General features: G+C 43.4%; 1 protein-coding gene across 3 annotated transcripts; it reads left to right on the top strand.

The window, feature by feature from the left end:
* The first annotated feature begins 60,102 nt into the window (after nucleotides 1-60,102).
* On the top strand, nucleotides 60,103-119,693 carry tafa5l (TAFA chemokine like family member 5, like). Of its 3 annotated transcripts, none has more exons than XM_079529891.1 (5): nucleotides 72,848-73,059; nucleotides 88,159-88,308; nucleotides 96,585-96,712; nucleotides 112,015-112,059; nucleotides 118,925-119,693. In XM_079529891.1, the coding sequence occupies exons 1-4, from the start codon at nucleotides 72,963-72,965 to the stop codon at nucleotides 112,036-112,038; spliced, it is 399 nt and encodes a 132-aa protein (XP_079386017.1). In that variant the 5' UTR covers nucleotides 72,848-72,962; the 3' UTR covers nucleotides 112,039-112,059; nucleotides 118,925-119,693. The 3 variants fall into 3 exon arrangements, with proteins under 3 accessions (XP_079386019.1, XP_079386017.1, XP_079386018.1); XM_079529892.1 differs by having other exon boundaries at nucleotides 112,015-112,068; nucleotides 118,925-119,060; XM_079529893.1 differs by lacking the exons at nucleotides 72,848-73,059; nucleotides 112,015-112,059 and adding an exon at nucleotides 60,103-60,319.
* The last annotated feature ends 24,486 nt before the right edge of the window (nucleotides 119,694-144,179 follow it).

Consider the following 144,179-nt stretch of genomic DNA (forward strand, 5'->3'; position numbering starts at 1 on the left):
TAACGGGAATTGCTCCTCCTCGTTTGAACTAGAGAGGGGCTGCCGTCAAGGATGCAGCTTATCCCCCTTGCTATTTAATATTTCCATAGAAGTGCTAGCTCAATTAATAAGGGACGAAAACGATATTAAAGGTGTTAAAATAGGGACAGAAGAGCATAAAATTTCGCTATACGCCGATGATGTACTCCTGTACTTAACAAACCCTGCGTCGTCAGTACCTTGCCTTCTAAATAGAATAAAGACATATGGGCGTTACTCAGGATATAAGATCAATGTTGATAAAACAGAGGCTATGGACGTTGGGGGGCTGATATCACAACAAACCAAATCTCTCTTTTCTTTTAGATGGCCTAGAACTGGAATTAAATACTTGGGAATTTACATAACACCAACAGTCGACCAACTATTTGAAGCAAATTATCCTAGACTCATTAATAAGATCAGAGAAGATGTTGACAGATGGACGGTCCTACCCCTCTCTTTAATAGGTAGGGTAGAGACCGTGCGTATGAACATCCTACCAAGGCTGTTGTACCCATTCCAAATGCTACCGATCCCAGTACCTACCACCACATTTAACTTACTAAATTTCACGATTCATCTGGCAGGGTAAAAGACCCAGGATCCGTCTCAAAACATTACAATTGGCCAAGACCGCTGGTGGACTAGCTCTTCCTAATTTAAAATACTATTTCTGGGCAGCCCAACTCAGACCTCTAACTACGTGGATAGAAAATGATGAATCAACCAGGTGGTTAAAAATTGAGAAAACTCTATGCACACAGTCACAACTAGCGGTCCTTCCCTTCTCAGGGAATAAAATAAATGGAGATGCTATGGGAGTTTGGTCTAGGTTCACAATTAAATTATGGAAGGAAGTCCAGAAAGAATTTAAACTGCCTCTACTATCGTCAGGCTTGTCTTCAATTGGGTGCATGGGAGGTTTTGTGCCTTCAAGGCTAGACGCTGGGTTCCAGGGGTGGAGTTTGCTACGCCTGAGGTTTGTCCACCAGTTATTTTCTTCCAATCAGTTAAAGTCATTTGAACAACTCAGAAACGAGTTTAATCTGCCCAGAACTGATTTTTATAGATACCTCCAACTAAGACACTATTTACAAAGACACGATGACTGGGACAAAATTCGAACCCCTTCGAGTTTGGAATCTCTTTTTATGGACATACAAAAGCATGGTTCATTCACCAAAGTAATTTCTATCTTATATCGTACTCTGCAGAAATACAACAAGAGATTTCACAAGAAGAATGGCTAGACGCCTGCACTGAAGTGCATAAAGTAACAAACTCTAATTCTTGGAGAGAATATCAATGGAAAATTGTAAGCAGATTTTTTAAGACTCCATTATTGACTGGTAGAGCGGGCACTACTCCTACAACTGAGTGCTGGCGGGAATGTGGTGAACAGATCGGTAATCATACGCATATCTTTTGGACGTGTCCTAAATTACAGCAATTCTGGAATAATGTTTTTAATGACATTAACAGAGTGTTTGACACTCAGATACCACAAGATTTCAAGACAGCTATTCTAGGAGTAGTGCCGACTGGGTTTGAAGGTAGGAAAAAGGTGTACCTCCTCCAGATATTGTTTGCAGCGGCCAAGAAGACTATCACAATAAATTGGCTAGGAAAACACCCTCCAACCCACGAACAATGGCTAAATAAAGTAAAAGAAATTAGAGACATGGAAGAAATTACTTATTTGGTGAGGCTACAAAATGAGCAATTTGTTAAGAAATGGACGCCCTTCGCGCGCATCGAGATTTAACATTACAAAGATTGATGGACACCCCCCCCCCCCTTCCCCCTCTTTCCTTTTATTTACTTTATTATTTTTATTCTATTTTATTTTATTTCTTGTCTGTTGAATTACTCGATCAAGATGTTGTCTTTCATGTTTACATTTCCTCATTATTATTGTTGTTAGTATTATTTATGATTATTATTTTTCAAATGTGTTATGTATGTTGCTGCTGTCTCCTTGGGGAGACAATTTTCTGTATTGAAGAACTGAATGATGATATATGATGCATATGTATAAAATGTATTGTCTACCCCAGCAATGACAATAAAAAACAATAAGTTGAAAAAAAAAAGAAAGTAGCAAAAAAGGGTTATAAAATACGGGGTTATTTTTGTACCCAACATGTATATTCATTTTTTATTCATTCATTGATTGATTGACTGATTGATTAAATACTTAATAAGAATGTAAAATAAATTGGTCTGTTATAGCGCCACCATGAGTCCTCTTTTTTAAGTGGCATTTCTTCCTCTGCCTAGTGGTAATGTGTGTGCATAATTTCACGGAAATCGCACACTGTGTTCATGATTTGAGGCATTTTGTTCAAAACGGACAAATCTGCAGAACTTTGAAAGGCAATCTTAGCCAATGGCGATGGAATATGGGGACGCGGAGTGGTCTGTGTTGATCACATGACTATAGAGATGGTGTATACTGAGTTGCGTGATGTATGGATAAACTATGTACGAGTAATATAAAGAAATGTGTTTTGCAAAAGTCGGCCTCATGGTGGCGCTATAACAGGCTGTTGTGGAAAAATTGGGTCAGAGGTTCGTCGTTGGCATCCAGGGAGTGTGTGTGGAAAGTTTGGCATCGGCAGCGCCAACGGTGCCGGAGATTAGCTGTACACACAGACGGAGAGACGGAGTGCAAAACATACTCTCTCACCATGCCTTCGGCCTGGTGGAGACAATTAAACCCAAAAACTGTATACTGTATTTTTACAGGTCATTTTTCTGTTATAAGCCTATCTGTATAATATTTTTCTTACCATAGTTCCATATTACAATACATAAAAACAATAAACAATGATATTATTGCAGTCTTAATAAATATACTACCTTACTGTGAAAATAAATGTCCCTTTGACATTGCTCTGAAAATTCCTGTCAAAATATTTAGGCCTATAATACATTAAGTTGTAGTAATGCACTGCTCATATTGTGTGCGTGCGTGCGTGCGTGCGTGGTGGTTGGTTGGTTGGTTGGTTGGGGGGGGGGGGGGCTCTGCGCGGACAATGCGCATCTGACGTAGTGAGTAGTGACGTCACTTATCAGGAAGTGTTTGCATCGTTGGAAAAATCCCGCCAGGCTGCTGCAGCAGCAGTCCAGAGCAGTGAGAGGAGAGGAGGATAACTAAAAGGATTACTTTCAGTGTGCCATTACATTAAAAGGTTTGTGTTAATTTTGATGTCTATGCCACCAGACCACCACGTTGTTGTTGTCTACACAATACACATGCTGGAAGCTTCATTATCCCAGTAGCCTACCAAGCAAGCAACCAGTTTGCAGTGCTAACGTTAGCAACATGCTAACGTTTTGCTAACGCCAGTCAATGAGACATTGTGGTCTCAGCAAGCTGTTTAATGTAAACTTGCTGTTCTGTTGAAGTAGTAGTTTGGTTGGCATGTGTATTTCTGTTATGAAATATATGGAGAGGATGTTTCTGGATCTAAATGCTACATATATAAGCTACTCAAATACAACCAGAGTACTACTGTGTCCTTCATGGCTATTATACCATAAGTGCAACACTAACATTTCCCCAGCTTTAGCATTAGTTGTTTATTCTGGTAGTCAACATGGCAAACAGTGCTAAATTAACAATGAACAAATGCATTCAGTGGTTTGTACTTTGTAGCAACCATGAGCTCACTGTGTTGGCTATTTGTTAAAATAGTTGAATAAATTACCCTAGCAGTGGTACTGACATGATACTGACATGATACTGACCATGATACTGACCATGATACTGACATGATACTGACCATGATACTGACCATGATACTGACCATGATACTGACATGATACTGACATGATACTGACCATGATACTGACCATGATACTGACATGATACTGACCATGATACTGACCATGATACTGGCATGATACTGGCATGATACTGACATGATACTGACATGATACTGACCATGATACTGACATGATACTGACATGATACTGACAATGATACTGACATGATACTGACCATGATACCGACATGATACCGACATGATACCGACCATGATACTGACATGATACTGACCATGATACTGACATGATACTGACATGATACTGACCATGATACTGACATGATACTGACATGATACTGACATGATACTGACCATGATACTGACCATGATACTGACATGATACTGACATGATACTGACCATGATACTGACATGATACTGACATGATACTGACATGATACTGACCATGATACTGACATGATACTGACATGATACTGGACATGATACTGGCCATGATACTGGCCATGATACTGGCCATGATACTGACATGATACTGGCATGATACTGACATGATACTGACCATGATACTGACCATGATACTGACCATTGTACTGACCATGATACTGACCATTGTACTGACATGATACTGACCATGATACATGATACTGACCATGATACTGACCATGATACTGACATGATACTGGCATGATACTGACCATGATACTGACATGATACTGACATGATACTGACCATGATACTGACATGATACTGACATGATACTGACATTTTTATTCCCTCTCAATAATTGTATTGTTAGCTTATTATCAGTACCTTTGCTGTAGATCATTTGTGTTTTGCATCACAGCAACTACCAAATATTTGTAGTATTATTTAAGGATTAAGTAATCACTTAATCCCTATATTTTAGTCATGCTAAGGTTTTTAAGTCCATTGTTTTAATAGTCAGCTACGTGACAGGGATTTGTTGCACAACAATTACTTTTGTTTTCTACTTATCAACCTATCAACAATCTTTATTTTGTATTTGTTTCCAATCCAGTGTCTCATCATCAGTCTGACTGTCCTGACCTACCAGAGGTGAATGAACAAAGAAACTTGACAAAGACATGATACTGACATGATACTGACCATGATACTGACATGATACTGACAATGATACTGACATGATACTGACCATGATACCGACATGATACCGACATGATACCGACCATGATACTGACATGATACTGACCATGATACTGACCATGATACTGACATGATACTGACATGATACTGACATGATACTGACCATGATACTGACATGATACTGACCATGATACTGACATGATACTGACATGATACTGACATGATACTGACCATGATACTGACCATGATACTGACATGATACTGACATGATACTGACATGATACTGACCATGATACTGACCATGATACTGACCATGATACTGACATGATACTGGCCATGATACTGGCCATGATACTGACCATGATACTGACATGATACTGGCATGATACTGACATGATACTGACCATGATACTGACATGATACTGACATGATACTGACCATGATACTGACCATGATACTGACATGATACTGACCATGATACATGATACTGACCATGATACTGACCATGATACTGACATGATACTGGCATGATACTGACCATGATACTGACATGATACTGACATGATACTGACATGATACTGACCATGATACTGACATGATACTGACATGATACTGACATTTTTATTCCCTCTCAATAATTGTATTGTTAGCTTATTATCAGTACCTTTGCTGTAGATCATTTGTGTTTTGCATCACAGCAACTACCAAATATTTGTAGTATTATTTAAGGATTAAGTAATCACTTAATCCCTATATTTTAGTCATGCTAAGGTTTTTAAGTCCATTGTTTTAATAGTCAGCTACGTGACAGGGATTTGTTGCACAACAATTACTTTTGTTTTCTACTTATCAACCTATCAACAATCTTTATTTTGTATTTGTTTCCAATCCAGTGTCTCATCATCAGTCTGACTGTCCTGACCTACCAGAGGTGAATGAACAAAGAAACTTGACAAAGACATGATACTGACATGATACTGACATGATACTGACCATGATACTGACATGATACTGACAATGATACTGACATGATACTGACCATGATACCGACATGATACCGACATGATACCGACCATGATACTGACATGATACTGACCATGATACTGACCATGATACTGACATGATACTGACATGATACTGACCATGATACTGACATGATACTGACATGATACTGACATGATACTGACATGATACTGACCATGATACTGACCATGATACTGACATGATACTGACATGATACTGACATGATACTGACATGATACTGACCATGATACTGACCATGATACTGACATGATACTGGCCATGATACTGGCCATGATACTGACCATGATACTGACATGATACTGGCATGATACTGGCATGATACTGACATGATACTGACCATGATACTGACATGATACTGACCATGATACTGACCATGATACTGACATGATACTGACCATGATACATGATACTGACCATGATACTGACCATGATACTGACATGATACTGGCATGATACTGACCATGATACTGACATGATACTGACATGATACTGACATGATACTGACATGATACTGACCATGATACTGACATGATACTGACATGATACTGACATTTTTATTCCCTCTCAATAATTGTATTGTTAGCTTATTATCAGTACCTTTGCTGTAGATCATTTGTGTTTTGCATCACAGCAACTACCAAATATTTGTAGTATTATTTAAGGATTAAGTAATCACTTAATCCCTATATTTTAGTCATGCTAAGGTTTTTAAGTCCATTGTTTTAATAGTCAGCTACGTGACAGGGATTTGTTGCACAACAATTACTTTTGTTTTCTACTTATCAACCTATCAACAATCTTTATTTTGTATTTGTTTCCAATCCAGTGTCTCATCATCAGTCTGACTGTCCTGACCTACCAGAGGTGAATGAACAAAGAAACTTGACAAAGAAAAAACACCATTGCTGTGATCAGTGTGGAAAACACTTCCCTAAAATGTCCAAACTTGAACGCCACCAGAGAATTCATACTGGAGAGAAACCATATGGATGTGATCAGTGTGGACAACACTTCTCTCAATTGGTCAACCTTAAAACACACGAGAGAATTCACACTGGAGAAAAGCCCTATGGATGTGATCAATGTGGACAACACTTTTCTCAAATGTCCAGCCTTAAAAAACACCAGATAATTCACACTGGAGAGAAACCATATGGATGTGATCAGTGTGGACAACAATTCTCTCGATTGGACCACCTTAAAACACACCAGAGAATTCACACTGGAGAAAAACCCTATGGATGTGATCAATGTGGACAACACTTCTCTCTAATGTCCAGCCTTAAAGAACACCAGAGAATTCATACTGGAGAGAAACCCTATGGATGTGATCATTGTGGACAACACTTCTCTCAATTGTCCAGCCTTAAAAAACACCATAGAATCCACACTGGAGAGAAACCCTATGGATGTGATCAGTGTGGACAACACTTCTCTCTAATGTCCAGCCTTAAAACACACCAGAGAATTCACACTGGAGAAAAACCCTATGGATGTGATCAATGTGGACAACACTTCTCTCAAGTTGCTAGCCTTAAAACACACAAGATAATTCACACTGGAGAGAAACCCTATTCATGTGATCAGTGTGGACAACACTTCTCTCTATTGGCCCACCTTAAAACACACCAGAGAATTCACACTGGAGAGAAACCCTATGGATGTGATCAGTGTGGACAACACTTCTCTACAATGTCTAGCCTTAAAACACACCATAGAATCCACACTGGAGAGAAACCCTATGGATGTGATCAGTGTGAACAACACTTCTCTACAATGTCTAGCCTTAAAACACACCATAGAATCCACACTGGAGAGAAACCCTATGGGTGTCATCAGTGTGGACAACACTTCTCTCTAATGTCCAGCCTTAAAAAACACCAGAGAATTCATACTGGAGAAAAACCCTATGGATGTGATCATTGTGGACAACACTTCTCTCAATTGTCCAACCTTAAAAGCCACCGGATAATTCACACTAGAGAGAAACCATAGTGTTGACAAGAGCATAGCACATCCACGTAAAAGTGTTGTATGATGATCTTTTTTTTTTTTTACATTTTTTATTACAAGTGAACTTGTATACGGTTTAAATGACCTGTTCTTTTTTGTTATTTTTCAATTTGATTCTTATTCACTGGGTCTTTCAGAGATTCTTTTAGAGAATTATTAAAACCAAAAGGTTTTTGTGTTGGAGTCTGTTAGAGCATCTTTTTTCCACCCATTGCATCAATATATCTACATTATTTCTGACAATCATGATTTATTTCTGTTTCATTACATCTGAACCTACATGTTTCATTATTATGATACTGCTGTTATACTGTATACAGAACATGTCACACCAACATTATGCTGCAGATAGAAATAAAAGTCTCGATATTCAACTTCATTCTCAACCTTATTCTTTGTTTTACTGTAATTTGACCTGCAGAGTTTCTGTAAATTAGATTTAGATTAACTTTGTTCACACTTGTTCAGACACACGTTTTATTTTTAGGCCACACTTGGAAGAAGCAATCCTGTTCAAATTCAGTTTCTACGAGAACATGGGTCCCATTTAATAATGGGCTCCATGTTCTAGAACATGGGTCCCATTTCATAATGGGCTCCATGTTCTAGAACATGGGTCCCATTTAATAATGGGCTCCATGTTCTTGTAGAAACTGAACATGAAGGTCTGTGATTGGATTGATTGCAAGTTTGCAACAGGATTACACATTAAACATTTGGGCTCATATGCTTTTCATTAAGCTTTATTCTACACTTTCCCATAATGTCCAAAATACACCAGATAATTCACATTCAGAGAGAAGTTCATTGCAATGTGTGTGGAGAAGCTTTTAGTCCATCAAATGGACACACACACACACACACGCGTGTGTTGTCTTATGAAGAAGTTTAATTTCATTCACATTTGGCTAAACCTTTTTATAATTTTAATGGCAGTTATATTGCACAGTGAAGAACTTGATCAATCATTTTGGAAATTAACTGCTGGTTAACTACTGGTTTGCAAAGAAAAGCACATTGAAACTTGTGTCTATGAACAGATCTCTGATGATGGCCCATCATCATCTAGGTGTCTTTGTTTATGAGCCTTTCACATTGAAATGGAGCCTGACTGCAGTTAACTGGAGGAGAGCTGTGAGGATGGTTTTCACCACTCCAAGACAAAGGGGAGGTGTTACTACTTTCAGGCTGCACTCTTCTTTAAAGTGACCTTTTGAGAATACATTGGATTGGAGTAGGATCCTAACTAAATTACTGCACAGTATCATGCAAGGTAATACACCTTATAATCTTGTGAATTTGTTGGCTATTTATTTTCTATTTTCAACATGATACTGGCATGATACTGACCATGATACTGGCATGATACTTACTGACCATGATACTGACATGATACTGACCATGATACTTACTGACCATGATACTGACATGATACTGGCATGATACTGACATGATACTGACATGATACTGACATGATATTGTTATGATACTGACCATGCTACTGGCATGATACTGACATGATACTGACCATGATACTGACATGATACTGACCATGATATTGACATGATACTGACCATGATACTGTCATGATACTAACATGATACTGACCATGACATTGACATGATACTGACATGATATTGACCACACTGCAAAAAATAATGAACTTAGCAAGAATTGCCAACTTATATCTAGCCATACTAGATTATTGATCTTGTTTTAATAATGATATACTAAACAAGATAAAATTGTATAAGAGGATTAATATTGTTTTTAGAATATATTTCTTTTTTCTCTTACTAAGTTATTAAATCTTCAATCAAATAATTGTACATGTACATCAAGCTAAAATTACTCTCTGAGAAAAGATTGCAGCCACAGTGTGACTTTTAAGACAATTTGTAGTTGTAAGTACTTATTTTAAGACTACCAAATAACTGCTTTCACATTACATATTGAAATGATGTTGACACTTCTGTTGTGTCAACATCACATTTAAGGCCTTTTCAGAAGGGCAGCGACTGACGTGACTAGTGATTCATTTTCAATGAGAGGCACAGCCAGGGCCGGATCTACCATATGGGCACTTTGGGCACGTGCCCAGGGGCCCTTGGGCACCAGGGGCCCCTCAAAATTTCCCTGCTAATCCGAATTAAATAAATGGTGTCTAAAAAGATTAGTGTTTTATTGTTGGCGAGAAGGGCAGCTGAAAAGTGCAATTGTGTGTAAAGCAGCAACATTGCGCTAGATTGGCTGTCACTCTGGGGGGGGGGTAGGCGACCGGAAATAGGCCAATATAACGGCATAAAAGTGCCCCAAAACGGCTCCGAAACAGCAAAAAATGTGTGCGCGTGTGAAGTGGGGCCCTTCGAGCTTCAGTGCCCAGGGGCCCTCAGAGGTGTTAATCCGGCCCTGGGCACAGCCCTGTGAAATTGTTGCGTTCATGCTCATTTTGTGCACACGCCTGCATAGACCGGCCTGGATTGTGTTGAGCTTTATTTTTATTTTTATGCTACGCGTCCCTTGCCCCTCATGAGCAGACTTGGAGTTGATCCAGGTGACAACGCCTGCATCACACACTCCCTGTCTGAAAGGACCTTTATTCATATGTAATTCAGTACCGATTGGCTTTCAAAGTGCAAGATCAGAGTACATGGAATAAAGGATAGCAAATTGAAACCATCCCATAACAGGAAAGTTTATCTAAATATAACATGTCAGTGGATCTCAATGTGGGGTTCGGGGACCCTCTATAGGGGTCCTTAAGGTTCCAGTTGGTCAAAATTAGTTACTGGTATTATAGGCTACTATAGAGCGTCGCAGTCCCGCCCCCTTGAGAGACCCGGAAAATAAATCACCGTTCATTTTCCTCATAGACTTTTCAAAAAGTATTTATTTAAAGACGTTTACGCCGCGGACTAAGCCAACTCTTGTCGTGACAAATCATGACAATAAACACAATGTTTTGGGCCAAACAAAGAATTAGAAAGTAGCAAAAAAGGGTTATAAAATACGGGGTTATTTTTGTACCCAACATGTATATTCATTTTTTATTCATTGATTGATTGACTGATTGATTAAATACTTAATAAGAATGTAAAATATTAAAATTGACAGTAACCAGGATAATAGCAATTGACAAATTTACAATTTAGGCATTTAGCAGACGCTATCCCGAGTGATTTACAGTAAGCGTTTAAGTTCTGCAGAAATTGGCCTCATGGTGGCGCAACAACAGGCAGATGTGGGAAATGCAGGGCAAAGGTTTTGTCTTGGCCTCTAGGGAGTGAGCATGCAAAGTTGTACACAGATCGGTGCAATTATAGGTAAGAACATGAATTGGTCTGTTATAGCGCCACCATGAGTCCTCTTTTTTAATTGGCATTTCTTCCTCTGCCTAGTGGTAATGTGTGTGTGCATAATTTCACGGAAATCGCACACTGTGTTCATGATTTGAGGCATTTTGTTCAAAACGGACAAATCTGCAGAACTTTGAAAGGCAATCTTAGCCAATGGCGATGGAATATGGGGACGCTATGTACGAGTAATATAAAGAAATGTGTTTTGCAAAAGTCGGCCTCATGGTGGCGCTATAACAGGCTGTTGTGGAAAAATTGGGTCAGAGGTTCGTCGTTGGCATCCAGGGAGTGTGTGTGGAAAGTTTGGCATCGGCAGCGCCAACGGTGCCGGAGATTAGCTGTACACACAGACGGAGAGACGGAGTGCAAAACATACTCTCTCACCATGCCTTCGGCCTGGTGGAGACAATTAAACCCAAAAACTGTATACTGTATTTTTACAGGTCATTTTTCTGTTATAAGCCTATCTGTATAATATTTTTCTTACCATAGTTCCATATTACAATACATCAAAACAATAAACAATGATATTATTGCAGTCTTAATAAATATACTACCTTACTGTGAAAATAAATGTCCCTTTGACATTGCTCTGAAAATTCCTGTCAAAATATTTAGGCCTATAATACATTAAGTTGTAGTAATGCACTGCTCATATTGTGTGCGTGCGTGCGTGCGTGCGTGGTGGTTGGTTGGTTGGTTGGTTGGTTGGGGGGGGGGGTTCTGCGCGGACAATGCGCATCTGACGTAGTGAGTAGTGACGTCACTTATCAGGAAGTGTTTGCATCGTTGGAAAAATCCCGCCAGGCTGCTGCAGCAGCAGTCCAGAGCAGTGAGAGGAGAGGAGGATAACTAAAAGGATTACTTTCAGTGTGCCATTACATTAAAAGGTTTGTGTTAATTTTGATGTCTATGCCACCAGACCACCACGTTGTTGTTGTCTACACAATACACATGCTGGAAGCTTCATTATCCCAGTAGCCTACCAAGCAAGCAACCAGTTTGCAGTGCTAACGTTAGCAACATGCTAACGTTTTGCTAACGCCAGTCAATGAGACATTGTGGTCTCAGCAAGCTGTTTAATGTAAACTTGCTGTTCTGTTGAAGTAGTAGTTTGGTTGGCATGTGTATTTCTGTTATGAAATATATGGAGAGGATGTTTCTGGATCTAAATGCTACATATATAAGCTACTCAAATACAACCAGAGTACTACTGTGTCCTTCATGGCTATTATACCATAAGTGCAACACTAACATTTCCCCAGCTTTAGCATTAGTTGTTTATTCCGGTAGTCAACATGGCAAACAGTGCTAAATTAACAATGAACAAATGCATTCAGTGGTTTGTACTTTGTAGCAACCATGAGCTCACTGTGTTGGCTATTTGTTAAAATAGTTGAATAAATTACCCTAGCAGTGGTACTGACATGATACTGACATGATACTGACCATGATACTGACCATGATACTGACCATGATACTGACATGATACTGACATGATACTGACCATGATACTGACCATGATACTGACCATGATACTGACCATGATACTGACATGATACTGACCATGATACTGACCATGATACTGGCATGATACTGGCATGATACTGACATGATACTGACATGATACTGACCATGATACTGACATGATACTGACATGATACTGACATGATACTGACATGATACTGACATGATACCGACATGATACCGACCATGATACTGACATGATACTGACCATGATACTGACATGATACTGACATGATACTGACATGATACTGACCATGATACTGACATGATACTGACATGATACTGACATGATACTGACATGATACTGACCATGATACTGACCATGATACTGACATGATACTGACATGATACTGGCCATGATACTGGCCATGATACTGACATGATACTGGCATGATACTGGCATGATACTGGCATGATACTGACATGATACTGACCATGATACTGACATGATACATGATACTGACCATGATACTGACCATGATACTGACATGATACTGGCATGATACTGGCATGATACTGACATGATACTGACATGATACTGACCATGATACTGACCATGATACTGACATGATACTGACATGATACTGACATTTTTATTCCCTCTCAATAATTGTATTGTTAGCTTATTATCAGTACCTTTGCTGTAGATCATTTGTGTTTTGCATCACAGCAACTACCAAATATTTGTAGTATTATTTAAGGATTAAGTAATCACTTAATCCCTATATTTTAGTCATGCTAAGGTTTTTAAGTCCATTGTTTTAATAGTCAGCTACGTGACAGGGATTTGTTGCACAACAATTACTTTTGTTTTCTACTTATCAACCTATCAACAATCTTTATTTTGTATTTGTTTCCAATCCAGTGTCTCATCATCAGTCTGACTGTCCTGACCTACCAGAGGTGAATGAACAAAGAAACTTGACAAAGACATGATACTGACATGATACTGACATGATACTGACCATGATACTGACATGATACTGACATGATACTGACAATGATACTGACATGATACTGACATGATACTGACATGATACTGGCCATGATACTGGCCATGATACTGGCCATGATACTGACATGATACTGGCATGATACTGGCATGATACTGGCATGATACTGACATGATACTGACCATGATACTGACATGATACTGACCATGATACATGATACTGACCATGATACTGACCATGATACTGACATGATACTGGCATGATACTGACATGATACTGACATGATACTGACCATGATACTGACCATGATACTGACATGATACTGACATGATACTGACATTTTTATTCCCTCTCAATAATTGTATTGTTAGCTTATTATCAGTACCTTTGCTGTAGATCATTTGTGTTTTGCATCACAGCAACTACCAAATATTTGTAGTATTATTTAAGGATTAAGTAATCACTTAATCCCTATATTTTAGTCATGCTAAGGTTTTTAAGTCCATTGTTTTAATAGTCAGCTACGTGACAGGGATTTGTTGCACAACAATTACTTTTGTTTTCTACTTATCAACCTATCAACAATCTTTATTTTGTATTTGTTTCCAATCCAGTGTCTCATCATCAGTCTGACTGTCCTGACCTACCAGAGGTGAATGAACAAAGAAACTTGACAAAGACATGATACTGACATGATACTGACATGATACTGACCATGATACTGACATGATACTGACATGATACTGACAATGATACTGACATGATACTGACCATGATACCGACATGATACCGACATGATACCGACCATGATACTGACATGATACTGACCATGATACTGACATGATACTGACATGATACTGACATGATACTGACCATGATACTGACATGATACTGACCATGATACTGACATGATACTGACATGATACTGACATGATACTGACATGATACTGACATGATACTGACATGATACTGACCATGATACTGACCATGATACTGACATGATACTGGCCATGATACTGGCCATGATACTGGCCATGATACTGGCCATGATACTGGCCATGATACTGACCATGATACTGGCATGATACTGGCATGATACTGGCATGATACTGGCATGATACTGACCATGATACTGACATGATACTGACATGATACTGACCATGATACTGACATGATACTGACCATGATACATGATACTGACCATGATACTGACCATGATACTGACATGATACTGGCATGATACTGACCATGATACTGACATGATACTGACATGATACTGACATGATACTGACCATGATACTGACATGATACTCACATTTTTATTCCCTCTCAATAATTGTATTGTTAGCTTATTATCAGTACCTTTGCTGTAGATCATTTGTGTTTTGCATCACAGCAACTACCAAATATTTGTAGTATTATTTAAGGATTAAGTAATCACTTAATCCCTATATTTTAGTCATGCTAAGGTTTTTAAGTCCATTGTTTTAATAGTCAGCTACGTGACAGGGATTTGTTGCACAACAATTACTTTTGTTTTCTACTTATCAACCTATCAACAATCTTTATTTTGTATTTGTTTCCAATCCAGTGTCTCATCATCAGTCTGACTGTCCTGACCTACCAGAGGTGAATGAACAAAGAAACTTGACAAAGAAAAAACACCATTGCTGTGATCAGTGTGGAAAACACTTCCCTAAAATGTCCAAACTTGAACGCCACCAGAGAATTCATACTGGAGAGAAACCATATGGATGTGATCAGTGTGGACAACACTTCTCTCAATTGGTCAACCTTAAAACACACGAGAGAATTCACACTGGAGAAAAGCCCTATGGATGTGATCAATGTGGACAACACTTTTCTCAAATGTCCAGCCTTAAAAAACACCAGATAATTCACACTGGAGAGAAACCATATGGATGTGATCAGTGTGGACAACAATTCTCTCGATTGGACCACCTTAAAACACACCAGAGAATTCACACTGGAGAAAAACCCTATGGATGTGATCAATGTGGACAACACTTCTCTCTAATGTCCAGCCTTAAAGAACACCAGAGAATTCATACTGGAGAGAAACCCTATGGATGTGATCATTGTGGACAACACTTCTCTCAATTGTCCAGCCTTAAAAAACACCATAGAATCCACACTGGAGAGAAACCCTATGGATGTGATCAGTGTGGACAACACTTCTCTCTAATGTCCAGCCTTAAAAAACACCAGAGAATTCATACTGGAGAGAAACCCTATGGATGTGATCATTGTGGACAACACTTCTCTCAAGTTGCTAGCCTTAAAACACACAAGATAATTCACACTGGAGAGAAACCCTATGGATGTGATCAGTGTGGACAACACTTCTCTCTATTGGCCCACCTTAAAACACACCAGAGAATTCACACTGGAGAAAAACCCTATGGATGTGATCAGTGTGGACAACACTTCTCTACAATGTCTAGCCTTAAAACACACCATAGAATCCACACTGGAGAGAAACCCTATGGATGTGATCAGTGTGGACAACACTTCTCTCGATTGGCCCACCTTAAAACACACCAGAGAATTCACACTGGAGAAAAACCCTATGGATGTGATCAATGTGGACAACACTTCTCTCAAGTTGCTAGCCTTAAAACACACAAGATAATTCACACTGGAGAGAAACCCTATTCATGTGATCAGTGTGGACAACACTTCTCTCTATTGGCCCACCTTAAAACACACCAGAGAATTCACACTGGAGAGAAACCCTATGGATGTGATCAGTGTGGACAACACTTCTCTACAATGTCTAGCCTTAAAACACACCATAGAATCCACACTGGAGAGAAACCCTATGGATGTGATCAGTGTGAACAACACTTCTCTACAATGTCTAGCCTTAAAACACACCATAGAATCCACACTGGAGAGAAACCCTATGGGTGTCATCAGTGTGGACAACACTTCTCTCTAATGTCCAGCCTTAAAAAACACCAGAGAATTCATACTGGAGAAAAACCCTATGGATGTGATCATTGTGGACAACACTTCTCTCAATTGTCCAACCTTAAAAGCCACCGGATAATTCACACTAGAGAGAAACCATAGTGTTGACAAGAGCATAGCACATCCACGTAAAAGTGTTGTATGATGATCTTTTTTTACATTTTTTATTACAAGTGAACTTGTATACGGTTTAAATGACCTGTTCTTTTTTGTTATTTTTCAATTTGATTCTTATTCACTGGGTCTTTCAGAGATTCTTTTAGAGAATTATTAAAACCAAAAGGTTTTTGTGTTGGAGTCTGTTAGAGCATCTTTTTTCCACCCATTGCATCAATATATCTACATTATTTCTGACAATCATGATTTATTTCTGCTTCATTACATCTGAACCTACATGTTTCATTATTATGATACTGCTGTTATACTGTATACTGAGCATGTCACACCAACATTATGCTGCAGGTAGAAATAAAAGTCTCGATATTCAACTTCATTCTCAACCTTATTCTTTGTTTTACTGTCATTTGTGTAATTGTGTAATTAGATTTAGATTAACTTTGTTCACACTTGTTCAGACACACGTTTTATTTTTAGGCCACACTTGGAAGAAGCAATCCTGTTCAAATTCAGTTTCTACGAGAACATGGGTCCCATTTAATAATGGGCTCCATGTTCAGAACATGGGTCCCATTTCATAATGGGCTCCATGTTCTTGTAGAAACTGAACATGAAGGTCTGTGATTGGATTGATTGCAAGTTTGCAACAGGATTACACTTTAAACATTTGGGCTCATATGCTTTTCATTAAGCTTTATTCTACACTTTCCCATAATGTCCAAAATACACCAGATAATTCACATTCAGAGAGAAGTTCATTGCAATGTGTGTGGAGAAGCTTTTAGTCCATCAAATGGACACACACACACACACACACACACACACACGTGTGTTGTCTTATGAAGAAGTTTAATGTCCAATAATCAAAAACATTATTTCATTCACATAGGGCTAAACCTTTTTATAATTTTAATGGCAGTTATATTGCACAGTGAAGAACTTGATCAATCATTTTGGAAATTAACTGCTGGTTAACTACTGGTTTGCAAAGAAAAGCACATTGAAACTTGTGTCTATGAACAGATCTCTGATGATGGCCCATCATCATCTAGGTGTCTTTGTTTATGAGCCTTTCACATTGAAATGGAGCCTGACTGCAGTTAACTGGAGGAGAGCTGTGAGGATGGTTTTCACCACTCCAAGACAAAGGGGAGGTGTTACTACTTTCAGGCTGCACTCTTCTTTAAAGTGACCTTTTGAGAATACATTGGATTGGAGTAGGATCCTAACTAAATTACTGCACAGTATCATGCAAGGTAATACACCTTATAATCTTGTGAATTTGTTGGCTATTTATTTTCTATTTTCAACATGATACTGGCATGATACTGACATGATACTGACCATGATACTGACATGATACTGGCATGATACTTACTGACCATGATACTGACATGATACTGACATGATACTGACATGATATTGTTATGATACTGACCATGCTACTGGCATGATACTGACCATGATACTGACATGATACTGACCATGATATTGACATGATACTGACCATGATACTGTCATGATACTAACATGATACTGACCATGACATTGACATGATACTGACATGATACTGACCATGACCATGGGGCGGCTGTGGCTCAGGAGGTAGAGCAGGTCGTCCAATGATCCCTGGGTCGGCGGTTCGAATCCCGGCTCCTCCTGTCCACATGTCGAAGTGTCCTTGGGCAAGACACTGAACCCTACATTGCCTCCAATGAGTTGGTCGGTGTGAGCTCGCCACCATTGGTGTGTGAATGTGGGAAGTGAGGACGCTGGCGTCGACTGTTCGCCGCTTCACCTCCCAATGTATGAATGAATGAACCATTGTGAAGCGCTTTGAGCACTTGGAAAAGCAATTCATTATGATACTAACGTGATACTGACCATGACATTGACATGATACTGACATGATACTGAAAAAAGACATGATACTGAAAACATGATACTGAAAAAAAGGGTTGCACACTTTTTCTTTCTTCTTTTTGCATTGTGGTTGTAATAACTAAAATGTAAGTGTATTTTTCCTTTTTCTTTTCTTTTTCTCACTAGCACAAGCACACCAGTACTTTTACTCCAAATACACATTTGAGTCTGAGCACCTAATCATTTGACCAGTACTACAGTACAGTATCTGTACTACTGGTGAGTGAGTATACTTGATATGGAGAGAGATGTATTGTGGTTGTGTGTGCCTGTACTGGGCCGCCTCCAGGTGTCAATGTATCTTAATTTATGAATTTGAAGCAGGTTGAGAAAGAGCTGTGTGCTCAGCACAAAAATAAAATAAAATGCAGCTTAAAAACAACAAGTCCCATTTGTCTCGGTGCGTACAGTAGCTAGTCGTAGAACCAAAAGCTACAACAGCTGACATTTCTCATTCGGAGACTTTTACTGCGCGTTTCAGCTTTATTGCATAGTGTGTAATAAAGAGGTTGGTTATAGCAGAGCGATGTTGGCGGGGGGGGGGGAGTGGGGTGAGGTGAGGCCATACACCTTATCAAACTCGTTCCTATCCATTTGAAAAAAAGAAGGAAAAAAAGAATCAAATAATTGATTCATAATCAATCCCAATTTAGGGCGTGTCATTATTATTATTATTATAGGTGAAAGGTTTGGAAACAATTAAAAAATAGTGAAGCCGATCTAGTTACAACTGGTAGATCTGCTATTTTCACAATTATTGTTTGTGCAACACACAAAATAATTATATATTAAGTGGTTAATCAAGTCGAAAAATATATAAAACAAGTATGACTCAGTCAGTTTCAGAGTATGGGTTTTACGGGTAGCCTAAGTCTCCCATTGGCTTAGACTTAGAGGCAGCCAATCATGAAAAAGTGTTGCCAGATGCTTGAAAAGCATCTGGCAACACTTTTTCCCTATTGTAATGGATTTTTTCCCTATTGTAATGGATACAATAGGGAAATAATACATCATTGCATCCCGCCAGACCAGAATGAGCCAACAGGATGCCTCAGCTAGACTTTCGTCTCAAACATCATTTGATCAGAGAGAGCAGAAGGAAATCATCTGATGTCGCATGCAGGCACAATGATGCATGCTGCCATGTACTCTGTTGCATTGCACACAACTTGAGTCTTGACTGATTTCTGATTTGAAGTGTGTGTGTGTGTGTGTGTGTGTGTGTGTGTGTGTGTGTGTGTGTGTGTGTGTGTGTGTGTGTGTGTGTGTGTGTGTGTGTGTGCGCGCGTGCAAGAGAGCAAGAGACAGACAGTTGAGACAGATACACATAGAGAGAGGGAGGGAGGGAGAGTTATCCCCTGGCTTCATCTTGATTTCAGGCACAGTGTCAGTGAATACAGCCAGTGGTCAAAGATCCACCTGCATGAGCTGGAGATTTATCCATCCATCTTCAACCGCTTATCCGTAGTCGGGTCGCGGGGGCAACAGCTCCACCAGAGTGCTCCAGACTTCCCTCTCCAGAGCAACATTAGTGACTTCCTCCTGGGGGATTCCGAGACGTTCCAAGGCCAGTGAGTCGATGTATTTCCTCCAACTGTGCCCTGGTCTGCCCCGGGGTCTCCCAATATCATGACCAGTATGGAGTGTATACACTGGTGATCTGCTCCTCTACGTGGGGTATATTGTTGCCATTGTCATGCTTGTATCTTTCATGTTTGTTTCGTTTTCTTAAATTAATGCACTATACTTCTTCATACAGTATACAAGTGTTTCACAAAAGTTGTGAAAATAGCAGCATCTATAAGCTATAACAACACATTGTGCCAATGTGACTAATAAGATAATGGGTTTTGGACATAAACGGTGTCCACCGGCCAGCAACGTTATACTGTTGTACTGTTGATTCGGTTACTTATACTGTTGATGGCAGTCCATTTGGTCATGCTGTGGCCATAGTTCAGTCCATTTGGTCATGCTGTGGCCATAGTTCAGTCCATTTGGTCATGCTGTGGCCATAGTTCTGGGGCCTTTGGAAAGACAGGCCTACTGTCCAAGCAAACTGCCATTCTGTTTAGGACCCGGTGGGTGGTGGCTCCAGCTCCACTATATTATAACTAGAATTAGTTCTAATGTAACTCTATGGGTGGGCCGCACAGGAAGCTAACGACATCTTCAATAACAAACAGCCCCGCCGAGGGCTGTGGAATGGCCCGGGACATTCCAAGTCATGTAGCCACAATCATTCAGCCTATTGCCGATTTACACTTGGTGGCACGGCGGCGGGGTGCACTGAATGCAGCTGATCTACAGGTTCACAACGCATCACACTGTGACCCGTTGTGAGCTTGTAGATCAGCTATTCGCTATACCAAGTATAAATCATCATGCGTAAGTAACTTGTTGATGTGGGTTTGAGGGAGCGTCCTCTAGCTGTCTGCGCTGGGGCCCATCCTCTTGTCTCTGCTGCTCAGATTTACTCACCGCAGGGAATGGCTATTACAATCTCCTGATATTATTTGCCATAAAAACGTGCCGAATGGCGACTGAACGCAGAGGCCCTATAAAGCGCAGCGGGCTGTGAGATGGCGTCTGCGCATCATCAATCAGACACAGCGGTGGAAACAGTCGGGCCTCTCCGGAGGAGGAGTGGAAATTGATTTTTCTATAAGTCTCAACGATTAGGGTGTAAAAGGGGAGGAGGTGTGGTGGTAGGGGGATGGGGTACCGTGAGAAAATGGAAAAAGGGAGCAGGGGTGGAGGTACTCTATAGAGATGGAGGAGACAGTGTTATTCAGGTCGGGGTCATCGCTGCTCAATCTGTCCACAATTCTTTTTTAATTCCTCTTCAAATATAGGTATAGGTTTTGTTTGAGGTTGGAGGGACAGTATGGTTCTGATGAAAGACCCCGGCCCTCGTAAAGTAGCATCTCATAAGCTATGTCATCGTAATCATGCCATTGGTACAGTATACTATACACATGAACCCCAGCCCTGTTCTCAAATTGGCAAACATTTGGCAAAATAGGAAGGGGCCCCTGAGCTTGAGCCAGGGGCCCCCAAAAAGTGCAAAGTTAATAGCGGTGACGCGGTCTGTGTCAGCATCACTGTTATTAACCCATTTTGGGCGGGAACCCCTTTTGGTGTTTTAACTAAGCATTATGTTATACTTTAGCTATTGAAAAATAGCAGATCTACAAGCTCATAGCGCGCCGGTGGCGCGCTACGAGCTTGTAGGTCTGCTATTTTTGAAAAATCGTGAAAATGCGGCACAAATCTTTGAATATATATTCTTTCAGAAGACTTTTTTTTTTCTCGCCGTCAGGCCTAAACTTTGCACTTTTTGTCAGACAATGGGCTTATTCATTAATTTCAATAAAATAACCCCACAAGTCCTAAACCATCATGATACATTACTGCAAGTGATTAAACCCTCAGTTTATCCATAAGTCTTCCAAGGGAGGGATCCGAAAAGCAAGTGCAAAACATTAGACGTTCTAATGTCCACACATTACAACAATGAGGGGATCCATTTAGATCAATAAGACCTGTGATGTCATGACATACTTTTTATTTGTGTTTTTTCTATTCACTTGAGCATTAAGGTCCACAGTCATCATGTGATGAGGTCAGCACATTTGGGCTAAGTGGCTATGGCCGAATTTTGGCCAAGGAGTGCTTTTCGTGCAAAACTAATGCTTGAAATGGATTCAGAATCATGAAAACCCCCTAGTTTTAGGCCACTAGGAGACCCCGGTCAATTAAGTATTATTTGGTTATGGTTTATTACTGTCAAACTCTATCCCACCCATTCACATGTTGTTGTTATGGGGAGGGGCTACGGATCTCCACAAGCTACCGAGTCCTTAGTGAAGAGGAAACAAGGAGAGTGGGAAAACAGGAAATAGCCCTCTTCCATTATAGGCCTACTACAGACAGCCTTTGAAAATTCCCTTGAAAAAGATGAATCCTGTTTGTAATGGATTTTGTACGCACGCACACACGCATGCACGCACGCACGCACTCATGCACGACACACACACACACACACACACACACAATTGAGCAGTTTGCTGTTTCTGAGGCTGGGTAACATAGGGCTATCTTCAAAAATCATTAAATGGCTTGAAAATTAAATGAGAAAGAACACAAAGTCGTCAAAGTGATGCTTATATTTACCGATGATTACCACGCTTAGTGCCACGGCGCTCCAGGCGGCGCCGCCGCAGGCACTTTGCCCCCGCGTGTCACTTCCACTTCCTCTTTCTTTCCTCTGCGATTGGTCTGAGTGGACAAGAGTGGTAAGAGCTCTGTGTTTACCGTGGAAGGTATAACTCACTCTACTGAGTTGGAAGGTATAACTCACTCAGAGGAGCTATAGCCTGCTAGCCCCTCTACTGAGTTGCCTTCCTTTACCGTGGAAGGTATAACTCACTCAGAGGACCTATAGCCTGCTAGCCCCTCTACTGAGTTGCCTTCCTTTACCGTGGAAGGTATAACTCACTCAGAGGAGCTAGCCTGCTAGCCCCTCTACTGAGTTGCCTTCCTTTACCGTGGAAGGTATAACTCACTCAGAGGAGCTAGCCTGCTAGCCCCTCTACTGAGTTGCCTTCCTTTACCGTGGAAGGTATAACTCCCTCAGAGGAGCTAGCCTGCTAGCCCCTCTACTGAGTTGGAAGGTATAACTCACTCAGAGGAGCTAGCCTGCTAGCCCCTCTACTGAGTTGGAAGGTATAACTCACTCAGAGGAGCTAGCCTGCTAGCCCCTCTACTGAGTTGGAAGGTATAACTCACTCAGAGGAGCTAGCCTGCTAGCCCCTCTACTGAGTTGGAAGGTATTAACTCACTCAGAGGAGCTATAGCCTGCTAGCCCCTCTACTGAGTTGGAAGGTATAACTCACTCAGAGGAGCTATAGCCTGCTAGCCCCTCTACTGAGTTGCCTTCCTTTACCGTGGAAGGTATAACTCCCTCAGAGGACTGAGTTGGAAGGTATAACTCACTCAGAGGACCTATAGCCTGCTAGCCCCTCTACTGAGTTGCCTTCCTTTACCGTGGAAGGTATAACTCGCTCAGAGGAGCTATAGCCTGCTAGCTCCTCTACTGAGTTGCCTTCCTTGTCGCCCCGACTCGATTGGCTTCTGTGCTTTTTCGACCCGGTGTTTGTCTCAGTGTTTTTTGAAAGCTAAGGCTAAGAACTAGGGGTGTAACGATACATTTTAACAGCGATGCGATATGTATCACGATACATGGTTTACGATACGATACATGGACGATATTGGTTCATTATGGCGATCCGATACTATTTAACAACTATTTAAAATACATTGACATTATTTTAAACTAAGTAATTAAACCCCTCTTTTTCTTTTTTCTTCTAAAAATTGCTAAATACCTGCACGCACAAAAATGTAGTATTGATACAATCGATTATTTGCATAGCAAAACGATTCGATACCGATTATTTGCATTGCAAAACGATACGATACATAGTCAATGTTGCTGTTTTCATTTCGATATACTTAGATTCTTGAAATTAAAGTCGATTTTTCAATGCAGTTACTACATCGTTACACCCCTACTAAAACACTCCCGTTCACTGTTGATACGAGCCGGTCGTCTTGCGGCATCAAGAGGTTGCCCTTTGACCTGCTGTCCTTCATTTCTGTCTGTCTGTTTTAAACCGGTCCCTCCCGGTTCTTTGTTTGGGAACGACGCCTTCCCCAGACGGCAGCGGAGGACGTTTTACTAGCCGCTAGCGATGCCCAGGGGAGAAAAGCGATGCCGTGTGCTTCCACCCCCCCCGCATCTTGCTACGACTCGCTCTCCTGCATGGTGAGCTGTGAATCCAACAGAAAAACGCGACGGTGACGCATTTTGAATAGGGCTTACGTGATTATTTATGTTTTATTTATGTATTATTTATGTTGCTTATATGTTTTTCAAATGTATTTGAAAATGTTTGCAACTTTGGACCAAATATCGGTCAAAACACCAATCAGTGTTCTAGGACTCTTCAAAATGGGGAGCAGCATCAGACCCAAAATCGGTTGGGCTCTAATTATTATGTGTGCCGGGCATTCCCGGAACCCGTCTTTAGTTGAAACTTGAAAGTGCTTTTAAATGTTTTATGCAGTCTTGTCTAGATTATTTAAGCATGGAACATTATAAAAACAGGATTAAGGGCTACTTGACCATTGAACGCTGCTCATGTCCTTTTACTGAACTGTGTTATTTTATGTACTGCAATTTGCCATTTGTTTTTAAGTCTCTGTTTTATGAAACCTTTTATGCAACTGTTTTATGTTGCTGTTTCTTTTATGTGAAACGTTTTGGCCAGGACTCGCTTGTAAACAGACATTCAGAATCTCAAAGGGATCAAGAAGTATACCTAGCTGGTGAAACAAACTAAACACATCATGCATGACTGCAGTGTAAGAGCTGAGCCTGAGCCTGAGCACTATTACAGCCTGTGTGGTGGTGTGACGTGGCCTCTGCCTCCACATGGGCAGCACTATTACAGCCTGTGTGGTGGTGTGACGTGGCCTCTGCCTCCACATGGGCAGCACTATTACAGCCTGTGTGGTGGTGTGACGTGGCCTCTGCCTCCACATGGGCAGCACTATTACAGCCTGTGTGGTGGTGTGACGTCGCCTCTGCCTCCACATGGGCAGCACTATTACAGCCTGTGTGGTGGTGTGACGTCGCCTCTGCCTCCACATGGGCAGCACTATTACAGCCTGTGTGGTGGTGTGACGTCGCCTCTGCCTCCACATGGGCAGCACTATTACAGCCTGTGTGGTGGTGTGACGTCGCCTCTGCCTCCACATGGGCAGCACTATTACAGCCTGTGTGGTGGTGTGACGTCGCCTCTGCCTCCACATGGGCAGCACTATTACAGCCTGTGTGGTGGTGTGACGTGGCCTCTGCCTCCACAACATGGGCAGCCTGAGCACTATCACAGCCTGTGTGGTGGTGTGACGTCTCCTCTGCCTCCACATGGGCAGCACTATCACAGCCTGTGTGGTGGTGTGACGTGGCCTCTGCCTCCACATGGGCAGCACTATTACAGCCTGTGTGGTGGTGTGACGTGGCCTCTGCCTGAGTCCACATGGGCAGAACCATATCGTTGCTGCGTTTTGTATAGGTATTGTATTGTTCAGGGACGTGCACACATAGACATCAATGGGGGGCTTCAGCCCCTGCCCTTTTACCCGTCTGTAAAACAACTGCCCTTTCCAGACCACGAATGTATAGCATTTACTACATGGTGACAGAAATGCAAATGCCACTCCTTTCCATGCAGCATTCAGGAGAATAGCTTTTTTCCAAAGTCTCCTGAACTTGAACATAGTATTTTGCGTTTGAAGTATATTTAATAACGGTTCTGTGTAGTTTGCAGTGGTGTGGTGTGTCAAGGAAGTCCAAACGGAGAGTTTCTCTTTGTCTTAAAAGTCGTATCCAAGTTTTATTGAAAGAGGTACGAATGCAGTTTTACAAGGCAGTTTTCGGGAACAAAGGCCCTTGGAGTCACACGCACACGCCTATTCAAATCAGCTTAGTACGAGTGAGCACACCATCGGAACGAAAACATGTAGTCTATATACTAATGCAAGTTTAAAACTCCCCCCCTCTCATGAGGGTGGGACTCAGAAGTATTCTTACTTACTGGCCAATCAGTGAGCCAGGACTGTCAGGCAAGGGTTCCTATGAGAACTTAGCAACAGATGAAACTATACTAATAAGAATGAATGTACCATATAAAATATACAGAACATTATTTGACACCTGCAATGAAATAGTTAGACTGTATTCTTGACTCTAGATGCATATTTGACAAAGATACGTTGCATTCATGACAGACAGGACAGACAGATAGAGCAGAGCAGAGCTTGACCTAAGACATGCCATGCAGCTGTTATCTTATGGATGCATCTAGGGCAAGGAGTTCACGCAGACCCCTGTGGGGTTTAATTACCCCCTCTGTTTCTTCAAGCCTAGTTGTAAATAACTAAGCGTAATCTCAAAGGATCTTACCGTGAGCCAGTTGCCACAGATTGCATTGTATAGAAAAACAGCTGTCCCAACTTACGCTCTCCTCTTGTGTGCAGTCTATGCACCTGGCTGTTTTATAATATATCAACTGATTGATATATATGTGTCCATGTCTATAATATATCCATCACGTTGAACAAATTTGTTTAGAAATCCAATGTCGTTACACTGCATCTCCACTAGCTAAAGAGTGCTGTGTTGCGCCCCGAAAATAGCTGATCTGCAAGCTTCAATGTGTCGCAGCGCGGAGCGTTGTGAGCTTGTAGATCTGCTATTTTCGCTATTTTTGTCCAAAAGTGCCCTCTTACGGGATTTCAGCCCCTGCCTCTCTAACACTCTCTGCACGTCCCTGATATTGTTTGTTCCAAGAGAAAGTGATATTATATGGCCTGATGTCAGCTGACCACTTTAACCACTATTAACCACTATTAACCACTATTAACCACTTAGTTATTTATTCACCTGTGATAATCTGTTCATTATATGTTCTCTTCACATTTTGTGAATGAAGGCTCATTTTGTAACTTCATCATTAATCACAGCAATGTTCTTGTTCATTGAGGTTTGGCCTTATCGATGGAAATGTTTATTTTTACTGTTAGTGTTTCCTTCATTTTTTAGACTATAGTCCTGTAGTCTGTTACAAAATTAATTTGTAAAGGTTTCAAAATAGTACTGATAGCTTGCGGCCCTGCTTTAAATGAATAACATTTTTACTGTGTAGGCATAGCTTAGCTAACAATAACCCCCATGCAGGGAGCTTCAGAGGAGAGACGCTGAGAAATGGATCCACATGCACGCAGAGGACTCCGAGGAAAGTGGTGGTTCAAGGAAGGAATGCAAGCCTCGGTCCGCCACTTGTTTCTTCAAACACATTCCCAGGAGAGCACTCCTTGACTGATGCAGGGGTCAACGACACAAGCCACAGGAACGGATGAGTGAATTTCATTTACTACGCATGCACGCATGGGTGTGTGTACGTGTGCGCACATGCGTGTACACATGTGTGTATTCGTGTGAAACCAACATTCTTAGGGCAGCTTATTGTTACTTGGTAAGCATGTCACATCGTGATGCATGGATGTGCAGGTTGTATAAATCAGGCATTACTGTGTGTAGCTCCTACCCGTACCAGGCCTGGATGAATGTATGGGCTATAGCGGGGTTGCTACCCCCAGAAAAAAATGAAAAGTAATGACACCGGAATAATGTTCGGGGGCTGCTGAAATGGTGTTAAATTGGTGCTGCTGAAGATAAATCTTTCAGTAGCAACCTGTATGAATGAGACGTCACCAAATTAATATTTTGTTGTGAAATATTCAGCGACACATCTTCATATATTTTATTCGTCACAGTCCCATCATGGACCAATAAGTGTAAAATATATATATTTCTTTAAGATATTTTTGGGGGCTTTTTGCCTTTATTGATAGATTTACAGTAGGTTGACAGGAAACGAGGAGAGAGATGGGGGGGAAGACACGCAGCAACGGTCGTCGGGATCGGGACTCGAACCCACAACACAGATTTCCAGCCTAGGTGACCGGACCACTAGGCTGGCCCGGGCCAGCCTAGTGGCCCGGGCCTTATAACACATTTTCTTGTGAGCATCAGGAAAATTGTTCTGACGACATCTATTTCTCAAATTCTGATATAGTTATGTCTCAATCTTGTGTTCCGAGGACTAAAATGTGCAAGCAGGCAATAAGAGGAGGCAGGCAAAGCTGCAGCTTTTGCCCGACTGAATTCCATTTACAAAGTACCGTGTTGCTTTTATGCAGGGGGAATGAGATAGCAGCGTTGCAGACAGTAGAGCAACATTATCCCGAGCCACTCGCACCATCTTCTCTCCTCCTTTATCAGCTGACGTTTTCTTGCATTGCTCATCAGCCCCCGAGGCACACAGATATACGCGCACAGTGGCGCACGCACGCACACACACACACACACACACACAAAGCCTGTCTCCCAGGATCAATTAGTCACTTCCAGGGAGTTGTGGTGCCGAGAGCGAGCCGACGAGACAAAAGGCACGGCCGTGTTACCGTCGCGGCAAGGTGATAAAGTGACACGGTCTTCCTTCCAGGCCATTAACGTGACAAGCGGGGGGCCCTGTCCAGGGAAGGTGGACCCAAACAAGAGAGGCACGCACTCCTGGTGCTCGAGAGAATTCTCAAAAGACGCAAAGTCTCTCCCTGACACACTTTCTCTGTATCCTTGCTACTCTCCCTCGCCTTTGTCCGCTTTCTTCTCCTCCTCCTCACTCTCTAAAGCGTCATTCATTCAGTCCGTCTTCCATTCTCTTCTCACTGACTTTCTTTCTCCGTCTCCCTCGCCGGAGCTCCTTTTCTCTCCTGCCAGTCAGTTGACCTCCCTCTCACCCATCACTCTTTCTTTAAGGCTCGTCTCTTTCCCAGTTTCCGTCTCCCCTTTTCATCCTCTCTGACTCTGCTAGAACCATCCATGTCTCTTTTCTTGCTCATTTTTCTGCTTGTCCTCTAGAATCACCTCTCGCCTTTTAATGACAATGATAATGAATTTATTTATATAGCACATTTCTAGACATGGTCACAAAGTGCTTTACAGAGCGAGGTAAAAGAAAGCAGATACAACACAAGATCAATGAATAAAATAGCAGGCACAAAATGTAATATAGAAACATAGACATAATCAATGATACGAAAGGAATAAAGGCAAGAGGAGGTGGGTTTTCAGAAGAGATTTAAAAGAATACACAGAATTTGCATTTTTTTATGTGCATTTGATCTATACTGAATTCCCTCCAGTCTATCCATGCTGTCTTTAAGGCCACAGGACGACGTAACATTAAAACAAAGCAAAAGGCAGTGAGCTGGCACACTGAGTCATGGCAGGACACAAGGGTAAACAGGGACTATTTATAGCATGCTTTGTGCTCGCCCTTATGAGACTAAATGTAGCATTATGTCTCTGTGCAGGCCTAGAGGAGGAGAGGAGAGGAGAGGGGCATCCCTGGTACACTTTTCTGAATACAATTATTTCTGTGGAGATGGTGCAGGCGTTGTAGCGAGCTGCAATAAGGGAATGTTTTCGGTCAAAACAGCACACACATTTCTCAAAACAGCACACAATGTCTCAATGATTATTTGTTCCCCCACTCCTAAAGCCTGATTTGCAATTGGTTGTGTGCTGAGCACCGAAAATAGAAGACAAACTAACAGGAATTGATAAGAACCAGAATCCATAAGCAGAATCGGAAATCGATAAAATCCTACCGATATCCATCCCTAGCCACCGACAGGCCCTGAGACGCAGAGCCAGTGTTCCACTCCTGCATGGAAAACATCTCCTCTCAACAACGGGCAGATCACTCAGCTTCTCTATTCCCATATGCCTCTGCTGGCGCCAGCCGTGGCCGCAGGCATCAATTTCAGGCTGTCTGTCCATACGTACGACGACGTGCGTCCCAACTTCCAACCTCATTTAATGTGATATTTGAAGAACACATTTCTTTCTCGAATTTCTTCTTCACATTTTGAACAAAAACGTCCAATAACAAACGTCCAATTGGACTGAAGGATGATAAAATTCGATGTTTGTAGTCAAAGGTGAAGGTCACCGTGACCTCACGTCCATCCCATTCTCATGAAAACGTCATCTCGCCAAGAGGTTATTTCATTATATTTGGCACATATTTCGTCTTGGACTCAAGGGTGAACTGCATTGCAATATAGCGGGCAAAGGGCAATGGTTAAGGTCACTGTGATCTCACACGCTCATTCAATCCCTTCATAGTCTTCACTACAAATGAGTTTGGACAGACATGGATGTAAACTGCAACTGGTTGGCGGAGATATACAGTACAGTTGGTTATCTCTGTATTGCGTTCGACCCTGTGTGTCTGTCCTCAGCTTATCTTGCATATTATCAGGCCGATGAGTATCATATTTATTGTGCACAGCAATGACAGCAGGTCAAGTACCTCAATTCTTGAATATTGTTCTTACCATATCATTGTGATTGTTTTAACGATCACAGAACAGGAGAACAATCATCCCTCCAGATCTGCTATGAGATCAGTGTCCCGCCAGGCTACGGACCAGAACTAACCAAACGCAGGTATGCACGTTGCACGGTGCTGCTGCATCAACACGTATACTGTAGCCTACTCTGGCCCCTCCAAATTGAAACTGACAAAAAAAAAGGTTTTATAGAGAGATTTTTATTTGTTGAATATGGTCGTTCATTTTCTGCTGACAAGGTTTGCGCATAGGGGGAGCTGTGGGGAGTGTGGCCAGTGGAAGATTGAATTTGTCATTATCCATGTCTCTGCCCCATATAAGCAGGACTGGTTTTACATTGGTGTGGAAGATTCTGGGTTTAGTTACTTGCCGTATCTCTCTATAGTGCTGTGAAAAGGCTGTCCTTGCCTTGCCTATACTTTGACATCTGCATCTGTACTACACTACCCTGCATGGCTGACAATATTATTCTCCCCAAGTGGGTGAAGGACTCTGCCTCTTCACTTCGTGCTGTGTCTAGTGAGTTTGATTCAACAGTACTGTTCATATTTATCCTTGTGGTCTTTGGTTGTTTTTTTCCTTTTAAATACATTTTTATTTCATTTTTGGATGAAAGGCACAGGTACAGGCATACAAAGATAATGCACACAAAACATAATTCAAATTCTTTGCCAACTGCAATCAGTGGCTTGCCCCTTGCCTCATTTAAAAAAAAATCCTACCCCCAAACACCAGCACCAACCACCAAAAAAAAGAGAAAATATAGTAATGATTATAACAATTAAATACAACATAAAAATCGATCGAACAAATTGTAAATAAATAAAAAATAAATTAATCCCTCCTATAGGTCATAGGCCTGAAAAGAAAGACATGAGCAACGATTTCAACAAAGACCAAAAAGAAAAAAGGGGATTATACAGATATAATTAGTTATATATGTCATGCTAGTTATATAGTAGAGGTCCTAACTTGATAGAGAATATGGTTCCAGCTATCTATTGTTTGATAGTTTGCACCATTTAATCTAGCTGTAGAAAGCTCCATTGTTACAACATCAGTTAATAACTGTTTCCAGTGATTAAAGGGCAGAGAATGTGATTTTGCAGCGGTACTTCTTGCCAGCCAGAATCGTCTCTGAACAATACTTAAAGTTAAAGAATCATCATCATTAAGGAGCAATAATTTGGGACAACAGGGAATATGTTTTTGTAATACTTTAGATAGATAATTAGTTATCTGTTCCCAGACACTTTTGACTGTGGGGCATTCCCACATCATATGTATAAAAGTACCAGTAGTATTTAAAGAACAGAGTGTACAGTTTGGTAAAATAACACGTCTCACGTGGTCTTTGGTTGTTAAATTTCAAACTTGTTTTCACATACCGGCAATTCGTCCTCACTAATGTTCCTTATAAGATATGGTACCATTTCCTTCTTCTTGTTCTGGGTTTCAGTCAGAGGTGGGCTGTGGACAGTTCAGAAACCTGCCGTTTTGGCATGCTCAACCACGTGCTAAAGTGCTCAAAGTGAATGAGTGACATTTGGGTCATAAGACCATCGTCAGTGCCATATGGATGAATCACAGACAGGCATGTTTAGGGCTCTGGGTCAACACAGGTGCTGAGGATCAGGGTCACCAGGGAGACTAATCAAGGTCATCGTCATGGCAACAATAAGAAGTGGGCATGATTACAAATAAAAAAGACTAAATATTACAAAGCAAAGCATTTCACATACATGACATATATGACATCACCTACTCACCTGCCCATATACTATATAGGCATTCCAATTTCCAAGCAAATGGAAACTACACCGTTTTTGAGGGGCGCTAGCCTCTCCTATGCCCAGCTTTGTCTGTTTGTGTATACCCCATAGCGATTTGCTATGATTGGCCGAGCACTGCATAGCGATGATTTTATTGGCTGAGCAAAGTACGTGATGAGGATAAAAAGTGAGGACAGAAAAGTGAAGGCGGAAAAGTGAGGACGCAAATTGTGATTGGCCGGGATGAGATGATGTATGATGATCGACGTATGATGATACTTTACACTGGTGTGATTTGTTTTCTCTTCCTGGAAAGTTGTGCTGAAATAAAATGGAAGCCATTCTTTCTTGCATGACTGAAAAGTAGAATAAAAATCACACCCGTGTGAAGTGAGGGGCGCTCTAATCATCGTACATCATCATCAAGAATGGTGGTCCCTTATTGGCCAAGGGTGGCCACCGACTAGAGATGTCCCGATACTGTATCGGTATCGGGAAAAGTATCGGATCGGCCCTTATTTGTCATATCGGGTCATATCGGTATCGGTGAAAATGCCAGTCTAACCACAGATCCGACACAGGGGTAAGGGGCTGACACTATGGCAGGTAAATAAAATGTTGGGACATGTGGAATTTGCTTTGGAGTTGCCCAAACTGCAAGTGCACATTTGAGTGTGCTATAAACACAACACGAGATATATAGCTAGATAGCTATAAACACAACATAAAATCACGACACTGGTATCGGTGTTCGGTATCGGTATCGGCTAACACAGAAATTGAGGTATCGGGATCGGATCGGAAGCGAAAAAAGTGTATCGGGACATCCCTACCACCGACATACCCAGTCGACCGCCCTACTGTACTGTATGTATCCTTGAGTGTGTGTGTGTGTGTGATTACTGTGCTTTGACTTTTGTTACAAAGGACATGTCACCTCCATTTAAATGGAGAGTGCTTTGTGCACCAAAGAATGAACATTCACGAGAGAGGGAATGCACGTGAATGCGTTTAGTTAACTCACAACGTCGGTGAGTGTGCGCCCACGCTCAGCCTTGAATCACAATAGCCCATCAAACACTTATTGAGGAAATTGGATTTTGTTAATTTGGCAGTGCATGCGCACCTCAATGAACAGGAGCTCATTTCTGTTTTCACTCACTGCATTTCCCGCGGGGGTTTGGTCGTCGGAACGTGTGAAGTGAGGGGGAAAAATAGGCCCCTACCCTGTTTGTCTCATTTGATCATGGAAAACGACCCTTTGGCTTGATTTAAATATTCCGTCATACGACGGGGTCATGTGCCGAAAACAGTAGAACTACAAGCTCACTATGTGTCGAGTTGTGAGCTTGTAGACCATACCAGTATCTATATTAATGATGCACAGAATATTCGGCCGCAGAAAATATTCGGCAGAAAATGGCTAAAAATGCATTTTCGGCCTATTCGGTTTCGGCCCAAATAGGCAGAAAATATATCACCAAATAGTGGATGCAATTAATACATTCAAAAGAGCTGAATAAATGTTTTATGGACCCATAATAGTGATTATTATTTAAGTTAAGTTTTGCCATAACCATTTATTTTGCCATAAATCAGGTAGCTTTAAGGTACGGTCATGACAGCAATGGTAGGAAAAAAGATATATAATATTAATCATATTCGGATATTCGGCATTCAGTTTTCGGCCAACTGTTTCCTATATTCGGTATTCGGTTTCGGCCAAGAATTTCCCTTTCAGTGCATCCCTGATCTATATAGAGGTATACGGGTCGGGTATGGCCACACTAGCATGCAGAGGTGTTATGCCTGCTGTGGCAAACTTCTCCAAAGTTGAACTCCACATGATGGAGTTCAACTGCATGATGTGAATTTGCGTCGCCAGTCGCCACCGAAACCTCCGCCCTTTCACTCGCATGTATAGAATGTAAAAGAACGGCAGGCGAAGATTTAATTAACTTACAGTGTGACTGTATACCCTCAGTGCAGCCCAACTTATTACTTATGTTCACAAAAAATCATGTGCCTTTCTTTCAGTGAACTTTAATAACAGTATACGGTATTTCATAATACAACCAACCACACATATTCCTCTGTGAAAATTACTCTTTGTCTGCATGCCTATCAAAAAAAAGAAAAAGTAAAGAAAAAAATCCAATAACCCACTTTGATGTCTCAGCTCACTGGATATGAAAAAACAAACCTTAAAAGCTAAAGAACATTTTTGCAGTAACTCATTTGTCTTGAGACTGATATGAGAATTAATTGTTTAGAATTTGGCTGCTGGTGATAGGGTTAGACTCTTATTCCATGTAGTGTTGATTACAGCTCTGTGTTGAAAAGCTCTGTGTTGAAAAGGAAGAATTTGCATGGCCTAAAGTCTCACTGAGGGAGACTGCTGCCGTTGCAATTACTAAGCTGCCTCTTTTTTTCATTTTCTTTTTTTTTACTTTAGACTTGGTATTAAAATCAAAACAAAGCAATAGCTACAACCAAATTGTAGTGTAAATCTTCCTGGGAAAATCAGCTATACCGAAGGCTAGGATTATAAAGCTGCAATCTTTAACTTGTTTTATGTCCTACCCGGGATTCGAACCCGGATCTTCCACACAAAACCACATTTCTACCACTCATCAAGAGGCAACCCCCATTACGGCAACCCCCCATTGCTGCTTATGAGCTTGTCAACCAGTAGTGGTCCTACCCGACACCAGGGTCTATATTTCTCAATGGAAGAGACCACCTCCAACTACTGTGTGTGTGTGTGTGTGTGTGTGTGTGTGTGTGTGTGTGTGTGTGTGTGTGTGTGTGTGTGTGTGTGTGTGTGTGTGTGTGTGTGTGTGTGTGTGTGTGTGTGTGTGTGTGAGAGAGAGAGAGAGAGAGATGCACAACCGTAGTTGTGCATCTCTGAACTGGGCAGTCATGCCCAGTTCAGCATGATCCTGTTAGTTTGGATTCAATGGGCAGTATTATGCGTGTCTTAAGTACCAGGTCTTATTACTTAACTTAAGACCTGGTGGCGTGATCAATGCCATTTGGCTATTCTGAGTGGCCAAACAGCATTGACCACGCCTCCAGGTCTTAAGTTAAGTCATAAGACCTGGTACTTAAGACACGCATAATACTGCCCTAGGTATGGCTGCAGTCTCTGTCATGACAGCACATCTGCGGGTACAATTGAACCATCTACCCGTGTCCCTGAGTGTCAGAGGAACCCAAGCCACAGATGTAGCTGGTGCATGGCAATGTTGTGCCACACTCTTAAAACAAACTGTAGGTATATTCTGTCATATTATATATTGACTCCTAAGGTCATGGTCCTGCATCCAGCATACCCATTGTTGTTTTTAATAGGCTTACATGTGTAACTGCAGCACTCTCCATTTTCACTGTAAATGTGTTCACCATATTAAATATATTGAGCACAGCATCACCAGCAGTAACATTCACCGCTGCTCTTTCACACCATTACCTAATACAGTACAACACACACACACACACACACACACACACACACACACACACACACACACACACACACACACACACACACACACACACACACACATACCATTACACACATACTGTCTCCTACCGCCCCCTTTATGCTGTCGTGACAGCTTTGTCACAAAGATGAATTCATCGTCAGCGCTGCCGCCAAAACAAGTAATTTGATTGCCCCGACCACAAATTAAGTTAGTGTGATTCAATTTTCGATTTGGGCTTCTCTAGCAGCCATACATCAAGGGCGACATATTTCATTACGCAGCGAAACCATAGGCAGCGAGGCAGCGCTCGGCCCTCTGCCTCCGTAGGAACACATCATTGGAGCATTATGGCGTTTACTCGATAGCACCACCGCCGGCCCGACAAGGCGCAGGGGCTGGCGGTGCGGCGGGGGACTGGTAGTGGTGGCGGGCTCGTTGGCCACTGGACAGCACTATTAGATATACAGTAGCGTTCAGTTGGCCCATTTGGCTGGCTGCAAACTGCATTGTGACACACTGACAGGCCTGCAATCACAGACCCATGGTTGGTGCTACTGTCTGAAAGACCCCCGCGCCCCCTCCATCTGTTTCCCTTCCTCCCTGTCTTTCTCTCCCTCTCAGCTCTAGACAAACACTCTCCCTTTGCAGTGCGTATACAGTAATAGTATGCCCATTCCTATTCTTCCAGGCCTATACGTCGTGTCCTAGTATGAGCGAAATAGGGGTCAATGTGATTCTTTGTTTGACCCCGTGGAAACTCGGATGTGTGTCTCAAAGAATATATGATTCTTGGCGGAATCACGGAAAGTTTAGAAAGTTTAGAACAGAAAGTTTTCATTTTTCACAGCATCGGTGGTTGTTGCAATTACCTGCACGGTGCACTACAATATGCCTACTTCACCGTGTGTTGCGCTATGACGAAATAAACCTAAAATATTTCCCTAACTCCAATAGTAAGCTGTGTTGTTTTCACCGAAGGAATGGTGGATTCGGCCATGACCCGAAAAATCCTGTATGTGTGACTCTCAAAGAATTTTAATTTACCCCTTGTTAAAAAACAACCTGGCGTCCCTATTTTGCGCATGTCATCATAGGTGTGCTATTTTTGCCATGTGACACTGTCCTATAACAAAGTAGCCTGGATCCAGCCCAAAGACCCCGCCCACTCTCTGAGTGGACTGCGTCTCTTGGTCTGGTGTTGCACTGTGAACCTATAATTTCTTCGGTACAAAAATGTATTATCCAATGAGAATCGGTGGTGGGGTTGGGTCTAACGAACAACCAATCAGCGCCGAGTCCCGTTTTCAGCGTCATCACGCAGCGCAACACACAGAGGAAGGAGGGAAAAACAACACCAATGGCTACTGGTTGAGGGAAATTCTAATCCCCTCCCCCTTGAAATCGCTCAGACAGGAGACAATGTCAGACTGAAGCTTCAAGAAAGCTAGTCTGATAATCAGGCTAATAACAAAGTATAAAAGTAAGTAGTTAAGAAAACTTAAGATTCCGATGCATTCACGCTATCGTGTTCTTTCTCCTCCTCAAGGTTTGGTAGTGGCCTCTTGTCTGACTAAATGGGCCTGAAGACAGAGTGCTCAATCAGGAGCTGCTGCCTCCCCTCGTCACCCCTCCCTTCCTTCCTAATTAAAGTGCAGAACTGTTCTTCAAGGTAGCCAGAGTTTGAAGGCAGCTAAGTGAATATACCAAGTTGTGGGCCTTATTTCCCCGCGATCGATGACTAATTGGTCTAATTGTGTCCCTATTTGGAGGTTTTGTTCTCTTCTGCTGTACAAACTACACTGGTAACATACATCTGCTATGGGAGTAAAATGTAATGCAAGGAATGTAATGACATTGTTTATCTGCACTGGCGGAACAAGTCAATACCAGGCAGGGGGACGTAGCGCACGTCCAGGCCCTCTGAACCTAGCCAGGTAAATAAAGGTCTGTGTAACGCTGTGTGATCATGATCATCTGACGGCTGGACAGCCAGACCCCTGGAGTCCCGGGCCGGAGAGCCGCCGCACCTCCAACCCACCCTGACGGCCCGCCCCTGTTTATCTACTAGAAGCTTGAGCGCCTGCTCTGTAATCGAGCAAGGATAGAGAGAGGTAGGTAAACACCAGGGAGCGCGAGCGTTCCGTGCTCACCACAGTTCTCGGAAAGCCCCGCTGTGATTGGCCAGTAGTCGAACAGCCACAGAGCTTGGTTGAAGACGCAGAGGTCAAGGCAGTGGCGTATCACGGCCACAAAGCACAGGCGTGAACGGCACTTCCGCATACATACTCGTCACGGTGTATGACTTGGCCACCTGATCCTGCGCACAAAGTTGTGCACTCCATGGGCACAATAACATTTGCATTGTGGCCGTGGAATTCTCTCAAATGTAAATGATGCATTTATATAGCGCCTTTATCCAAGGCGCTTTACATAGATTGTGCATTACATTCAACCATTCACACACACATTCACCGATTGCGGCGGAAGCCATGCAAGGTACCAACCAGCACATCGGGAGCAATTTGGGGTTCAGTGTCTTGCCCAAGGACACTTCGACATGTAGACAGGAGGAGCCGGGATTCGAACCGCCGACCCATGGATCATTGGACGACCTGCTCTACCTCTTGAGCCACAGTCGCCCCGGTCATATGTAATAATTGATATCCCTAATTTGACCTGTTTCTATGCTTTTCCTGTTCTTACTCAATCTATCCTACTGTATATCTACCCTTGTACACAAAAAACTAAATGGAGTGTGAAAATAATTTCACCTACTTCTTTACACCTGTAAATCTGTGATGTGTCAATAAAGCCCAAAATCGTACTAGTAGTGAAAATAGCAGATCTGCTGAGCTTCTGCCAAGTTAAAATAAGGGTTAACAACATACAACAATAATCCAAAACAACTACAAGTCCATCATAGTCACAATGTGTCAAAGGGTAATGCTGCTGCTGGAAACCTTAGAATATGCAAGCTAGCTTTCAAGAATGTTCGGGGTGCAGATTGACACGTCCCAAATGAAAAGTGCTGTCCTCGTCTTTGCCTGCCTTCTCTAGCATTCTACCCCCCCCCACAACACACACACACACACACACACACACACACACACACACACACACACACACACACGCACGCACACACGCACGCACGCGCGCACGCGCGCGCGCGCACGCACACACGCACACCGCGCACACACTGAAATGCACCTCATGGCATTGTGCCTTCAAGGCTGGCTGCTCAGGTATAGATATGCTGGCTGCCTCCTGATGCACGTTTTCATTTGTGAGAAGGTGGTGAGGACTGGCAGATACAGAGAGGGTGAGAGAAAATGATAAGGGTGGGTGGGGGGGGGGGGAGGGGGGGGGGGGGCTGGGTCAGCTATAGGCAGTGACGGAGAAGCCCGCCAAGCATGGATTGCTTCTGGCAAATGAGAATGTGTCGTGCCTCCCTCTCCATCCAGACGTCAGGGCCCTGCGGATCCCAAATTATGGCTGTAAATTTTGCACAATGGCCGTATGCTTGATTACCCCTGATCTGTGCTTTCGCTCGCCTCCTTTTCAGCTGCGTCTGTGTCTGTGTGCCTCTTTTCATTCTGTCTGTTTCACTTTCTTTCTCTCTTCCTCACTCCTGCCTGCTCTCTTTCTCACCATATTTTACCATTTGTCTATTACTTCCTGCCTTCCAGAGACCCCCCCCCCCCCCCCCAGTGTCTTATCTTTCCTCTCGTGGCCGTGCTGTTTTCTCCCCTCCAAAAGCCGAATCCTTCTAACTTGACTGACATTGACAAGATCCCCATGACATGCTGACAAGACTAGATCTGGTGGTGCATTGCTTCTTATTGCTGCCATTCTTCACACAGTTGAAGGCCCGTCTCTGACTGCAGCATGCATACAGAGCACCCGGGGACATTGTTTGAATTCCGTGCCTGTCGGCCGTTCTGTGTGTGATTTAGAACGGAGAAAGTATAATGTAAAGAAATAGTGCCGTCTTGAAATAATGGCAAAACTTTTTTATATATATATTTTTTTTCTGCCTCTCTCTAATCCCCGGAAAGATTAGTTCTTCCTTAAGTGGATGAGTCACTAGAATTACTAGGCCAAATGAAGAAGAGGCCATTTGACATTCAAGTGGACAGCGAACGGAAATAACAACAACGCGAGAGAATGGTGAAGGAGATAAATGGAGCATTAGCCTCCGGATCCTCCATCACGACATAACTAGCGTGGGCGTGAGTGAGCCGCTGGAATGTTTTTCATTACAAACTCCCAACTCATAATATGAGTTAGTGCATGCTGAAAAAGTACACAGCAAAACCCTTTTTATTTATTCATTTGTATAACTCTGAGGACAACTTGAACCAAATGGACCCTTACAAGTCCATTTGATGAATAAAACATGTGTAACCAATTATGGTAGAGTATGTTAATACAATACAACTAGTACATCTGCCGTGGGTTTTTAGTGGAGCTCCTTGTCTTCCCCTGGCCAAGCAGGGATTCTGTCAAGGAAGAGAGGTTGGCCCAGGCGGTGGCGTAACCGTCTGGGCACCCGACTGGTAATCCAGTCGCAGTGTGCCGCGGGTTCGACTCCCGAGCCCGACACGGCCTTTACTGCATGTCTTCCCCCATCTCTCTCCCATTTTCCTGTCAGCCTACTGTCTGTCCCTTCAAAAAAAAAAAAAAAAAGGAAGAGAGCTACAATGTATTCTCTCACATGATGGAAGACCAGGATTCAAACCCAGGGTATAGACACGGATTGTAGCTTGTATCTCCATGCAATGTTAATGTGAGGTTGCTGGCTTGCCCAGATTTTGGGGGGAAGGGTGTAGCAACAACAGGGATGCTGCCTGCAGCGCAGCACAAAGACAAACATTAGAGGAAGCAGCAGAGACAGGTCTGCTTACAGCCACTTTGCAACCAACTGCTTGACGGGCAAGCACCAAATTTGTATATTTTGCCTGCTGTGGATCACACACTGGTGACCAATTTTGTGAGCCATGGAAAACTACGAGAATTGGTTTTGAAAGCAGCACTTAAAGCTGCAACCCGGAAATAATTTAGATGAATAAAATGTTTAACCAGGCTGCCTCTACTTGCAGGTTGTACTCAGCCGTCTCGCTACTTGTCATTATAGCTAAACATCTTTGTCCAGACTGATAAGGGCATGGAACTTTGTCTACAAATAACTAAAACAAGGGCTACCTTTAGCTAGATCTGTTATATTTTATTTAGTGCGCTGATGCAAGCTTCCTCGCTCTTGCTCTCCCTGCGTGTTACAAACTTCCGACACAAATGCGTTTATTGTGTTGGCCTAAACGGAGTGAAGTCTACAATGGAACATAAAAGCTACTGTAGATGTATCCAGATTACGTTTGACTGACTTTGCATGCATACTGTATTATGACTCCTATCAGCCTATTGAACTTTGGCTGATGCGTTTTGAATTAAATGTGCCACATTTTATCACTGCTATAGTGCCTATACCAGTAGATCGTTTAATTCCCTTGTTGATTCTGGCTTTTGAAGTGAATCCTCAACTATTATTTATTTATGAGTTCTTGAATTGCTCCCATGGCGGAACGTATACAGTACATTTACTCAAGTAATGTACTTGAATACAATTTTGAGATACTTTTATTAATTTAAGCTACTTGACTATTTCCATGTTCTTTGTACTTTGTACCTCTGTCTTAAAGGAGAATTCCATGCTAGAAGGCTTTCTTACCTTTCTTACCTTTCTTTGTAGTCGTTACGTCCCCACCAAAGAGGTCCAGGTGTTTTTTTGTGCACAAACTCCTTATTGGCTATTTCCCCTACCATAAGCCCTCAATGAATTACATTGAATTGAATGGGAATTGAATGGGGCTATGGGGTGTTGTGCTAATTCGCTTATTTCCATTGAAATAAGTAGTAAAGTGTGCCGCTTGGGATATTATTTACATTATGAAGAGAGGATATATACAAAAAAATAATATTTTTGAGCGATGGAAATAAGCGAATTAGCACAACACCCCATAGCCCCATTCAATTCCCATTCAATGCAATTCATGTAGGGCTTATGGTAGGGGAAATAGCCAATAAGGAGCTTTTGCACAAAATAACACCTGGACCTCTTTGGTGGGGACGTAACAACTACAAAGAAAGGTAAGAAAGCCTTTTAGTATGGAATTCTCCTTTAAGCCAGACCACTATCCAGAATCTTTGAATGCTGCATAGAGGACCCCATTGATTGCACCACACTATGCTCTATGCCTTGATTAGCTGCCCACGTCCCCATAGCGGGACCTCAGACCTCCCCTTATGCCTCATCCATTTGCTCTGGCTCAACCTGTGATCCATCCTCTGAAAGGCTCATGTTTCACTCACAATTTAAGTGGCATTTTAAATACTTATCCCTTCATTGATCCCGTGATTAATACGATTTACCGAGTCTTCTCGACTCTAGAAGTGCAGTCATGAAGTGTTTTTTTTTCTCTCTATAACCACACCAGACCATTCAGTTTAATTAATCAATCGGCTGTTATCCCATATTAAAATTGGCTAATGGAAGGAGACAGTGGGCAGCGACCAAGTCCTCATGCTCATGTCACTATATGACTCAGCCATAACCATATAAGGAGGAGTTGTCATGGAGTCAGGCAGAAACAAATCAGTCAGCTCCATATGCCGGCCAGCAGGTTTTAACTCGGACATAGAGGCCAGCAGGTTTTAACTCGGACATAGAGGCCTGCAGGTTTTAACTCGGACATAGAGGCCAGCAGGTTTTAACTCGGACATAGAGGCCAGCAGGTTTTAACTCGGACATAGAGGCCTGCAGGTTTTAACTCGGACATAGAGGCCTGCAGGTTTTAACTCGGACATAGAGGCCAGCAGGTTTTAACTCGGACATAGAGGCCAGCAGGTTTTAACTCGGACATAGAGGCCAGCAGGTTTTAACTCGGACATAGAGGCCTGCAGGTTTTAACTCGGACATAGAGGCCAGCAGGTTTTAACTCGGACATAGAGGCCAGCAGGTTTTAACTCGGACATAGAGGCCAGCAGGTTTTAACTCGGACATAGAGGCCAGCAGGTTTTAACTGGGACATAGAGGCCAGCAGGTTTTAACTCGGACATAGAGGCCAGCAGGTTTTAACTCGGACATAGAGGCCAGCAGGTTTTAACTCGGACATAGAGGCCAGCAGCGGCCCGTCACTATGACTCAGACATAACTTTGTCACATGCCCATATATGGGTATACCAGCTCAGTGGCCTTGTGGTTAGAGTGTCTGCCCTGAGACTGGGAGGTCGGGGTTCAATCCCCGGCCGGGTCATACCAAAGACTCTAAAAATGGGACCCAGGCCAGTGCCTCCCTGCTTGACACTCAGCATCAAGGGTTGGATTGGGGGAAAGTCCCTGCGACATACTAGTGCCATGTCCAGGGGGTGTACTTGTACATCAAGCTGCCTCACGCTACAGAAACAGGAGATAGGCTCCTGCCCTATGGGCCTCATGGCTCGGCTAGGCTACTTACTTACATATGGGTATATACTGATGGCATCAGGGATCTCCATATACAGTATGGGCATAAAAGGGACATTGAATGACCGATAGAGGTCTCCATATATGGGTTGGACCGGCGGTGCGACGTAGGTGTGAGGGCCCCCGTTGGATCGGCGGTGCGACGTACGTAGGGCCCCCTCTAGTAATGTAAATGTCTATGTAATCAGCAACGTGTGGGCGATAATTCTGTGTATCAAATATGATTTTATTTTTCGAGGGCAATGAAATGCTACATACAGCCTTGAATGTAAATGTCAGACTGCCTCTCTTCCGTGGGCAGAGAGGGAGAGAGGCATTTGGGGATAACTCATAGTTCAGCCTGCTCTTAAAGGCATTGGCACCTGGCACGCCAATCGGTTTCATTATTGTGGTTTAGGGGCAAGGCTGGTGGCGCACAACATCAGCATGTTATAGACTATAGGGTCTTCTACCCCTCACACAACATCAGCATGTTATAGACTATAGGGTCTTCTACCCCTCACACAACATCAGCATGCTATAGGGTCTTCTACCCCTCACACAACATCAGCATGCTAGAGGGTCTTCTACCCCTCACACAACATCAGCATGCTATAGGGTCTTCTACCCCTCACACAACATCAGCATGCTATAGGGTCTTCTACCCCTCACACAACATCAGCATGCTATAGGGTCTTCTACCCCTCACACAACATCAGCATGCTAGAGGGTCTTCTACCCCTCACACAACATCAGCATGTTATAGGGTATTCTACCCCTCACACACAACATCAGCATGCTATAGGGTCTTCTACCCCTCACACACAACATCAGCATGCTATAGGGTATTCTACCCCTCACACACAACATCAGCATGCTATAGGGTCTTCTACCCCTCACACACAACATCAGCATGCTATAGGGTCTACTACCCCTCACACAACATCAGCATGCTATAGGGTCTACTACCCCTCACACACAACATCAGCATGCTATAGGGTCTACTACCCCTCACACACAACATCAGCATGCTATAGGGTCTTCTACCCCTCACACACAACATCAGCATGCTATAGGGTCTTCTACCCCTCACACAACATCAGCATGCTATAGGGTCTACTACCCCTCACACACAACATCAGCATGCTATAGGGTCTACTACCCCTCACACACAACATCAGCATGCTATAGGGTCTACTACCCCTCACACACAACATCAGCATGCTATAGGGTCTTCTACCCCTCACACACAACATCAGCATGCTATAGGGTCTACTACCCCTCACACACAACATCAGCATGCTATAGGGTCTACTACCCCTCACACAACATCAGCATGCTATAGGGTCTACTACCCCTCACACAACATCAGCATGCTATAGGGTCTTCTACCCCTCACACACAACATCAGCATGCTATAGGGTCTTCTACCCCTCACACAACATCAGCATGCTATAGGGTCTTCTACCCCTCACACAACATCAGCATGTTATAGGGTCTTCTACCCCTCACACACAACATCAGCATGCTATAGGGTCTACTACCCCTCACACACAACATCAGCATGCTATAGGGTCTACTACCCCTCACACACAACATCAGCATGCTATAGGGTCTTCTACCCCTCACACACAACATCAGCATGTTATAGGGTCTTCTACCCCTCACACACAACATCAGCATGCTATAGGGTCTACTACCCCTCACACACAACATCAGCATGCTATAGGGTCTACTACCCCTCACACAACATCAGCATGCTATAGGGTCTTCTACCCCTCACACAACATCAGCATGCTATAGGGTCTTCTACCCCTCACACAACATCAGCATGCTATAGGGTCTTCTACCCCTCACAACATCAGCATGCTATAGGGTCTTCTACCCCTCACAACATCAGCATACTATAGGGTCTTCTACCCCTCACACAACATCAGCATGCTATAGGGTCTTCTACCCCTCACAACATCAGCATACTATAGGGTCTTCTACCCCTCACAACATCAGCATGCTATAGGGTCTTCTACCCCTCACAACATCAGCATGCTAGAGGGTCTTCTACCCCTCACACAACATCAGCATGCTAGAGGGTCTTCTACCCCTCACAACATCAGCATGCTAGAGGGTCTTCTACCCCTCACACAACATCAGCATGCTAGAGGGTCTTCTACCCCTCACACAACATCAGCATGCTAGAGGGTCTTCTACCCCTCACACAACATCAGCATGCTAGAGGGTCTTCTACCCCTCACACAACATCAGCATGCTAGAGGGTCTTCTACCCCTCACAACATCAGCATGTTATAGGGTCTTCTACCCCTCACACAACATCAGCATGCTAGAGGGTCTTCTACCCCTCACAACATCAGCATGCTAGAGGGTCTTCTACCCCTCACACAACATCAGCATGCTATAGGGTCTTCTACCCCTCACAACATCAGCATGTTATAGGGTCTTCTACCCCTCACACAACATCAGCATGCTAGAGGGTCTTCTACCCCTCACACAACATCAGCATGCTAGAGGGTCTTCTACCCCTCACAACATCAGCATGCTAGAGGGTCTTCTACCCCTCACACAACATCAGCATGCTATAGGGTCTTCTACCCCTCACAACATCAGCATGTTATAGGGTCTTCTACCCCTCACACAACATCAGCATGCTAGAGGGTCTTCTACCCCTCACACAACATCAGCATGCTAGAGGGTCTTCTACCCCTCACAACATCAGCATGCTATAGGGTCTTCTACCCCTCACAACATCAGCATGCTAGAGGGTCTTCTACCCCTCACACAACATCAGCATGCTATAGGGTCTTCTACCCCTCACAACATCAGCATACTATAGGGTCTTCTACCCCTCACAACATCAGCATACTATAGGGTCTTCTACCCCTCACAACATCAGCATACTATAGGGTCTTCTACCCCTCACAACATCAGCATACTATAGGGTCTTCTACCCCTCACACAACATCAGCATGCTAGAGGGTCTTCTACCCCTCACAACATCAGCATACTATAGGGTCTTCTACCCCTCACAACATCAGCATACTATAGGGTCTTCTACCCCTCACAACATCAGCATACTATAGGGTCTTCTACCCCTCACAACATCAGCATACTATAGGGTCTTCTACCCCTCACAACATCAGCATGCTAGAGGGTCTTCTACCCCTCACAACATCAGCATACTATAGGGTCTTCTACCCCTCACACAACATCAGCATGCTATAGGGTCTTCTACCCCTCACACAGCATGCTATAGGGTATTCTACCCCTCACACAAAGCTTCATGCCAACATCAGCATGCTAGAGGGTCTTCTACCCCTCACACAACATCAGCATGCTAGAGGGTCTTCTACCCCTCACACAACATCAGCATGCTATAGGGTCTTCTACCCCTCACACAACATCAGCATGCTATAGGGTCTTCTACCCCTCACACAACATCAGCATGCTATGGGGTCTTCTACCCCTCACACAAAGCTTCATGCCAACATCAGCATGCTATGGGGTCTTCTACCCCTCACACAAAGCTTCATGCCAACATCAGCATGCTATGGGGTCTTCTACCCCTCACACAAAGCTTCATGCCAACATCAGCATGCTATAGGGTCTTCTACCCCTCACACAAAGCTTCATGCCAACATCAGCATGCTATAGGGTCTTCTACCCCTCACACAAAGCTTCATGCCAACATCAGCATGCTATAGGGTCTTCTACCCCTCACACAAAGCTTCATGCCAACATCAGCATGCTATAGGGTCTTCTACCCCTCACACAAAGCTTCATGCCAACATCAGCATGCTAGAGGGTCTTCTACCCCTCACACAAAGCTTCATGCCAACATCAGCATGCTAGAGGGTCTTCTACCCCTCACACAAAGCTTCATGCCAACATCAGCATGCTCTAGGGTCTTCTACCCCTCACACAAAGCTTCATGCCAACATCAGCATGCTATAGGGTCTTCTACCCCTCACACAAAGCTTCATGCCAACATCAGCATGCTAGAGGGTCTTCTACCCCTCACACAAAGCTTCATGCCAACATCAGCATGCTAGAGGGTCTTCTACCCCTCACACAAAGCTTCATGCCAACATCAGCATGCTCTAGGGTCTTCTACCCCTCACACAAAGCTTCATGCCAACATCAGCATGCTATAGGGTCTTCTACCCCTCACACAAAGCTTCATGCCAACATCAGCATGCTAGAGGGTCTTCTACCCCTCACACAAAGCTTCATGCCAACATCAGCATGCTAGAGGGTCTTCTACCCCTCACACAAAGCTTCATGCCAACATCAGCATGCTCTAGGGTCTTCTACCCCTCACACAAAGCTTCATGCCAACATCAGCATGCTATGGGGTCTTCTACCCCTCACACAAAGCTTCATGCCAACATCAGCATGCTCTAGGGTCTTCTACCCCTCACACAAAGCTTCATGCCAACATCAGCATGCTCTAGGGTCTTCTACCCCTCACACAAAGCTTCATGCCAACATCAGCATGCTCTAGGGTCTTCTACCCCTCACACAAAGCTTCATGCCAACATCAGCATGCTATAGGGTCTTCTACCCCTCACACAAAGCTTCATGCCAACATCAGCATGCTATAGGGTCTTCTACCCCTCACACAAAGCTTCATGCCAACATCAGCATGCTAGAGGGTCTTCTACCCCTCACACAAAGCTTCATGCCAACATCAGCATGCTAGAGGGTCTTCTACCCCTCACACAAAGCTTCATGCCCAAATAGCAGGTAGGAAACGCAGATACACAGTCATCTGTCACTTCCTTTTGGAAAATATATTTTAAAATCTCTCTAAAAAACCTCTAAGCAGCAAGCTACAGATTGTGCTAATTTGATTTACAGTGGGAATTATTTACGCATCTGCGAAGGCAAAACTTCACATTTTTCAGCGCTTGTACAGACTGTGGAAGCATTTGAAAATTCTGTGAACAGTTTGTCTCGATATCTCACGGGAAAATATTATATATTTTATTTTTGTTTTTACCTGAGATAATATGTACATCTGTTCTGCAGTGGTTGGAGGTGATCTCCCTAGTCTTCCTTTGAGAAATAGGGTGACCCTGTACCTGGTGCTGATCATAGATATTGCTTGACAAGCAGTCGTACCGTACGGCCTGAAGCTCATAAACCCAATATCTCTCTGCTGGCTAAGTGGGGGTTGTAGATGTTTGGTCTGCCATGCGCTTATGAATCCCGGGTAGGACATGAAACCTTTCAAGCTCATAGGAAAAGGAATACCCATCATCTCTCTCTGCTTTCTATTCCTCTATTCCTTTGCTCTCAACGTCTGAATTCCTGCCTGTTATTTCTTTCATAGACACATCGCTCTGTCATAGAAAGACATCCTTAGACCACAGTTCTCTTAATGTGGTAAATGGTGCATTTATATAGCGCTTTTATCCAAAGCACTTTACATAGATTGTGCATTACATTCACCCATTCATACACCGATGGCAGAGGATGCAAGGCAGGTTCGCACATTGGGAGCAAATAGAGTTCAGCATCTTGCTCGAGGACACTTCAACGCTAACTCTGGGGGAGCCCGGGATCGAACCGGGAACCTCATGGTTCCTATCCGGCCGCTCTACCGGCCACGCGACCTCTGAGTCACTGCCGCTTCGCCACTGTGCTTTTTACCCCTGAAGAAATTAACGGCGGAAATACATTTCAAGGGCGGTGGTGGCTCAGGGGTAGAGTGCCTGAATCGCAACCGCAAGGTTGCCAGTTCGAACCCGGGCTCCCCCAGAGTTACTGTCGAAGTGTCCTTGAGCAAGACACTGAACCCCTAATTGCTCCCGATGTGCTGGTTGGTGCCTTGCATGCGGTTTCTGCTGCCATCAGTGTATGAATGTGTGGGTGAATGGGTGAATGTAATGCACAATTTCTGTAAAGCGCCTTTAGGCGCTATATAAATGCACCATTTACCATTACCATGCATTTATACCTGCTGAATATCCTTCCTGAAAGAGAAATGTGGCCTTGCCACCAGCTGAAGGGTGTTAAATGTCGATGCTACTATACAGTGACATTTACAAGAAGAGATAACAGCATTGCAGTGACACCACGCACACTGGGCTAATATCCCTCCCTAAAACGATGACAACTGAAGATCATGATGGTGCATGGTAAAATAAAAAAGAACAACAACTCAGGAATGTCATCATTTAACAAGCCACAACTCCTAAAACCATATCTCACACCAGGGGCATGGTAGCATTTATAAGCACAGCACCATATTCGTCCCGTCCCCCCCCCTCCTTGCCGGCATAGTAAACTGTTCAGTGTTATACTCGGAGAGAGTGTACAAATGGAACCTTATACGTACGGGTCCATTTGGATCCATTTGTACACTCTCAGGGTTACATTAATCCATTGAGACCTGGAACGCATCCATGTCACGTTAGCGTTTAACCACATTAACCATTAACCCATTTTGGGGCGGGAACCCCTTTTGGTGTTTTAAACATTGTTATAATTTAGCTATTGAAAAATAGCAGATCTACAAGCTCATAGCGCGCCACCGAGTGGCGCGCTATGAACTTGTAGGTCTGCTATTTTTGAAAAATCGTTAAAAATGTGCCTCAAATCTTTCAGAAAATTGTCATGATTTAGAAAACTTTTTTTTTTAAATTTCGACGTCAGGCCTGAATGGGTTAACAGTATGGACTTTATAGTGTGCCCTACTTTTTGAAGCCATATTGTTGTCATTCAAAGGGAGCGGCCACCCAGCACCCACACACCGCTCGCTGGAGGAGAAGCAAGGTCTCTGGGCAGATCGAGTACGACTCGAGGCTCCTGGCTGCTGCTCTCGCTCCTCATTTCCCTCATGTCTGCCGGCGTGTCAGAGGCTCCTGGCCACAAGCTGTAAGATAAATAGACCCCCACCACCTCACTTTGTCATGGTGTCTCTGCAGGCTGTACATGGAACCAAGAGACTCCCCGGCTCTCTCAGATGGGATATCCGCAGCCCATGCATTGACCTCCTGTATGTGGCTGGACACATCTTTGAGTCGTGGATGAATTGCGAAACCATTCCCAAATGATCTCGGAGACAATTGGATGAGCCTCTTGAGCTTTCTTCCTCTCGTTTCTTCCTCCTTCTCGTTTTCCATTTTCTCCCAATTTAGTATTCGCAGATCCCCCCCCTTGTGTATTGTGGTCCCTGTCACTGACAACCCCCACCGTTGAGGCCTGTGGAACGAGCAGAGTATACACTACCATACGGTCGCTCCTCGACTTGATGACTTTCAACGGGAGAGCGTAATACGTTTTCCCCTGCTTCCCTCCCTGCTGAACAGACCAACCATTTTCTCACTGCACTTCAAAATGTACAGAGAAATGTTTCAAATACCCAAACTTTTTCATGTCAAGGACCCCCAAATTGACACTAATCAGCCCGCGGACCCCCTTTTGAGGTTTTACGGCTTTAGCAGTGATTTTCAACCCGTTTAATTTCAAGGACCCCCAGTTTGACATGCTTTAGGCTACGGAGCCCCCATTTAATAGCATTTCTATCTCTGGGACCCCCCATTTATATTGTAAAAATCAATGTTAATTTAACTCTGAGAGTGTACAAATGTAACCAAATGGACCCGTTAAGGGTCCATTTGGTTCCAAATTACCATTTAGCTGGGTCCCCCCTGGAACTCCCTCAAGTACCCCTGGGGGTACCCGGACCCCACTTTGGGAACCACTGGTGTACACTGTACAGTATGAAAGCCTCATGGGTAACTGCCGATATAGAGCCCAAAAGTGAGCACCTTTGAATCACAAGGTTCTGGGTTCGATGCCACGCCGGCACTCAATGTATGAGCAGCACAGCTTGGATAATGTGTGGTAAGTGCTGGGACCTGACAGTAGGTGTTGCACTCCACCGTGGCAAACCATCTCCCATGGTCTGGCGCCTTGTACGGGTGGCAGACGTTGCTCGGCTGATACCGACAATAAGTCACTTCGACCTACTTCCAGTACTTATGGTCTCTTTGTATATATGCACAAGGCCCTGTGTGTGCGCACACAACGCGCTGCCTTGAAACAATCCATGCTTCATCCGTAGGCGAAGAGGAGTTGAAGGCACCAAAGCCCCTCATTCCATGCAGTAGTTCCTAGTGTTGCATCTCTTCACGCTTCTCCACCAGACACAGGTGACACCGAGCTGTCTCCATGTTTGCATGGAAACGCATCCAAAAACACGAGAGAGAGAGAGAGAGAGAGAGAGAGAGAGAGAGAGAGAGAGAGAGAGAGAGAGAGAGAGAGAGAAAGACAAAGAAACATCTGCTGCACTGTAGCGTTGTCTTGAAGGCCTCTGTTCCTTTTCTTGACAGCACAGCGCGACCTGTCACTCATTCCCTTTCCCGCCTGCTGGAGGTAAAAAAGCAACACGCCACATGCACCACGATCACAATGTGATGAACTTCAAGGCAGCCAATACATCTTCTCAACCAGTCTACGATGGCGTATACGTTCATTCTTCCCCGTTCAGGGTGTGCCCATGCATATTTCAGTAGTTTTTAAGGTATTCTTCCAAACCGATGTGTGATGAAAGCAGGGTTGACACGCGGCCTGAGGAGCGTGGAACTGAGATTAAACCCGAGATGCCTGTAGCGCCGACAAGCAGTGATTACAACAGCTCCCATTAAAAGCTGCCTTGATGGAAATGCAGAGTGGCACCTCTCGCCGGGCCGACGGAACGCACGCACGGCCGTCTTGTAGACACAAGGCATAGGAAATGTTCCAGGGATAATGGGTCACATGCAGTATCCTACCACTGTTGACTGTCACAACAGCTCTTCCACAATGAGATCCTCCAACAAGATCCTGTTTGGTTGGTGGAATAGAGTACGCGTAGTCGCGTACTGTATACTGTATATAGATGGCTGCTGTGGCCTGTCACATCACGACGGTGTCTCAAAACTGAAACTGTAGTGTTGGTGTCTGGATGATTTGCACAGAGGGGTTATAGGAGTCTAGCCTGTAACTTTATCCACCTGCGGTCCATGAAATCTGACACATAGGCAATCACAGTGCCTAGCACATCACGGCTCATGTGTTCACCAACAGCCTGTAGCATGAAAAACATGTTGCCGCAGAGCGTCGCGAGTGATGCTTAATTAATCCAGCAAATCATCCGGAGCCATCAAATCCCTCCATTAGATGCCACCTGCTATTCACATGCTTCATGGACACAGGAGCTCATTTGATTTTGTCTTTCAGAAATAAATGACACCAAATGAACAAGTACTACTGCAAACAGCTTATGCGGCCCTGGGGGTGAGGGAGTATGTATTTCTTTATTTCTTTCATTGCTGGTGCTGATGATGCGTGGTGACAGCATGGCGAAATGAGATTGCTAGTGACTGGGTAGAGGAGATCCCGGTCGGTGACTGGAGTTTTCCATATAAAGACACACACAGTAAAAAAAAAAAGAGTTTTAATTTAACTCCGATGCTGAATTCGCACCAGCAGGGGTGAGTGAATCACAGGCAGGGAGGAACATTTCAGACACTCAATGCTTGTCTTTGGCAGCTTGTTCGTAAATGATATACATTTTAGGTAAGAAAATCACACCCGTGTGAACTGAGTGGTGTATTATATAGACTGATCAGCTGTGGTCTGACGTAATGTCTGACGTAATGAAATCACACCCGTGTGAACTGGGTGACCATAACAACCGTGCTCATTTTTTTAGCACAGACAGACAGACAGACAGACAGACAGACAGACTAACAAAGCCAGTTGTAGGAGTGGTTTACACTCAAAAAACAACAATAGGCCATGTGGTTGCTCAATCACATCTACAACTGCTAGTTTAAAACTACTTTACATACAGCAGCCTGGTCCGTTTTGTGTGTCGGTCTCACTGCGGCAGCGGCAAAGTTGAACTTCTTTCAACTTTGCCGCTCAAGTTTAATTTTTCTCAACTTTAATTGCCACACAGTTTTTTTCGCTGGCTCTGCCTCCTGCTACAGCGGTGAAAGTGCCGGTCGCTTCTCACTATTCTCGCTTTCTCAGAAGCGGAATAGCACTGTTCAGTATGGAGCCATCGTGTTTCCTTAATTGCGCTGTGCTTTTAATCATCGGCCCTTGAGTAACACGTACAATATATGATTCACGCTTGAATCCAGAGGGTCGCAATGCACTCCTCATGGACATACGTCGTACGACATCATTGTACGACTAGTACGTATAAAAATATGACCTTCCATTCCATCAAGGGACAACAACGGCATGCTGTTGAGCTGCCAGCGGGAACTGTACCCGCTCTGCTGCTGATTTCTGCAGAGGTGAGACATAAGCAATCTTCAACACCCCTAAAACGGCTGCAAACGAAGATGTGAAGCCTATGAATTGAACTGGATTATTTAATAGATTCTTGGTGTAAATGTCAATGGTGTGTATCAGTCCCAGGTGCTGCATGTATTGACCTGCTCTGGATTCAAGCACCATATTGACCTTCTGTATTCAGCTCAGTTAATTGCACCAAGCTTTAGTCCGTCAAATACGTAAGGCTGAACACATCACTGGAAGCACAGCTTGACCTTACAGCCCCATCATCATCATCATCATCATCATCATCATCATCATCATCATCATCATCATCATCATTGTAAGTCACTGGTGCAATAAAAAAATGTCTCTTCACACATATTTATTACCTACATTGCCCTGAAGAGTAATCCACACCCAGAATGATAACTATATAAGTTGTTTTAAAATGTATAACACCATTAAGTGGACGGGTGGTGTCCACACGACAGCTATAATGGCACTGAGTGGCACTTTCAGAGCGGCATAGTACTACTGATGAAAATGTTTATGAGTGTGTATGCTTGCACCAATATGGGGCAATATAGTTATCTTTATAGTTCTCACTCTTGGTGCTGAAGGCCCTTAAAGGAGCATTCAGTGATTTGGGTGATTTGGAAAACCACCCAGTCCGCCCCGGTAACAAAATGTGCACATGCACGCTCTACAGTGGGGGGAAGTGCAACATGCCAACAGCACCCCACTCGATCATGATTGGAGGAAGGCCCCTCTCATCCTGATTGGATGAAGGCTTTGCCACCCGCCACCAAAACTGAAACTAGGGTTTTTTTACCCCAGGGGCTCACTGGGGACAGGGAGGAACTCCTTATATGGTCAGCACACTCTATAGTAGGGAGGATTATCCAGAAAAAAAGAAAAAATAAGTGATATTTGAATTAAGTCAAATCACTGAATATACCTTTAAGCCTATGTCACAATCGTACTTGGAGTGGTCCTCCGTAGACCTATAGCTATACTAAGTAAGAGGTGTTCAATGAAACACCAGCCAAGTTTCTTAGCGGGATTCAAAGTCCCACCTATATGGAGGATTTAATTAGCGGTGTGAATGGATCACATTGCACCCCCTTTCTCTCTCTCTCCTTGGTAATCAGTTCTGGGCCATTAATGGTCGAATGACTATCGACTGGCGGAGCGGCCTGCTGATAATTGAATGTGTAGAGGCCATTAAACATTTCTAATCAAAAATAAACACTCCAGAGCTGCGGTTCACGCTCGCTCAACAATAGGATGAGGTGACGATGGAAGATTGTTCAGTGAAAAACAAGGGGGGGAAATGTGTCAGGAAATGTGCTCTGCATTTATCTGTTTCTTTTGGAGGCTTTCCTTTCCTTTCCCACAATAGAGCAACTCGACAGACAAACAAATAGACACATTGAGTAAGAGTTCCCCAACGCAGTGTTACAATCAGAAAAAAAAGTTGAAGCAGAGGAGAAAGACAGGAAAACCACTTTGTAATTGAATGTGAGAGAGTGCATTCCAGTTCCACCTCGCAGAGAGAGGGTTTAATAAATCACTACTGGTGACTGTGGCATGCCTTTGGGAATCACCATATCCCTATTGACTTTGTGCTATTGATTGGACGTCATTGTCACCACAACTCATATGAAGTTGGCTGCTCAATATGATTAGTCCACAAACCCAACCTTGAGACAATCAATGCTGTTTTATAGACTGTGGTCAAGTCTGGTAAACACATGGATTTCTCATAATGCAATATAGGCCTCCTCACGTAAATTCTGAAAAGAAAACATGGGAAGGGTCTGATGAAAAAAAAGTAGAATCAAGTCAAGGCAGCTGAGCAAATTGTCATTTTATCATGCTCTGTATGTAGGTTGCATTTGGCTTATCATGTAAACGGTGGCACAGTAGATTGGTTTCTCATTTTAAAGCGACCAAATTGCCCTGTGATGTGCCATAGCCTGAAGTGGCTAGAAACGTGAAGATGTACTGGGATGGACTCATTATGAGAGGGACATTGCATTCAGTAATTGCGACTCACACGCCGCTCATGTCGCCCGTAAGACCACGTGTAAGAACTGAGAATGATGCTAGTAACAAAAAGACGCATTTCTGCATCATGGAACCCAGAGTGTTCCAACCCCAGTGCTGCCACGAACACCATCAAGACGAAATGTTACGATGCTTTATGGGGTCACGGATATTCTTAAGGACTGACCTTATAACAATGTTTTCAAAATGGCATCTTTGGTATAACTGAAATAGCCATGGCAGGAGAAGCTAGAAATCAGTTGCAGTGTTTTCGTTCAAATTGTGCTAATTTAATTGCTGAACTCAGTTAAGGGTGCCTTGAGTTCAACAATGAAGACTCCTTTTGAAAGCTTACCTTTTATGTTCACGAAAGGACATTTTTCTGAGCAAAATTGACCCAATTGCACCTCACACGCAATAGGCTGACTCTTACAAAAGCAAGATTGAGGCCGTCGCCACTCGCCAGAGCAAATCCCAGCTGGGGAAAATCTACGCGGTGAAGTGAGAAAACCATGTGTATCCCCTCTCGCAACAACTAGGCTACTGTTGATGTGCCCTTGAGCCAGGCACTTATCCCCAAACTGCTTGGTGGCCGGCCAGCAGTAGATGTAGCAGTGCAGGGGCTACTCCCGGGTGAGAATATGTGTAATTGTATGAATTCAAAGCACAGGCATTATTACTCAGAAGCATAAAGCCTGATCATATGGTGGTGTCGTGTGCTAAAACATCTACAAGTGCACAAAATGTGGCATCCTTGACGCATTGTTAACTTATAGTTCGGCTATTTTCAGCATGTGAAACCACCGGAGTATACTGTGAATGATCAACCATGAGGATATTATTGCCTGGTCCCATCTGCGAATCAATGTTATCCCTCATCCTGCCGAGGGAAGAGTCTGTTCTGTTTGTGCACATGATGAAACAACATGCCATATGCTCCACTACAGAGAGCTCGGGTGGGTAGCAGAAGACATGGTGGGAGGTGGGAATCCATGAGACTGTTAGTCTAATTGTGTTGCACGTACACAACAAATCATTGTCATAAGGTGCTCATGCACATGCTGGGGAGCAAGGGATAATCCTTTAGGTAGTCCTATACTTTGCTCTGCCCCATCAGTTGGCAAGTACTAAGAAAATGCTCCATAATATGCCCTAATTAAAGAAAGATATGGAGATATGTATACAGTTTTGTCTATTTGTTTGCCTACTCCCGGGAGTTTGGTAATTGCACTTCTCACAAATCTGAATTCTACAAAGGCTGTACGCATCAGTGTGTATCCATTATTTGAATCAGCTTGAAGTAACAGGCTTCAACGGAATTACTTTGAACTTGGGAGGTTTGATTGGATTCTAGCACAATTTTATCATGTAGGCCTAGTATTATTATGTGAAAGCTTGTTCCAGCAATAAATCCTGCCTAATTTAGTCATAAATATGTGCTTTGGGAATGATACAGTGCAAAGGCTTTCAAATAATTAAATAAAACTGACAGTGCCAACACGTAACAACCTATTGTTGCAACAAAATGGTTTCACACAAAAACTATTAATCTCTAATGAAAACATTTCACATTGACTGCCATTTGCATGCCATTTCCCTGCTGGTTCATGTCTTTGTGAGATTGAATGGGCTCCATTTGAATAGCTTATGAGTATGACAAGTAACTCTTCATATAATAAAGTGGTAATGTGAGAGTCCCACACTGTAAAATCTTCAGTGTTGATTTATCCATCTGTAACTCGAGACAGTGTACAAATGTTACCCTTTCCCCACTCTCAGAGTTAAATTAACACTCCGGATTCTGCAGCGCAGACGGCCACTATGTCATCATAAAAGCCACTGAGGGACGGGGTGATGGTATGGGAGCGCGGCAGGGCCACCTCTCCATCTGCTAATAAAGTGCACACACTGGCTGGTCAGGGATGGAGAGGAGAGTTATGGCTGTGGTCCCCCAGCAGCAAGAGGCTTTTAATGGCATCCTTTCAAAGAGATAGACTGGCATCTGCAGGCTTCTACATCTGACTGGCTTGGGAGACTTACAGTATGCAGTAATGCAGCAGCAACGTGCAGTACAGTAGGTGTATACCACAGGTACTCGCAGGAAAACATGGACCCTTATGCCTGCACACAAACCACCGGGTGGCTGATATTATGAAGCAGTGTCCCCTGGGAACTGTTCATCCTCAACATTTGTAAAAGGAAAATCCATTTTAATCACTTCTCTGTTTGATCTAGGATAGATGGTTCAAGATACCACTATAGCCATTATACTTATTTTACTGCTGCTGCTGCTACTACTACTACTACTACTACTACTACTACTACTACTACTACTACTAAGTCTACACCTGTATTCACAGGTCAGACAGCTGCAGTTGATTCCGAACTCTGCTGCTCGAGTCCTTACCAATACTAGGAAAGTGGATCATATCGCTCTAGTTCTCAGATCTTTAAAGATGGAGTGCCGTGATTTTTTCCCACCCTAAAACATGATCATCAGGTCTTATTGTTATATAAGGAGGTATAATTTTTTCAAAAAAGTGTACAGTATTTGTTAAAATGTTGTTTTTATGTGGGCACGCCCACCAGTTCATTAAGTATGCCTGGTTTGCCTGGTGGGTGGTGATCCACCTGAACTGAAGCCGCACCCACAGCTGTAGTTGTATGATAAAAGGGGAGGGGTTAGGGGAGGGGCTGATAGTGTGATGTCACTATATTACTGTTTATTTCATTGGCCCGTTTGACTGTCAAGGGTTCAGCCTCCAGGAAGAAACCCTAAATACAAAGTTAATACACCATTGCACATAAAAACGACTCCAGGGTGTCTAATGAAGTACTGTCACCTCATAGACGCATGAAAAACTGGAAAAATACAAAAAATGTGGCACTCCATCTTTAAACTACTACAATACTACTGTTGGTTTATAAAGCATTGAATGGTTTCTCGTCTTGTACAGTACTATATCATGAACCAATCCAGACCTATCAGGTGGACCGGTCTGCTTTCTGTGAACCCATCATGAACCAATCCAGACCTATCAGGTGGACCGGTCTGCTTTCTGTGAACCCATCATGAACCAATCCAGACCTATCAGGTGGACCGGTCTGCTTTCTGTGAACCCATCATGAACCAATCCAGACCTATCAGGTGGACCGGTCTGCTTTCTGTGAACCCATCATGAACCAATCCAGACCTATCAGGTGGACCGGTCTGCTTTCTGTGAACCCAGAGTCAGAATTAATCTAAGAAACAGCAGTTTTATGCACCACATATCTGTAACAATTAAAGTGCCAACAAACTTCAAGTTCAGGTCTGCTACAACTCAGTTATTTTAATTCAAAGCTAATGAGGTTTTTAATTATTTTTTCTGCACTGTAATTTTTATCTCTATTTTGTGTATTCAAAGGTAGTTTTATAATATTAAATCCAAGAATAGTTTTATGTAAAAGCACTTTGAATTACCTTGTTGTTGAAGTGTGCGATAAGGTTTGCCTTGCCTTACAAAAGTACATTAAAGCTATGCTTCTTCTCACTCCTTTTGAATTTGTTTTTTTATTATTTTGTACTGCATGTTATTCTGTCGTTTCTGTTTATATTGTTTTAAAATTGCTTTATTCAAATAAACATTTCAATCAATTACAATATGTATATTTTTGTGTTGGGAAGAAAAACTTTTCCCCCCTTTTTTTTGTAAAAAAATAAATATATAGGCCTACAGTATGGTATATATAGGCCTATAGCGATGATTTGATTGTCTGCATGAGCACGGAATGTGCTCAGAAAGCCACAGAAAACTATAGCTATAGCTTTCTGTGTCTATGTATATATATACTCAATATACACACAAATATATCTATTACAACAATAATGTATTTAACTTTGGGGAATAAAATAAATGTTGAAAAAGTGTTTGTTTGTTTGTTTGTTTTGAGTAATATGGGTGTCTGTTGCTTAGGTAGTAGGAACCTTTGTAACAGGTACTGCGTGACACAGGAACCTGTTAATGGTTGCACCTCTATTCACATTTGAGCTGGAGAGTGCCAGAGTAATGTAGTAAGAGAGTGGTGACACGCTTTGATCTCGCCGCAAAGCGGGTGCCTATGGGCGATAGTTCCAAACATTGCTCCTATGGCTGGAACTATTCCATTGAGATAGAATGAGCGCTTCCGCATTCCATTGTTACAATGAGAGTCAACGGGAGTGTCATTACTCTCTTTTATACTACTCTGGAGAGTGCATTACACACTATTGCCCGGTTGGATTAATTGATGGAAAAGGGAAGGCACTTTCTCCCAAATATAGGTAAGACATACATCATTGTTTATTGCTTCTGCCGCCGTGCAGAAACGGGGTGTTAAAATGTGTGTGTTGTGTGTTGACCCTCTAGCCTCTGTGATTTGCATAACTAGAAGTTCGTCGGCCTTCGGGCGGCTCACCTCTAGTGGCGCGCGGCGCGAATGGGAAGGAGGAAATTTGCGGGATTTCACAGCCTCCACTTCATGTTTCAGCTTTGTTTTTAAACCCTTTATTCTGCCCTTCACATGTAGTAGCGGATGGCCGCACATCATAGACACAGCGACGGCTCCAGAAAATTGTGACTGGGGGTGCTATGGGGGGGCTGGCTATTTAGAGGGGGCCGGGGCTAATGAATCTTGGTTTACATAGAAGTCAGTCAATTGGGCTTGTTTTGAGGGGGGCTTAGGGGGGGGCTAAGCCTCCACCAGAGGGGTCTAAAGTCCCCCCCCCCTTGCCCCCCTGGAGCCGTCCCTGCGTAGACACATGCACACCCAGGGTAAATAGTATGTGTACTGTACTGTAGTTTATGTAACAGTATGTTTAGGCAAGTCAGATGGTAACTTTGCAAAGACCTTATATTTATGGGTGAGCTTGTATATCTGTGGAAGCTGCAGGTAGTGTTGGCCAGTGTGGTCATTCTACAGTGTTTGTCAACCACTGCTGTGAAACTGGACAATACGTTGTGTGGCAGGTTGAGGCCAGTGTACTGGTAGCCCCTCTCGGGACCCCCCGGTTGAGCTCTTTTCATCGTCCACCCGGAGGGTCCCTCTCCAGTTCGTGAGCACCCAATAGGACGCAGCTGTACATACGATCCGTTCAGGCCGTGCTGCGCTCAGCTTAAGTGGTCGTGAGATGTTTCAAAGAAGCATATATCTGCTACAGGAGACAACGGAAAACGCCAGAGAATTTTCATTTGGCGCAGAAGCATTTTTACTCTTTGTTTGACCGTTTTGGCAGCTCTGAAATTCTCTCTTCCTTCCTTCCTGACTTCCTTATTGACATCCCGAGAGCCACCGAGAGTTTTCCGTTGTCTCCTATAGCAGATATATGCTTCTTTGAAACATCTCACGACCACTTAAGCTGAGCGCAGCACGGCCTGAACGGATCGTATGTACAGCTGCGTCCTATTGGGTGCTCACGAACTGGAGAGGGACCCTCCGGGTGGACGATGAAAAGAGCTCAACCAGGGGGTCCCGAGAGGAGCTAGTGTACAGGGCACATGTAGTGAAAGCAAATACGGCATGAAATTACCAGGTGTGGTGAATAGAAATGTATTTGATACACAGAACTCATTGGCAGGTCTATTGTTAGGTTAATGTGTGAAATGTGAATTGCTTAGAAACTATGGCTCACAGCCACCCATTATCACCTCAAGAAAGACAATAGCAACACATTCCTTCACATCAGAGGGAAAATAAGGAATTATAAAAAATATATATATAATAATAAAAGAAAAACACACTTTTCATATGAGGGGTCAAGGATGTTGGGTTGAGGGGGCAATGACGCATTTTGACCCCCCGTGGCGCCGGGCCTGGTTTAACTTCCACGGTCAAAGAAGTGAATAGTGTTTAGTCTGAGGGCAAGTAGTGTGAAAACGTTACCTGGGTAGTGGGTGTTGTTGTGGGGCAGTGTCCTCGACACTTGTGATGGCGGCGCACTGTGTAACGATGTTTCAACTTCTGTCATGTATCTACAACGATTCCTACGTGGATTTCATTGTTTATAACGACGGCGGAGGTCGGATGCGGCCATGCAAAATTATCGTGTGCATGGATTATTGTTTTACCGCAAATTTGTGCTAGTTTTTGTTGACGTGGATCATTATTGCTGTACATTGCATGCAAAGTGATCGTGGCCGTGGATTATTGTTTTTCCGCAAATGTTTTTTTTTTTTACGTGGATTATTATTACTGTACATAGGCATAGCTGAGTACAGTAGTACATCCTGTGGAAGCAAACGTAATTTATGATTACCTTTAATGTGAAAGGACAGAAGGCAGAAGTGGTGTGCAGGCAAAGTTCGCCAGAGTTTTAAATCAGCCGGTGTTCAACCTGCAGCGTTGGGGAAGAGTGTGTGTGTTGTGTGTGTAGTGTGTGTAGCAGGGCTCCAGACTAATGTTTTTCACCAACATCCCGGTACCGTCCCAAAATACAATTTGAACTGTCCCAAAGTGAAAGTACACAGTCCTGATACTTTTTTGTCTTGTTATTCATTCATTCATTCTAACCATTCACACTAATGTGAGGGCAGAACATATAACAGTTATTCAAAGACTTCCAGCATTGCTTTTGAAAGTGTCAAGGAATCTTAATAGGTATCAAGGTATCATAATAATCCTTGATAAATGCATTAATCCTTGAAGTAAATGCCTTCTTAGAATCTTTAGATCAGCCCCAGAGGGGTAACCAGTAAGTAATGAAAATCTGAATTTTAAAAAAATCCATGTTTTCTAAGTTAATATTTTAGTAAAAGCACAGTCACAATACAGCATATTTAGGTAATTAGTAGGTACAAGCTTTAGGGTGCACACGTCTGCGGCACTGAAAACTTAGTTTTTCACTGACATGCATCAGAACCTCAGGCTCAGACACATGGGTCAATGCACAGCCTCAACTTGCCCACTGTGATCTTTTCACTTGCAGGTCGAAGTTGTTATTGTGGGGTGTTAAGGTAACACCCCCGGTGTTAGGCGTGTGATATCTTTTTATGGATCTTAATATCTTACCAATAGCAGGATGCATCCACCACATTGTCCCATCCACCGTCCACAGGCTGTTGAGAGCCACTGTAAATGGTAAATGGTGCATTTATATAGCGCCTTTATCCAAGGCGCTTTACATAGATTGTGCATTACATTCACCCATTCACACACACATTCATACACCGATGGCAGCGGAAACCATGCAAGGCACCAACCAGCACATCAGGAGCAATTTGGGGTTCAGTGTCTTGCTCAAGGACGCTTCGACACTAACTCTGGGGGAGCCCGGGTTCGAGCTGGCAACCTTGCGGTTTCCATCCAGCGGTTACCATCCAGCCACTCTACCCCTGAGCCACCGCCGCCCTGTTTCATGTACAGTATTAATTTGCGACAGTTTCCTTATACTGTACATATATTAACTTTTGGCTGTTATCATTTGAACGTTTTTTTATGTGGAAAAGGGAGGGGGTACATCTCTTTGTGCTGCAGGGAGCGCTGAGCCTGTGTGAATGGTCTGTCTGCCTGTTCTTCTCCCTCGTTTTATTTATCCTTTTATCTTCTCTTCAAATAACGCAGTATTTTTCTGACTGCTACATGAGGGTACAGAGAGACTGCTGCACCTGTTTTTGTTTTTGTCAAGTGCCGCTGCAACATTTATGCAGCGCTGCTAGTCTCATGTTGCCCGTAGGTGCGCACAATATGAACATTTTCAGTGCAAAAACTCCTCTAGTCCCGAAACAGTCCCGGCTGAGATCAATTTAAGTCCCAAATAGATATTTTATAGTCCCCGGGACGTAGTCTGGAGCCCTGGTGTGTGTGTGTGTGTGTGTGTGTGTGTGTGTGTGGAACGTAGCTCTGTGTGGAGTGTGTGGAACGTAGCTCTGTGTGTGTGTGTGTGTGTGTGTGTGTGTGTGTGTGTGTGTGTGTGTGTAGTGTGTGTGTGTGTGTGTAGCATAGAGTATTATGCTTGTTTCAGTGGAAGTTGCTCAGTTGCGTTTTGAAGCACCCGGAAGAACGGTCTATTTTTTCTATTTGGGCACCAACATTTGGTGCCGAAAATGCGGAAGTGCAAACGCGCTCAACGTTTTTCACGATTGTAACACACAAAAATCACAATTTGCACAACCTTCACTTCATGTACCCAATCGCTCGACACAATTTGTACTACATCACACTCCCTTTTCTGCATTAGACTCTGACTTTCCTTCTTTACACTCTGATATCAATTACACATTACCTTGTTGTCCAAACACTACACACAATGTTCAGTTGTTGCACACACTTCTCACAGAAAATCTCAAAGCATCAACCTACAACACACAAGTAGTCAAATCTCTAAACATTCAGATCTGGTGAGCAATTTGTAATCAGGACTGCAGCATAAAAGGCACTTGAGAGCCTTTGTTTTGTTGGGTGAACAATGGAGAACCTTGAAGAGATCGACAACCAGAGAAAGAGTTGGGTAAGAGTGAGAGGAGGAGGAGGAGGGAGAGGAGGACAAGGAGGAGGAGGAGGAAGAGGAAGAGGAGAAAGAAGAAGGAGAACGGTCATATCTAATGAGATCTGGGCAACTGTGGTTGACCATGTGCTCAATCATGGTTTGACCATGAGCCAGAGGGTCCAACCCAATCTCAGCCACCACACAGTTGCTGGCATCATTAGAACAATTTTCTGTTCTATTCCTTCCACCTTATTCTCCTTTCCTGAATCCTATTGAGGAGTTATTTTCAGCTTGGAGGTAGAAGGTATTATATTGAACGGAACCCACAGAGCAGTCTGGTTTACAGTAAAAAATAAATAAATATATAAAACAATTTTTCGGCTGCATATTTGTGTGCTGTTTTATGTTTGACTATGAAAAAGTAGGCCTACACGGAGTCATTTTACAAAAGGAGAAATAGCTCATTCTCCAGAGTCATTCATGTGTGTTCCATTTCTATGATTGTGTTTTTAATCTGTCACTTCATTGTGCTGTAAATGCTTGGTAGTGTGTAGCCAATGCTTAGTTCCATTTTGGGAACAGTTAAGAGATTTGATGGCAAAGAGTCATCATGGAAAAGGAGAGTCAGGGTTTAGCATTTTGTGTGTGAGGTTTTCAGTTTTGTGTGTGCAGTTTTGAGAATGCCGCTAGGTTGTGAAAAACGTGTGTTAACAATCGTGAAAAACTGTAAAGCCCAGCTGCACGGGGTTTCCTCGTCATAACTCCACGGGTCCGCCTGCAGTCCCACCTCTTACCACTAGGGCCGAGTGCTTCAACGTTGGAGAGCATCACTGGGGCCTTGGGTGTGTAGTGTGTAATTTCCGGGAGTCACATAGGAAGCGGCGTGTGGTGTTCTAAAACTCCTGGTAACATGGTGTTGGCTTCTTATATCTGTCCGGGGAACTGCCGCTAGTCAACTGCCACTAGTCAACTCACAACTCATTTTCCGGGGGACAACGGGCTGGCTTTTAATTTGTGTATTAGTGGATACACAGGTTCTTTAATTTCCAATACAAGTAACTGTAAAATCCAACACAGATAGAACAATGTCTTTGTAGTATGTGTGTGTACATTTACGCTATTGTGTAAAAAAAAATAAAATAACAGAGCCAGCATACAGTCTGTTCCTGTCCTGCCTTGCCTTGTCTAGCTTAGCTGTATCAGTCATCATGACTCATATCTTCTGGCCATGTGTATGTGACCTCTGCATTCTCTCTATGTGCTTAATAAACTTCAAAACATGCCGTGACACTATCCTGTAATCTTGTTCTACGAGCTCATACTTGCTTAGGGGCAATTCCACTGAATGACTAAGGACATTATCACAGCGGTCTACTTAATTGAACAAAACAACTACTATTAATAAGCCTACTACAACTAATACAACTGAACTAACGTAGCATATATGCCAGTATTCAATGCCTGCAGCTTCACTGGTACTCTGTTATAACATCACAGTCACACTCACTTATAGGCCTATAGGCATCATATACAGAGAGCTGTGTCCCAACTACCTCTCTCAACAAATGCAGAAGAATAAAGAGATCCCCCTCCCCAGCACCGGGAATATAGCCTACCTTAGATCCAACCCAACCCTCCATCCCTGCAACTTCCAAACACAGTACAGTGACCACAACAATGCAAATACAAGGTGTATGACTGACAACCCATGAGTGACTGGCAGGGTGGACAGTGGACACCACACACAACTCTGCAAATCATGCATGGTTCTCTCAACGTGGGTTCCCAAAGAACCCCCTCAAAACCCTAGGGCGTCCCACTCCCCAGCTAAACGAGCAAGAGTTTAAACACTTGAGCCCCTCCTTAATAATTTTTGCTATTGGCCAAGGGGGTATTCCCTCTTGTCTTGACCTGATCGGTTTCCCACGCAGCCGCAGGAGACCCGATTAAAATCTCGGGTGTTTAAAAGTTCTGGGACGAAGATAGCAGATCTACAAGCTCAAAACAGGTTGTGGTTGTGATTCGCGGTGATCTTGTAGATCTGCTACGTTCAGTGCATGACCCTGTCATAGGACGATACCGTAAATCAGGCTTGAGTTTGGGAACAACATGCATGCATGGCCTCCGGGCCATTCTCTAGTTGTTGCCTTGCTCAACTATAGATAAATAAATTCATTTTTCACCTGAAGACAGAGAGCAGTATTATTCTCCATATACTGTACAGTCCAGGGACATGCAGAGAGTGTCAGAGAGGCAGGGGCTGAAATCCCGTAAGTGGGCACTTGGACAAAAATAGCGAAAATAGCAGTACAAGCTCACAACGCGTCACACTGCGACGGGTTGAGAGCTTGTAGATCAGATTTTTTCGGGGCGCAACCCAGCACTCTTTTAGCTAGTGGAGATGCGGTGTGTATACGACATGGATTTCTAAACAAATTTGTTCAACGCAAAATGCTGTGTTCAAGTTCAGGAGACTTCGGAGAAAATTGAATGCTGCCTTCCCGCGTGGCATGGATGGAAAGGAGTGGCATTTGCATTTCTTTCACCATAGTAAATGCTACATCCATGGCAGTTGTTTTACAGACGGGTAAGGCCTCACTCACAGTCTGTTCCTGTCCTGCCTTGCCTTGTCTAGCTTAGCTGTATCAGTCATCATGACTCATATCTTCTGGCCATGTGTATGTGACCTCTGCATTCTCTCTATGTGCTTAATAAACTTCAAAACATGCCGTGACACTATCCTGTAATCTTGTTCTACGAGCTCATACTTGCTTAGGGGCAATTCCACTGAATGACTAAGGACATTATCACAGCGGTCTACTTAATTGAACAAAACAACTACTATTAATAAGCCTACTACAACTAATACAACTGAACTAACGTAGCATATATGCCAGTATTCAATGCCTGCAGCTTCACTGGTACTCTGTTATAACATCACAGTCACACTCACTTATAGGCCTATAGGCATCATATACAGAGAGCTGTGTCCCAACTACCTCTCTCAACAAATGCAGAAGAATAAAGAGATCCCCCTCCCCAGCACCGGGAATATAGCCTACCTTAGATCCAACCCAACCCTCCATCCCTGCAACTTCCAAACACAGTACAGTGACCACAACAATGCAAATACAAGGTGTATGACTGACAACCCATGAGTGACTGGCAGGGTGGACAGTGGACACCACACACAACTCTGCAAATCATGCATGGTTCTCTCAACGTGGGTTCCCAAAGAACCCCCTCAAAACCCTAGGGCGTCCCACTCCCCAGCTAAACGAGCAAGAGTTTAAACACTTGAGCCCCTCCTTAATAATTTTTGCTATTGGCCAAGGGGGTATTCCCTCTTGTCTTGACCTGATCGGTTTCCCACGCAGCCGCAGGAGACCCGATTAAAATCTCGGGTGTTTAAAAGTTCTGGGACGAAGATAGCAGATCTACAAGCTCAAAACAGGTTGTGGTTGTGATTCGCGGTGATCTTGTAGATCTGCTACGTTCAGTGCATGACCCTGTCATAGGACGATACCGTAAATCAGGCTTGAGTTTGGGAACAACATGCATGCATGGCCTCCGGGCCATTCTCTAGTTGTTGCCTTGCTCAACTATAGATAAATAAATTCATTTTTCACCTGAAGACAGAGAGCAGTATTATTCTCCATATACTGTACAGTCCAGGGACATGCAGAGAGTGTCAGAGAGGCAGGGGCTGAAATCCCGTAAGTGGGCACTTGGACAAAAATAGCGAAAATAGCAGTACAAGCTCACAACGCGTCACACTGCGACGGGTTGAGAGCTTGTAGATCAGATTTTTTCGGGGCGCAACCCAGCACTCTTTTAGCTAGTGGAGATGCGGTGTGTATACGACATGGATTTCTAAACAAATTTGTTCAACGCAAAATGCTGTGTTCAAGTTCAGGAGACTTCGGAGAAAATTGAATGCTGCCTTCCCGCGTGGCATGGATGGAAAGGAGTGGCATTTGCATTTCTTTCACCATAGTAAATGCTACATCCATGGCAGTTGTTTTACAGACGGGTAAGGCCTCACTCACACCTTCGCATCTAGCATACAACATTGTTGGATGCTAGATGTAAACAAAGGGTTTGTTTACATCTTGCCCCAATGCATTTCCAATGGAAGTCACATGGTTTGACACAACATTTTTGTTGTACGGCTTTCGGCTGTGTTTCGACTGCCCCCCTCCCCCTCATACAACACAAATGTTGTGTCAAACCATGTGACTCCCATTGGAAATGCATTGTGAGCTTGCATCAGTCAATAAGTCTCATGCATCAGCCATACATCAATCTGTTGCGAAGGTGTGAGTCAGGCCTAAAAGGGCAGGGACTGAAGACCCCTTTGATGTCTGATGTGTGCACGTCCCTGGCACAGTCTGCATCACAACAAGCAGAACTTTGTTGTTGTTTTTTTTTGCTTTTATGTACAACTACCCGTTTCACTGATAAAGAAGAGTACCTGTTTGAGAAAGCTACAGAACCCACTAACCCAGGCAGCGTTTCCTCCTTCTGTTTTATGCATGGCAACCAGTTCATCATGAAAGACGAGGACACCACGAGTGATGTGATGCGTTGTGAGCTTTTAGATGTACTATTTTTGGGGGGTAAAATGTTGAATAACACAAATCTTGTATGGGGGGGTCATTTGTTAAATTAGTTAATTAAATTAATAGGCATCGTGTGTGTGTGTGTGTGTGTGTGTGTGTGTGTGTGTGTGTGTGTGTGTGTGTGTGTGTGTGTGTGTGTGTGTGTGTGGTGTGTGTGTGTGTGTGTGTGTGTGTGTGTGTGTGCGCCTGTGCGCGCGTGCGTGGGGGGAATCAGGGGATCTACAAGCTCTACAAGCCACTGATCTTTGGTGCGTGACACCTGCGCGCAAGTGTAGCAGTAGGCCAATTATAAATCTATTTAATATACCTGCAAGTAGCTATAAGACGGGGTCAAGCCCAAAAAGAAAAAGAAATGTACATCATATCTTTCCGTGCTCAGCCAATCAAATCATCACAAATGGGCTTTCCCATGTGGGTTTTAAGTTGATTCTACCCAGGCCCTATAGGTCAGAACCTGCTCATTCCTGTGTGGTTGACATGGCTAGGTAGACTGGAGATGACGTCCGTTGTTTTGGTTAGGCTGATTGGGCTTGACTCCTAATTTCTTTTAATTCTTTATTATTTTTATCCCACGATTTTCACGCATTTTTTTTCACCCAGTGTGTCAATTATCTAATGTAATCCTGGGCGCTAACACTTCCTCTGCCAACCTGGGGGGGGGCATGGACTGGTCTGACCCCATGCTTCCTTCTATGCATGAGGAGTCCAAGCTGCTTCTTTTCACCTGACAGGGGAGAGTTTCCCCGGCCGGACGTAACGTGTGGAAGGAACACATTATTCCGACCAGTTCCTTTCCCCTCAATCAGCTTGAACCCTAATGACCACAGCTCTGCCACAGGCCTATAGATTGGATAAAATGACATGGCTAAAATAAATTCCGATTTGCTTTAAATGGGCATATTATTCTAATCTATTACAAATAAACCCAGAACCGCAGGCTGTCCTAAATACAAAGCTTATAAGGGCAATTAACACCAACAAGATAATGCATAATGAGGGTCAAAGGAACACATTATATTTATACATTCTGTCTAATAAAGTATTCAATCAATCAATCAATCAATCAATCAAAACATTATTATTGTTTTTGGGGCCTATCTTTCGATTATAATTATAGGCCTACGATTGCGGTCGGTTTAAATCAGATGATATCCATCATCTGCACTTTATTGGGATTTATAGCCTATTTTAGAAAAAACAAAAACAGAGTTCAGTACTATTTCAGAAAATAACTAGAAAAAGTGCCCTTCTGGGCACAGGTCTCCACCAGGAGGATAGGACTGTGTGAGATGTTTGGCAAAATGTTTAGGATTAATATGTTTTTGAAGCATTTTGTTCCAAAAATGTGTTTTGCAAAAATCAACCTGTTGGTGGCGCTATAACAGGCCAATGTGAAAAGGGTGGGATATATTCCTCAGCCTAGTAAGAAAATGTGTGAAAGATTTCACGTAAATTGCATGCTGCGTTCATGATTTGAGGCTTTTGTTCAAAACAGGGCAATCTTGCAAACTGTGAAAGCCAATTATAGCCAATTAGGATGGAATATGAAATATCGGACAGATCCGACTTGAGCACATGACCATAGAGATACTGTGTAACGATTTGTGAGATTTTTGGACAGAATCTGGAGGAGTAATATCAAAAAATGTGTTTTACAAAAGTCGGCCTCCTGGTGGCGCTATAAAAGGCAGATGCGGAAAATGCAGGTCAAAGGTTTGTCCTTGGCCTCTAGGGAGTGTGCATGCAACGTATCACGCAGATCGGTGCAGTTTTAGGTAAACAATGTGAAAAGCTGCCTCATGGTGGCGCTATAACAGGCCGTTCTGGAAAATGTGGGGCAGAGGTTCATCGTTGGCATCCAGGGAGTGTGTGTGCAAAGTTTGGCATTGATCGGGCCAACGGTGCCGGAGATTAGCTGATAACGGACGGACGGAAGGACGGACGGACAGAAGGAAGGACACACACACACACGGACGGAGTGCAAAACATACTCTCTCCCCATGCCTCTCCCCATGCCTTCGGCCTGGTGGAGACAATCAGGCAGATTATTTTTTCTCTTCTATGGACAAATAAGTGGCGCTACAATGCAGTGACAGTAACCACATTACCACTTACCACATTGATCAATTTGCCCACCCCTTTTCCCCCTCAATATGTTTCTTTTCCCTTTTTACCTACTTTATGATGAATTCCTGTTCTGTTCTTTGACTATATAGAAGTGTCTATTTGTACGTCTCTAAATGTTTTGATGATTTGAACAAGGTGGACCCTCTTGTAAACAAGTGTAATGCTTAATTGGTTCGTCCACTCATTGTGGACTCACAGTCTTTGTATTGAGTTTGTGCTTGAAATGTAGGCCTACTGTAATTCTGCAAACTGTTAATAAATATTTCAATCAATCAATCAATCAATCAATCAATTTATATTAGCCTACTACACTCGTCTCTCAGAGACTCAGAGTTACAAATGGACCCAGTTTGTTCCATTTGTACTCCCAGAGTTAAATGAACACTCGGGATTACAGTGTGCGGTGGTGGGATGCCAAAGAGGGGCACATTGTACAAAGCACTGCATGCGCACCAATTCCTCTTGGACACCAGGCAGCACACCACCAGGGAGTAACGCTCTTTACTGGAAGAGAGCCTGCCCTGCATTCACTTCACTGATCCGCTGCTACACGATTTTGTGACTCGACAAAAACCTGCTTCGATAGACCAGACCCGCTGGTTTTTCCACGATGGGAATTATTAAAAGGTCCTTTAAAATACTGCTGTGACTGAGTAATGAAGACGCACTGACTTTGCGAAGAAGAGCGGTTTCCCTGCTCTGGCACAAGTGAGGACCAACACCCAGCGAACATTCGAGATGATAATGGGCTAATCGATATTAAATCTCCTATAGGCAAACTGGCAAAGGAATACCCTGCGCCCATCATGGATCGGTTAAGTTCCAAGTTATCTCGACCACCGACAAACCATTAATTCATTAATTACAGGCAGCAAATCTCAGTTGCGCACCAAGAGAATCATCACCGCACTATTCTGATGTGACATTTTTGCGTAATATGGCCCAAATTGTGGCCTTTATTATGCGTATATGATGCATTTGGGTTTGGTTGTTTTATGTGTACGCCGTTCAAGGCTGTGCTTGTTTGACGATGGTAGAGACTAGCCATGTTTATGAACTTGTATGTCTGTGTCTGGGGTGGCAGTCAGTCAGTGACTCTCAGTGCAGAAGTTGATGAGACACGCACGGTGCGCTGCGTCGTGGTCGCCGCGCGCGGAGGAAGGTGACGCCGCTTGATGCCAGCCGAGGATAGTCTCCGTTGAACTTCTTCCACCACCGTTTATTCTTACCGCGAGGATCAAATCTACCCACCACGTCTAAACTGAACTGGGGGGAACGAACGACGCATTGTTCTATTTCGCTGCCTAATATACTTCAAACCCGCTCGTTAATTTGCGATAATTCAAGCCACGCCACGGGATTGACACTGACAGCATAAACTTGCCAAATCCCTCTGCTTGACTGTCGTTGTGTACGGGTTTGTTGAAGTTGTCTTGGACGCAGCTCGTCGGCACCCACTCCACTCCTCTATTGCGTTGTGTGACAGTCGATTTTCCGAGAGGAAAAAAAAGGGGGATTTTTATTTGATCCACGGGATATCTGTCCATCACATTTGGCCTGGGCTTTCTTCTTCTTCTGCCTATTATTATTATACCTCAAAATGGACGCCAATGACAGACAATCGAAACACCACCGGAGTAACTATTTTTTCCTCCCTCGTGTCGAGCATCTTCACATGTAAAACCAGGAGATTTAAAGTTGGAATAACACCAGGCTATATAACAAGGGAAGGCAACCGGGGGCCAGGGAGGAGGATGCAGTCGGGAGTGAAGACGTTCTCCGCAGGTGGAGGTGCGTCACTTTGCTGCCTGCTGTTCCTGTGGATGTTCTACTCCCACCTCCTGAGAGAGGGTAAGAACTAAGAACACAATATTTACATCATCATTCACACCTGGTCCTTTCACTCCTTTTGTGGGAATTGGCAACTGTTACTTTTGACCTGCCATTGTGCAGTGCACTACTACCATTGGTGTGTGTGTGTGTGCGTGTGTGTGTGTGAGAGTGAGAGAGAGAGAGAGAGAGAACTATCTATTCTGTATACTTGAGGTCAGGAGATTGTGCTAATTGTATTCTGCCGTGCACCTGCCCAACATATTGGATGTGCACACAATACTCTTTTCATTCTGTTACTGCTGCAAATACCCCATAATTATACAGTAATTATGTTGTTGGCCACAAACAAACCTCTTTCACATTTACATTATGTGCTATTCTTCGTATAGCTGATAGGCTACGCTTGCTCTCTTTCACGGTTTGATTATTAGTGAATGAATGGGGGTTCTGGTTAAACCTACAGCACATCCTAATCCTTATTTCAGTGAGAGAAAGAGAGAAAAAAGAAAACATCTGACCATATATTGCGAGGCCTAGACTACTGCTGGCAATACTTTAATGTTATGTATGCCGGTATTCAAAGACTTAAATAATTCCTTTCAGGCTTCGGCTATGTTATGTTCATCCATTTCATGCTATGCCACTACTGTGATAAGTGATAACTGATAACCTTTGCTGTTGAATAATTCATCTCCTACAGCAATTACACATAAAGCAAAAACATGATTCACTCCCCCTTCATTGGCCACTGTCTGTCCTAACAAAACACTAAAGAGCCCAGTTTTGGTGGAGGATTCATTAGCAGAACATAAAGCAATGGGACGTGTTAGGAAGACTCTCCTCGTTTTCATTATACACACCGTGTTAGCGGATTAAATCTCCTAATCAACCATCGACCAGAAGTAGCCTATAATTAGGCCTATTCCACCATTTCTCAATGCTTATTTCGGCCCCCGCCAGGATTCCAAACGGGGACACTTATGGGTCTGTAACTCTGAGAGTGTACAAACAGAAGCATTTCCTTTTTAATCTTTGGGAGCCCAATCTTTCATTGTTAATTTAACTCTCAGAGTGAATATCTGGAACCAAAAGGACCACTAAGTGTCCATTTGGTACCATTCTGTACACTCTCAGAGTTACAGACCCCTAAGGGTCCATTTGGACCACCCCATGGTGGGCCCCAGACCCAACATTAAGGACATGTGACCTATACCACCGTGGAGCAGGCATTGTGCCCACATGAATGGATTTTTGGCCCAACGCCGGGTACAGAATCTGATAATGATCTAAAATGAATTGCCTGTTCAATTAAATGTTCTTCCCTGTGCCCTGAGATGTTTAATTTATGCTCCTTCAACGGACGGTGTCCCATAAATTGGGCATTATACGCGCCATGTTTTCACCCATCTCTTCTCATCTCCTTTTTATCGCCACCCTCAATCAATCTCTCTCGAGCAACTGTGTCATCTTAGGAAGTACGGCACTTCTCGCAAAAGCCATCTATTATTGGCCTGTTTTCATCACCAAACCATGTCATTGCTTTATTATTATGTGCTAAAAAATCAATTTGTCAATCTAGTATGAACTCTGTTCCGCTAGCTGATATTCCCAGAGTAAGACAGTCTCCTGGGATCGCATGCCCCAATTATGCTTAATGTATAGTCTGTTGTATGATGGTGTCGCACGCGGAGAAATAAAACCAGATCTATACAAGTTCTGTGAAGTGAACATTTTTTGGTGCATGACACGTAATTATGATGAAGTATAAATCAGAAGTGATACACAGCTGTATCTGATTTGAACTTTGACAGTCTCCTTGTAAGTAGCCGACTAGCCGGGGGGTGGGCGTGGGCTTCTCTCCTCCATATTTGAGTCCAGCTTTGAACTGAATTGTGTTGTGTAGCGATGTGTAATGCTTAAGCCTCAATACTAATCTGCAAATCCTACTACAAAAGATCCACCTTTTGAAAGTATCCGTGTGATGGGTTGCTGCTGTTGTAGTAGAGAAGCATATTTCTATGCTGTGCCATCAGTCAGAGTTAGATACTTCCGTATGTTTTATTTGAGGTTATTTCAACGATGTCCAGAGTCCAGACCACAATACAATGGTGGTGTTGTCTGCTAAATTAACTTTGACACTGTCAATGAGTCGGTGTCCTACACGCCACAGTCTCAATGGAAGAGTGGGACGGGTCCTCCACCTCCAACCATTGCCGATGTACTAGTTTAATATACTCTACCATACAGATAGGTTGAATAACAATAACATTGAAAGCCCAGGGTTGTGAAAGTAATCTCTTTTCTCTTGGGCGGCCTATGAGTCAGAGCACACCTTAAAATGACTTACAGACATCACCTACACACCACGTCCACTCGCCCCGTACTGAAGGCCAAAGCAATGAGGCAACGTGCGGGTGGATGAGTGGGCCGATCGTATGGCAGCCGGTGTGGTGCTGTGGCGAGTGGCTGCCTCACACCGCCTTCCCCCCTCCGTTGCTCCGCCATCCGTCATGGCGGTAGAGACAGGAAATCAAAGCGCTGTTGCCTGTCCACGCATGCCATTGGGCCGGCGCCCGGCACGATGAATGGCCTGTCAGACCCCTCTCCGCGCTGCCAGTTTATTCAACGATAAATTTGGAAATGTCTGGATTTCCTCACTGGGGCCCACTCCGGTTCAGTGGTGCAGTCACAGAGCAGCGGCAACCCTTCTCTGCTTTGTCAACCACAAACCTTAGTGCTCGACAGGGGGTGGTGGGGGGGGTCGCAGCAGAGGTTCGAGACAGAGGCATTTTTCTCTCATTTAGAAGTTTAAGGTACAGGTTTTCAAAGCCAAAGGCTATGGCTATTTGGGGATCCTTGGCAAGGAAAACTTTGGGAAGCCCTGCTTTAATGTGCCAATGAAATGAAAACTATGTTTTTCACACTTTTAAAGCATATCCGTGGTCATAATGAGCAAGCAGTAAAGCCATTTCATGAGGTCTTTATAAGGCACAAGTAACAAGAAGACAGTAGCAGGCCTCTCTACTCCCATTTAGGACTGAGGCCAATTCTAAAAATGCCTTCTAAATACTGAACTAAGTTTTCACAAAAATGTTATACTGCTAATATACTGTACATAGCAACAAGAACCCGCAAAAGGGTTCCCAACCGGAAGGGGTAAAACACCAAAAGGGGTTCCCGTCCCGAATGGGTTATTATGCCATAGGGCAATTGTTTAATGGGAGAATAGGATCAAGGTGAATTACACCAAGCTCCTAGCCTGACACTCAGTCTGAATTTTCATTTCGTTTCACTTCATTATATACTTTTGTAATGGGCGTGGCTAGCGATTCAGGGCTGGGGCCAGGCTACCAAGCTCCTTCAAAGATTAGTATTACGGTAAATCATCAGACTGGTCGTCGTAATAAGATCATGGTCATTTTGGTACAACAGGCCTTTCATTTATCAATATTTTTGTAAACTGTCAAAATGTATTCAACACATCAGTGGATACAAACAATAACAAAAATCCACTGAATTTATCATCTTTTTTTTTTTTTTTAACTTTGTTTTTATTTCAAAAGATGAAACACGAACAATGAAACAGAAATCAAACATAAATGTGAATACAAGAAAACAAAAATACATAACAAAAACAGAGACAATAAAAGAAATCAAAGAAAAACAGAAAAACAGCTTGACAAACTTCAAATGAATTTATCATCTTTTGTGTCCTTGTTATTTTGTTATTTAATCCCCTGAAGTACCATGCAAGTAGCTTGGGATTCCTTTTGTGGCAATTTATAAATGGCAGTTGTGGAATTTCTGTGTCAAATGTTCTGCAACATGTTTAAATAAAATAGTTCGACAAAAATCCAAGCCTACAAAAAATCTGCCACAATGTCCACAATGGATGAACGCACTGTCCAAACTATTGGAGAGATGTCTTTGGCTTCGTTCATTCATGGTAAGTGCTAATCACACAAACTAACATCATTTTACCATGTTGACTTACTTACCATGTTGAAAAATATTGGCAACTATTGTAATATTGACATTTTTTAAAGATGAGAGAACATTTCATCGCAGATTCCATATAAAGGACAATGGTTCCTAGAAGAACCATTGTCCTTAAAATGAATCATCACAAGTAACACATCTGTGCCATAATAGGTGAAAGCCACAATGTAATGATTAAATGCACCCTAAAATACTGTTTAAAATAAAATACTCTACTGTATAAGTCCACGGTAGTAAGTAATGTGAGACAAATAGACTCATAATCTGTCTGCTTCAGACATTTTAGAGGTCCACACAAGAGGTCCATGCAATCAAATCGTCTACAAACACATTTTACAGCCATTTACGAATACAATATGAAGTTATGAACAGTTTGGATAACTTGTGAAATCTCTTCAGACCCTATGAATAAACTGATAAGAAAACTTTGATAAAGCCCACATTGTTTGTGTAAATGCAATGCCCAGCGATTCATGATCAAATTTGTTCATCTCACATTTGATAAATGTGGCCCAATAAGTCACTTACTGTAATGGAGCCAAGGAGGGGAGGAATCCTGTCATTGTGATAGCCTTAAACAACACAGTCTTTATAATATAGAACAAGAATAACCTTTTCAAAGCTATTTAATTTACGCTGTCATCTACAGTACAGCCTGGAGCTGGTGCTTTGACAGTCGACTTATGCAAGCGGCAGTACCACTTTGTGGACTCGTGCAATGTTTCTTTGTTGGCTACAAATGGATACAAATGGATATAGTATTTGCCAGAGCCTTAGATATAGACAGAGTTACGCAAACTGCGTTCACTTCATGGGGCTTCAGTCCAATGGCGGCTCTCCTACATAGACTTCTATTGAGAATGGGGACAACCAACTGGGACAAGTCCTGGACCGGAAGTAGGCAGAAATGCATTGGACTCAGGCAACAGCCCAGCTTTAATGATCTTAAATCCCTTTATTTTAGATTGTTTCAGGTAGTAATAATACAACATAAACATTAAAGAGACTTTAGTTGTTACTGTACAATACTTTAAAACAGTTGTCATGTTGCACACATGCCTAAAATAGCTCTTATTTGCGCCACCCTTGTTGAAAACAATGTATTTCCAACTCTGTTTCCGCCCCCTCAATGTGCATAACTCACAAACCAGAAAATGTACTCTTATGCATGGTATGTTTGGCCCATTGACTAATAATAATAATAATAATAATAATGACTAATTTCTAAATCTAAAGCATACAATGGTTTGATTTTGAATTGCATCTTCAACACAGCATGAACGTCAACTTGTAGAGACTTGAACTTAATTGAGATAGGAAATCCAACATACTATGTATCATTGTGCGGGTTAACGTTTCATCAAAGCAGTTATTTTTGCATTTTGTACAGTATACAGATGGATTTGAAAACGTCCATAACTCTTAACCATTAGCCGACAAAGTTGGGCAACATTTTAACGACTTTCATGGGCATAAAATCACTAATGGGAAAATGGTCTGTGTTTATGTATGTTGTGACAAAAGCTGTGAATAATAACAACGATGACAATTCAATTCAATTCAATTCAATTTTATTAAAGTGTCAAATCACAACAAGTTGTCTCAAGACACTTTACAACCAACAAAGATCCACCCAGAGCAAGCAATATTGCGACAATGGTAACGAAAAACTCCCCTTTAGGAAGAAACGTCAGGCAGAACCCGACTCTAGGGTGGGCGGCCATCTGCCTCGGGGGGGGGGGGGGGGGGGGGGGGGGGTAGAGGGGGAATAGGAAGAAAGGATAGAAGAGAGATAGACAGGGTGGGCTCCGTGGAGGGGCCTGGTCCAGGTCGTGCTCTGTGAGGCCGGGTCCACGGTCACACTTCTGATGGGCTCCATGAAGAGGCCTGGTCCACGGTCACACTCGGCAGACAATGACATGTAACGGTAATTGACACCGGTAATTGGAACTTAAACAATTCATTGTCTAATGTCTATAATATGGAGCTGAATTTTGACGAGACATCATCACAGGATAGAGGGAAGCATAAGTTCTTGTGTCTTGTCTCTCAATGTAGGACACAGTTGCCTACATTGCCTACATAAAAAATAAATACAAAAAGAGATTGATTAGTATTCTTTTGGGGACTCAGAGAGATGTGCTACACTGTCCTGTTACGCTACACTGCTCAACCGTCCAGGCATCAAACTAACTAGAATGGCGGAGAGTTACTGACGTTTTGAAATGAAAAGCTATACTTTCCGATCCAGACTACCATTAGGCATGCACACGGAAGACAGCTTTGATTATGACCTTGGCAGCAAATTGTAAGCAAATCATACAGCCCTGCTTCAGTATGCGCTGAAGCTGCAAACCTGTGAGAATGTTTATGGGGGGGGGGGGGAATGAAAACGAATTCTCTCTTTTACAGCTAAATCAATTTGGCAGCACACAAACCTCATATTTCATAGCTCTCCCTGAATATGAATTTCCGTTCAGCTGTCTGTTTTGCCTTCCCTCGTGGTCGAGTGACTCGAGTTGAGTGCAGTGCTCAGTGTGTTTCTGCATTGTTATTTTCTCCGTAGAAGACATTGGGCTTGAAGTTGAAAGCGTTCCATCGTGGGGAGAGGAGAGAGGTGTAAAATGATTTGAGTTGAATTCCCTACATCTCGGAATTTTGGGTTACCATACTGTACAACTAGTCTAGGGCTGCAACTAACAATAATTTTCATAATCGATTCGATTCGTTGTTGCAGCCCTACACATACAACCTTTCTTGGCCCGATACCACGTTCATATTTTCCTTAGAGAGGGAGCTGTGCTTGCAATTTTGAAGGCACCAATATTTCCAGGTACCAAAATCACTTGGCACTTATGGAGGAATACCAGTCTATGGCATAGACAAGACACAAGAACTTATGCTTCCCTCTATCCTGTGATGATGTCTCGCCAAAATTCAGCTCCATATTATAGACAATGAATTGTTTAACCCATTTTGACCTGAGATCAGATTCTAAAAATGTCTTCTACATCCTGACAGTTTTCTGAAAAAGCTATGTTTCTATGTCAGTCGTTCTTCGATTTTTCAGAAATAGCAGACCTACAAGCTCGTAGCGCGCCACTCGGTGGCGCGCTATGAGCTTGTAGATCTGCTATTTTTCAATAGCTAAAGCATAACATAATGCTGACACCAAAAGGGGCATAGACTCTATGCCATAGAGCAGGGGTTCTCAACGTTTTTGTCTGGGGACCCCCGAAAATGCTTTGGCCATGTCTCGCAACTCCCGCCCTGCCCCCCCTCCCCACCACCAATGCAAATTGACCGATACAATAACCTTATAATAAAAGAGAAAATACATCATAAATAAATACTGAAAACAGATATAATCATTAAGGAAGGTTTATGCATGCACTGTGCATGTAAACTCTACATTTTCTAGCCATTCAGTTGCAACCCCCACCCCCCCCCCCCCCCCCGCCCCCCACCCACACACACACACTCTTTTATGGCCTTAATTCAGTACTCACCGCTGCCTCACAATCGCCCTACGCATTACAATCACAGAAATATATACTGTTTGGCCTCATCATAGCACAGTGGTACATTCATGCCTCACGCCTCTATTTATAGAGAACATAAATGGTGCCTGACCAATTATGTCAGTTTATATATATATATATCATAGAATAGAACATGTTAGATATTGTTGTTGCTGCCTTTATTGATAGGATGAAAGTAGACTGACAGGAAATGGGGAGAGAGATGGGGCGAAGACACGCGGCAAAGGCCGTCGGGATTGAGGGGGTCAAACCCGCGGCACGCCGTCAGACTGGCTCAGCAGCCCAGGTGCCCAGACGGTTAAGCTAACCGTCCGGGAGAATAGAACATGTTTTGACGACATCGGTATGGCAGTTATGTAACCGATGACACGGGTGTGATTTTTTTGTTTCTTCATAAATAGGCCTATCTCACAGAATTTCCCCGCCCCCTTAATACGCCCCCTTTCCGAGGTGGTGGTGATAGCGTGACGTCACTCCATAGACGCTACATGTTAACAGAGGTAATTTAAGAAGTCTACAACTTTTGTTTTCTCAAGGTAAGGTCTGTTCTATCTGTTCGAGCTGATTTACCATCTTGTTTGCTTCATAATAATATTGGTCTGTCACATTTTTACATTAGGAAATGTACTTAGATTCTCCAGAGAAAAAAACGTGTAAATGCTAATGTTAAATGACACCACTATCTACCGGAAGGGGGCGTGGAAAGCGGGCTGTGAGATAGGCCTATTAACCACTTACAGACTAAGCCCTGTTAAAAAAACATAATGCAAAAAGTCCATCTATTGTTTTGTAATCGGTGGGCTAGGACTCTCCAAACTCAGGATCTAAACGTAAACTCCAAATGTCACTGCAAGTTGGCTCCACCAGCTAGATCACTTACAGTACATGCTGTGACTCTGCTGACACGTCTATGGGAAGCCAGTGAAGCCACCTGTCACACGCAGTGACAATGTACATCCGAGAGAATAGTACTGCCATAGCAACAGCAATGTACATCCCACAAGTGCCACAGAGTATATGTACAGTACTGCAGTGGCAGACCTGTTTAAATTGGGAAAAAGTAGTTAGGTCTGTGGGTTTTTGGGTTGAATAGGCATAACTAATTACTAACCTGTTTCCTGTTCACAATTAACCCATTTAGACCTGACGTCGAAATTAAAAAAAATTGTCTTCTAAATCCTGACAGTTTTCTGAAAATGTTTCTATGTCAGTCGTTCTCAAACATATTCATGTCAAGGACGCCGACCCCCATCTGAAAATATGTTGTTCCAGGGATCCTCCCAGTAGCAAAGATTTGAGTTTAAAACTCGCTCTGAAAGAATATATATTCAATGATTTCAGGCGCATTTTCTCCAGTGCCGCGCTATGAGCTTGTAGATCTGCTATTTTTCAACAGCTAAAGCATAACATAATGCTTGAAACACCAAAAGGGGTTCCCGCCCAAAATGGGTTAATGGTAAACATCACTCAATTTAAGAATTGGGTATGATGTTATTTCTGTGGCCTGGGGCGGTCCAGTCATTATGAATATTGCTGTGATATCATGAATCTGTAAGATGTGGAGGGAGACTGATGTTGTGTACCAGCAGATGGTTTATATTTTTTTACAGCCAAATTGCCTTTCTTTCTTTTTTATGAACCTAAAAATGCACCCATATCTCTTGTAAAAAAATGGCCTGCTCTGGATGCAACACAATCCTTCCCAATTAATTTATCCCATCTACAGAGAGTCACACGGGTTCAAGTCTTAGTGCTGCGATTTGTGGAGAATAAGATGGCGACAGTTTGTGGTCACACAACACACACATACTGGAACATCATCTGGAACTGGCCATATAATATATATATATATATATATATATATATATATATATACCCTCTTTAAACTTATTATAGTGTGTGTGTGTATGTGTGTGTGTGTGTGTGTGTGTGTGCGTGTGCGTGTGCGTGTGTGTGTCGCTCCAGTGCTCTTGTGCCCTACTTGCTGAGGAACATAAGATCACGGTGGTATATGGTGGGGGTCACGGGAACATCTGGTTCCTTCACCTGCCGCGGTGTCCTACTAGCGTTATATGTATACAGTACTACCTACTGCGCCTCAGGCATCACATGAGGCACGCTGAGGTAATGAGATGCGCAGTGCTGTAGAGATGTCATGACTAGCGTACGCCGTTTGAAATCAGATCAGGCCAGTAGATGAGATGGCCTCCTGGATTGGAGTAGCGGTGGGATTGCAAATGACAAGGATGGAAAAATTATGGGAGTTTAAGGCTGCAATTCGGAACTTATTTGAATGAATAAAATGTTTTGATTTATTTATTTTACCAATCTGTATCTGTAGAGTATGTTATAGAATACAACTAGAAGAAGGTAGGAAGTCCGCACACCGTTCTTTAAGCTCCCATCAATGTTATTAGGAATCAGTAATCAACGTTTCGACCCCCCCGGGTCTTCATCAGGAGACTTCATCATTCCTGATGAAGACCCGCAGGGGTCGAAACGTTGATTCCTGATTCCTAATAAAATTGATGGGAGCTTAAAGAACGGTGAACAGACTTCCTACCTTCTTCCTGTATGTATATTTTTGTCCTGCACCCGTCAACATTATTGAGATGTGCGTGCTTCCCGTTTGGTTGTTCTCTCATAGAATACAACTAGTACATTTGCACTGTGGCTGGAGGGGGTATCCCTATACGCTACCATGGAGAAATGGAGGGTGTGTTCAGAAATACGCTCTGAGGACTCTGGGGCACTCTCTGGATGCAGACATCAATACCCGAGTTCTCTGAAATCTTACCAGATTCTCAGAGTTTATTTCTGAATGCACCCTTAGGCCCTAGTGTCGGGTAGATCACCTACCTATACTTGAGTACAAGTACTACTGCCTGAAGCTCATATTATGCTCACTATAATATCTCCCCCTGGTCAAACAGCGATTCTGTCTACTGTTAAATATATTTTTCATTAAGTCCACCAATGACCATTGTTCAAAAATGCTCTAGTTGGTCTGATTTGTTAGTTGTTCATGTATTTTGTTGTATATTTATTGAACATAGTCTACTGTGAAGTTAAAAAATAAATAATAATAATAACAAAAGAATACTATAATAATAATAATTTTCCTACTACAAGGAAAACATGCACATGTACATATGATACTCTTTTTCTACTCTTGTTTGCTCTTTTTTGCACTCTATATTCTATTTTGTTTGCTGTGTTTTGCTGTTTTGATGTCGTATTATATTATTGCTGCTGCATTGTCTGAAGGAAGCCAAACAAAAATAAGTTTTACTCTTATGTACCTGTACACAAGATGACAATAAAGCACAACCTTGAACCTTGAACCTTGAACCAGGAGGTAGATAGCCCAATTCTAAAAGAAAGGTTGGCCAATTGTCTGTACCATGTACCAATCAAATGTACTGTATACTTTTTTTTTCACCCGTACCCTGTACATTGGGTGCTTGCTTGGAGTATTATTTTCTAGAAGTTGAATATTTTATCATGGCAGCCAACCAGTCAGTTCAACGGCAGACATAATAAGAAAGGCCAAACTGTGGAAGTGAGTTGACATGCTGTAATGTAATGGTAACCTGTTCCCTGCAGTGTTATAACCATATGGTTCTGTGGTTTTCTGATCTTCTGTATATATACAGTATATTACTTCAAAGCTGTGGCGTGTGTTTAACAGACATGGGTGAAATAACACAGCCAGCTAGAACTCTGCCCGGAGCCGTGTGCTGCTCCAATCTCTTCTCTGTGCCTTCTCGGTGTCTTGGTTGCATGTGATGGGGCTCTTCACGTGGATGCTGGTGTGATCCAGTGATAAGGTCATTCGCCCTGCCAGTCAGCACTGGGAGGCAGTCTCTGTGCTCTGGGGGGGTGGTGGTGGTGGGGGGGGGGGGGCACAGCCTCAGCAGTTGTCATCTGTGATGGAAACCGGTGGCCACAGACAACAGCCCCTTGTGTCATCCGTCACTTGGTCCGCCCACTGTCGCCGCCGCGTCCGCATTTCATCATCTGAATTAGAGAGACGAGGCCAATGTCTTACTTTGGTGACAGAAACCCTCCCCCCTCTCCCCCCTGTCACATGAATGAACTCCCCCTTATAGGAGCGATGGAGTGCTGCTGACCATGGCCTCCAACCCCCCCCCCCCAATCCATAAGTCTCTGTGCCATTGGCCACTGGCTGCTCCTCACTTCAACTCTATTCTCCCCCAACGTTTTCCTTTTAAGGCTTTGTAAACAAAAGATCCCACCAGTGTGAAGTGAGGGGCGTTCTCATCATCATCATCATACATCATCTCATTCTGGCCAATCACAATTCGCGTCCTCGCTTCTGTCTTCAATGTTTGTGTTTACGCAATGTTTGTGTTTACACAAAAACTAATATAATATGCACATCACAAACCCTCAAAGCTGGACATAGGAGGGGCTAGCGCCCCTCAAAAATGCACAGGGCAAATCCTACTGTATGTTGAACTTAAATCCAATGTTCACATTGACGACAGGTATTGTGGCAGCAAACTGTTGAGGGGTCTGCCATGTCACCCCAGGGACCACAGGCGCACCATTGCACTGATCCACACCAAACTTGGCAGCAGTGTTAGAGCAGTGTGGCCATAACTCGGTGACCATTGCTCTGATCAGAGCTATATAGGGCTAGATTGTCAGGCCGCAATTAAGCAGCATGAAAATCTAGTACCAGAAATACAGTATAAAGAAATGACTAGTACCAATAAACAAAATAAATAACTATAAAATTGAACTATTGCCAAAACAGACCATATATCCTTAATCATTTTAATAGTTGAAATATCTTTTCAACGGTCTCATATGAGCTTGTAGATCGGTTAGATCGGTTAATGTGTCAAACGTTTTGAACAGTTGCTCACTAAATTGCCACCAACATAAGGATACTAGGTTATTAAGAGTGGTTAAAGGAGCATGGACAACCATGTGGAAATAAATAATGATGGTAATAATATGCCATATCTGTTTATTTCCCCCAGCTGTTTTCACAAGGATGATTATGCTAAATAATTGCGATAAGCTCAAATAATAGCAATCATACGATTATGTACAGTCCTTCAGGAGGCCCATTCATCTGTTAACGGCATCTGTTGAAAATACAGGAGAGGGCACTGATATGATCCATTGGAGGGAGGGGGGGGGGTAGGGGGGTGCGTCACCTTCAAAGTCAGCCGATTGTGTTTTCTTTTTTTCTTTTTTTAAGGTGCTGCTGTTTAACCCATTTTTACCTGAGATCAGATTCTAAAAATGTCTGTTTGAAAATGACAGTTTTCTGAAAAAGCTATGTTTCTATGTCAGTCGTTCTTCGATTTTTCAAAAATAGCAGACCTACAAGCTTGTGAGCTTGTAGATCTGCTGGTAAAGCATAACATAATGCTAACATCAAAAGGGGTTCCCGCCCAAAATGGGTTAAATTCCGAGATCAGTGAGTGCCAGTGGAGCGGTGCCTCACCACTGTAGATGCACAGTAAAATAAAGTGTTACTGTTAATGTGACTCTGAAAGTGTACACATATGCGTCCTCTCAGTTACTGGGAACGTTTGACCTTGCACTTCAAATGCAATTCCGCCTCGCTTCAACGTCTGTCTAAGGCTTTCATTCATGACTAATTTACTAGTGAAGTGTTATTTATATATAATTATACACAGTTTCTGCTTTATGAGATAATTACATTTGTGGGAAAACATGTACAGTAGACCGTATTCATATCTCTTAATTAAATGCTGCTTTCATATGAATTAAATGCATTAACCACAGAGTTCAAATTCAAGTCAGTTCTTTCGTTCGAAGACGTATTGGTGCATTTCTTTAACACCTGTCTTCAAAGTGGTTTTCAATGTCAACCACTATGAAACCGGGAACCTCCCAGTTCCATGATGGCTGCACTATCTCCTGAGACAGTGCGGTCCCTTAATGCCTGTTGGTCAGAACTGTCTGTACCACTAATTGGTACATAGAAAAGCAAACATACCAGTGGAAGTGTTTTTCTTTCTAGTGTGTGGAAAGTAGGCCTTTACCCTCAAGCCTCAAGCCTAAGGCAGATAAAAGTGGGGCGACTGTGGCTCAGGAGGTAGAGCAGGTCGTCCAATGATCCATGGGTCGGCGGCTCGAATCCCGGCTCCTCCTGTCTACATGTCGAAGTGTCCTTGGGCAAGACACTGAACCCCAAATTGCTCCCGATGTGCTGGTTGGTACCTTGCATGGCTTCCGCCGCAATCGTTGTATGAATGGGTCAATGTAATGCACAATCTATGTAAAGCGCCTTGGATAAAGGTGCTATATAAATGCACCATTAAGCATTTACCATTTACCAGTGTGCCCTGAATAGAGCTAATGTTTTAGAAAACAAGAGTGTTAGACAGAGTATAGTTCTGTGCGTAGTGCACAGGGTCAGTGTAAATAAAAGGCTACAATTATGCCTACAGCACACCACCTCAACAAAACCACTTACTATTCAGTGTTGATGAGAGAGATTACATGCTACTAAAAGGCCAACCTTTGGTCTCCATGCATACTGTAGGTGTCATTATGTTCAGTTCAGGCAATAATAACGGTTGCAATAATGTTGATGCTACAGTACATTGCATTGTTTTTCCATAGGGCTGGGATGTTTCCTGTTCCTCTGACTCAGCTGTGTGTGAGAGGAGACTATTGACTAGATAATACTGATCGTTAGACCACCTACTGTAAATGCTTAGATCTGCAGTTTCTGGAATGGAGTGGAAAGCTGTTGAGCCAAGAAAGCAGAAAGGGGCCAGAAGAACTAAACTTTTAACCTTCAGAGTAGTTCAACCTTGCTTTAAGAGTAATTACAGGTGTACATTTCTGAAATGAGCAAAGTGATTATTCCCATGGCGAATGTTCTCCCGGATTGTTAGAGAGAAAAACAGTTCTCTCTCTCATTCATCTTAAATTGTTTTTGGATTCTCTCAATTTTTCACACGGATATAATTTAAATGGGATTATTTAACTAAAGAATTTGAGGCACAAATTCTTTAGAGACTCTTTGCTCCCCCGGCATGAGATGATGAAGAAAATTCACCTTCTCTGATGTTTTTAATGATGATAAAAACACAATTTGCTGAACAGCACATTTGATGTTGAGACACCCATGTGGGTTACTTAAATATGGGTCACTAATTTAGAGGTACCGGTATCCATTCTGACTAGCTTTTCATTTTGCAGAAAGGAGAAATAGGAAATAAATAAACAAATAAACCAGAATGCTGTCGCCCTGGAGTCTGGGGAACTCAGAAGTAATTCTGTGCCCATGCCACCATGGAGCACATTGAAAAGAAAGTGTGTCTACTTTCCATGAGATGTGTCAGCTGACTTGGTTTGAAGGCTGCCGTAGTGCTGCGAAACCGGTACATGTCACCTCCACCAATGTATCGTTTTGATTGGTCGGAGCAGACGTGGGCCAAATTATCTTTATTTCCAACAAACACAGCAGGATTGTGTGGACTATGAACAACAGCATTTGTAATTTGTTTTGCTGTGGCCTCTTTATGGTAATGTGATGTGCTTTGTTCCCCTTTGCCAGGCCAGTTGGCGGTGGGCACCTGTGAGATAGTGATGCTGAACCGAGACAGCAGCATGCCCAGACGTACCATCGCCCGGCAGACGGCCCGCTGCGCCTGCCGGAGAGGCCAGATTGCAGGCACTACGCGGGCCCGTCCGGCATGTGTCGACGGTGAGTGTGTCATAAAGATCACTATCTGTTAACCACTTAAGAATAGACAATCTATGGCCGGCGGCTAGTGTAGCGGTCCGGGCACCTACAGTATAGGCTGCTAATGCACGCCTGACAGCGTGTCGCGGGTTCGACTTCCGATCCCGGCGACCTTTGCTACGCGTCACTGCCCATATCACTCCCCCCCATTTCCTGTCAGCTTACTGTACACTTTCAAATACAGGCAGAAAAAGCCCCCCCTCCAAAAATCTACAACCTCACAGCATGTCACATCGTGAAGCGTTGTGAGCTTGTACATCTGCTATACAATGCTATTTTTTGAACATTTTTCAAATCAAATCAAAAGACCATTTTTGAACAGTCAAATGTGTTTAATGAACTTTATGCTTACCACTGCATCGCTGCTCTGGAGCCGGGCATAAACTCATTTGTCATGCGTTTTTTTACTTCGTCCGAGGTTGAAGCCCCGTGATTGGGGCCCGCTCTGTTTTGCATACGCCGTGGACAATAGCTTTTGTCCCAGTGCAACACGAGGATTTAACTTGCGGTTTTTAAATCGGGAAGACATTATACCAGCCAAGCAAACTCTACTGTGCAGTAATTGCCATATGCTGACTCCAGTGTATGCGGAATGCTGCGGCTCTGCAGCAGGAGAGGAACAACAACACAACATGGGAGGATTGGCCCAATACAAACGCTCAATGACATTGTGTATCTCAAGGCCCTTGCAGGTCCATTTTTACAATCCCAGTTAAAGTAACACCTCTCCCGCCCTCCCTCCATCTCCCTATTTATCTCTCTCTCCCCCCTCTCTCTCTCTCTCTTGCTCTCTGACTCTGCAGACAGCACGGACTGTAACACTCAACAGACACAATTAACTAAGAGAGAACTATGATTACACTGGCAAGAGATTGATTATTACTGGCTGCCCAGCCTGCCTTCCCCCAGTACGCTCCATTAATAGCCAGTGCATTAAAGACAGGGCCTGCATGCTGGCAAGCTCGGCCGCCAGGTCGCTGACAACTGAAAACTTGCCCGTCGTCGCTACAGAATTTCACCCATACTGCACCTAAGCACCTTCAATGATCCCCCTGTAAAGATGCTGTCTCAGAGCTTTACAGCTCAGCAGGTATTTACCATCAGGGCGTCCTGGAGGCTCACCCTAATTATTACGCATGCCACGCTGGCACAAATTTAACCCATTTAGGCCTGACGTCAAAATAAAAAAAACGTTCGCTCTGAAAGAATATATATTCAAAGATTTGTGCCGCATTTTTACGATTTAAAAAAAATAGCAGACCTACAAGCTCGTAGCGCGCCACTCGGTGGCGCGCTACGAGCTTGTAGATCTGCTATTTTTCAATAGCTAAAGTATTACATAATGCTTAGTTAAAACACCAAAAGGGGTTCCCGCCCAGAATGGGTTAATTGACCTGAAATGGTTCCCAACCACCTCGTTCCAGTCTCCATTTAAAAAAGCAGATATGCCTTCAAAAGAATAATCCATTTTTTTAATGCTCCATTTTGATTACAATTCCCCTTCCCCCTTAATTGTAGCTTTTTCCTTTTTCTTGCTTGAAAAGTACACGGTCCCGTTTGTATCCTTCACTTATTCATCTTAGTAATTTTGCTCTTAATGTATTACCACAGCAAAGGCTGAGTATCCTCTGGATATTGCTTCGGCGCATATTCAGGAAAGAGATCTCAAATTTAACGGCTCTCAAACAGCCTGTGATAATCTGCATGATATATAAGAGCTCATTTAAAGCTACAATCCAGAACTTATTTTAATTAATAAAATGCAGTTTTAACCTGTATGTTTCTGTATGGTAGAGTACTAGATTATGTTAATACGATAAAACGACCACATCTGCAGTGGTTGGAGGTGGTCTCCTGACTCTCCCGTACTCTTCCATTGAGAAATGTACACCCTGATAGTGGGTATAGTACGCCTACTGGTTGCAAACGTCAGTAAAGTTATTTGAAGCAGACAGCACATCAGATTGCACACTAGATTGCCCCACCATCTTTTGTGTACTTGCAAACTACTTGCACTCATAATTGCATTTACCTCACGGACATAACACTTTTATTACCGGAGCTGCATCAGCAGTAGCGTGTCCACAAAAGATTATTGGCCTTGCTGTGAACAAAGAGTTTCACCCTCTAAAGGTGTCTCTCCACCAAAGAGACTCTTTCCAACTCCAACAGAGTGCAACAAACTATGCATTTAAAGTTCAGCCCAAACCAGTCGGCCGATGAAACATTGTTTTTTGCGCATGCGAAGTAGCCTGCAGCGCTGGGCTGCAGCGCGTTGCCAGGTCTGCTTATTATAAAATATAAATATAAAATATTCATAGTTGCTTTTGTTTGGACTTATTTCTGAAGTGTAGTTGCTTATATGGCCTTGCTTTCAAGATTCATTTTGAAAATAGCTGATGTAATAGTATATAAAATAGCTCAAGGCTCTATTGCTGATTACTTAGGTTAGGACCCCCGCAGTGGTGTCTGATTAGAACTTAAACCAGGATGCTTCGACTTCTGCCTTCTCCTTGAAGCTGACCCTTGTTATATATTCTCCGACTATGCTTGTCACGATGACTAAGCCAGTTAGATCTATCCATATATGGTTCTACCACATCTATCTGATATCAGCACTAGGTCGGCTCGGGCCAAATATAGAGATTGTCATACTAGACATGTCATATAGCCCAATGTCCTAGTCGGATATCCCCATATATGGGGACTAAATATCCAATGAGCAACTACTCAGATCCAACACTTCTCATGGAAGTGAGAGTCTTCGTTACGGCTGAAGTGGTGAAACCGGTCGCTTCTTTTGGGCTTATTTTCATACGGTTGCTTGTTTCACTCAAAGAATCTGGCAACACCAGAGTCTCCGTCTCCGCACCAAAACAAAACACTTTTCACCAGCCCAGGGCTAACAGGCTTAGCCTGTCGGGCCCCAAACAAACAAGTCCGGTTGGTGATCGGCGTCCTATCAGAAGTCCTGACCAGGTCCCGACCCCTCGATAGCACCGCGCCGACGATAAGTTATCCATCTCCTTACGCGGCCGACGTCGGTGCGGTGTGCAGCTGCCTTAAGCGTGAAAATCTAATGAATGGAGCTTGTACGACAAAGAATTTCACCCACTTCTTTACACCTATAAACCTGTGATGTTACAATAAAGTTGAGTTGAGGTGTAAGGCTTCCAATTGCCTCGTTAACTTTTAAAGAATCAAGATATATATATTTCTGTGGCTTTCGCCTTTATTTTATGTTATGGTGGGATACAGTAGGTATACAGTAGGCTGACAGTAAACGGGGACAAAGATGGGGGGTGACACGCAGTATAAAGGCCGTCGGGATCGGGAGTCGAACCCGCGGCACACTGCCAGACTGGATTATCAGCCAAGGTGCCCAGACGGCTACGCCAGCCGCCCGGGCATTGCCTCGTTAACTTTGACTCTTTTCAGTCAGCTGCGTCTTTCCACTGTGCGATTGGAGAGAATCCGCTTCATCTGTACATTCTTTTCAAGCAGACTTAACCCATTTTGGGGCGGGAACCCCTTTTGGTGTTAGCATTATGTTATGCTTTAGCCATTGAAAAATAGCAGATCTACAAGCTCATAGCGCGCCACCGAGTGGCGCGCTATGAACTTGTAGGTCTGCTATTTTTGAAAAATCGAAGAACGACAGACAGAAACATAGCTTTTTCAGAAAACTGTCAGGATGTAGAAGACATTTTTAGAATCTGATCTCAGGTCAAAATGGACTAACTGGTATCGCCATTTACATTACAAGACAAATAAATTCAGTGTTTACTGTATAAAACCAACAATACCTTGTTCTTGCCAGGGCTCCCGTTAGCCTAGGTGTTGCTGGCTTTTAGCCCCTCGTTTGGTGGTGAGGTGTGTTGCCATTGTGCTGATTAAGTCTGCATACACAGGGGGATTATGGGCTTTTTCTTGCTCATCTCCCGCCTCTCATTGTAATCTCCTCTTCTCTCCTGATTTCTCTCTCCCTTCTGTCTGTCTGTCTTTCTGTCTGTCTCTCTCCGTCTCTGTCTCTGCGTCTTTCTCTCTCCCCCTGTCTCTCTCACTTTCTGTCTCTCTCTCTTCTCCCTATCTCTCCCTCCCTCCCTCTCTCTCTCTCTCTTTGTCGCTCTCTCCTCGGCCCACTGTTGCCATGCCACCACAGCCATATAAAGCTCGACAGCTAATATGAAGAGAGTCTGCATGCAGCAAGATGTATCTACAGCTGCAAGCTTCATCTTTCTCCAGCGTGCTCTCTCTCTCTCTCTCTCTCTCTCTCTCTCTCTCTCTCTCTCTGCCTCGGTTTTTACTCCCACTCCTCTCTTGCACATCCCTCTATCTTACCCTTATCATCCTCCCCCCCGCCCCCCCTTCTCTCTTTGTCTTCCTCCTACGTTGCTGCTGTGGTCACAAGCGCACAGTGGTGTAAAGTAACTGCTATAAGTGTATTTACTCAAGCACTGTACTTAAGTACAACTGTGAAGTACTCTTTATACACTTTATAACTGACTATGCTATGGTGGTTATAATGTGCTGTTGTGCTGAGCTTATAATGCATTAGGACCAGCACTTGTAATGCTTAAACCTTGTTATGCAGTATGGTGTTATGCGCATAATTATGGCCATTTGTAACGAGTGTTGCAGCCTTATAAGTCCATTCTAATGCATTATAATTGCGATTGTAATGCAATATAGTCTCGACCTTTAAAGTGTTACCAAACCGAGTACTTCCTCCACCAATGCAAGCGTATGCCCGCCCAGTCGTCTCTGGCCATGGTCAGCCCGGGCTTGGCGGCATGCTTTTCGCTGAGACACATGTGGTGTGATCCGGTGGAAGGGCCAAAGGCAGTGACAGGCGAGTCTCTATAACACTGCTGGGACCTGGGCAGCTGACATCCACGGGCTGCTGTCCATCAACAGCCTCTGGGTGGAAATCCGACACAGCTGGCATCTGTCTGTCTGTCTGTCATGTCTGGACTGGCCACCCAGGTGCCGTGCAGGAGCCAGAGTTGGCCTGCATGTTGTACAGTATACCCCCATGAACGGCAGCGGCTCAGGAGGTACAGCAGCCGCTTGGGAATCGAAAGGATCCCGGTTCGATTCCGGTCTCCCCCTGTGTTACTGTCGAAGTGTCCTTGAGCAAGACACTGAACACGTCACTGCTCCCGATGAGCAGGTTGGTGCCTTGTATGGTTTCCAACCGCCATCGGAGTGTGTGTGAATGGGTGAATGTCATGCACGTGGTAGTGCTTTGGATAAAGGCGCTATATAAATGCACCATTTACCTCACCTCTCCACACCACACAATTACATTCATCCAGGTGTTAAAATATTTCAAACATTCTTCAAAGTGTTTGAAAATAGCAGATCCATACCTCCTGGAGGGACAGGTCTTCAGTTGCATCAAACTCAGCGAAATTGTGCAAAACAAAAGCCTAACTGATGGCGGGTAAAACGATATACTGTATAGATTTACATTCCATCCAGCAACTCAGCTGTTTGCGTCAGCCGAGCGTTTCTGCAACCTCATATAGAGCTATTATAATGATACATGATAACATGATGATGACGGTCATTTCTTTCCGCAAGACTACATGAGATGCGAAATGTGTGTGTGTGTGTGTGTGTGTGTGTGTGTGTGTGTGTGTGTGTGTGTGTGTGTGTGTGTGTGTGTGTGTGTGTGTGTGTGTGTGTGTGTGTGTGTGTGTGTGTGTGTGTGTGTGTGTGTGTGTGTGTGTGTGTGTGTGTGTGGCGTGTGCGTGCGCATACAGTACGCACAAAAGCAAATTTGTTTGACATGGGCTGAAATGAAAACTTAACATCAGCTGCAGCATACATACATTGAGCGTATTGTGCGTGGTGGACGCATGGAGTCCAGCAATCCACCAGTCAACACTGATCGAGTTAGATGGCTTTGAATAAAAAAAGGAATACTAACAAGTGTGGGTTCCATACAACAGTATCTTGATCCATGGGCGGCAGAAGCACTGGATGAAAAATGCATTTTATTTCAGCCAAGCACCACTAGCCTTGGTGGGTGGGCTGATGCACTCCGCCGTTAGTCAGCACTCCATCTACTTTGCCTACTCAGCTTTTATTCCGTGCCCCTGGAAATTGAGTTTTGCCAGTCCCCCATAATGCACTCAAAACTACATCTGCAAGTGACTGATAAATCTACGCTTTGTTGCGCCTGACGGATGGCTGTGACAATGAAATTCACCCCGCGGCGGTCTTCTGTGTCAGTAGCGGGGTAGCGGGGTCGCGCTCGCCCCACCACCGCTTGTCAGGGAATCAACGGGCAGGGCGGCGCCGACCACAAATAATGATGTGTTGAAAACTAGCTGTATGTGTTGTGGGGAGGGGGGGTGGTTGTTGGTGGTGCATATCTTGTTTATGCTGTCTTCTTCATCATGTAAAGGAGGGGTGAGTCTACATGGAGTCCATAGCCTCATTTCCACATACCAGGACAAAATGCCTTCTTCATGTGTGTCAACTGTCAACAGTATTCATTATTTGCTGAAGGGAAATGACCTCCTATCTACAGAGCTGTAATTGTGTGTGTATCTGTGTGTGTATCTGTGTGTGCATGCGTGCGTGCGTGCATGAGTGCGTGCGTGCATGCGTGTGCGTGCGCGCGCGCGCACACTCGAGTCGTACATACATGTGGCCGCTGTTTGTAAGGCTCAATAAATCTCACTGGATGACATGTCTTTATGGCATAGCAGCACCAGGGTCCGACTCCAAGGACCTATTTCAAATGACAGAGTGTTAACAAGGTTTGTTCCAGGGTTACCTTACGGGTAAATGTCACCAGGTTATACCTCCCTTCCCCCTCCTCTCTCTCAGTCTCTCTCCCCCACCCCTGTCTCTCAGTGTGGACCTTCGAACAAGCCTCAGTCCCTCTCTTTCAATTTCTTTCCCTCGCTGCACGCCCGAGGGACGGCTGGCCGGGCAGACGGGACTGGAGCATGGCGGGCGGCTGCGGCCAGGTCCACAGGGAGCAGATAACCTTTGGAGTGTTTCTGTGTGTGCCGCACTGTGCAAAGAACAATCAGTGCTTATCAGCGTGGACTACGGGCCGAATGCTAATCCAGTGTCGCACACAAACAAACTACAGAGAGGGACAGAGAGAGTGAGAGGAAACGAGAGTCTGTCACTCCATGCCACCCACTGCAGACAAATAAACTTCAGATAGAAATCAAAGCAAGTCCAATTTGTTTTTGATGACCTGGCTAGAGCCCGACTGGTCAATATATCTGCCAACTGCCATTATTCGACCTTTCTGAAGACATCAGTCTCTGCAATTATGCAGCCGATGTGTGCTGATTTATAACTAACTTTCACCCTGGTGTCCCTAGATTGGGGATGTCATTACAGGTGAAACTTTTCAAAAGTTTCTTATGCTTGAATAGGTCTTAAGTGGTGGTTAAATAAAATAAAATGCAATTACATTTTCAGTTTTCACTTATTTGCTTGTTCTTTGCATAATTAAAGTAAAATGTTCTTCTAAAAGATTATACAAAAGTTACGTTTTCTCCCAAAACAAAGCCAACTCGAGTCGTGACAAATCATGACAACAAACACATTTTTTTGGTCCAAACAAAGAATTAGAAAGAAGAAAAAAACGGCAGGTTCAAACACTTTTTTTGTTGTTTTTCTTTTCTTTTCTAATTATTTGTTTGGTCCAAAATATTGCGTTTGTCATCATGATTTGTCACGACTCGAGTTGGCTTTGTCCGCGGCGTAACCGTCTTTAAATAAATACTTTGTGAAATGTCTATGAGAAAAATGCATTGGGAATCATTTCCTGGGCCTGGCGTCGTCATGAAAGGGGGCGGGACTGCGACGCTCTATAGCAGGGTTCCCCAATTAATTTTCCTCGAGGGCCATATTTTGACTAGGGTACCAGGCTGGGGGCCGAGTCCGCACGCGTGAGGTCGAGAAAATGAATTTTCAGGGCAGGACCCCATTTGAAAAGGATGCCCAGTTTGACATGCATAGGCTACTGACCCCCATTTAATGCCATTTATATCTGGGACCCCCCCCCCAAAAAATAAATAAAAATGTTTTTTTTTCTTTTCTTTTTTTGGGGAAATTCTTCCGCGGGCCGCCAGGGGGCGCTCCGCGGTCCGCAAATGGCCCGCGGGCCGCCTATTGGGGAACCCTGCTCTATAGGGATGCTAGGGTTTAAGTCAGAGGTTATATTGCGCTAATTTGCCTCTGTCTCTGTCTACCCACAGCGCGCATCGTGAGGACTCGTCAGTGGTGTGAGATGGCTCCCTGCTTGGAGGGCGAGGCGTGCGGCCTCCTTTTCAACCGATCGGGCTGGACCTGCACCAGAGGCAGCGGACGCATCAAGACCGTCACGGTAATCCAGTCACCTATATTAAATTGTTTATAGGATCAATATAAGTAAATTGATATATGATATGATTGCATATTTTCCTATATAATGCCTCTATTTAAAAAAAAAATACATTTGTAATAGAATAAATCATTGCCTTCGTGTAAGTAATCAACTGGGGAAGTTTCAATCTAATATAGGTATGGTTGTGCCCACTCAATTCATAATTAACATTCCAATTTTGGAGCTCTGGCTCATGGACTAAGAACCAAAAAGAACTGAACCGGTTCCCATTGGGAACCAATCGGTGGAAAAGGGGTCTATTTGTTGTAAGAGAAGGGCTTCAGTGGTTAACGTGTTTGAAAGACACAAGAAGACTGTATCATTCTGTATGTTGGTGTGTTTGCATGTGTGTGCGGTGTACCCGTAGATCTCAGCTTGTGTCAGACGTAAGATGGGGGGCTCCAAAGCAAAATAGGTATAGCGCTCTCCTCACATCTGGTGGACCACGTGCTCCACGCTCAGTGGATCAGAGCGTGACTCGCTCCCGTCAACGCGCAGCCAGGGCCCACCGCACGACGTGTTCAGCAACTTCAAAGCGGCGAGGGCATTGAGGACGCTTTTTTTCCCCCTTCCTTTTCCCCCCCTCTATGTTCCTGCCTGGCGGAGTGGCAGACGATCGCGGGAGGTTCACCTGAGGTTGAGGGATGGAGGGGAGGGAGGGAGGTTCACCTGAGGTGGAGGGAGGGAGGGGAGGGAGGGGAGGGAGCAGTGGTGTAAAGTTACTGAGTACATTTACATAAGTACTGTACTACAATTTTGAGGTCTCTGTACTTTACTGGTGTATTTCCAATTTTCAATACTTTTACTTCTACTCCACTACATCTCGGATCCAAATATTGTACTTTTACTCCATTACATTTATTTGAAAACTTTAGTTGCTAGTTACTTATTATTAGTATACCACTTCAGCCCTATTATACATTTGGTAGATAGCCGATCGACAAGCTCGAGCTTGTATATCTGCTATTTTCGAAAGATTGTTATACCTTTGAAAACTTGAAATGGGACATTCTGCATAAGGAGTACTTTTACTTTTGCATTGTGATACCTGTACTTTTACTCAATTAATTGTCTTAACCCATTCTAGGCGGGAACCCCTTTTGGTGTTTTACCTCTTTAGGATGGGAACCCATGGGGTTCTTGTTGCTACCCTGAATACATTGTATAAGGTGTGTTTATTTTTAAATGACCAATAAACTTGAACTTGAAACTATGTACAGTATATAGCAACATAATATTTTTGAAATTTTTGAATACAAAAATTTAAATTTGAATTCTTCAGAAAACGTTCCGGACTTTTGCTTGTGTACAGTGTATTTCTACATTGCAGTATTGATACTTTATTTACTTAACACAATCCGTCCCAGCCCTCTAGGGGAGATTGTGGCGCCAAAAATATTATTTTTAATGCTTAAGTTATTCATCAAATCTCGTAGTCTCGTTTTGGCACAGGAGGATTAAATAGCTATTCGCGAGATTATCTCGTTCTGGCACAGCTTGAGTTAAATTAATTAAGAACGTGAGTAATGTTTCCGTCCACCACTGGGAGGGAGGGAGTGAGAGTTGGGTGGTGAGCGACAAGAGACTGTACAACCTGAACCTACACCCTACAGGGAGTGAGAGTTGGGTGGTGAGTACAGGAATAAGCAGCAGAGATGGTACAACTACAACCTACAGGGAGTGAGAGTTGGGTGGTGAGCACAGGAATAAGCAGCAGAGTCTGTACAACCTGAACCTACACCCTACAGGGAGTGAGAGTTGGGTGGTGAGCACAGGAATAAGCAGCAGAGACGATACACCCTACAGGGAGTGAGAGTTGGGTGGTGAGTACAGGAATAAGCAGCAGAGACGATACACCCTACAGGGAGTGAGAGTTGGGTGGTGAGCACAGGAATAAGCAGCAGAGACGATACACCCTACAGGGAGTGAGAGTTGGGTGGTGAGCACAGGAATAAGCAGCAGAGACGATACACCCTACAGGGAGTGAGAGTTGGGTGGTGAGCACAGGAATAAGCAGCAGAGACGATACACCCTACAGGGAGTGAGAGTTGGGTGGTGAGCACAGGAATAAGCAGCAGAGACGGTACAACCTACAGGGAGTGAGAGTTGGGTGGTGAGCACAGGAATAAGCAGCAGAGACGATACAACCTACAGGGAGTGAGAGTTGGGTGGTGAGCGACAGGAATAAGCAGCAGAGATGGTACAACCTACAGGGAGTGAGAGTTGGGTGGTGAGCGACAGGAATAAGCAGCAGAGACGATACAACCTACAGGGAGTGAGAGTTGGGTGGTGAGCGACAGGAATAAGCAGCAGAGACGATACAACCTACAGGGAGTGAGAGTTGGGTGGTGAGTACAGGAATAAGCAGCAGAGATGGTACAACCTACAGGGAGTGAGAGTTGGGTGGTGACTCTGAGCACAGGAATACGCAGCAGAGATGGTACACCCTACAGGGAGTGAGAGTTGGGTGGTGAGCACAGGAATAAGCAGCAGAGATGATACACCCTACAGGGAGTGAGAGTTGGGTGGTGAGCGACAGGAATAAGCAGCAGAGACGATACAACATGTGCTACAGCAGGGGTTCTCAACGTTTTGGGCTGGGGACCCCCGGAAATGCTTTGGCCATGTCTCGCGACACCCGCCCCGCCCCCCCTCCCCACCCCCAATACAAATTGACCTCTACAATAACCTTAATAATAGAGAAAATACGTCATAAATAAATACTGACACCAGATATAATGATTAAGGAAAGTTTATGCATGCACTATGTGTATGTTCAGTTGCAAAAACAAAAACCCAAAATAATTTGGGGACCCCCCCCCCCCCAGGGGGGTCGCGAGCCATGGGACCTACAGGGAGTGAGAGTTGGGTGGTGAGTACAGGAATAAGCAGCAGAGATGGTACAGTATAACCTACAGAGGCGGGCCGGGCAGACAGCACAGACAGAGTGTGTTGATGTCAGCGGTCAGCGTGCGGTGACAGTGGGGACAGAGAGCTCATTGGCAGGTCCACGGTGTCAGAGGTCAGCCAGTGACTAGTGTGTCTGATGAGTTTCAGACTCTCTCTCTCTCTCTCACTTTCTCTCTTCCTCTTCCCTCGCCCTCCACACCCCCACGGCCGCTGTGCCAGATTTCATGCTTGCGTTGCCACTGCGCCGTTTGTGTTTACAGCTTGGTAAATAGATTTTCTAAAAGATCAATACATTTATTTATTTTTTAAAAATGCCGATTACGCTGCATACCCTCCATTAGCTTTCAGTGAAGGACTTTTGGAGAAGTTAATTGTGAGCGATGTTTGTTTGGGCTGTGTGTGTGTGTGTGTGTGTGTGTGTGTGTGTGTGTGTGTGTGTGTGTGTGTGTGTGTGTGTGTGTGTGTGTGTGTGTGTGTGTGTGTGTGTGTGTGTGTGTGTGTGTGTGTGTGTGTGTGTGTGTGTGTGTGTGTGTGTGTGTGTGTGTGTTTACTTTGGTTTTGTTGTGTTGTGTTGTGTTGTGTTGTGTTGTGTTGTGTTGTGTTGTGTTGTGTTGTGTTGTGTTGTGTTGCGTTTTGTTTGTTTGGAAGGGGCGAGACTTGGCAGCTAAGCAGAAGAGACATTTGTTGTACTGTAAGGACCTGTAATGAGAGGGAAGCACATTCCACAAGATGGATGAAAATGAGAAATCTATAAAGAGGATTGATCAGACTCTGGCGGGATGGAGAGAATCACAGGGCAGAGGACAGAGAGAGAGAGAGAGAGAGAGAGAGAGAGAGAGAGAGAGACAGAGAGAGAGACAGAGAGAGAGAGAGAGAGACAGAGAGAGGTATAAGAGAGCCAGGATTGAGCAAGCGACAAGCTGCAGTTAGGCAATCAGCCAAGCACTTTGTATATTGTGTGTGTGTGTGTGTGTGTGTGTGTGTGTGTGTGTGTGTGTGTGTGTGTGTGTGTGTGTGTGTGTGTGTGTGTGTGTGTGTGTGTGTGTGTGTGCGCGCGTGTGCTCGCGTGCGTGCGTGCGTGCCCATCTGTGTGTGCACAGTATGCATTTGTGTATGTGCGTGCATGTAGGTCCTCATCTTTGTGTCCCAAAAAACACACACATACTCACACACATACACACACACACACACACACACACACACACACACACGCTTCACACACACTTTCCCCCTGCACCTGCAGCTCGTTCTAAATTCTGCCCCCCCCCCCCCCCCCCCCCCCCCTCTGGGGTGTGTAGCTAGCGGTGGCACTGCCAGGTCACACACTCCAGGCTAACCCGCTAATGGAGTTTGCATATGCAGCCCGCTCGCATTGCCAGGCAGCCATTAATATGAATCACTCTCAAGAGGCTCCCCAAACAAGCTGGCAATTTGTCTTCACTAGTGAGCCGCTGAAAGGTTCAAATATGATATTCTCCTGGGTGGAGAGCCCGATGGGATGGGGGGGGGGGGGGGGGGGATTCGGGTGGTGCTACAAACCTGATTGTGGGCTGTCTCGTCTTGGGACCGCCTTGGAACTAGCGGTGTGCTCCGAGGGTGTCTGGACATCAAAAGTCCAGACACGCTCGGAGCACCTACAGTATGTTGATATAAATGGATTGCCGCGGCGGCACAAGAGACCTAATTGTTTATGGGAGTGAAGAGGAGGGCAGTCGCTGAGGTGAACGGTCGACAACACGGTCAAGATGAATGTGGAGTGTAGTAGATCAGTATACCCAGCTCACAGCGCGGTGAGTGAGCGCTGTTGCATTGGCCTTTGCCACATGAGTGCCGTGAGTGCAAATTAAAACAAACCCAGCTAAAAAAACGCTTCTTGACTTATGGAAGAGACTAGGCAGCTCTCTGAAATGATGTTCTGTGCTGCAAGAGTTTCGTCTTTCTTTTCATTTTCCCTTTCCCTCAACCAATTTAGTCATTATGCAAATTACCATTCCCCTTGCACTGTAGTCTCTTGTCGCTGCTGACCCTTACTTTTTCTTTCAGGAGGGAACGCGAAGGCACTGTGTGCGTGAGAGACATCTCCCACACAGTGGTTAATTCATTATTTTCCACTCTTATTTTTACCAGTCCGCTTCGTTTCCCTGATATCGAGAAGTTTCACACAGGGAGGACATATAGCACATGCAGAGGACATGCTATTTTTCCCAGTTCAGCTCCCCACTGAACAGGCAAACTAGGAGTCACTAGTGCCCTCTCCGCCCGTCTTCCCACCCTCGAACGCGGCCAATAGTGTTTATGTGTGGAACGACCGGCCAAAATCTTGACTGTGGTCGTAAGGAAATGTACCGCCGTGCCACATGGATATCACAGAGGGAGCTTTGTTTCATGAACTGCAGGTTCTGTAATTGAATCACTGATTTGATCACACTGTCTGTCACTGAAGATTTCATCTGCAACTTATGTCCGTGAGACAACACTTGACAGTAGCTGGGGGGCAAATTACACGCATTACAAAATTGCCATGCTGTTGCCTGGAGGGGAACTGAATAGCTGCAGTGGTGCATTTGTATTTGTTTTATTGCTGTTGTTTTTTAAACCAATTTAAAAACAAACACATTTTGTTTGCTGTTGTTCACAGAACTTCAATCACTAATGGATGAAATAATAATTTTGTCAGACAGCTGAGCACACCTGTTCAATGACCTCTTTTGTAATATTATTTATAACGTCTGACACTGCTGATAACACTCAAGTAATGTTTCATTAGGCCAGAATTCCTTCATATCCTCCTGTCGGAAATCTGCCAGACCAGAGAGACTCCTCACTGGGAACATGAAAGAGTCACAGTCACCAATGGAGCCGTTTATCTCCTAGAGATCTAAATGGATTTGGAAATGTTGTTGGTTTGATGTACTTGACAGCCCGGGGTTGGCGATGGCCTGGTGGTGACTGCTTGTAAATGTGCAGAAACAATTATCGGGCACGCCATGTGTGATGGTGCATGCCATGCTCGACTCAGCGCTGTCCGAGTTGCATACCGATAGGGTGGCGGGAATCAGTTGTGATCATTATGCCATCGTAACCATGGTACGTGAAAGGGCATCCTCTGCTCAGCATTGGTACGAAATATGATGAGAGTAGATATGAGAATAAGTTACGTTGGCCTTTAAGTAAAATCTAGCAAGGGCTACGGTGGGCTAGCCTTGATCAGAGAACAGAGAGAGGAGTACAACAGTGGAGTACAGTAAAGTCACCAAGATTACAATTTAATTAATTTTAACCACTTGAACCTTCGGGCAGTATTATGCGTGTCTTAAGTACCAGGTCTTATTACTTAACTTAAGACCTGGAGGCGTGATCAATGCCATTTGGCTATTCTGAGTGGCCAAACAGCATTGACCACGCCTCCAGGTCTTAAGTTAAGTCATAAGACCTGGTACTTAAGACACGCATAATACTGCCCTAATTAGTGTCCTTGTTCTGGACATGTCATAATAAGTGAACATTAGGCAAAAATAGGAGAACATTCTGCAAAGGTAGGAAAGCGTTAGACGTTAACTTAAAATAGCAGATCTACAAGGTCACAACACTTGTAGCAAGCAGCAATGTCATGTATTGTGAGCCGGTAGATGTGCTATTTTTATATACAGGGTTTAAGTGGTTAATGGAACATAATATGCTTCCATATGGGTTTATCTGCGACACCTGCTCTAGTTTAAGTTAAATGTTTTTTATGTACAGTACATGTAATTCTGAGTATATTTCCACTATGAACTAGTGACATTATTCGTCTGAATTTACATATAATTGCATCTCATCCAAGCTGGCCGACCCGCCAACTGGAGAGTGTTGTGGTTAAGTGTCGAAACACTCTAAGAAGGTTGGGGACCACCTGACGACCTCTCATCCAGGCCAAGGCTTTATCCATTAAAAATTGATTATTATCGCATCTTTGATGTATTTACAAACCACTATGAACTAGTGACATTATTCGTCTGAATTTGCATATAATCGCACATAACCACCACAACTATCAGAGCTGTAAAAAGGCATTCGGATCAAAGGTACTTGTAATTTTTCTGTCACACACTGCAGTGTCCACTATGGAGGCTGCAAGTCAGGTTTCACAGAAAAATCACACCCGTGTGAACTGAGTGGTGTAATATAGCCTGTCTGACGTAATGAAATCATGTCTGACGTAATGAAATCACACCCGGGTGAACAGGGTGAACATAGCAACCATGCTCATTTTTTCTGCACTAACAAAGCCAGTTGTAGGAGAATCACACCCGGGTGAACAGGGTGAACATAGCAACCATGCTCATTTTTTCTGCACTAACAAAGCCAGTTGTAGGAGTGGTTTACACCACTCAAAAATACAGAATACTGGGGTATGTATGGTAGGCAGCTGTTCATGCTGGGGCTGGTCAGCAGGTGCAATTCAGCCATTTTGTTGAACAAGAAGCAAATGTTGGAGAAACGTCGGCAGTAAAGCCGCTGGGACCTGTGTGCTTCCACCCCACCACTGCCTCTGGGTGCTCTGAGCTTCCCACAGACGCTGGATGCTTGAGTAAAGTTTCCTCAGGGCCGTTAAGAAATGTGTGATAAAAGCTGCCAGACACACTGTCCCCTCATGGGAAAGACCACACTCCGACTAATAGTGAGAGACAATTTATAAAAAGAATGTGGAATATTAATACAAATGTAAACTAGAAAGCAGTCAGCAGAGAGCAGACCTCTGCCACGGCGCCGAGTCCCGACAATGTGTTCTGAAATTGTTTAATAAAAACAGCGAGAGCAGATAGAAAGTCTAATAACGGCGTGGCCTCCCTGTCCAATATTTTTTATTATCTGTGCAGATTGTGAATGAAGGCATACAAATCACAAGCTTTTATCTCGGTGGTGAAGCCACAGCAGCATACAACCTTGCTGCTGTGTATTCATATTGTCGCTGTTCAGTGGAGTCACAAGCTTTTGTTACTACTCTTCAGTTGTTATGTATTGTGAATGAAGGCAATGGTTGCCACCATTGGTGTGTGAATGTGGGAAGTGTGGACACTGGCATTGACTGTTCGCCTCTTCACCTCCCAATGTATGAATGAATGGACCATTGTAAAGCGCATTGAGTAAGCACTTTTTTTTTGAGGGGCGCAAGCCCCTCCTATGCCCAGCTTTCCGGGCTTGTGATTGGCTGATCACCCCATAGCGATGATTTGACTGTCCTGAGCAAAGTACATATTGAAGATAAAAGTGAGGGCAGAAAAGTGAAGACGCCAAAAGTGATTAGCCAGAAGGACTTTTGTGATGATTTGATTGGCTGAGCACGGAATGTGATGTATGATGATATGAGCGCCCCTCACTTCACACAAGTGTGATTTTTGAGTGGTGTAAACCACTCCTACAACTGGCTTTGTTAGTTTACGTGTCTGTCTGTTTGTCTGTCTGTCTGTTCGTACCAAAAAATGAGCATGGTTGCTATGGTCACCCAGTTCACACGGGTGTGATTTCATTACGTCAGACATTATGTCAGACCACAGCTGATCAGTCTATATAAGACCTTACACCACTCAGTTCACACGGGTGTGATTTTTATATAACTATTTATATATCCCTGTCTCTATTATAAGATCACATTGTGCTGTGTTGTGAGGTTCTAGAATAGATAGTCTATTTAGTATAGTTGCTACCCTTTTATGCCACACTGTAATATCCTGGCATTAGCCAGACTCATAACATGGATTCACTCACGCGTTCCAAACGCGTGAGTGAATCCACACTATGAGTCTGGCTAATGCCAGGATGACACCGTCATACAACAAAGTTAAAGGGCATTAATAAAATAAAAAATCACACCCGTGTGAACTGAGTGGTGCAAGGTCTTATATAGCTTGATCAGCTGTGGTCTGACGTAATGTCTGACGTAATGAAATCAGCATCAACCAATCAGCATCAACCATGCTCATTTTTTGGTACGAACAGACGGACAGACAGACGGACAGACAGACACGTAAACTAACAAAGCCAGTTGTAGGAGTGGTGTACACCACTCAAAACTAGTGACTGTAAGCCAGGTTTACACCTATCAAAAGCCTTTATTATAAACATGGAGATACAAGTGTTCTGCCCGACAGCGACGGACGGTATCATAGTGTGGTGACGGTCTACACATCATTGGGTATCATAGTGTGGTGACGGTCTACACATCATTGGGTGCTTCACAGGAAAGATGTTTGAGCTGTGATTATTTGAGGGGAAGGGAAGACATACTGTACATACAAATGGCGCTCTACACAGCTTGGCCACATTTTAACGCGAGTTTAATATAATATAATTGGTAGAGGTAGAGATATTTCTTGACTTTAATTATGTGATTTAACCACATGAACCCTAGTGTGCCTGTTCTGGGGCAAAGCGATTTGGGGCCCTATCTTGCCTTAACCCATTTTTAAACTATTATGAAAAGCATTTCATCAGGGCAATTAAGGGCTGATGTAGACCACGAGAGGTCGAAACATGTTGGCTTTTTGTTTTAAATGTCACTTCCTTTCCACATTTTTTTTAGTGTTCGGATCACTTTCTTTTTTTAAGTCTATATATTTCCGTTGATCCTAGAAGCACCATATTATACTGTACTTCCAATACGTTTTTATCTCCTGTGAGCACCCGGTTGGCCTCTGTGTCTCCTCCTGTGGCCTCCAAAGGTTTACATTTTGACATGTTTACATTTTTAAATGAATTCCAATTACTCTATTGTGTAATCTCTGGCTGCCTGTTCTGAATACGTTTCATACTGTAAAGGGCTGTCACATTTGACAGAAATTCATAATTTCATTAGGGCAACCTGGTTAAATATAAATTTAACCCATTTAGGCCTGACCTCAAAATTAAAAAAAAAAAAATCTAAATCCTCCAGTTTTCTGAAATAAATATTTTCACGATTTTAAAAAAATAGCAGACCTACAAGCTCGTAGCGCGCCACTCGGTGGCGCGCTATGAGCTTGTAGATCTGCTATTTTTCAATAGCTAAATTATAACAATGTTTAAAACACCAAAAGGGGTTCCCGCCCAAAATGGGTTAAGCATAATGTGCAGTGTGTGTGTGTGTGGTCTACCAAATTGAATTCACGTTTTCAATTTCAGTTGCTATTAATTAAAGTAACCGGTGCCACAAATTCACAATGAAAATAAAAAGTAGGTCATTTATTACCCTGAGATAATAACACCCAGAAAGGATTTGGTTGGAATGCGTGGTCACCAGTATCCCCCTGAGCTTCCTGACTTCCAACACAGTCTGCCATTGTTAATCTGTACCTCTTAGGAATGGAGGTCCTTAGAGAAATGTTCAGCCTTTTTAAAATGAATTAAAATACCAGGACAGAGGTCTGGCACTTGCACTACAGTAGAAATGTACTCTTTAAAAGGAGCACAAACCCAGTTTGTATACACTGTATGCGCTGACTGTGCCACTTGGTTTAATTCCAAAGGCTGCTGTGTATTCTGCTCCCTGTTGGTGAAGTGACAGTTGTCAGGTCAAATTATCAGATCGTAAGCTGGCCGAATTCCAAGGGAAGGATGCTGTGGGTTTCTGTTCCATTTCCAATGCTTTCCTCCATGCAGGGGTGAATGGCGATGCATTCCAACTCCTTCGGTCAGCATGACTCTCAGTACTAGGGGTGTAAAAAAAAATCGATTCGAATTAGAATCGCGATTCCGTTATGGACGATTCAAAATCAATTCATAATTTCCAAATATCGTTTTTTTTTTTTTTCTGGTTACAGTTACAGGAGTTTTCACTACATGGTGTCTGTGATATGAAATGTAAGCTTACCCTAATCACAGTAAACATCATGTCTTCAGTCATTTTCAAGTTACTGTAGTCACTTCAGTTCAAGACTGGAGTAGATTGTGATGAAATCCTATGTATTGAATCGAGAATCATTTTGAATAGAAAATCGTTTGAATCTGAATCTTCGATTTTGAATCGAATCGTGACCCCAAGAATCGGAATCGAATCGAATCGTGGGACACCCAAAGATTCACAGCCCATTTTCAACTCCTTCGGTCAGCATGACTCTCAGTACTATATACAGTATAAATGATAGATGTTAGGGTAGATAAACAAATTGTGTCCGTTCCTATTTGTTTCTCCATCTTTCATTTATCGAGTGTATACATGAGTAATGCAAGTATTGGTTTGGTACCCGTCTGCTTGGCGGATGTCGTGGTGTGTATCATGTGTCAGTAGAGATAATATCATTGCTGTCAGGTGGGAAAACTTTATCTGTCAAAGAAAACAAAATCTGTGTTCCAATGCTATTTATAATATTATTTAGTACTTTATAGTGGCTAATTATTTATAATGGTCGTTACCACTTTCACTTTTCTTTTCTTTTTTTTTCACTTATTTTTTATTGATATAAAGACAACAAAAAAAAAGAAGAGAGAGAAACACAAAAACAAGGCTGCATTTTTCATATTACAAGATACATTCATTGAAATCCTCATACATTATCACTATAGGCTGAAAGAAGAGATCCCACTTTTTATAGAACTTATCCTCTTGTAGTCTAAGTATGAATGTTAGTTTTTCCATAACATACAGTTCCTCAGTAACTTTCACTTTTCTTTTAAATAGGAAAAGTAGACAAGCTTACACGTGTGGCTATTTCCGATACTTTTGCGTGACACTCTTGTACTATGAAGTAGGGTATTCATTTAAGAAGAAAAATACAAAGTTACTTAAAATATGGAGATACAAGGTATCAATATAATATGTGGACATGTGTGTAAATAACATTGAACCTGGATTATAGGATGGAAGGAGGCATGAGCGATACAGTAACAGTATAGAGAGAGAAAGGTTTAGGTTACATTATTGATTCCGTTTACTGGTTCACTTTCCTTCTTTTATCTTTTCATTTCCCAAGCCTCTCATGTTGCGTTTTCTATTTAAGAAGCTAGTTAAGTTCATGACATCACTGACAGGAGCTGATGTCTCCTTTGGCAATGCCTTTGTTCTGTAAGGATAAATAAAGCAACATTTCTTGTTCATTCTTTCTGCTGCCACCACCTATTAATCCAGCTCTTTATTTATTCTTGCCGCATGTTACTAGTCGCTTGTCTCTGACTCACTCTGAGCGAATGCGTTGCCCTTCTACTGTGATCACACACACACACACACACACACGCACACACACACACACACACACACACACACACACACACACACACACACACACACACACACGCACACGCACACACACACATTTCAGAGCACGTTATGGTCTAGATTCTAGGCTGTGCATCCATGAACATTATTCTAGACTTTAGAATAATGTTTATGGATGCACATAGCCTGTGGAATGAAAACGCGGAAAGCATCTCGACTCGCAACGTCATTTTCGTGCCCCTTGGATCTTTTCTTTTCTGTAATACTTACTGTATTATTATACCGCAAGCACCTCTACCCCGCAGTGATGAAATCAGTACTGAGAAATGTCTTGAATGTACACATTGGTCTCCCTACCAATGAACTGCCCGGAGTAGTTTCCTCATGATGTCTAACCCAGCCAGAGACGGAGAGCCGGCAGAGCCAGATGTTTCACAGATAATGTCATTTTTGGCCCTGTAGAACTTCGGAATAAGTGATGCAGTGTCTCTGCAGCAAGATACTATATATTTTTTTCTATCATTACACACGGCATGAAGCCTTGGAATTCATGGAGTTTTGTTTTGTTTTTGTCACATTCCTATAAGCCAATAATTTGATAACCGGCTGTGCAGAGGCTGCGCGCTTCCGGTAGGAGACACAAAGGACACTCTTTGGTTATCAAATTATTGGCGACAAGGATTGCGACAAAAGCAAAACAAATATCCATGAATTCAAGTCTCCATGGGGCGAGCAATCGAGTCGAGTACGCTTCGGTCCAACTGACCTTCATCCCCTTATATCCCCTTATTTCTTGATATTATGTTGTTCGGCGAGGGCCCTTACATGAAGATGACATTGAAAAGAAAAGGCGTAACGTTGTTTCCTGCATGTACTCAGGGTATTGAGTAGCCTATACTGTCTGTCCGTGTGCTTGTCAGCCATATAATAACAGCATTTCTAGGGGCTGCTAATAGCTAGTTTCTCTGGGAGTCTTTAGTTCATGAAGGCAGTGAAGTCCTTTATTACTATAGCAGCCCACTTTGACACCCTTTGAGCAGTAAACAAACAAGCTGCTGTAACTGAGGTGGATGTTCCGCTAGGCAGACTTTCTATGTTGAGGGTTTTATGGCGGTTGGCAGAATTACCTTTTTTTTTGCGGGTTGATTTGGGCAATCTGAAGTGTACTCCATTTTGAAGAGGCTTTGATCTTCCAAATATGCTGTTTTGATGATAAGGGAGAGAGTTTAATTGAATCGTTTAGAATAGTTTTGCCGGTGCCTGTTGGCACTCTTTCAGATCCCAGCCTTCATTTGAACTCTGGAACGTAATCATTCACGCTGATTACTGTATGCACACGGCAGGCTCAAACAAAAGCACCTATCGCCCCCGGCTGGGATACAGGAGTTTCACTTTCACCCGCAGAATGGGCAATTAGCAACTTGTACAATTAGCAAAATGCTCATTAGTGTCTTTCTATCCCCTCCTCAATCTCTCAATCCCCCCCCTCTCCCCCTTCCATGCCAGCGGTAGATGAATATGTCTGCAGTGCCGCTGGCTTCTTGCCTTGTAACCAGCATGGGCAGTGTGAGTACTGCTTAGCGGTTCATGGCTGGCAGGCGAGCGGGCCTCTCTGTATCCTGCCCACATCATCTCATGGGGGCCCACCTCAACCTTGTTACCCTTTTAATTAGTAGGAGCAGTTAATAGTCCCAACTTCTGCCGCCTCAGCACTCTGCTCCTGACTTCAAGAATCCCTCCGATCAATAGCTGGGAGCGAGATAGAGAGCGAGGGAGGGGATCGGTGGGGGTTCTATTGTGGGGAGAAATAAAGGTACAGCAGTGTCCGTCTTTAGATGGAAGGGAAACGAAAATCTCTTGTTTTTGTCTTTTCTTATTTTTCTAAAATGGCAGGGGAAGAAAGCGCCAAGTCTATGTGTATTGCTATCTATCATGTAGCTCTTCGCCCTCGTACATTTGAATAGATGGCACGATCTTGGAATTCCTCTCACACCGACAGAGAAAACACAGAACCGTCTAAACATTCACTCGACATTTTCTCTCCCCCCCCCCCCCCCCCCCCTTCAATGTAATCAAAGAGCCAAGAGGTTTGCTGTGAAGATTCTGTGTTGGCCCTATCAGCACTCCTCCCCCCGCACCCCTCGCCCGCCCTCGGCACCCGTTCTTGTTTTGATTTAAAGATGCAATAGAAATACTTAGCATTTAGATGACATGTTGGTGGATCACAGGTCTGCAGACGGACAGACAGCCACAGACAGACAGACAGACAGACAGACAGACACGTGGAAAGACAGGCTGGGTGGGCAGCAGAATACCAAGTTCACCCCGCTGCTGCAGAATGCCTGGCACAGCACAAGGGGGAGAGCAGGGGCTGCTGGGAATGCCAATGCGCTGGCCAGACAGCCGTCCCGCCTCAGCCGGTGCGATTGGCTGAACAGGCCATTAGCTTCCTGATTATGATTAGCCCGACCATTATCTGCACAAAAGTGGCTCATTCACCAACATCAAGAAGCCGAGGGAGCTGTTTTCTCCCTCCAGTCGAGAGGAAAACACAGCCATTTCGTGTCCAGTATTAACACATGGTGCGAAAGTGGGAAATGGCCAGCTGTTGCTCAAAGAGCTATAGAGAGGTGAATATGATCCATTAGATTATTAATTTGGAATCACTGTGGGTGGAATAGATTCATACTGTGGAAGCACGTGCCTTTGATTGATTGATCGATTGATTGATTGATTGATTGAATACTTTATTAGATAGAAATGCAAACAGCAACAGAGTAAACTTAGCACGTGTTAAAAGGATAACACCAAAAAAAAGTCCTCGGGGTCTTCTTTCCATTTGAATCCTAAGTATGCAATTCATAAAACATAAATAGCATCCCTCTTGTCCCTTAACCCCAGATGTTATGTCGGAAGTTACAAAAAGAAGCTGACCATGGAGGCCATTAGATGTAGCAAACGACAAAATAACCTTCTTTCTCCAACACATTGCCTTGGTTATAATTGGGAGCCAGGCCATCTGTGGTACAACAAGGACATATGCTGTTCTGCGTCCAAGGCCAATTCACTGGGGGGTGGGGGGGTGCATGATAGTTCTCATTTATTTTGGTAAAATACTCTGAAACTCTGAAGTGTTCGCTTCAGTTTTTCTGATGTCGACCTTCTCTTCTCTTCTGCTTTCTAGCCTTTGCCAAAGGAGCCGTCGTAGAGAGCTGGGAGAACGCAGCGAGTAAGTACCGTACGTTTTTCTTTCTTCTATGCTGAATTAAGCTCAGATACAGTATAACCTTGCGACGCATTTACACACACACAAGGACGTTTTCATTCCTTCATCTTGTGAAGCACTTTTCTTTTCAGAACACAGAAGTACACATTTCGTCTTTGAAGATGTGCATGCGATGATGCCAATGAGTAACCTTGATTTTTTTTCCAGCGCAGCTTTCAACATTTGAATCACATCTGGGTGAAACGCGGTCCTGTTCGATTGATATATGTAGCACATGAGGCATGTTCATTGTGAGTCATCTTAACCATTAAGGGCTGAAACTATTAATATTGTTTTCAAGGTTCAAGGTTCAAGGTTCTTTATTATTTGTCTCCTGAGGAAGAAATTTGTTCTTAGACAAAGGGCCCGCATGCAAGCGTAGCCATTATGCCCATGTCGCCGCAGAGCAGCGCCAATACATCTTTCTTGCAACATCAAAGAAAAAGAAAAAGAAAGCATCTTCAGAAGAAGTTTTGATTAATCGAATAATCGACAAGCATGTTTTGTAAGAAAAACATTTATTCATCATAATCTATCAACAACTTGATGGAAAGAAAAATCTAATAGATGTTTCATAATCAACTAAATCGATTTGTCTGTTTTACATTTCTGTGTTGCACAAACAACGAAAATAGCAAAGCTACCAGCACAAACCAATACATGGCGCCGCACTGTGAGTGAGCTTGTAGATCTGTTATTTTTGAACAAAAAATAGCCACTGTATTTTAAAGAAATGTTTAATTATTATTATTAAATTAAATTATTTTTTTATAGTCAATTAATTTGATTAGTCGGGAGTAACCTTTGCACCCCTAAATCACTTTCATCCTAGCCTACATATTTTATTATATTGTCAAAAATAAAGAATTAGCAAACATCTACAACGTCATATAGTCTCTCAAGACAGACTACTGTTGACTCCAACAGGGGGCGCTGTTTTAACTTTAGTTGCCGATGGGATTCTCAGATTGACAACCTCACAACGTGGTACGTTGTGTGCCTTGTTTCACTATGCATTGGATGACAAAGTCTTATTTAAGATGGGAAAAAAATAGAGATGATTTGAATCGAATATTTAAGAAAAGTCATTGAAGGGGAACTTTCTCAGAACTTCATGGCCACAAAATCCACTTCAAAATCTCAAAATCGGGGGCACGGTGGCACAGTTGGTAGTGCTGTCGCCTCACAGCTAGAAGGTCCTGGGTTCGATTCCTACTCTGGACGCTGTGGGTGCTGGCGGCGTGTTGCCTCCCCCTGGCCAGCCGGGGCGCCTGATGGAGGGGAAAGGAACTGGTTGGAATAACGTGTTCCTTCCACGCGCTACGTCCAACCAGGGAAACTCCCCCCTGACAGGTGTAAAGGAGCAACTTGGACACTCAGGCAGGAAGGAAGCATGAGTTCAAGTCCGTTGCTCTCCCTATGTCCCCCCATATATGGGGACTAGGTTGGTGGAGGGTGTGTAGAGCCCAGGATCACATTAGATAATTGACACACGGGTGAAAAATGGGTTACAAAATCGCGGGATAAAAAAAAAGATATAAAAAAAAATCTCTAAATCGGTCAGATTGACTGCTTAGACATGCTAGTGCTAAGTGGTTAACTCCACAGCATATGTTGTGTAGACGGTCGGATGCTTTAATCATTTATTCTCCATCAGGAGCCGCTCCCTCCACACTGGATTTAAACTCTAACTAAGAGACGTTTTTACTGTGTCCCTTTATTTAATTAATGCCGTCTTAACACGTGGGTATGAGACACAATTGGCTCCTTCTTCTCCCACCAGAATACGGTGCAACTTTGATCTGGCTCTGCAGAGCAACAGCGAGACGTGAAATCAAAGGTAGATGTTTTGAAATGCGTACGGCTGCACATTAACAAGGCCCATGGAGGCTACTTGAAAAGGAGAGGCTACTTTTAAGATGGCCAAGTCTCCTGCAGAAACAAGGAAGGAGAGATGTATTATTGGGGGGGAGGGTAATGGCATGTAATCGGAAGACTTAACCATTTACAATACGTGAACCCGTCGATTTACAACCCTAACCCGACAACTTAGTGATATGGACCCGAGTTGCAACTTTACTAGGTATGCACTTTTTTCACTCTACACTAAATCTCTTCACCAAAAATAGCCGATCTATAGATTCTGTGTTTTCAAATGTCCTTCCCTAAACATCATTGACTGTGGTAATTGCTCAGCGTAATTGACTAGCTCACGTCTAATGCCACGCGTCCGTGTTGTTGTTATGAATATCGTGTGTCTGAGTGAGACACACCCTCTTCTTCTTCTTTCGTGTATCATCCTCAAATGTCCAACTCAGTATCGAGTAGCCACGCCCTTGTCTCTGGTCCCATGCGGAAGAGGCCGGCCTCCGAAGGAGGTCTGTACAGGGGGCAGGTGTTAATGATGTGCTCGGCAGATTGCTCAGGCTCGCCGCACTCACATGCTGCACTGTCCGCCAAGCCCCACCTCTTCATTGATGATTTGAAGCAGCCGACTCCAGTGCGCAGGCGGTTCAGTAGGGTCCACTGCCGGCGTGGCAGGTCCTCTCCTTCAACACCATCACCCGGGTCAAGGATGTAGTGGTGCATACGGGAGGGCCCAGCAGACTCCCACTCCTGCTTCCAAGATGCCGCCAGCCATACACTGGTGGATGAGTCCTCCGGGATGGAACGAAACATGTCTTGTGCCGCCTTGTTGTAAGGGTGGCGGGACTTGAGTCTGTTTGGAGGCTCTATTTCCACTGTAGTGTTGTGTAGGATGTGCCAGTCGTGTTTTTTGGCTTTCCTTGCTAGTTTGATGGTAGCAGCCTCTCGTCGGAGGCCGGCCGGGGCAATTCCTGCAAGAACTGGCAGGTAGGACACAGGAGTGGGCTTCAGGCAGCCAGTTATGGTTCGGAGAGAGTACGTTAAAGGGTACGTTTTGAACAAAGTCCGACAGCGATGTGTTTTTGGCCACTGACTGTGTTTTGTCCAAATGTTTGGTCAAACCATGTGACTTCCTGAGAGCTCGCAATGTGTGTTTGACGACTGACCGTGTTTTGTCCGTGCTGCGAGCAGGTTGTGTGGTCGCTCTGTAATCGAGCGATAGAGAGAGGTAGGTAAACTATAGGGAGAGCGAGCGCTCCGTGCTCACCGCAGTTCTCAGAAAGCCCCGCTGTGATTGGCCAGTAGACCAAGACCCACCAAGCTTGGGTGGAAACAGTGGCGTGCACAGATAGACACTAGGGGTGCTAGAGCACCCCCCTGTCCCTTTCCCTCTGGACAAATTTTGAAAAAATAAAATAAAATAAAAATATATATTTTTATTTTTATTTATTTTTGTACATTGTACACTGTACAGTATGTGGACCATGGTGACATTGATCAATTCTTGATAAAAAGCTTCTAAAATATTATTTAGGCCCCAAAATCTATCTATAAATCTCACACTATATTTCACTTGAGCACCTGCCCCTCTAAATGTCTGCACGCCACTGGGTGGAAATGTAGAGTCGGTGACATATCACGGCCACAAAGCACAGGCGTGAATGGCACTTGTCTATGACTTGGCCACCTGCGCACAAGGCTGCGATAAAACTTGCATTGTTCTTATTTGCATTGTGGGTGTGGAATTCTCTCAAATGTAATAATAGGTATGACTTGGGGACTTACCGTATGTTCCGTTGAGCTTTGTTCCCTTGGAAACCATTGTCAAGGTCGGTTAGTTGCATTCAGGTTTGCCCCAAGCTTACGTGCAGCAGGTGAGCCTACAGTAACTGAGTGCTTTTCAGGGCTGCAACTATTGATTATTATTTCCTTAGTGATTATTCTATTGATTATATTTTCCATTCATCGAATAATTGAGAAGCAGGGTTTTGAAGGGAAAAAGTGGTATATAAATGAACCCATTAACTACGTGAGCCCTATTTTATACTTAGCCTTATAGTCACTACGATGTCGTGCAAAGATTATGAAAAGCCGATCTACAAGCTCACAAAATTGTTGTGAGCTTTTAGATCAGCTATTTTTTTTTATTATTGCCTGTGATGAGATGCCCAAATTAGGGGTTGATTATTAATCAATCTTTTTATTAAAACCCAATCTGTGCCAGGAATGTCAGGTTACGTTTTAAGCAGCAGGTACTACCTGTGCCTGATCTCTGGTACCTGCACAGCGTTTCTATTGTAACAGGTGGCATGAATTGTGTTTTAAATGACCGATTACACCAAATATCTCTTCACAGATCTGTTCAAAACACCCTCAACAAAACACATAGCACAGATAAACATATATCACCAAGACAATACATAAACATGAGGTCACCACTGTACACAGAACCATTGGCAGCCAATAATAATGTCACCAGCTTCAGACGTTCTCACTGAAACCGACAAGACAGGGGTGTGTACTTGTAAATGGTAAATGGTGCATTTATATAGCGCCTTTATCCAAGGCACTTTACATAGATTGTGCATTACATTCAACCATTCACACACACATTCATACACCGATGGCAGTGGAAACCATGCAAGGCACCAACCAGCACATCAGGAGCAATTAGGGTTTCAGTGTCTTGCTCAAGGACACTTCGACACTAACTCTGGGGGAGCCCACAGGGTTCTAACTGGCAACCTTGCGGTTACCATCCAGCCACTCTACCCCTGAGCCACTGCCGCTGGTATGTGATATGTGCCATCGATATTGTCCTTTTCTTTTTGCTGAGGTTTGCGTGATCTGCGCAAAAGGACAGTTAACCCATTTTGGGCGGGAACCCCTTTTGGTGTTTTAAACATTGTTATAATTTAGCTATTGAAAAATAGCAGATCTACAAGCTCATAGCGTGCCACCGAGTGGCGCGCTACGAGCTTGTAGGTCTGCTTTTTTTTTTTAAATCGTGAAAACATTTATTTCAGAAAACTGGAGGATTTAGAAGGATTTTTTAAAATGTTGAGGTCAGGCCTAAATGGGTCAAATGATAAGGGACAATATCGGTGGCACCCAACTGTATATTTCTGATTTCCAATCATGCACATTTTATAAGACCTAGAGCTAGTGGAGAAAGTTCAATTTCCCATTTTCCACCACAGAGCTGTGTGAGTGTGACATGTCATGCTGATCCTGTGCCGTGAAAATCATGGGTATGAATCATGGGTCTCTCATCATAAGTCATAATAACAGCCCACTTCTGTACAGATTCCAACTGTGAAAGGCTTCAGCCCTTCTGAGCCCCATTTGTGACCAGTTCTGTTGAGAATGGGACTGTGGAGGTGGGGTTTAAATTGGACTGTCAGCCGGATGATTAAACTAGCATTAACCACTTTCAAACAGACGTTCCTATTTTGGGCATGTCATTATAGGTGAACCTTTTAAAAACAAATCCAAAAATGTCAAAAGAACAAAAAGAAAGGGAAACTAGAAAAAGTGCCCTTCTGGGCACAGGTCTCCACCAGGAGGATAGGACTGTGTGAGATGTTTGGCAAAATGTTTAGGAGTAATATAAACATGTTTGCCTTTGATGGCAATTGGATGATTTGAGGCATTTTGTTCCAAAAATGTGTTTTTCAAAAATCAACCTATAACAGGCCAATGTGAAAAGGGTGGGATATATTCCTCAGCCTAGTAAGAAAATGTGTGAAAGATTTCACGTAAATTGCACGCTGCGTTCATGATTTGAGGCTTTTGTTCAAAACGGGGCAATCTTGCAAACTGTGAAAGCTAATTATAGCCAATTAGGATGGAATATGAAATATCGGACAGATCCGACTTGAGCACATGACCATAGAGATACTGTGTAACGATTTGTGAGATTTTTGGACAGAATCTGGAGGAGTAATATCAAAAAATGTGTTTTACAAAAGTCGGCCTCCTGGTGGCGCTATAAAAGGCAGATGCGGAAAATGCAGGTCAAAGGTTTGTCCTTGGCATCAAGGGAGTGTGTGTGCAAAGTTTGGCATCGACCGGGTTAACGGTGCCGGAGATTAGCTGGTAACGGACGGACGGAAGGACGGACGGACGGACGGACGGACACACACACACACACACGGACGGAGTGCAAAACATACTCTCTCCCCATGCCTTCGGCCTGGTGGAGACAAAAAATGAATGGTGTAGTCCACCATCACAATTCCAACACTTTCAGAGCGATTTGATGAACGATAGAAATACTCAACAGCCAATCAAACTCCATCTAGATTTACAGGGCGGCGGTGGCTCAGGGGTAGAGTTTCCGGATGGTAACCGCAAGGTCGCCAGTTCGAACCCGGGCTCCCTCAGAGTCAGTGTCGAAGTGTCCTTGAGCAAGACACTGAATCCCTAATTGTTCCTGATACTGGTTGGTACCTTGCATGGTTTCCGCTGCCATCAGTGTATGAATGTGTGTGTGAATGGGTGAATGTAATGCACAATCTATGTAAAGCGCCTTGGATAAAGGAGCTATATAAATGCACCATTTACAGGATGTCATGTTCAACAACGTTAAACATGTTGACAGAATGTTATCGTTCATCAGTGTGGATGATCACATCGATAGCGTTAAATAGCTATCTTCCTAGCTGTCATTCTTGGTATGGAAGGCCCTTTAGGTTAATTTATACTTTATTGCTCAACTGTTTTCTGTGTCACATTGACACCTTTTCATTCTTTTATACACACTTTGAAATTCAACAAACTATACATTTTCCTTTAGCATAACAGACAGATAGCAGATACAGAAAAGACTGATAAGCTCAGCCCAGCACAACGTTCCTGGCACCTGGTAATGAGGTAAAGAGACATCATATAGGGTGAAATGGCTTCAAACTCTAATTCCCCCCTGTTTTCCCCTCCTCTTCCTCTGCCCACTGTCATGCAGGTTTATCGACATCTATGCTGCAACAGGGACTGAGGCCAATCGCTACACCATCACGTCCACTCACCACTGCAACGCTCATCACTGAAACACAAAGCCCTGACCTTCACTGCAAACCCCTGGAAACCCTCCCATCACCACAGTAAAACACCCTCGGCTCTTCAATTTGGTCCAATAGCACTCTGAACTCTCTGAGAGGAGAGCATCATGGCAACACACCTGTAAAGAACATTTGTGGTTGGTTTTGAACTACTTTGTATTGTTTTGTGTGCCAGCATCTGTCTTCTTGGGGAGGGCATCTCGTGGACATTTCTTTACTAATGGCTTTGCTTAAAATTCATGACAAGGACTCTTAAAAACTCAGAGCCCCACCCGCCCCCCTGTACTTCTTTACCACCACTGCTGTGGATCCATCCAAGGTTTATTACAAACTACAACAGAGAGTTGCTGGATGACTGTGCTCGTTTGTAAAGAGGAAGATTCTTGGGGATTCCAGCCATGCCCCCTTGTGTAAATGGTAAATGATGCATTTATATAGCGCCTTTATCCAAGGCACTTTACATAGATTGTGCATTACATTCACCCATTCATACACCGATGGCAGCGGAAACCATGCAAGGCACCAACTAGCACATCGGGAGCAATTAAGGGTTCAGTGTCTTGCTCAAGGACACTTCGACAGTAACTCTGGGGGAGCCCGGGTTCGAACTGGCAACCTTGCGGTTCCCATCCAGGCACTCTACCCCTGAGCCACCGCCGCCACGTGTGTCCTAGTGTACATGTGGTACAGTAAAACTAGCTACACTCTAGCCTACATCAACTCCAGATTATTGAGCAGACATTTTGCAACAGCATGAGACTCTGTGGGATTGATATACAAACTCATTTGGATGCGACACCTTCTCCAGTGAACGAGGTGACTGGACGGACTGGGGACGACGGTGACCGTGCGAGTGACATGGGTACATTGTTGACTGACGTGGCTCATATCGTATGTACTGTATGTGATGCAATTGTAGACTAGCTATATCCCCATACATTTTCTTCAGTAAAATCACCTGCACACTAAACTGGTGTGCTCATCGGACATCCGTGTATGTATGAGTGTGCTGTGTGTGTGTGCTGTGTGTGTGTGTGTGTGTGTGTGTGTGTGTGTGTGTGTGTGTGTGTGTGTGTGTGTGTGTTCGTTCATGCATGTATGTGTGCGTGCCGTGTGTGTGTTTGTGTGCACACATGTCATGCGCACATGCAAGCGCGTGCTGGGGTCTGTGCATCCTGAGATACACTGTGAAATAAATCATATACAACATGTCATTAATACTCTTGTATATTTTTGGGACATGTCCAAATCAGACTTTGGCGGTTTTACATACATTGGACTCATTTGTATTCATCATGAACTGTGTTTAGACATTGATTTTCCTTCTTTGGTATATAGGTATATTTATAATGGGGGGGGGGGGATATTGAAAGAGCTGTCGCATAATTTAAATTCTGTGATTAAAATCCATTCGTGAGCGATGAAATGTATTTCAGCGTTGCTGTCTAAAATGCATATGTTTTGCTATGCAACATATCTGGGTCGTAAAACAGAATGTGCAGTCGCCTGGCTGCAGATGTGTAATATACTTGAAATAGCGAAATGCATTTGCAGTATTTTTTATGTGCAACACATATCATTTCAGCAAGAAGTAAGGAAGAAAATGAGAGAAAATATTGGGAATTAGTTTGTCTTTTCTTTTTCTTTGTCAGAATTACAGTACAATATATCTCCATGTTAATGTAATGTACAGTATGTGTTCTTAAAAAAAAGTAGGATAAAAGGTGAGCCTACCTTCCCTCGGCTTGTGTGTGTATGTGTCCAGATCTGTGCACTGCACACGTATGCATCACCCGTGTACATGATGTGCAGCTTCTGTGTGTGTGTGTGTGTGTGTGTGTGTGTGTGTGTGTGTGTGTGTGTGTGTGTGTGTGTGTGTGTGTGTGTGTGTGTGTGTGTGTGTGTGTGTGTGTGACCGACCTTCACAGTGACCTTGACCTTAGCAATCTTGACTCCAAGTGGACACTTGTGCCAAATGTCATGAAATTCCCTCATGGCGTTCCTGACATGATATTGATATTGCATCACGAGGTTGGGCCATATGTACAGTACATATGTACATATGTACAGTACATATGTACAGTACATATGTACACAGCGGCATACATGTATGGATGGACAGGCAACCCGAAAACATACTGCCTTTGGTATCAAAGAAAAACTAGTCGAATGTAATTTGGTTAGATTTGTACACTCAGAATTACAAATGTACGTGATTTGACTCATGACAGACATAGGTTTTTGATTGATTGAATACTTTATTAGACATCAATGTAAACAGCACAGGGTATAGTCAGACATTTGAGCTAAAAGGATAACAAGGCCTGGGCCGTGGCTCAGCGGTACAGGCACCTTGGCCGGCAGCCCGAGCCTGGCAGTGTGCCGCGGGTTCGACTCCCGAATCGATCCCGACGGCCTTTACTGCATGTCACTCCCCCATCTCTCTCTCCCCCATTTCCTGTCAGCCTACTGTCTGTCTCTCTATAAAAAATATAAAATAAAGGCGAAAGCCGCAAAAAAAAAGGATGACACAAAAAGGTCATGGGAACTTGTTTCCATTGTGGTCCTAAAGTGATGGTTGAAAATGTGCTGGTAAGCCTGCCCTATATTGGCAAACTGAGCTTTGAAAAGGCTATTATTGATGTTCTGAAAATGTCCGTCCCAGAGAAAAGCAACCATTATAGTGGTGCATGATGACGTTTCAGGGTATCGGCTCGATCCATTTTTGTATTGAAGTATAGGCCTATTCTCTTCCCGTTTCATGTTTCAGGGCATGTGCTCCATTTTTGTTTAGTAGTCTTATCTTCCCTTTTTACAGCAGACATCTGGACATGGTTAATGACACACAAACACACTCCTGGGGGCCTGGACTTGCTAAACACAGCATCGGTGAACAGCGTCGCAGCGTAGCGAATTAGCTTTAATGCCCACATAAAAGTCAATTTACTGAGCCATTAGCTTAGCATAGTGCTAATGAGATGCCAATGACGGCTCGCTGGGGACTTAAGCTAGCAAGCACATGGTCATTATTGGTAGAGTCTGGAGACTTACAGTAGCCTAGGCTACACACTGTTCCTATGAGAGAACAGCACTGTGCCTGGTCTTCTGGAACTCCTGCTGTGACTACAACCCTTATGAGTTCAAAGAAATGGAAGTTAAAAAAAGGCTCACTTTAAAGTTTATCTTTATTGCATACACTATATCTTATATTAACATTGCAATGTTGGCCAAGCTTTGCATGGTGATCATCGCTACTCTAGATTTTCAGGCCTGAAAATATAATCACTTTGCTTGCTTTTATAACAAGAATCATAACATATGACATTTTATAATGACTTACAGTGCATGTATAAAGTCAAGAATCATGATGTTGCAAAGACACAATGATGCATGCCATGTAGCTGCTCCAAATCAACTCTCATCTGCCCGTGTGAATGTAGCTTGGCTAATAAGCCAGACCGAATCAGCCGTTGGCAAATGTTGTGTGATATTAGTCTGGTTTATTAGCCAGGCTAGTGTGAATGCACCATCACCGCTCACCCAAACACATCTCTCTGTTTTTACTAAGCACCGTTTCGGTGGTCACCTTTATCACATAAAACTGGAGCAACACAGAAACTTACTTTCTGGTCACTGGTCACTCAAATTGAGTGTTCTACTGTAAGTATAGTAATGACATAAATATCTCATATTATGAGATATTACTTGACGGACCATATGTGACCAGATTTGACTGAGAGACTGCCATCGCGCAAATTCCAGGAGAAAAACTTTTTTTTTTTAATGGGTTTATGGCGCAGGCAGACTCTTCACATACTAGAGCATGTCTGAAATAAGTGTCAGAGCTGAAATCGAAATGTAAATATGAAATAAATCCTTAAACATGTAACTAGGTGACATTACTCTATAAGCCATATCTCCAAAACTGGTGGGTCAAACTGAACAACCAATATGTCAATTTGAAGCTATGATTCCCTGCTTTCATATGACATGAAAAAACGAAAATTCAAAAATATCCAATGGCAGTCCCTCGGTCAAATTTAGTCACATATAATTGTAAAATGCGTTATTTAATTATATGAATTGCATTCTTTTTTTTGTGTGGCTTTCGCCTTTATTTTATATTTTTATGGATGGGACAGACAGGCTGACAGGAAATGGGGAGAGAGATGGGGGGGGGGGGGGGGTGACATGCAGTAAATCACTAGAAATTGATACCAATATTTAAAAAGCATTAATATATATTGTTACCATACTAACCCTGTATTTGCCATGGGTGAGGGCGAGGGGGTGATGAATGTGAGGGTGAAAGAGTGATTCAATAGTTGCCATATTTTCCCTAGGGGTTAATACAGCAGCGGTCCAATCAGCGCAAGCTAATGCCATATCTTATCTTCCCCATCCCAGGAATTATACAGCAGGGACCGCTGCTGTATTACAGTATTATAATTTCATAAGATACACTTTTTATATATACTGTAAATTTAAATAAAAAAAACTATCATTTTTCCAATGAATATCATGAATTATAACATAATCAAAGAAATTCCATATATATTTAAAAACAAATCTAAACTTTAAGAAGTAGTGAAAATAGCATATCTGCAACCGCATAACGTGTCATGATGATTCAACGCTTGATCTGCTATTTGAAAATAGCAGATCTACAAGCTCACAGTGACATGTGAGGTTTTAGATCTGTTATTTTCAAAAACATAATTGAAAATAAATTGAAATATTTTGAATATTTTTGGCACAAAATATGTTCAGATGGAGGTCCGTGGACAAGTATATTATTAATCTTGGGGACCTTGAAGTGAAAAAATGTGGGAACTGAACAGGAAGCAAGCCCAAATAAGCAACTACTGTACACTTTATAGAAACAAGCCCAAATAAGCAACTACACTTTAGAAACAAGCCCAAATAAGCAACTACACTTTAGAAACAAGCCCAAAAAAACACAACCAGCACCTATATTTACAAGCGACTTTACAGGGGAAAAACAAGCCAAACGTTGCTTATGAATATAAGCAGACATGGCAACACTGGTGGCGACAAATGAATAGGAAGTGTGGAGGTTCACTTCCTGTGTTTTTCCCAATTTCCCCCAGTAAACAGTAAACACCTTGGGAAACAGGTGGATAGGAGTTAGCCTACACTACAGAGATCATCGCAAGCTCATGCCATAACTTCCCCAGGAGTTTTATAGAGCAGGCAACATTCAACAGCAGCCAAATGGGACCACCATAGGGCCGGGGGTCCGCCGGGGGTCCGCGGAGGGGGTCCGCGGGGGTCCCCGCTTCACAGCAGCACAACAGGTAGGTCTACAGTAAACACAGCTGCAGATATAATAAACTGACATGATCGAGCTGTCCATTCCATTGCTAGCACACAGTTACTTAATTAAACACGCCCACAATTATTGTAAAACTGTGATGTGACAATAAAGCTGATTCATTACCTTCAGCATACTGTGAAAAGGCTCAGTCCATGCTGAACAAGCGCAGTGAGCAACCTCCCTGCTTAAAGGACAACTTTGGGACTTTGGGTGTTTTTTTTAACCAAAAAGTTCATGTTTTAGGTTGTTATTAGATAATGTAAAAGATGAGTGTTCATTTTTGTTAACATTTACTGCTTTCTTTCGTTTTAGGGATTTTAGCTATTTTTGAGCGGGGGGGCAAACATGGGGGCTAAATCATTTCTTTTTTTTACAAAATATTATGGCGATTTATTTATTAATATTTACTATAGTCCTACTAGACCCTAGGAAATTACATCTGGCCACAAAAGATCACAGGATCTACTGAATGTGAAGGTAGAGTACTGGGGGGATGCCATACTGTGGTAACCTGACTCCGCCAGATGGGGCAGCAGAGAGTACACTGGGTTCCCCCCTCCTGCTCCCATCTGGGAACTCTCAGGCAGACTTGATGCCCGGCCACAAAACGGCCTGGCCAATCAGCAGTAGCTAGAAGCTAGAAGCTGCTGCTAGAAGCTACTAGAAGCTGCTGCTGATTGGCCAGGCCGTTTTGTGGCCGGGGGTATACTGTGGGTCGTAGGCTCAATATGTCAGTTTGTCACCTCCCCCTTCACATTCAATAGATCCTGTGATCTTTTGTGGCCAGATGTAATTTCTTGGGGTCTAGTAGGACTATAGTAAATAATATAAAAAGAAATCGCTATAACATTTTGTAAAAAAAAACAAAACATATTTAGCTCGAATAATAATAATAATAATAATAACACATATTTTACTTTCTCTAATAACAACCTAAAACATGAACATTGGTTGAAAAAAAACTAAAGTTGTCCTTTAAGGAACTTAAAATGTCAAAACATGGATGGAACTCGGCCAAATTTGCTACAGATGTTTTGGTAGAATTCCCAACTGTGAAGCTTCAGTTTATCCGAGCGCAAAGGAACCAAAACGGAGTGGAAAATGCCAAAAATGGTGACCTTCAACGGTTCATAGAATAGCTGCATACCACGGAGGTGAGACATGATGCCAGCAACACACCACGGAGGTGAGACATGATGCCAGCAACACACCACGGAGGTGAGACATGATGCCAGCAACACACCGCGGAGGTGAGACATGATGCCAGCAACACACCACGGAGGTGAGACATGATGCCAGCAACACACCACGGAGGTGAGACATGATGCCAGCAACACACCACGGAGGTGAGACATGATGCCAGCAACACACCACGGAGGTGAGACATGATGCCAGCAACACACCACGGAGGTGAGACATGATGCCAGCAACACACCACGGAGGTGAGACATGATGCCAGCAACACACCACGGAGGTGAGACATGATGCCAGCAACACACCACGGAGGTGAGACATGATGCCAGCAACACACCACGGAGGTGAGACATGATGCCAGCAACACACCACGGAGGTGAGACATGATGCCAGCAACACACCACGGAGGTGAGACATGATGCCAGCAACACACCACGGAGGTGAGACATGATGCCAGCAACACACCACGGAGGTGAGACATGATGCCAGCAACACACCACGGAGGTGAGACATGATGCCAGCAACACACCACGGAGGTGAGACATGATGCCAGCAACACACCACGGAGGTGAGACATGATGCCAGCAACACACCGCGGAGGTGAGACATGATGCCAGCAACACACCACGGAGGTGAGACATGATGCCAGCAACACACCACGGAGGTGAGACATGATGCCAGCAACACACCACGGAGGTGAGACATGATGCCAGCAACACACTGAGCCAACTCTCCCCCTGCTGCGCTGTTGGTGAATCCCAGTGGGCCTCTGTACTTTACCTGACTTTATTGTTCCCAAGGGGAAACTTCCTTTGTTAGCTGTTCCACATTGATAGCAATGTTAATCTAAAGTAGTTTGGTAAATGGTGCATTTATATAGCGCCTTTATCCAAGGCGCTTTACATAGATTGTGCATTACATTCACCCATTCACACGCACATTCATACACTGATTGTGGCGGAAGCCATGCAAGGTACCAACCAGCACATCGGGAGCAATTTGGGGTTCAGTGTCTTGCCCAAGGACACTTCGACATGTAGACAGGAGGACACACTAACAGGTCATAGTTCGTTTCCGACCCTGGATAGCCCATCTCCCATGCTCTGGACTATTCTCTCAGGGTACCTCTTGTCCTATGTATATAGCTCCCAGCCTTATATATAAGGATTATTTATTATATGTTCCATGGTTGTTTTGTTTGTACAGTATGTTTGTGTATAGTTTCATGTTACAAAGTGGACCACAATGGAAACAAGCGAAGGCTTTTTTGTGTCTAAGTCCATTTGGCGTTTTTTAAAATGATGTCATTTTCTGTAATTTTCTTTAACTGCCAATAAAGTATTCTATCTATCTATCTATCTATAGCCGGGATTCGAACCGCCGACCCTTGGATCATTGGACGACCTGCTCTACCTCTTGAGCCACAGTTGCCCCGTTTCTTGTCATCTTTGTAGTAATACGAATAATAATTTTGTAGGCTATATTTGTCAATAGTACATTTTCATTACATGAAAATAGTCCTCTGTATTTTAACCCATATAGGAGCAGGGTGGAAGTGCCATTAACACGGTCCCCATGGGTCACGTGTCTTTCTCAGGGGCACTCGGACACAGATTGGGGCGTGAACCTGCGACCTTCTGATTACCCGACAGCTACCAACTCGGATACAACCCGCCTGGGGGAAAAAATAAACAAAATACAGCCTATGGGTATGTGACAAACACATTTTCACTTGCCGTTTATTATTGACCTCAAATTATTCATCCTCGGGCAGTCGCAATCCCGCCCTCGGTTGGATAAGCTCGGGGCAACGACGAGTGAATGTGTGATTATCTATATATAACTCACGTCCTCCTGTTCCCTCAACTTCCCTGCAATGTAATTGTGTGCTCAGAGACATGCGTCACACACTGTATACACCCAGAGTGTCACTCATAAGCATTCCCTCAAATTGCCACCCAGACACCTGTACATGTCTGTCTCTTGGAAACTGGAAGTGCCACTGTCACATGGAATCTGTTGTGCAATCCCTCAAACTGGTGATATGACAGTGTCCACACTCTGACAAATTACACCTACTTTTGTTGTTAGTATAACACGCTGTTAGTTGGTAGATCTGTTCTTTTTTGGCAAGTGACACCCTCCCGTGATGAAGCTTAGCAGACAAGTAGGGCAGTAGATGCAGCTGATGTACTAGATATGTACAGTATATGTACCAGATTGTATGTGGTGAGAAAAGACAAGGCCGCTTGCCATTCACCACACATTCTACCGCTTTCCTTGGGGAACGAGAATCAAACACAGAAGGAGAGGGAGGAGAGGAAAAAACACAAAAAGATATTTGTGGTTTCAAAATAACTCTGGAGTGGGCAACCGCCACTCGGAAAGGGAAAGGGGAGGTTAGGCTACAGAGGGAAGATGAAGGTATAAAATGGTCATTTTGCTAGTGCAACATAAGCTAATTTATCATTCTTTGGGGGTCATGCGAAGCACCCTCGGTTGTGAATTTTAATGTTGTTTTTTTATGGGTCTTAATAAAGTCTATTTGGCTGCGAGCGTTTATGCAGAAGAGCACAACATCCTTCACTCCCCTCATTTAGTGAGTCAAGGAGAGAGGTCTGGGCCAAATTTAGCCACGGGACTTGTCGTTCTCACATGCACACACGCCGAGGACACGGTAAGGTCAAAGATTCAAGGTGTTTGGAAGAATATGGAATTCAAGACACTTTTGTTTCATACATGTTCTTGGTAACATGGTACGGTACGCTGATGTCATATTGTTGCGAACGCAGTGAGCATTTACTATGAGCAGGCCCGGTTCTTCCTACAGGCCGACGAAGCAACGGCTTCGAGCGCCAACTCTGTCTGCCCAGTGTCCCCCCAGTGCCCCCCCAGTGCCTCCCCAGTACCTCCCCAGTGTCTCCCCAGTGCCAGTGTCCCGCCAGTGCCTCCACAGTGCCTCCACAGAGCCTCCCCAGTGCCTCCCCAATGGACCCCCAGTGCCTCCACAGTGTCCCCACTGTCCCCCCCAGTGCCTCCACAGTGTCTCCTCAATTTTTGGGACAGAGATAAAAAAAAAAGAAAAAAAAAAAGTTTTTTTTATTTATTTATTTTTTTTTTGGGGGGGGGGGGGGGGGGGGGGCGCCGCGAAAAATCCTGCTTGGGGCGCCAGATTGCTCAGGACCGGCCCTGACTATGAGACCCAGCAGATCCTGTCTGTCTGTCTGTCTGTCTGTCTGTCTGTCTGTCTGTGTGTGTGTGTCACTCTGTAACACCAACCGCCCGCCACCAGAGGGCGCAGCTGTTCACACACAAAAACACACACACATGCATGCACGCACGCACGCACGCACGCACGCACGCACACGCACGCACGCACGCACACACACACACACACACACACACACACACACACACACACACACACACACACACACACACACACACACACACACACACACACACACACAACTTAACTTAAAAAAAAATCTTTAAAAAAATCTTTAAAAAAAAAAATAACAAAAAAAAAACCTTAAAGTACGTAATTTATTCTAATTGTTGTTATTGCAATTTACGAGCTGCGTTCGCTTCCCGCGTTCGCGCGTCTTACTTGTATATTCTACCTGTCATAATGTCGCTGTGTAATAAATGTTCTGTTGTTTTTTGGGGTGGATTTAACTGCCGTCCACCTCCTGATAATTTGAAGTCAGGGGTCACAATGTGGCAGTCAGGGGTCACAATGTGGCAATGACCCGTGTAAGGAGCAGGAAATTGATTGTGATGAGGGGTCTGCATGGCCATGCGGCACTATTGACTTGTTTATTGGATTTTAAAACGTTGAGTGGCATCATTTAACACCAGGGTCAATACGTGCGGAGTCTGCGGACATGACTGTTTCCTGGCACTATCGCTCTCCTCCACACGTCTCTTGCATACAGACAATTAACAACCTTCAGGCAGCAACACAAGACCACGTTGTGACTCTCTGACGTCTTATTGATGGCATGCCCAAATATGGAGGGACAGTGGGAGTCAGATTATGAATTCACAAAATATTTAGAAACAATATGTGAAACGTATTTATTTGATATAATGTTAACTTCCTTGGCCGACTGTGGGCACACGAATTTTTTTTGATAGTCGTGGACACTGGACAGACACATAGTTAGAAGAGGTAAATGTGGATTGATGTCAGTAACAGTTGTGACTGTAAAATGTACTTGACTAATACCCCAAAAACAGCAACAATACGCAGACACACTGAAAATCCTCGTCTACACAGCTCGACTATAATGCTGTAAAAGAAAATCGGTAGCCTAAAAACATACATAGTTCCATAAAACAAGGAGATTGAGAAGGACGGCGATATTTACATGTCCATTCAAATCAAATCAAGGTTGATGCAACATATGGCCAGCCGGCACTCACTCACAGCGCTAAATACAGGGTTGCAATGAAGCACACTGCATAATTCTATGTGTAATTCAAACAGGCCTAATTGCAAGGAGGATTAAATGAGTCCCTGGTTGATTTGCTTTTCAATACAGCTAGTGTCAGGTGGCGCACAGAGCATTTAAATTTCAGAGGACAATTTGGACAGCCAGTAACTAGCTACTGTAGCAGGGTGGCCGACTGGCTCACACACCAGTAACCTTCATTATTTTTCACCAAAGCTCCACATGCTCGCATGCTCAAGCTCATGGTGTGCCAAAGCAGCTAAATCACTTTTTATAGTGATTGTATATATTACATGGTGCTGTGCACCATGACAAGAGCACAATTCCATTGGACTGGACTATGATAGATGTGCAATACTGTGCATGTAGCCAGACGATCTGAGAGATCTCAGCCTACCAATACGCCTGGTGTGACATCCAAATGCAATGTAGCCTATGGGATAAAACTGTGCACAGAAATAATAACTGTATTGCCGAACCTTCATGTTGGGACAGTGATTTGTTTTCAAGGCAGTGGACATAAATTCAATATATATTATATTGAATTTATACTGTACATTTCACCAGACAAAATAGGCGGAGATATAATCTGATCGTCTGGTTGCGCCAGCTAGACTAACAGTGTTCAAACACAAGCAATAGTATATTTCAAAGTAAACACAATGACAAAAGCACAATACCGGTAAGTTAACCACTTGAACCCCAGCACTCCCCTTATTCTGGGGGGAACATATTCGCCAGAAATAGCCGAGCTACAAGGTCATCGTTGTGAGCTTGTATATCTGCTAATTCTGTCGAGGCGATATGATGTAGAAGGAAACCAGGGCAGACAAAGTACAGAATATAAGCCTATACAGATTGTACCACACAGACCTTGAGGGTCCGTTTGGTTCCCTCTGTTCACTCGGAGTTAAATCAACGCTCGACTTTACTGTGCATAACCGTGGACTGTGTGTTCCATGCTTCCAGTTCTGAGATCACATCCTTTTCTGCAGGAGATAAACCATTTCTTAATAATAACATCCCTTCAGGCGTTAAACATGTACACAACATTTTGTAAAATATTGTAGGCCTAATGTGGATTGTTCCCAGTTCCCTTTTTACCGTTACTTTTTTCCCCCCTTTCTTTTCAATTAAAGAATAATGAAACGCGGTTATATTGGCCTTGCTGTTGACGTACGGTCACATTATTGTGTGTTGAGAATATATTTAAAAAGCTATTTTCAGACGTGCCCTCCATGCGGTTTTGATTTACTGTTAGCTGAAAATTAGTTTGATATTGATGTATATTTAGCACCAAGTTACCCAAAATGTGTCTTTAGCAGTGATGGTCGTCGAGTGAAGAAAGGAGTCGAGGAGCAGGTTGTCGTCACATTCTGATCAGTTTTATTGAACAGAATAACTCAGTACAAGGCTTTCCACGGGCGGAAGGCCCCGTGGAATACATGAAGTCACATCATAGCTAATCAGTGTGGACTCTGCTAGTTTCACAGCGTCTACAGTATTTACTAACTTCTAAGTCCCGCCTCCCTTGAAACTCACAGGATCTTCCGGTGGAGGGGGAGGAGGGACATGGCCTGTTGCTCATGTGTCACTCTTTAAGTTTTATACCAAATAAGACTAATTCAATATCTATACTATATATGAAGTATGCCGAACACATGTAATGAAATTGTTCAAACTATATTGTTAACCAGTCTAAATGATTAAGCACAAATACACAGTGTAGATTCATCAATTCTGGAGCAGAGAGCAGGAAACTCTCTGCAACACACACACAGCTGTTGGTTTAACAGTTGGAGATAGGAGCTGTTCCTATCATTAGGTCAGAAACAGAACCCCCGACCCCCCTTGGGTGTTTTAGCTGATTGTAAATAACTAAGCAAGATTAGAAACAGCACCCAGACCCCCTGGGGTGCCTGGCAGCATTCTTAACTGTGTTAGTCACCACAGTATCGCATTGTCTCAACTTAGTTCCTGTGCCTTGTGCAAACTGACACTGTGTGTCAACTGTCTATTAAAATATCAACTGATTGATATATACGTGTCCATGTCTATAAAATATCCATCACATCCTCCCTCAACAGGCTCTTACGCCTGTTGCAATACCATAACAGCATCATAAGTCATAACCTGCCTAATTAATTTTTCCAAAAATAAATTGCCAAAAATATTTCTTTTTCCAAAATTAAAAATTAATCATTTTAACTTGTTAACTACCTAAATTGTATCAAATTAGAACAGAGCAAGCATGGGGCTTGTTCTGTTGTATCTCTTGTACAGACCTGAAACTGAACCATATTTAAAACAGAAATTAAACTCCTTATTTAACTGAAATCCTATTTAGACTAAATCAAATTCCTATATTGATTAAATTCAAATACCTGTCCTTCTTTAACTGAAATCCTATTTAGACTAAATCAAATTCCTATATTGATTACATCCTGTAAATGAAAAGTTAACACTCAAAGCATGACAATGGTTAAACCATACAAACAAACTTTAACAGTACTATTTCAGTACCTTGTTATATCTACTTTGACCTATGTCAGCACAGAATACAACAACATACAAACATTAGAACAACATTTTCCAACATCAATTACAATTCAGATGAACCACGATTTTTTCCCATGACGCAAATTGTTCAGACGTTCAACGCGCCGTAGGAAACGGTTCCCACAATAATTTTTTCGCCTACAGAATAAAAACGCTTGGAACATCCTTCTTGATTCTCAGAGCTAGCACATAGCTCTCAGATCTGTAGGTTTGAAGCAGACAGTTGTCACCATATGTGACGTGAACTACAGCTTAACTGCAGTCAGCAGTAGAACTCAGTAGAACTCACTTTGAGCATCACAAGGCTCGAGTGGACTGCAGATTCTCCTTGAGCAATCACAAGGCTCTTAGTGGACAGCTTATTGCTTAGTCATGTCAATCATGACAGCAAAAGCATTGAAACGCTCCTGTAGCAGGAACGCTCCTCTTCTCCATTGTATACGAACATTGGAACGGTCTCCCTTGGACCTCTCCTCCCTCCTAGTGCAGAAGGAGAACCAGTTGGCACCGGCCCGTGGGCCGTAGCCTCCCTTGGACCTCTCCTCCCTCCTAGTGCAGAAGGAGAACCAGTTGGCACCGGCCCGTGGGCGAACACAGGTCTGTGAAAGTCACCTGCTGTTGATTTCCGACGGTAGAAGCTGAGTTAGGAGCTCCTCTGTCGCTGTTGTCACAGCTGCCTGCAGACACCCCCCTGGACTCTCTGCCCTCGGGATGACCTCCTGTAGGCGCTGTTCAGATGTCACCGTTGACATCTTGGAGACCTGGTGGTCTCCCCGTGATCCTTTTGGTGCAGTCAGATGTCACTTTCGACACCTTCAGGAATCCATGGATGGACTCCTCTCCTTCCGCACCTATTAAAGGAAGAAATGCAGGCTCCCACTACAAATATCCCCAATAATTTCTTAGGATATTTGATGACACTACAAGCTACTGGTCACTAAGATGACCTCTCTGGCATTAATCTCATTCTCTTTGCTAACCTCCCTAGTTCTGGCATGGCAAAGGAATGTATAGAGATTACAATGAGACTATTAAATGAGAGCCATAATAGTGTCACTGAACTATCTAAATTCACTGATGTCATGTCACCAAACGTATTGATGATAGGGCAGGACAGGTGATTAAGCTGAGGGGTACATTGCTTTAACCCTGAAAGGTTCAACCGTGGTTCTCGACTCCTCGGTTAAAACTTCCACTCCTAGCGATGTGGGTCAAATCCCCCTCAGTCATGCTACCAGCTAGTCGTGCTCAGAACACAGGGTTACGAATTCCTGTGATCACCGTTATGTAGTAAGGCTGTCAGCCGTCGCCTTCATCACCCTACACACAAACAGGCACTATTAACTAAAGCCAATACTTCAAATTCACACCATAATACCCTCCCTTGAAACTGTAGTCCTTACGATCTACTCTTGACATCAGACTCCAAAAGCAGACATCACTTTGTGTACATGTCATTGCATGTCATTGGTCAATCAGTCATTCTTCACTCCTGTTCTTCAAACACTGTCCCATCTGTTTCTCTAAATAGCACCCCCAATAAATAGCTGCCTGCAGGACAGCTCAGTGGGTCTTTTAAAACAGACAGTGATAGGAGATAAGGAAGGGACAGGATGTCCACACCTGGCCCTAAAGCTCTCTATCTTAAAACTATTTAGGGTGAGAAGGGATTTTAGCTCTCTCCCCCTCTTTCCCTAAAAGCACATTCCGTCAGAGCATGCTAAAATTGTCATTGCAATTCCTCACACGTAGCTCTGTATGTATTTACTCATTTAACTATCACTTTTAGAATGGCTCCTACTAGCAATATTTCACCGGACATAGCTAGAACCTTTTTGAAGTAAGTCTAGTATGAAGTACATTCAATCATTCATTCACTCACACATACATTATTCTCAATCAATTCTCGTGACTTCATCCACACCACAAACACTCTCAGGCTTGTGTGACCTTCTCATTGAAACCCCTGGCTGGTGTCTACCCCAAACTCAAGCTTCATATGGCCTGGCAAACATTGCTGCTTCTCATGACACCTGAGGTGTACCAAACCATAAATCCACCACCAAAATAAAAAAGATCAACCGTAGACAAGTCTACCATTGCTATGCCTTTTTTCAATGAGAAGTTCCCTTGCCTGTCACACTCTCATACAGAGTTGATTCAAAAATACTACCACTGTTTTAGTAGTATTACTTTCCAACCCTTCAAACTCACTCATTTCACACAGTCGAACAGGATAGAAGTAATCTCTCTACCACTGCGAGGACCCCCCTCGTTTCACTCACTCATGCACTCAAACAAACAAGGTGGAAGTAATATTTGTCTTCCATTGCAATAGGAGAAGGACCCCCCTCGACTCTCTCACTCCGTGACACAATCTCACACACACACACACACACACACACATGCATGGGAATAGTTACCCCATCACCCACACACTCATTTGCATACAACCAACCCCATACTGAGTTCACCCTAAGCAACTGTTTTTGTCCCAGAATCAAATTACTCACGCAGAACTATATATAAATTTTACTAATAAGAACTGTATTTTTAACAATCCCTAATTAACCTATACCTAACTTTTACCTAAATGTAACCATTTCCACTGAGAGATGCATTTCTCATTTACCTTCTAAATTTTATTCGGACCCCCAAATTGAACCCACATTCTTTAAACCTTAATTGTCCCCAATCTCTGAGTTTTTGAGCACAAGACAACAAAATAGACTGAGCTGTTGTCTCCGTCAAAATTTAAATGAACCTCCCTACTGTAATATCTATATTATTCATTTAAGAAAAAAGTCAATCCACCTTTAAACAGTCACTGATCAAAAATGAGGTAACACCCTATCATTATAGCTACTATTTTCACCAGGGCCTAACCCCACACCATATTCCTACAGTGAAGTTAATAGACTCACTATCGTGGTTACTATATGCCCAATGGTTACTCTTAGCTCCACATTTTAACACAGAAAATGTCCATAAATGCACTTTAAATAATTTCTCAAATATAATTTCACTCTTATACATTTATACACTCTAACGTACATGAATAGCCATATTATAGTTCCCTTATCTAATTTAGTTCATGCATCCAGTTTATTTGTTAACCTCCTATTAATTTCGTTTATTTATCTAGTTTGTTCATAAATGTATTAACCCATTACTCCCCCCTTGAGCCATGACCAACATGGCTCATGACAAGAATCAGATCATCACAGAAAACAGTGCTACGCCATCCATAACATCACTCCCAGTACAGTCATACAGTCAGTGGAACAAATCAACCGACACACACACACTCCCATTACGCACTCATCAGACGCACCCAAGCAAGGCAGGCACGCACGCACCACAAACAACCATCCACAAGTACACACGTACAGTACAGTTCCACAGTCAGCAGAACAAATCAACTGACACACGCATACCACAGACGTACCACGCACTCAAGGCACATGCACGCACGCACGCACGCCAAAACCATAGGCTTTGTCAAGCCAAAGATAAACTGTCACTCAAAGTCCCCAAAGAAAATAAAACAGCGCCGAAAGAGCGCACACCCACACGCACACGCGCACGCACGCAGCGGGCGTAAGGGAACAACCAGCTCAAGTTTAGAAACAACGCTTCTAGCCCAAGCATTCTACTTCCCCACATCCCTGTAATGGAAAGTGAAAAATAAAAAGCATAAACAGTCCGCATCACATACCGGAAGTCTGAAGAGAGTCTAAAAAGAAACAAGACTCCCCCCCCTCGACCGGGAACAAAAACAGCAGAAAAACCGCAAAGGCCTCCTGGGTAAAAACATGGCCGCGACCAAACAATAATAACAAGACCTCAACAAGTCGTCGTGAATCCTGCTACAGATGACAAACATATCGAAAACGAATCAGCACGTCCCCCACATCACAGACATCACAGGGAACGTAACCACAACGCAAACGAAAAACAATATTAAAGTTTAAACACTTCAGAAAACAGGGGGGGGGCTCCCCCGGAGAAAACCCCCCGCCACCCCCACCAAATGAAGGTGCAAATACGGTCCCATAACGAACCACAGACAAAAATAAGAGATCTCATCCTATCTAAACATCAACGCACAACGTGTCCTCCCACAAAACCACCGCGCACGGAGAAAACAGCACAGGCACAAAACAGGAACCACAATTAATCCAATAAAAATAATCCCCATACGCCCGCACATCTCCCCAGCAGCAATGTAAGAAAAAACACGTACACGTCGAAGTGCGCGCACATATGCATCGTATATATATATACGTCACAAAATCTCGGTTTTGCAATACGCTCGCCGGCTCGTCTTACTGGGCCTTGCGTAATCCGACAACAATCTCAGAAGAATAATATTAATAAATATTAATATTAATAATCCAAAAGCAGACTCCTATTCCATACGCCCAATAAAGTGGGGCCTCAGTTTTCCCACTAAACACTTTCGGCTTGCCCTCAGGAACGCACAAAACCGTCCAAATATTGTGCACTTCCATTTAATACGAGAGCAGCCACGCAAACAGAACGTGGACATGAAAGACAATCGCACACCAGGCGCGCCTCCCGGTTTCCCCGAAAAACGCGTCTAGTCTGCAACTGCCTTAACCTATAAGGCACGCTACTCTGAACACACGCTTCTATTCGAAGCAGAAGGTAATAATTACATAGATTTAAAAGACCTACATCTTCTGCACATTGGCCAGGAATGCTTCATGACAGCCATCACTTGACGACGGACTATCAAGAAGTAGGAAAGTACTTAATTGTCGTAAAAAATGAATTTCAAAGGGATAAAGACAAGTTTATGACTAGCTCGCCTGGCGTTTACAGAAAAAATAAAACAATGGTGAATGAAAACACGCGTTGTCACTGAGCAGACGACCCCCCTCTTCACCCCAACTCACCTCGATCACCCCATCACCGCCACGACACAGAGCCACAAAAGTGACCCCCAGCAGGTCGCAGGTCCGTTCAGCGTGGCATAGAAACTACACCATCATTCCTCCAGTCCATTGGGCGCCATTTATGATGTATATTTAGCACCAAGTTACCCAAAATGTGTCTTTAGCAGTGATGGTCGTCGAGTGAAGAAAGGAGTCGAGGAGCAGGTTGTCGTCACATTCTGATCAGTTTTATTGAACAGAATAACTCAGTACAAGGCTTTCCACGGGCGGAAGGCCCCGTGGAATACATGAAGTCACATCATAGCTAATCAGTGTGGACTCTGCTAGTTTCACAGCGTCTACAGTATTTACTAACTTCTAAGTCCCGCCTCCCTTGAAACTCACAGGATCTTCCGGTGGAGGGGGAGGAGGGACATGGCCTGTTGCTCATGTGTCACTCTTTAAGTTTTATACCAAATAAGACTAATTCAATATCTATACTATATATGAAGTATGCCGAACACATGTAATGAAATTGTTCAAACTATATTGTTAACCAGTCTAAATGATTAAGCACAAATACACAGTGTAGATTCATCAATTCTGGAGCAGAGAGCAGGAAACTCTCTGCAACACACACACAGCTGTTGGTTTAACAGTTGGAGATAGGAGCTGTTCCTATCATTAGGTCAGAAACAGAACCCCCGACCCCCCTTGGGTGTTTTAGCTGATTGTAAATAACTAAGCAAGATTAGAAACAGCACCCAGACCCCCTGGGGTGCCTGGCAGCATTCTTAACTGTGTTAGTCACCACAGTATCGCATTGTCTCAACTTAGTTCCTGTGCCTTGTGCAAACTGACACTGTGTGTCAACTGTCTATTAAAATATCAACTGATTGATATATACGTGTCCATGTCTATAAAATATCCATCAATATCATCTCTGCTCTCTCTCTCTCTCTCTCTCTCTCTCTCTCTCTCTCTATCCCTCTCTCTATCTCTCTCTCCCTCTCTCTCTCTCTCTCTCTCTCTATCCCTCTCTCTATCCCTCTCTCTCTCTATCCCTCTCTCTCTCTATCCCTCTCTCTTTCTCCCTCTCTCTCTCTCTCTCTCTCTCTCTCTATCTCTCTCTCTCTCTCTCTCTCTCTCTATCCCTCTCTCTTTCTCTCTCTTTCACCCCCCCCCCCCTCTCTCTCTCTCTCTCCCTGCCACGCCGGTCGGTCGGTGCTGTTAATCTCCTGAAACCTTAACTCAAAGCTCAACTCCTTGCCTCACACTGGCTTGTTGTGTGTCTAAGCTGAGCATCATGATGGTTGATTAAAGCTGCTACCCAAAACATATTTGTAAACTCTTTGTATAATTATGTGCCAATTAAAAGCTGCAATCTGGAATTTTAACAAATCTGTTAATGTTGTGTTAATACAATGTTACTATAGTAACACTACATCTGCAGCGGTTGGAGGTGATCTCCCAACTTTGCTATTGAGAAACTAGACCCTGGCTGGCGTCAGGTAGGACCACCTACTGGTTGACAAGTAGTACTGCTTGAACCTCCAATGAATTAGTGTTGTTTTTGACAGCAAAATTTGGTTTTAGTTTTAGTCATAGTCTTTTGAATAGTTTTAATTTGGTTTTAGTCACCTGGAATGTTGTGGCATTATATGCCGTCGTAATGGCTGATTTTACACTTGCTGAAAATAGCCGATGCTATTTTCAGCATGCAACCAAGTGTAAAATGTGTCTTTCACTTATACTGGATCTCTTGTAGTCCCTCCCTAACATGTTTGTCTAGTTTTTATGTGTGGACGAAATTGTCAATATATTTAGCCTTAGTTTTAGTCATCATAGCTTAGTTTTCATTTAGTTTCCATTTAGTTTTCGTCAGTGAAAAAAGGTAGTCGACGAACATTTTTTGTCATAGTATTAGTCGACGAAATCAACCCTCTGATAATCTCCCCTCTGATAACGAAGCGAGGATTCCCTCTTGGAAGAGTGTTTTTGGTATCCCAGGCGGGAGGCTGGGGTTCTAAATAGAAGAGTGTTTTTGGTATCCCAGGCGGGAGGCTGGGGTTTTAAATAGGGCTGCCTGTCACAATCATGAAGCTTTACTTGACGATTAATTGTCACTGAAATAATTTGTGATAAATAATTTAATTGTGTTTTTGGCTTTGAACATTTTATCATATTAATAAAAAATGATTTTAGGCTTTATAACAAGACTTGCACAGAATAATTGAATTGAATAACTTCAATCTACAAAGAAACAACTGACATATTTAATAACTTCATACTTAAAATAGTGGAAATAGCCGATCTACAAGCTCACAATGTTTCGCATCGCGTCGTGACATGAGCTTGTAGATTTATTATTTATGCTATTTTTAGAAAATGTTTTTCAACATGGAATTGATTATGACGATTATGCAACAATTCTTGTGATTATCCCAAATAATTGATGATTAGGCCATGATGTGATAATTGTGACGGCCCTAGTTCTAATCGTAGGATAATGAAATATATGGACTGCAGCTTTAACCAAAATTCAATCTGTATTCTGTACAGTCTTGTGTCTGACTCTGAGGAGTCTGAGCCTCACAATGGTTGATAAAACTATGTTACACGTTTGCCCACTGGGCCGCCGGAATCCCTTTCCATGCCATGAACTCCACAAAACAAGATGTCCTCATCTGTGAAATATGCAACAGATTAAAAACAAGTCTGCCGCTCCAGCCAGGCATTCTGTCATTGCCAATCTTGATGAAGTCAAACTGCGCTGAGCTGCGTGTCGTGTGTTGTCCCAGCCGCGCTGTCGTGAAGACTGCGTCCCCTGGGCTTCAGCTGTGACAGATTGAGGGTGTCAGGAATGATTGCCAAGGGGGCATGTGTATGTGTGTGTAAGCATGCATGTATATATGTGATGTGTATGCTGTGTACAGAGAGGCACATGGATGTGCGTGTGCGTGCGTGTGTGTGCGTGTGTGTGCGTGTGCGTGCGTGCGTGCGTGCGCGCGCGCGTGCGTGCGTAGTAGACATGATTCACATGTCTACTGTCACTCTGACAGCATCAAGCCGAACCCAATCGCTGCCCTGAGGGCCCTCCAATCAGAGAGAGGGGTTGTGGATAGCAGAGAGCGAGCGGAGGCATAGAGATAGAGATGACCACAGGAGAGAGAGGACAGATTGCGTCAGAACCACAAGGGATGGGGGGGAGAGATATGAGCGGGAGACATAGAAATGAGAGAGAGAGGGTGGGAGAGTGTCACACTGGTAAGCTAAATGAGTCATTACCACTATGTAGGGTATGTTGTTCCCCAAATAGACTCGACTGTGGATGCTCTATAGGTGGTTGGATGGATGGATGGATAAATAGATGGATGATTATTAACAAATCACTGCACCCAATGAAACCCAATGAAGCTCAAGAGCTTTGTTTCCATTATTTAGATCAATAGGCGGACGGACGGACGGACGGACGGACGGACGGACAGACAGACAGAGACCCAGCATGTTTTGATCTGGGTCCCCCGGGGGTCCGATGTCCAGATGGCTCATTGGAAAGCATATCCTCCCTCCATTCATCCATGAGAGCCCTGTCTCTCATGCAACACGGAGAGGAGAGCTTCTTATGGGACCAGAGTGTGTGTGTATATACTCTACTCTTGCACTGTGCTCTGTGGCCACACATTACAGTACACAGACAGACGCCTTCCCGTGTATTTGTTCCAGTTGCCCATCCCTTGAAGCAAGCGTGTGTCAGCTGTTTATTTAACTACTTAGGCCTGATTTATGCTCTGTTTATAATGGTGTTGAATGTGGAAATAAAATTGTGTAAAAGTGGTTAACATATATAGCTGTATGCTTTTGCTTTGTAATAATACTAATCTACAAAGTAACCAAAGTTTTCAAATAATCGTGGTAACGTCCAAACAATATTTGCCTGAGATGGAAATACTCAAGTGAAGTACAAATTTTAAGAACAGTGCTTGAGTAAATGTTGTACAGTATATTTCCACCTCTGCATGCACACGCTATGGTTGTGTTAACATGTGATCTGCTTGTAGCCTACAAGATAACACGCACGCACGCACGCACGCACGCACGCACTGTTTGATCATATCATTTCACCCTAAATGGTGGAAACAGTGCGTGTTTATTTTACTTAAGCAAAAGTATCTACACTGTAATATAGAAATACTCTGTTATGTGCTTGAGTAAAACATGTCGCATTGTGAGCTTGTAGATAGTCTATTTTCAAAATGTAGGGCTGGGGCCTGGGCCGTGGCTCAGCGGTCCAGGCACCTTGGCTGGTAATCCAGTCTGGCAGTGTGCCGTGGGTTCGACTCCCGATCCCAACGGCCTTTACTGCATGTCTTCCCCCATCTCTCTCCCCCATTTCCTGTCAGCCTACTGTCTGTCCCTCCATAAAAAATATAAAAAAGATAAAATGTAGGGCTGGTACAGTTGAGTAGATGTACATGGTTACGTTCCACCACTGCTAAATGGCTACAAAATTAAAGGCATTAGTGAGAGCTAGAACTGTGTTAAATGATAAGAGGAATGCTTGTTATATGGTGCATGAGCAGTTGGTTTCATAGAAAGTACATAGGCCTGCTTTAATTCAAATGTGCTTCGTTATTGGATTTAGAGGCACACACAAACCCCTCTGTAGTACTGTCGCTGCCTCTGGGTTTAATCCATTTTGGACTGAGGTCGATCAAAAAAAAGGCTTCAAAATCCTAAAAAGATTCTGAAAAACCCATGTTTCTATGTCAGTGGTGCTCAACCTTTTTCATGTCAAGGACCCCCAGAATTATCTCTATTGGGCCACGGACCCCCATCTAAAAATATGTAGTTCCAGGGACCTCCCAGAAACCAATATTTTAGTTAAAAATGTTCGCTCTGAAATATATATTCAAAGATTTGCGCCACATTTTCACGACTTTTCAAAAATAGCAGATCTACAAGCTCGTAGCGCGCCACTCGGTGGCGCGCTACGAGCTTGTAGATCTGCTATTTTTCAATAGCTAAAGCATGCATAACATAATGCTAACACCAAAAGGGGTTCCCGCCAAGAATGGGTTAATGTGTATTTCTTCGACATGCAAATCGGTGGGCTAGCAAAGTGGCAATTGGAATTCCACGCATGTGAGCATTTGATCCGAAACCCAGTGTGGATCCACGGGCGCGTCGATCAGGGGTAATTCGCTATGAAATATCCAGAGTTACGCTTCGGCGAGTGCATCTGGCCCCCGCCATTCATTTTGTTTAGCCACTCCAATGTGGCAATCAAAATGAATTAGCATGACAATTTTATTTTCTGAAAAGGCTGAGGGCGGCCCACTTTTATTGATGAATTTCAATAAGGACTCGACAAAAGGTCCTTTGAAATTGACTGTTCCCCTGTCTCCACTTGACCTTCAGGTGTCCAGTCTCTATACTGTGTGCGTTCGCAGGCGCTGTAAATGTCCATATCAGTTGTATGGTTTTGTAAATGGTGCTTCAAAGCCATATATTTAATAGAGGATCAGAGAATGTATAAATAAACCTTAGGTACTAGAAGGAGCTGAATAAATGATGACCAACTTGCTCATAAATCTCCAGCTGTGGTTTAAGATACACATCCAAACTCATTTCCCCTGGTAGTCGCTACAGTAGGTTGTTGTTGTTGTTTTATTTGTTATTGCTCTACTGTTGATGATATAGGATATGGAATAATGTGTGTGTGTGTAGTTATTGTTTGGGGTTATTATGGTGCTATATCATTTGTAACTGACTGGATTTGAGCCAGCTATACCCATTCTGGGCGGGAACCCCTTTTGGTGTTCTAAGTACCCTTCTGGACGGGAACCCCTCTTGGGGTTCTGTACAGTATGTACAGTATTCAAAAATGTAAAAATGTTGATGCTGCTATAGAAATATTTGAAGTTTTTCAGGAAACTTAGGTCAGGATTTAGAAGCGTTTTTAGAATCAGCCTCAGTCCAAAATGGGTTAAGATCATCTTCTGGATTTTGACTAAAGCTACAAACCCCAAATATACACAGCAAGATCTTGCAGGTTCATTTAACTCTGACCTGCAATGGTCTCTTTTTATACTCAAAATAAAATATAATGAAATAAAAAGTATTCATTATTTTACATTAAAGACTTACGCCCTATTGTATTCATTGTTTGACAACGTAATCAATGTAATGATTCATAAAACGCTGCATTCCATTCTAATCCAGAAAAAAATGTGCCAAAGCCAGGGAATGAAGACTTCATCCTGTGATGTCATGGACGGTTGAACTCGTTAAACCTGGAGCAGTTTCACATACAATGAATCGGCCGGAGACCCACTGAATATTCGAGGTTTTTACTTGGCAAAGAATATTCATTATTTTACATGAAAGACTTACGCCCTATTGTATTAATTGTTTGACAACGTAAAATAAATAGACCTATAAATCTCACACCGCATTGCATCGCAGTGGACTTAACCACTGCGATGCAATGTGTTGTGAGCTTGTCCTCAGAAACGCCCCCCCCCCCCCTCCTGTAGGCGTCCCCTGGTCAGACAGACCTGATGTGCCTTGAAGCATTGTGGACACCAATAACTCCCGGCCTAGCTGCTGCTCAGTGTTATCTACAACAGGCCTCCCAGTGGCAAAGCAAGAGGGTCAGAGCACCAGGAAAACCTTCCCCTCAGGGGAGGCCCCTAACGTTATACCA

The sequence above is a fragment of the Electrona antarctica genome, assembly GCF_951216825.1.
Source record: "Electrona antarctica genome assembly, chromosome: 2".
Taxonomy (NCBI): Eukaryota; Metazoa; Chordata; class Actinopteri; order Myctophiformes; family Myctophidae; genus Electrona; species Electrona antarctica.

Excerpts from the sequence above, each read along its gene's own strand:
- tafa5l (XM_079529891.1), top strand. The coding sequence starts at position 72,963 with ATGCAGTCGGGAGTGAAGACGTTCTCCGCAGGTGGAGGTGCGTCACTT. Across the intron at positions 88,309-96,584 it reads CCGTCCGGCATGTGTCGACG|CGCGCATCGTGAGGACTCGT; the intron begins GTGAGTGTGTCA and ends GTCTACCCACAG. Across the intron at positions 96,713-112,014 it reads GACGCATCAAGACCGTCACG|CCTTTGCCAAAGGAGCCGTC; the intron begins GTAATCCAGTCA and ends TCTGCTTTCTAG.